Source organism: Oratosquilla oratoria, chromosome 27, assembly GCF_046742065.1.
Source record: "Oratosquilla oratoria isolate Oo_2021 chromosome 27, ASM4674206v1, whole genome shotgun sequence".
Lineage (NCBI taxonomy): Eukaryota > Metazoa > Arthropoda > Malacostraca > Stomatopoda > Squillidae > Oratosquilla > Oratosquilla oratoria.
This window is the reverse complement of record NC_134803.1, coordinates 43,093,802-43,237,980: the sequence shown is the minus strand read 5'-3', so window position 1 is coordinate 43,237,980 and position 144,179 is coordinate 43,093,802. Positions and strand designations below refer to the sequence as shown.

The 144,179-nt window shown below is 40.1% G+C and overlaps 4 protein-coding genes across 4 annotated transcripts in view; all 4 read right to left on the bottom strand.

Annotated features, from left to right (window-relative positions):
• Positions 1 to 12,975: 12,975 nt before the first annotated feature.
• Positions 12,976 to 34,664, bottom strand: LOC143040000 (uncharacterized). Its single transcript, XM_076210519.1, has 10 exons — positions 34,552 to 34,664; positions 29,393 to 29,461; positions 29,131 to 29,264; positions 28,632 to 28,832; positions 28,346 to 28,533; positions 27,505 to 28,066; positions 25,348 to 27,394; positions 24,595 to 25,241; positions 24,092 to 24,367; positions 12,976 to 23,975 (listed from the first exon to the last, which is right to left on the bottom strand). The coding sequence occupies exons 1-10, from the start codon at positions 34,604 to 34,606 to the stop codon at positions 13,362 to 13,364; spliced, it is 14,793 nt and encodes a 4,930-aa protein (XP_076066634.1). The 5' UTR covers positions 34,607 to 34,664; the 3' UTR covers positions 12,976 to 13,361.
• Positions 34,665 to 54,167: 19,503 nt separating this feature from the next.
• LOC143039999 (uncharacterized) lies at positions 54,168 to 72,326 on the bottom strand. The gene is made up of 10 exons (XM_076210518.1): positions 72,216 to 72,326; positions 70,059 to 70,127; positions 69,798 to 69,931; positions 69,477 to 69,680; positions 69,075 to 69,262; positions 68,359 to 68,923; positions 66,212 to 68,249; positions 65,453 to 66,099; positions 65,022 to 65,297; positions 54,168 to 64,914 (listed from the first exon to the last, which is right to left on the bottom strand). The coding sequence occupies exons 1-10, from the start codon at positions 72,271 to 72,273 to the stop codon at positions 54,310 to 54,312; spliced, it is 14,784 nt and encodes a 4,927-aa protein (XP_076066633.1). The 5' UTR covers positions 72,274 to 72,326; the 3' UTR covers positions 54,168 to 54,309.
• Positions 72,327 to 83,259: 10,933 nt separating this feature from the next.
• Positions 83,260 to 102,552, bottom strand: LOC143039998 (uncharacterized). The gene is made up of 10 exons (XM_076210517.1): positions 102,404 to 102,552; positions 99,184 to 99,252; positions 98,923 to 99,056; positions 98,602 to 98,805; positions 98,200 to 98,387; positions 97,484 to 98,048; positions 95,337 to 97,374; positions 94,573 to 95,219; positions 94,142 to 94,417; positions 83,260 to 94,034 (listed from the first exon to the last, which is right to left on the bottom strand). The coding sequence occupies exons 1-10, from the start codon at positions 102,459 to 102,461 to the stop codon at positions 83,430 to 83,432; spliced, it is 14,784 nt and encodes a 4,927-aa protein (XP_076066632.1). The 5' UTR covers positions 102,462 to 102,552; the 3' UTR covers positions 83,260 to 83,429.
• Positions 102,553 to 124,092: 21,540 nt separating this feature from the next.
• The window catches only part of LOC143039997 (uncharacterized), a 32,082-nt gene continuing 11,995 nt past the window's right edge, over positions 124,093 to 144,179 (bottom strand). Inside the window, exons 2-10 of the mRNA XM_076210516.1 lie at positions 141,379 to 141,447; positions 141,042 to 141,175; positions 140,750 to 140,950; positions 140,480 to 140,664; positions 139,780 to 140,344; positions 137,623 to 139,678; positions 136,862 to 137,508; positions 135,066 to 135,341; positions 124,093 to 134,955 (exon numbers count right to left, since the gene is read on the bottom strand). Of these exons, the coding sequence (XP_076066631.1) occupies positions 124,375 to 134,955; positions 135,066 to 135,341; positions 136,862 to 137,508; positions 137,623 to 139,678; positions 139,780 to 140,344; positions 140,480 to 140,664; positions 140,750 to 140,950; positions 141,042 to 141,175; positions 141,379 to 141,447 (14,714 nt within the window). The 3' untranslated portion in view covers positions 124,093 to 124,374. The remainder of the gene's footprint in view (positions 134,956 to 135,065; positions 135,342 to 136,861; positions 137,509 to 137,622; positions 139,679 to 139,779; positions 140,345 to 140,479; positions 140,665 to 140,749; positions 140,951 to 141,041; positions 141,176 to 141,378; positions 141,448 to 144,179) is intronic.

Genomic DNA, 144,179 nt, shown 5'->3' with positions numbered 1-144,179 from the left:
TCCTGGTCGGGGCCCTTAGGAACTCCCAATGCCTATAGCACTCTTTGGATTATGGATGTTGGAGTCAATAGATAATACCATTTTGCGGACAAAAACCCTTGTTTTTTTTTCCACAATTTTTTCCCCACAATTTTTGTTTTTTTCTGAAAATATTCCCAGGGTCTCCTTTAGTATACATGCCAAGCATAGAGTCACTATCTTATAAACTGAGGTATTAGTTTGTGAACAAATTCTTATAGAAACTGCGCTTTTTGTATATACATATACACATACAAGAGAAGAAATATAAAAAGATGAAAAGATAAGTAAAAAGAAAAATGTAAGTGGTGTTAATACTAATGATTTACAAAACAGTGATAGGACTATGATAACGATAAATATCAGAACGATAATTGCAATGATAGTGATGAAGATATTGGGCATGATAATGAAAATGATAATAACAATTGTTGATAACAATGACAGAGGATGAAGGTATAATATAAGGAGTGAGGCTATATTCAATGCATTTCACGTATGTGAATTTCCTGTTTTTTATGCAGTTGCGCTATATGATCATATCTCATATCTCCTCTCTCCTTTCCTTCAGTGATGGTAATGGCAGTATCTCTATTTTCTCCATATATGGGAAATACTGTGGACTGACAAACCATGTATTCATTTATTATTTATTTATTTATTTATTTATTTACTACACCCTTCCCTTTGTGATATCTAACCTTTTGCTTAGGGCTCAAACCTAGGTCCAAGAGCCTTAGTTATTAGCGTTTTCATTATTTCTTTTCTATTTGTATTAGAAAAATATCTTTCAAAAATTCTCATGTGACGCATACTCGTTTCTGTTGCCTTCAGATTACTTTTTTTTTCGGGAGTGATTGGTACCGAAATTTTCATTACATATATCAGACAATGACTGGCTGTATTTTTGTTATGTTTTTTGGAATGAATAAATATTCATTTTAACTTTTTTCACTCAATATTGACGGATTTAAACCTGAAAAAGTTAGTGTATAGCTAACCGGCAACCCTAGCTGAACGTGGTCGGGGAAAAGGGTGAGGTTGTCGGCGCTGGGGAGCTCAGTTGGGGGTCTCAGAATGTTTTAAGTCCAGGAACTCTGTCCTCTGAGATCGGCCTGGTTCGAGACAGCGAAGGGTGAAAGTTCTTCCTACTGGATATTCGGAAGAGGAGGGTCATTGTCGAACCTGGAGGGGGGCTTGGAAGGGAAGGGGGCAAAGGGTCAAGCATTGGTGGAGCTGGGTTGGGCAATAGTACACATGAGGAAAAAGATATTTGTAAAAAAAAAAAGAAGAAGAAAAAAGTAGAGGAGCAAAAAGGCGCCAAGCGCGACGTGGAGTTGGCTAGCTATTGATAAGTTGCAGTATTTTCCTCTGCTTATCGGGACACTTCTTAATCTTAACTAGATAAAGATAGCGTCTTCTTGAACATTGTCTTATCAAGGAACGCGCTGATTCAATTACTGAATGCAACGTAAAATTGGTTCTAGACTTCCGCGTGTTTGCCTCTATTTATACACCTAAGCCGAATCAATGTTCAACTCTAAAGCAATCATGATCAATTATAAGCAAGTGTAATCAAAGAAGAGAATTTTCAAGATTATTGTTAACCAGGCCAAGTGCTGAAACTAAATAAAAAGAAATAGATAATTATGCGTATCGTAGTTGGACAATATATGGTGAATATAGGAACATGAGAGACCCTCTACCTTTATGTCTAAAACGCAAAGGTTATAGTCATTGTATGACTCCAGCTATGATCTTTGGGTGATGGAGACAAAACTAAAGAGTACATAGAGAGCAAAGGGGAGATCAGTACTGGTAATAACACTGAGACAGGAAGAGGGCAAATTGTGTAAGAGAACAGATGATGATAATTCGATTTAACTTCTCGAATTTTCTCTGTCAGGATTGTCGGACTGTGCCCACTATTGAGGTCTTTGTAGCGTGGAACTTGAAATATGCCCATAGTCCAACTCGAAGGCGGCAGTGTTCGAACTGACATCACTTCGACCTCCAACGCAAGTAGCAATGCTCTAACCCATTCACCCAGAGAGAATAGACTTGAGTGAAAAACATTGTGGAGGTGATAAAGGAGTGTAAATGGAATCGACCTGGCCAGATAGCCAGAAAGGAAGACGGGAGATATAGCATGTGTGCTACTGACTGATCGCCACGAGATGGGAAACGTGAAAGAGGGGAAACCAAGCAGAATGTTAAGACAATACAAATAAGATTGCATTAATGACGTGGCAGAAGTTAGTTTGGTTGTGTGATTCACGCAAGAGATTTGGAGAGTCTTCTGTTAAGTAGTGGACTCCAGATGGCTGGTTTATTGACATACATTTGACATACATAAGTAATAGTGATCACATACACTGGTATACGAACAAAGACCCCGAAGTTTCCTATCATTTTGTCTCATCGTTCCCTCCTATCATCTACACAGAACATTTCTTCTTTTTCCAGTTCCCAAAGTGGCTTACTACTACTAAACCTACATTCTGTCTCCTCAGTTCTTTCTCTTATTTATTTCCTTTTCCTCCGCCATTTTCTTCTCCCCTGTATAGATTTTTTACCTCTTTCATATTTATCCTTTTCTTCATCATGCATTCCTTGAATTTTACTGACATACATATACCAAAGGCTTTTTTCCCCTTATACAGGGGGTAGCCAAAAAGAAAAAGGCATGGAAACCACTCCCGCCCATTCTATCCCCTACATATTCCACTCCTCCCTCCCTCACAACTTGGCACCTCCTGGATGACGGGTCATCCCTGCATCCTGTCCACTGCCCTGGATCAGAAGTAGTGTCGCAAGACACACCACATCCACAGCAAGGCCGCTTCATTAATTCGGCGACCCCCTCCCCTCTCCGTCCCCTCATGCAGAAAAGGAGAAGACGGGGAGAAATCCCTTCGGGCTGCGTCAAATTTTATCTCGTACATACATCCTCACCCCCCATCCCCCACCCACTCCCCCTCATGCATCACAGCATCATCCATACACAACCCTTCTCCATTCACCCCTATCTTCTGTCTTCTCCCGTCCTTCCTCAACAGACATTCCTCCTTTTGTAATGCCCCTTTTACCTCATCCATCCATCTCATCCTAGGACGCACCCTCATATTCACTCCTTCCACCTCTGCCTTCCACATCTCTTTTACTAATCTTTCTTCACTCATTCTTTCCATGTGTCCAAACCATCCTAATACTCTTTCATCAACCCTATCTCCCAGCTCCTTTTCCACCCCTGTTCTCCTCACCTCCTCATTTCTCACTCTAGCCTAGTAACCCCTATCATACTTCTCAGACATTTCATCTCAAACACATTCAAACTCCTCTCTTCCTCTCTTAGGTTCCATGTTTCTGCCCCGTACAGTGCAATCGGCACAACCATTCCTTCATCTAACCTCCTTTTAGCATCCATTCCCAGATGTCTATTTTTCATTACACCTTTTAAGTGTAATAATGAATTTTACTGACACATAGGTTTAACTTTCTCCCACCACGTACCTCCCGCCTTTGAGTCATACATTCTCTTTGTCATTCTCTTTATTTTCATTCTTTTAGTATTTAATACACCAATTCATTTCTTAGATAATTCATCTCAGCCGTGTGTATTCTATTACAATTTCTTTCAGCAGGCTTCTAATACTCACTCCAATACAGCAGAATTGGCTCCATTACGTTCACCACCACACGTGAATCCCCGGCGCTGACCCATGTCAATTTCCCTTTTGTCTCATTTGCACGAATACCCTTGCGTTTTCACTATATTTCGACCACATTCCATTGTGGATGAATCCTTTCTAACAAAGTATTTTTTCATTTCAGATGTACCACCCGCACCCTACATCAGCTTATCTTCTTTTCAGCTTGTATTGGCGTCACAGATCATCATTATCATACATTTCTTCCAAAGTTTTACATTTCTAATTCTGTTTTCAGTGAAAAATACAAACATATATATATAGACATATGTACAGTCACTCAAAAACGTATCGGTAAGAAATCGTACAGAAATGGACGTAAGTAAACGCCAAATTCTGACAAATTGTTCAAAAGACTTCGAAACTGTTGGTACGCCTGTGCATCAATGCGCCAGTGTTTCTCATAGCTTTGTAGTTTATAAATGTGCGTCTTCGTTATAGCAGCATTCAGTGAAGTCATCTAAAATATTAAAGTGATAAGTTTATATGTGACACAAATGTTATATTACTTGGAAGAAACAACCTGTTAACAGCTAAGGAGCTGTTGAGTGTTTTATTATTGCTCGATTGGCTGCCCCTCTAGGAGTGCGAGGGTTGAGAAAAGGAGTGACGGGCAGGGCCATGTAGACAGGAGAGCCTGTAGCGTTGTAGGCCGAAAGCATATAGTGTGGTAATATCTATTGCGTATGCTCTGGGTGTGTGTGTGTGTGTGTGTGATTTCAGTAACAAAAATATTAACAATTCTTGTCGGTGCAAATATAATTACTTTCAATCTTGTCACATCTTCACGCATTAAATGTTTATTCTACACCACGTATTCTAACTGGGGGGAAAAGGTAGGGCGCAACTCTGTCACGACTACCAACTTTACAGGAACATCGATTCTGTTATTACACTTTTCCCCAATCGATACTTTTTTGAGTGACTGTACGTACACACGTACTTCTGCATATACCTGTGTTACGAGTTAGAAAACTATCGGAACACAGGATATGCAAAACATTCAACTAACCAATTTGTTTTCAATGTCCTTCGTTCCTCGGTGTCATAATGTTTCATGCATAATATGCACCTGTATATCCACGGAAAATGTGTACGTAATTATATACATATACTTGTAAAAATGCATGTATATATGCATGCAAATGAATGTACAGAACATTTATATACATCTACATACTTCACGAAAGAGAGCCGAAAACCGCTCTAAACGTCACCAACGTATGGCTGGAGCCCAACCAACTCCTCGTGAAGAACACCTTTGCCATAAATGTGATAAAATGTGTGGCTCCCGCATTGGACTCAACAGCCACCTACGATGGCATGAACGACAGAGTCATTAAAATTTCATCATCCTCACAAACTCTTCATCTACACAAACGGATGCAGAACAGCGTCGTCATCGGCAACGATGGACCGCCATAACTAACATACACATATATTTACACACGCAATGCAAATGCACAAACACTTGCATTGTATACGTATACTTTATATAGCATTATTTACTGCAAGTATATCGTGTTCAGGATGACAGAGTAGAGTTGTTTCTTTTTTAATGTTTAACTCACTGATCAGGGTTCTTCCTTTGTTAGGCAAACAACATATTGTGATTACTTTCAGGGAAAACTCTTTGAATCTACTTAAGTAATGTTTAAGTATATATTATTAATGATTACGATAAAGTATAAGTACGAAATAGGTACAAAGGTTAATTAGGAAAAAAAATTCACGCTTATCACTGAGACAAGAATTGGCACTCTGTGTGGTGGTGGTAGTGGCCCTTGTGTGTTCATAGCGGGTTGCAAAGCTGTACTTTTATTTTAAGTCATTTTGTGTTGCTCCTGCCGTCAATGACTAGAATTTTTATTAGTATTTCCCTTATAGGTTGAATTCCCTGTGTCTCTTGTGTGTGTACTGTACCTTCCGGATGCTAAACTGGAGATGAAGTCGAGTGTTGTGGCAATGCTGTTGTTAGTCAGTATTAGAAGTGTGGATATCACAATCTGGGAAAGTAACGCTAGATCTGCTCACTTCGCTTTTTTTTTTTATCTTGTTTTATTTTTAACGAGAGGTGTTGTAGCAAATAGCTAGTTGTAATTTGTCTTTCAGGTTGACCTGAGTGACGCTTCTGGTTACTCTTCATCGCGCGTTCATCTCCTTAAGTATAAATGCATTTCCGGTGTGCGCGCCCACGCTTTGTGTATATGTAGGTCAATGTATTGTGTGTGTGTATACGTATGTACATATATGCATGTGATTCACCATGTTCTTGGAGAACATGCAGGACTTGATCGGCAGTTACTATTCTACGAATGAGAGCTTCAGAGTACACATAGTTTGATCTATAATACTGAGACCTTATTGAACAAACACATCACACCCACCCTTTGCTCGGGGGGACAGTAACCTTTTGCAGTTACGTAATAAAATGTTCCATCTTTGAGTGAGTCACGAAATTGGTACCCCTAATATTGGCAGCTAGTCAACGCTACCCACTACACCTTAAGAACATAAGAATGAATGAAACTGCAAGAGACCATAAGGCCTACACTAGGCAGTTCCATGTCCATTACCACCTGTCATCACCATAAAATTGTCTAACCGTTTCTTAAAATATCCGATAGTTTCAGCGCTCACTACATGGTTACTAAGTTTATTCCATTCCTTGACCACTCTAGTAGTAAACTAGTTCTTGCCTATTTCCTTCTTAAGTCTAAATTTGTCCATTTTGAATCCATTACTGCTAATCCTGGCCTATCTTAATATGATGACCTTGTTTGTGTCACCCGTGTTAAGCCTTTGATTCACTTGAATACCTCTATTAGATCGCCCCGCACTATGCGTCTTTCCAGAGAGTGTAAGTTAAGGTCATTCTCCTCTGTACTGATTCTAGTGAATTGATGTCGATTCTACAGGACGTAGACCAAAACTGCACCGCATAGTCAAGGATGGGTCTAACTAACGCTAGATGGAGTTTGATAATTACCTCTGCACATCTGTTCGTAACCATCCTACCAATGAAACCTAATACTCTGTTAGCTTTATTCCTGGCGCTAATGCACTGTTTCCAGGATTTAAGGTCAGGACTCACTAAAACTCCCAAGTCTTTCTTGCACTCAGCTTTCTCTAAAAACGTGTTATCTAAGCTATATCTGCTGTCGGGGTTGTGTAGCCCTACGCTTAACACGCTGCACTTTGAGGTATTGAAGTCCATTTGCCATTTCACTGACCATGCGAACAATTTGTTAAGATCATCCTGTAGAATCTCGGCGTCGTCTCCAGACCTAATTAGGCGTCCTGTTTTAGTGTCGTCCGCAAATTTACTAACATCACTATTAATCCCATTTTCCAATTCGTTTATGAACTTAATGAACAATATGGGACACAAAACTGAGCCTTGGAGAACACCACTAGAAACACCCCCTTTTGTATTTTACACCATTTATGGTGACCCGCTGTTTACTGTCCCTGATCCAAGCTCTAATCCATTCGATCACTTTTCCTCCTATGTCATGGGCTTTGATTTTATTTAGTAGTCTCTGGTGGGGCACCTTGTCGAACGCTTTGCTAAAGTCAAGGGAAATAACATAGTAACTATTATTATCTGACGCCTTATATACTGTGCATGGATACATGTGACTGCTTGTGCGCTGGCTCTACTGTGGATGCGTTTGTGCTTGTATCAGCATTATAATGGGGAAAGGTAACAGAGTATATGTTTTGTATGATATATAGACAATTTCATTTCTTTAAGCACATAAGTTTAATGTGATGTAAAAAATACTTTTGTGAGAGTAACAGACAAGGTTAGGGCGTCGTTACTTGCGGTGTAAGTCGGGGGGATGATGGTTCTAACCGTGCCACCGGCGAAGTCGTACCAAAGTCATGGTTCATTTAATTCCACGCTCTGTAAGGGGCACCGTCCAGCCTCCTGTTAGGAGGGAATTTATGACGTAAAATCAAATAAGTTATCATGCGTATATACATACGTGTGTGTTTGTGTATATATATATATATTATATGTATATATGTGTGTGTGTGTATATATATATATGTGTGTATATATATATATATATATATATATATATATATATATCTTTATTGTTATTATTCATTGTTATTATTTTTACTTATTATTGTTATTATTATTATTATTGTTTTTTCGAAACAAATTAATTATTCTCCCGGGTTGGCCCGCTTGGTCATTGACCCCACTCCCCCTCCCTCCCCCACCCCCTAAAAAAATCTAGATTAGCGTCACGAAGGTAAACTGGTCATGTCTGCTTCATGCTATCTCTCAAATAATTTAGAACGTTTTCAATACCTAATAGACACAGACAAACAAGCCACAAAGACTTGCCTGTGTCTGTCCCCACTCGCTATGGACATAGTCTGAAAATTAGGTTACACACACATACCTAGGGTAACGTTTGTGATTTAATCGTATTTACAAACGTATGTATGTATATGTATACACACACACACACACACACACACACACACACACACACACACATATATATATATATATATATATATGTATATATATAATATATGTGTGTATGTGTGTGTGTGTGTTTGTGTGTATGTGTGTTTATATGTATATATATACTCTATGTGTATGTATGGATACTGTATATATGTGTATGTATATATAATTATATATATATATATATAATATCTTTATATATGTGTGTGTGTATGTGTATGTATGTATGCACAGTGATAAACATTAGATATTTTGTTCTGAGTAAGGGCATATGATTTTGTGTAGCCTAGGAGGCGGATTCAGGTCCGAGAAGGTGGAGGGGGGGGGTCTGCGTTTAGGAACCCCCCCCCCCTCGGATCTTGACCCCGCTCAGTTGAATTTTTGTGTCCTTAATAAATCCCCCTGGAGCACGTTCCTTTATCAAAAGTATTAGTCCATCACTTATATAAGGGACAACTATCTATGACTTGTTTTCCATAAAATTCTGTTTATTCGTTTATTTCATTGTTTATTATTTATTGATTGTTTAATGTTTTTATTTATTTTACACATTGTTAATGGCGTCGGGTTGTTTTTCCGACCTTTGATAAGGGATACCGGGAGGATTATCTTATATCTAAAGATACTTCACATTGTCAAGGCCACTAGGCTCTCTCTCTCTCTCTCTCTCTCTCTCTCTCTCTCTCTCTCTCTCTCTCTCTCTCTCTCTCATTGTAGCAAATACTCTAGCGTTCACTGGCAACTACAAAATTGGTAGTAGAACTCAAGGATCAAGGAGAAGCTTATGACGTGTTATGAAGATAATTACAATTGAACAGATTGATTTGAACTTTACATCTCATAGAGTAGACGGATTAATATAACTGCAGGTATTTTTGGTCACTTATGCTGAATGGGACAACTTTGAAATCATGAAATGACACAAGTGGATATATGACTTGAGAGAGACTAAAGGGGACGGCACACTAGGCCAGCGTGCTGCTTGCTTTTGCTGCTGCGTATGAGTAGAAACGACTTCGGTTACTAAATTCTAGATTTCTGTAAGAACCTCTTAGCTATGTATCTTAACTTTCGTATTTGTTTAATTTCTTAAATGTTCGCCATTCAGCATCTTACTATATGATGCAAGAGCAATTTGACATTTGAAAATATGAAAAACAGAAGATCATAACCGAAGTCGCTGCTACTCAAACGAAGTATCAAAAACAAGTAGCATGCTTGCGAGAAATGGCTATTATACCGCCACCGGAAGACATATTCCAGTGAGGCATATTCAGTCCATCAAGTCTGTATAACCACACCCTTCTCCAGAAACCCAGAAATTCCTCCGCAGAGGAAATTTCCTACCCCGTCAGAGAACCCTTATCCCCACACAAAGACCGAGAAAGACGGAAATCCACGTGAGGGAATCCTTTCGAAATATCGAACTCCCGAAGTAGATTACCTGCAGTGGCAGAAGCCACGGAGACCACAATGATGAGAATTGAGGCGATGGAGCGCATGGTCGGCTCACATTGTACTATACAGGTCTAGCCTATTTTTACACTGGGATATCTTACGTCAGCTGGCTCTTATATAGGGGGTGGGTGATGGGGTGCTTATCAGCTCCATAAGCAGATAAATGGAGAGATGGAGTGGTGGTTTGTCTGTGTGTTGGGGTGGGGGGAGTAGATGGGCCTTGAGATGGGGTGAAGGCACCCATTGCATAGTTCAATTATCTATTAATTTCCTCTCCAAGTTTGTGATGTTCTCAAAGGAAATAAATTGGAACAATAAAGAAATTATATTAGAACTGTATAAGCCTACATGTAATATATATATATATATATATATATATATATATATATATATATATATATATATATCACTGTGCAGCCCACAACAAGTTTCAACAAGATTCTTATTGAAACTTGTTATAGGTAAGCAGCTTCTCACTGAGTCAGTTGCTGCTTTGGAATCAACCAGGAAGGATGTCTTCTGGACCTGGCACAGTGGTTCCTTCAGGCAGAAAAAATTATCCTGTCTGGAATTATTTTGAAAAACTACCAACAACTTCTGGCAAAGGGTACCGAGCTAAATGCAAAGATTGCAGCCAGGAACTACAGGGCATTGTGTCAAGATAAAATCTCACAGAGATAAATGCCAAGGTCAGCCACAGCATACAGAAGAAATTGATGACCCAGGTAAATAATTTTACTTATATTGTGTGCATTTCTCCCTTTTCATGCGCAACTATATAAATTTGGTGAACAATGGAGAGCATGTGCAATAAAAATGTGAAGGCCTAAAGAGATGATACTTCAACTTCATTACTTCTAAATTTGGGTAATGACTATATCACTATAATATACTGTATCCACTCAACTTTGGGGCCTAGATGATTTTATTCATTTCATTCAGCATTGTGTAATATATTTCATAGGTTCCATTGGAATTCACCCCACATGGGATTCAGCCCAAAGGGATTTAGCCTAGCCTAACCCAACTAACCCATTATTTTTAGTGAATTTAAAAGTGGACTGAATCTTGTGTGGACTGAATTCCAAGCCCACCTATTTCATATCCTGTTAATTATTTCCAAATAATTTAGTGGCTTGTGTGAATATGATCATTACCTAAAAAAATAACTACTGTACTCAAAAATAGCCTAAATCACACTGTATTCATTCATTTATTTATTCATTTATGAATTATGCAATATGCTACAATTTTCTGTTTCCATTTCAGGATCTGTATCACCAGCTTCAATCAATCCCTTCATCATCGGCTCCACTTAAATATCTGCAAACCTAACTCCATCATTAAAAAGGTCACTATCAGACTCCTCCACAGGCGCCACTTCTGCTAAATCATTTTCATCTAAAAGAAAGTCATCAATATCTCTGTACAGATTTATCATAAAAACTTCAGCCTCTCAAAAGGAAAATCTCGACAAAGAAGTTGCAAGAATTATATTTGCTACAAATTCACCATTTCGTCTTGTTCAGCATCCTCAGTTTCTCAAGATGGTTCAAAACCTGAGGCCAGGTTTATTCCTCCATCCAGAAAATATGTTGCTGATAAGTACTTGGATCTTGTGTATGAAAAGGAATATAAAAAATGTGCAGATGACCTGAATAATGAAACTGTCTTTCAATTGATGGGTGGTCTAACATCCATAATGAGCCCATAATATGTGTCACTCTAACAACATCAGCTGGTCAGATTTATTTTGTTGACACAATAGACACATCATGGAAACCTCACACTGCTGAATATCTTCTACAACTTGTACAAAATTCGATCAAGAAGGCTGAACAAAATTTTGGTTGTCACATTGGAAGTGTTGTGACAGACAATGCAGCAAATATCACCAAGATGAGAAAACTCTTGGAGGAATCGAGTGAACCTGAGCATACCGTCCTCACATACGGCTTATACCGTTTTTTGTATACTTGTGGCAAATCTATATAGCACTGCTCCTTATATTGATATGTTAAAAATGTCTTTTAGCAATCAGATCACATATCAGATAGCAATCCCACAATATATAAAATCTATAAAAAAAACTATTTAAATCAAATAAATCTGATTTAAATTAAAAATATATATATTTTTTAAAGATAAAAAAAAAAAAAAATCGCCAACCCTGGTGTCTGCTAACCTCATACAATAATACCTGTTAAGTCCGGCTAAAATTGTCATTTCAAAGCATAACAGTGCCTTAGAAATAGTTTCTTATTTCACTATAAAAGTTTATATTAACTTATACTGCATTGAATAAGTCAATAGTTGATATATTTGTCCTATATACAATTTTAGGTTTCTAGTTTTGATATATCTGTCCAATATAAAATGTTAGGTTAGAAAGAAAGCAATGGCCTCTGCTAGCGGACCCAGGGATCTGGGTGCGCACGTCCTGGTCCTGTGTATAGTAGTCCTTGATATATATATATATATATATATATATATATATATATATATATATAGAGAGAGAGAGAGAGAGGGAGAGAGAGGAGACAATGCAACTATTAAGGACATATCACTTTACAACCTGATTTTTCTGCCAACGAAGTTCATCTTAACAGTTTTCTTTGAGCCAGCCTATCTAGAAGTTGTTTTGTGAATGTGCTTATGCCCGAGTCTCCAGGGGCTTGTTTTTTTTATATTAGTTATGATTGATTTCGTGTTGTTGGTATGAGTGAGAGAAATTAAGGCAATGTCCGGATTTACTGTCTAGATCAGCAAGGTGATGCTACTTTTTGATTGAGTCGTTTATGGTGAGTACTGCGTCCATATGTGTAGCATCAAAGATGGTGTTTTCATATAGTAGCATCTTGAACACTTTAATCCAGTGTTTCCTTAGAATTCGTTCTTCGTCTGTATCGTCATATATTTTATGTGATTTTAATCAGGAATGGAATAGGGGTTCGATTGGTTTCTCATCTGATGTAATTTAAAAATTGTTCCAGTTCATCTGATGCTACATATATATATATATATATATATATATATATATATATATATATATATATATATGCTTTTATTTTTTGTAGTCTTATGTCCTCTTAGGGAATTTAATCAGACTTCTTAAGTGAGAAGACCAAGTTCCTTCTCTAATTGCTGCTTGCTGACTCTAGGTTCTTGTACTTCCAGCACAGTAATTTTAGACGATCAGACTTTTATGTAAAGGCAAGTGTTTGGTAATTAGTGTTTGGAAGAATAATTATATCTGGTATGATTTATTTATTTATTCATTTATTTTTAGCGGGTAAAGTAAGTTTTGACTCACAGGTAAAGGTCATATTTTCATAATGTAAATTATACAGGGAAAATATGGAAAATATTGATATGCATGATTATGTTTATTAGCAATTCATACAAAATATACATGAAGCTTATGTGACATGACTGAGAATATTTATGAGATATTTTGACATGATGCAGTGGTACAACATTGATGATTTCTTACAACGGAAATCTCACCACAGTGGGATAGAATGGATAAGTGAAGGAGATGACCAACATGTCTGTGACGAGGTCAGAAGAAATAAGGACTGGTAGAGAAAGGATCAGGAATGTCTCTTAAGGGTTTGACGAAATGGATTTTTAACTTTTAGTTTAATTTAGACAAAGGATCTAGCAAGAACCAGCAATACAGTTTAGGTTGAAGGGGTGACGAGATTCAGGAAGGAAGAATCTGTCCTGATATGAAAACTGCTCTGTTTCTCTTTTACGAAGGTTCTGTAACCGAACTCGTAGGGAACCTTTGTCCTGACGACTGCGTCAGCGCCGTATTTATAGACACCGTTGACGGTGACGAAGGCACTTGCTTTCTTGCTTTCATCGTTACCCTCATAATGAGAATCAACTATGTAGGATCTGTCGGGGAGCTGGAGGGACATTCGAGGTTGGAACTTGTCTAAGGGGATATCTAAGGCAGCGCCAATTTTCTCAAACCTTTCGATAGGAGTCTCTACAGAAACGTTGGTATGGAATTCGTTTTCAGTGTTACCGAAAGTGGCGTCTACGATGAACATGAAAGGGGTAATTGAGTCAGAATAGATATGTATTCTGCTAGATGAGGCCTTTGAATAGCTTGCTCCAAATTTCATCTTCTTGTATCCCTTGAAAGGGGTCAGAATTTTTAGAGAAGTGTATATGTCGTTTGACTTGTGCTTGAGTTTGAAGAGGCCAGAGAGCGTGTCCTTTGCGTCAGTAAATGCCAATTTGAGCTTAACGTCTTCCGTACTTTGACCATCGATGGTTGCTTCAACTTGAACAGCACCATTTGGAAGGAAAGGCGATTCAGCAGTGATTGAAATTTTCTTGTTATCTTTATCAAATAGCAGGGAAATTTGGTTAATATAATCTGCAAGGGTGATTTCCAGGGATGTCTCAAGTTTTTCTGTAAAACTGAGCTTTGCACCAACGAAGGCTTTCTGGATATCCATGAAAGGTGTGGCGAGATCAAAGTTTACGATTCCTCCAGCTTCTTCCATTTTAGCCACCCCAGTAAGTTCATGAACTTTATTCCCAATAGCTAATTCGAAGTGACCCTCAACGATACTCTGCCCACCAGACACACTTCCCTTGAACATGTAGTTCTCACTAAGGAGGGGTGAAGAAAGATGAATGTCAAATACATAGTCAGTGGAATTATTGTGTGTCACAATCCACGATACCTTGGCTTCATGAGCCCCATCAGGAGTGAGAAGAGTAATGCTAGCTGCACCTTCCTGTAGAAGTAAAATCAAAGACACCTTCGACAAAACAGGTGTATCAATTTCCATTCTGAGGTTAATCTCAGACTCCAGATCGAGGCTAAAGAGTATGGCATGTGTTTCATTTGCTATAAGCACTGAGTTGACATATAACTTAGTGTATGGACTGGTGGGAATAAGAATGTCGAAATCAATCTTACGTGTACCGTCAACAAAGCTAGAGGTGAAAATGAAGTTACATTTAATGTGACGATTCTCAACTTTAAATGCACCATTGATCTCGAGGGATTTGCCCTCCACAGTAGCTGTGATTTTTCCATTCATCTTATCCAGAGCTTGGAAAGTAGTATCTATCATAAAATTGGCACTATTCTTACCTAAATAGGAAGTGTGGATATTCAGTATCACCTTGAGACTTGTATCGGTGATCTCGTACTCAATTTCAGCTTTATGGTTGTTAAGAGAAAACTGGATCTTTAGAGCTTTACTGGGGTTACCTGTTGCGATGAAATCCAACACATAGAACTTGTCAAATTGGGTTGAATCAATGAAAATTCTTGCGGAAGCCTTAGTGTTAGTGATATCATACTTAATTTTTAATATATGTGAATCGGATTGAGCTATAATCTTTAGATCTAGTTGCATAGACTGAATTGGATCGGCCTTGAAAAAGGCAGTGATGGCGAGTTCGGGGAAGGGAGCGAAGGGAGTGACGATTTCGATGCCACCGATGTAGCCAGTGGAAAGAGAGGAACCCTTTACATTGGCTATGAAGCTGAATATCTGTCCAAACACATTGATGTTGCCATGACCATATATATGGCCATTGGTATCCAGGTCAATTTCAGCCACAATCTTTGGGAAAGTATAAGAATAGAATGGGAGAATGATTTCAGCTCTACCAAGAATTCTATTATCCTTGTTTGTCCAAGTGTAGCGCCCTCCCAAGTGATTCAAATTCTCAAAAGGAGTCTCAATGGTGAGTTTTCCCTCGAGGTATTCACTACCCTTAGATTGGAAAAGAGTATCAATCAGAACTTTCTTTCCGAAGACTTCTCCCTCTAGGAGAAGTCCACGTTTTGAATTGTCGTCCGGTAACCCTCCTTTCAATTTGAGTTCGTATTCATTATATCCGAGTTCAGTAAAGAATGCTGTAGTTGAGAAAGAACGTTTTGCTCTAAGTTTGTGGTCGCCCGTGAAGTAGCTAGAAAAGCGTGCTTCCACTCCTTCTGAATCATAGAGGAAATGGACCTGAATATCCTGATCATCGCCTATATCAATTTCTACGTCTATGTACAGCTGATTATAGTTCTTGAATCCATACTCAACTTCGTATTCCATGTTGTGATATCCTTGCTTAGGAAGATCAATTTTCCCGGAGAACCCTTCTTTATAGCCTCTCTCGTTAGGTTTCATCGAAACGGTGACTTCAATATCTGGTCCGTAGCCAGCCGTTAAAGTATACTCTTGGTCATGATAGCCAAGTCCAAATGTCAGGCTCAAACTGTTTTTGTTTAGTGTCCCCTTGAAATAGAAACCATTGTTGTCTTTGAGCTCCAGTTGTGTGCTTAACTTGAAATGGTGGTCGTTGAATTGAAGTTCAAATACACCGTTACGCTCCTGTCCCTGGAGATCGTAGTTAAGACAAGTCATGAAGATCCGGAACTCATCAAACGAGGAACTGGCTTGAAGACGCGCATAAATCTTTTCACGGTTGTGAAAACCTTCAAGATTAAAGTTTATGCTATTGTTTTTGAACAAAACTGAAATACTTGCCAACGTTTCTGGCTCGTTTGTGATACCATGTATGAATTTTTCCATGTTGTAAGATGCAGTTAACGTAATGGGGCTGAAGTCGGGAAGCGTTAAGATGAATTCAATCGAAGTATTATCTGATGACTTCACGTCAACATCAGCAGTAAAGTTGAAAGGAACTTCATTAAGACTCCAATTAACTATAGCTTTTCCATCTCTCCATTGGGCTTCAATTGAAAATTGATGGAAAACCTCAAATGGTGCAGCAATCTTAAGATCTAGTGAACCCTCATTTTCATTCACAGTGTTGTAGTACATTCTTATATCTAAAACATGATCACCTCTTGTATATGTAAAGTAACCTGTCTTTGAATTTTCAGAACTATTGTATTCAGCATCAATGGTGATTTTTTCATACCCCTTGAATGTTGTTTCTATCAGGGTTGCAGACTTAGAATCTGTTGATATGTGTGTCATAGTTATTCTACTGGTAGAATATTCCATAAAAAGATCCACCTGTAGTTTATCTAAGAAATGAGCATCAAATACAAATCTGGAACTTGGGATATTTTCAACATGAGAATTGAAAGCCAGTTCAGCGTATGTGCTGTCAGCCTCATCTTTGAAAATCCATATCAGGCTTATATAAGTCACTTCATTATGACGATACAAAAATTGTGCACAAGAATCTCTAATGTTAGTTGTATCGTACTTTGCTTCAATGCTGACATTCCCGAAAAAGTACGATTTGATAGTAATGTTGCTGTCAAGAATATTTAGGTCTTTGCTCAGGTTCCAGTGGCCATGGTAAGAAGATTTGTATGACCCAATCATAAGAAGTACATCAATAGACTTTATTCCCACTTCTCTAAAGTCATGCTTCAGGACTATCTCAGCAAGACCAACGCCAGCAAACTGTAGTAGAGCACTATTATTGGAGAACTCTGGGCTGAGATCGGTGAAATTGATCTCAAGGAAGTCGTTGATATTGTCATGCTTTAAGTGGATCTTAATGACACATTTGTTGTTGAAATCGATATTTCCATCAAAGTGTATGGTATTGTACTCGAGAATATTGGAGGTGCCTTCCCAAGCAATTTCCATAGTTTTCTCTTCTATATTGAGCTTAAATTTGATAAGTTTGAACTGACCTTTATGTTCCCCATAGATAAAACTACCACTCCCTGTCAGTGAATTATCCTGGTTTTGACTCCATTGTATTTTCAGGTTGAGATCTGGTGTCAAGTGATTGATTTTTAGATGAGCATTCATGTCGACATTCATCACATCAACGTAATTTCCAGTTACTTGAATCAGTAAATAATAATCATGAAGACCCATTCTAAGGCGGTGATCGTGTTTGGTCCCACTTTTTGAGAACTTCCATTCCACCGAAAAAATATCTGCTGGGGCTAGGTTAGTAGTAAGGCTCAGATTAGTCTCTGCAAGGGTTAGTTTTCCGTGACCCTTGAAGATTTTATCGTTTACACTAATGTTAAAGTCGATGGAATCAGATGAAGAGAAATCCCAACTACTTGAAATGTTTTCAAAAAGTTGCATATTTTTATCAGGTGTGGTGTAGTGCAAATCAAACTTTCCAGTCTGAAGCTTCTGTAAGTCTGCCTCATAGTAAATCTCAATTTTGTAAAGTTCATATATATGTGGTGAAAGTTCTACAATAAGTGACCTAGGTGTGGAAGTACGATCAAGGTCCACTTCAGCTGTCATGTCGTATTGATCATGGAAAAGGTTGTCCGTTACTGAGATATGAAAATGCCCTTTCATTGGAAGTTGTTTCATTTCACCCGTGGCTTTGATCGTAATCTCCTTGCCGTCTCTTTCTAATGTGAGAGAAATTATATCGAACTCTTCCCGATGGAGATGAAAAGCGGAATGGTGGGTATCACTTTTGCGGACTTCGACTTGAATGTCATCTATATGTGTGTGTGTATCGTGTCCAATATTGAGGTTGAAAAGAACAAGTTCTCCTTGCTTGAACTGAGCTGTGGCCTTGATATCTTCTTCAGGAGTGGTTTCATAGTGAGCGATTAGGTCCCACAGCCTGTCACGGTGAGTAACAATATGAATATGACCAGCGTTGGGGGTGAAGAGGACTTCAAGTTGATTATTGTACTGGGGATAGGGCATGGTAATATTGAACTCTAGCCTATCAGAGACTTCTGCTTTGAGATGGAAGTCAGAAGAGGAGGATGAAGCTTCCAATTTTGCAGTCTGCTCGGGAATATTGTAGCTAAGATCAATGGTCACTTTCTTGAAGTTCTGGAATGGACTCTGAATGTCGATCTTCATGTTTCCAGCTTGGGCACTTGCTGTGCCTGTCCCATCGAAAGAGATGTTATCATCGTTGACTTGTGCTCCCAAATGCGCTTCAAGCTTCTCGGTGTTGATGTGTCCATCAATGGTAAGGCTTTGTAGTCCTTCAAGTTCACTTTTTAGAGAAATTTCGAATGACTTCCTTGTTCCTCGAGGGACAACATCAAATATTAAGAAGTTATCGTTCCTTTTCCATTCGAAAAATAACCTTCCATTATCACCGACACTAAGAGTCCATGTCAATTTGCGAGCCATCTCGAAGGGAGTCTTTACAATTAATTTAAACGAATGGAAGCTAGCCAAAACGCTGGCTTTTATTTCTTCGTCCTTTACCATTTTAACTCTGACTGAGCGCTTGGCGCGGTCGAGAGTACCTGAGAATTTAAAGTTCTTGAGTTTCTGTAGAGGGGTATTCAAATTAAACTCCATATCATCCCCAACAATATTTCCAGAGATTACGATAAGTTTGTCACCATTCTTTTCGAAGAGGACGTCCACATTCTTGTTCTTAACTGTAAGATCGATTTTGGTAAACATCTTGATGACTCTCCAACCTTTGATAGGCGTTTCAATCATGAGAGTGACTTTACCTTTTTTACCATTAAGGTAGCCTCCAAGGGAAAATCCGTACAAATATTCATTGAGGGCAAGACTACCTAAAAGAAGTTGGTCTTTGTTGTTTACATCGTACTTTGCAGAGAAGAAAAGAGTTTCAAAACCAGTAAAGGGGAGAGACATAGATGCACTTATCTCTGATGTTGGTCCAGATAGACGGAGATCAGCTGTAACATGATAGCTGAATTCGTTGTGGAAAATTTTCACAGAAATATCCTTCTTCTCATTGTTCCAGTTGTAATTGGCATCAAGAGAAACAAACCTAAGGTTATCGAAAGGAGTGGTCATTGCAAAAGTTATCTGCTCCTGTTTGAGAGCAAACTCGCATGTGGATATATATTGCCCAAACTGAATGATGGCCTCTCCAGTTTTCTTAGATGTATCTAGATTGGCCTCGATTAGGGTAGTGTCGTAACCCTCAAATGGAGTCTTAAACTTCATCTGAAAACTTGTCTTGCTAAAATGACCATATGTGACAAATGTCCAAGTCTGGATATTTTTCTTAAAGTTGAAGCTTGCTTCAAGTTTGTTTTGTTTTTTGTCAATATCAAGGTTGTAGCTGGCCTCAAATGTCTGAAAGCCTTCTATGGGAGTTTCGATTCTAAAATATCCACTGTTCATATTGTAACTAGCTTCAAATGATAATCCCTTAATTGAGCCGTCCTTCTCGACCGAGATACCGCACTTCTTAACGTCAGACATGATGTCATATTGGATGTTAAGGGAAACCTCTTTCCACTCGTTGAATGGAGTAGCAATAAAAGCATATATGTAGGACTTTAGAGGACTGTAGCTGGCACGAGAGTTTATCTCGAAAGTTTCTCCATTACGTTGTAAAGTAGTAAAGACCTCCAGGTCCCTTTCTTGAAGATTGTAATGTCCTTTCATGGATAAATCAGCAATAAACTTAAAAGGAGTTTGCAGGGTGAATGATACTGAATAAGGAGTAAGGTGGTATTCGGCGACAAATTGGTAATTTTCGTTCTCTTTAGAGACTTCCATTTCTATATGATTATTGCTGACACTGCCTGAGACTGACATTTTCCCGTATCCAGAAATAGGTGATGTGGCGGAGAGAGTAAGAACCTTCTCATTGATGTCTACTAAACCATTGAAGAAATACTTTTCACTGTTCTTTTCCAGGTATGCCAAAGCATTGTGCTGCATGTTGACTTTAGCGTAGTGTCCACTTAATCGGATGGTCTCAAATTCTTTCATTGGAGTAATCACACTGATTAAGAAACTGCTTTCTTGTATTCTTGCCTCAACGCTTATTTTGTTGTCTACGTTCTCTCTGACGATAGAGAAATTAGCAGTCTTAACCTCACTATTGAAGTCAACGAGGGCGGTCAAATCAATTAAACTGAATCCCATGATGGGAGTCTTCATAGTCATCATAATCTCACCTGTCCGGTCCGATCTCTTACCGGCTAAGTTCATGGAATAAACTTTTTTGTTGCGCACAAAGGAAAGATTGACTTCTTTCATTTCCTTGATCAAATCTGCTTCCATTGCTAAATAAGTGTTAGACATTTCAACAGTCTTGGTGTCGATTTCAAGCTTCAACTTCGGAGTTAATTTGTTCATAAGGAGAGAGCCTTGCACCTGGTACTTATCAGAGGATTTGCTCAGATCAGCTTTGAAAATCATATGTGAATCAGTCAAATTGTAATGCATACGTAATTCAGCGTTCTCCCATCCTGAGAAAGGAGTTTCAACTAAACCAAAGATGGTGTGATCGTCAGCATGAAGGGTTACAGAGTAAGTGTCCTTAACACCTTCCTTCTCCATAACAATACTGAAGGAGTAAGGATCAGCAGAGAAATCTAATTGGCCTTCTAAGATGAGAGAGGTCCATCCCGCTAGCGGAGTAACAATGGTTGCCACGGCTTTGCCTTTGAATTTGCTCTCGTGTGTGACGATTAGAGCCCAGTGATAGGTTTTATCGTCACAAAAGGTCTTGATATTAACTGTCTTCACTTCACTTTTCATATTCCATTTAGCATTGCCACCTAGTCGACAAGCAGGCTCAAAGGGAATATTAATCTCCATTGACATTTCAGGAGCCATCAGGTCTTCTAAATTCACAAAGGCTTCAAATGAAAGTTGTTTGGAGCCTAAGTTGGATTTGAAATTGACAGATTTATTTATGCCTTGAAAATGATACGTGGCCTCGATAGTAAAGTTTTCATAGACAGTGAAGGGGGTGGTAACATCAATAATTATTAGACCTTCTTCGCTCTTAATTTGAACTTGTCCGTTTAATTCAAACTTATGTTCATTCCTGAAGACAGAGGCAAAGATGGTAGAGCCAGAAAAAAGAAGAGAGCCGCCAAAAGTTTCCCATCCAGAAAAAGGCGTTGATCCCTTTATGGTTATTTGTTCGTTCTCCGCCGTTGCATAAAATTTCATTTCTTGAGAATTGCACTTCAAGCTGATATTGACGTAGTTCTTTTCCTCGAAGGCATATTCAAGTGAGGCTTGGAGATCCTTCAGAGTAGTCACTGGAGACTTTAAGTTGACGTGTACTTGTGCTTTGGACATAGAAGGATCATACTGCCAGTTAGCAGAGAAATCACCTGTCCTTCCATCTAGATCGACACTGATGCCGACTTCTCCAAATGATAATTTACCCTGAAGAGTGTAGTGATGGTCGTTCACTGCCAAGGTGGTTGAAACGGTATAGGGCATATTACTTAACACATATTTGGTAGATAGAGAAAGTCTGCTAAGTTTTTCATAAGGAAGCTCAACTAATGTGATCACTTCACCTTCTCTTTCTGATCCGGTAATAGTGCTCTGTATTCTGTATTTGTCTTGGTATGCGAAAGAGAGATCAAGATGTTTGACACTGGGCGTAATATCGTAAGCTCCTTTGATTTCGATAGGGTGCGTCAGGTATGTAGTGTCCAGTTTGGCAAGACCATGAATCCCAGATTCACCTTGAGCACCTTTAAGAGTCAGGGAAGCCTTATTTTTCCCCAACATAACAGAAGCCATAAGAATTTTCTTTTGAGCCAAGGCTAAGCTCCCTTCCATGGTAAGTGGATGGAAGAATGGAGTGTCAAAGTGGATCATAATATATTTCGCTTTTTCATCCTTCCTCAAGACGACTGATGCAGTTATCTTTCTTGTTGGTGTATATTCAATAGTGAAAGTGGCCTTGACCTCATTCTGGCTTTGTTGGTAATCTAAAAATAACTTCAAATCGTTCGTATAAGGTGTTTTTAAAGAAAGAGAAGCATCAATCTTGTTTTGGTTTTCGTCTCTTTTCATATTGAAAGAAATCTTTGAACTTATGACATTGTCATTTAAAGTGTACTCAAGGTTGTGCACAAAATGGAGTCCAACAAGTGTTTGTTTGTTTTTCAATATATATATATTATTAATACTTAAAGTGTTCTCCCAGTTGAATGCATCCGTAAAGAGGAGCCCATGATTAAGTACAAGTGAGGATTGACCCTTTGTAATGAAGATATTAGTCTCGTACATTTTCCCTTCATTTACATGGTCAAAAGATACTTTTAGCTCATGGAGTTGTTTCACGGTAGATGTCACTCCAACGTTAAGTTTGACCACCTTGGCAGAAGTATCTAGAACCCCATTTGCAGCAATGAGAATCTGATTATCATTGACATCAAAGTCAATATTGGAGTTAAGAGTATTGTTGATAAATTTGTGGTCGACAAGAGTTTTGACTTTGATAACTGGACTGCTGATGCTTGTTGACAGCTCAAACTCACTAGTAGAGGATACCTTGCCGGTGGAGTGAACCTTCACAATCCCAGATGTAGACCAGATACGAGATATCTCGAAATTTGTGGTAAAGGAAACCATATCGTGGTTATGGACGAGGGTAAGAATGAGTGGATGAGTGAAAGGAGTTGTAAAACGAAGATCACCAGTAACAGAAGTCGTATCTTCAGTTACTTTCTTCTCCCCACTGATATTTAGAGTTATACATTCTTCATCTTTGTTGATCATAGTGTGAAGAGTGAGGCTTGAATCATCCAAATTGTAGTTGAGATTACCAGAAATTTTGGGTATGATTTGCACAGGCATATCCATCTTACAGGAAAGCGTAATGGCTTGTTTATCAGAAATGTCGATATACCCCTTAATAGTAACGGCTGCGAGGGTCTCCGAATCATAAGAAGCTTCAAATGCGATAGCCAGATCTTTATCTTTTAGAGTATTCTTGAAAGAGACCATTAAGTCTTTGGTGAATGGAGACTTGAAAGTAAGTTCCATGAGAGGCCCCGCGGCACTGTAAATAGAGTTGAAGTTACCCTGGAGTTCTTGGTCTTTCCATTTACTAATAAGATTGGATTTAATGATGTTATCATCCATTCGATAATGGAATGATATTTTGGCTTGTTCATAATTGACAATGGTACTTGTAAAAGATATTTCGGACACAAAGATGTGGCTGAGGGAAGAGCCCTCGTAGGTACCAGCCATGGAAAAGTTAAGCTCTTGATCTTCGTCCCACGTAGCGGTGACACTGCTTCGGAGCTGAGTGCCATGTGTATGGAAAATGATAGAAGCATGTTGCTTCTTGTATCCAGTAAATGGAGTCTCAATCATAACTGAAAGAGACTTTTTCTCATCTAAAGAATAACTTACGATGGATGTAATCCTCTGGTCAGGTGTCCACTGAGCTTCTAGTTGGAGTTGACCTTGATTGAGCTGTCCTCCAAGAAGGAATTCGTTGTCTAAATACTTTAGAGATCCATGAACAGCATTAGGAAGAATCATTCCAGTCATGTTAAAGACTTTAGACGGGTCGTTGTCCTTGTCCCAGAAAGCAATAACATAAATAGTCTTCTCCTTACCTGTGGGCACTATCTGTAATTGAAATGAAAATACATTTCATGAATGAATGATTGATTGTTGCATGTGAATGCAATAGGAATATCTGAAATCACTTGGTAAGTAAATCTAATTAAGAATTTTCTGCTCACCTTTGCATCAAGAGTCATGTGCTTGAGGACGTTGATATCCAGAAAGAGGGAGGTATGACTAGCGTCGGCTTTAACTGTGATGTGTCTATCATTCATGTTGAAGAGAAGATTAAGAATGGCATTGTCCTTGCTGGCTACAGCGGATGTATCTATTATTGCCATCTGACCCATACCGTTGAAATAACCACCAATTTCAAGGTCAAATTTTGTAGGAGTAGATTTGTTCTTTAGGTTGATTTCAAAGTTGACTTCGTTGGCCATCAGCTTGCCACTCATCTGAAATATATTGAAAATGATTACAAGCCATGTTAACTTTATCTGGTCTGATTGATCCAGGGCAATACCTAACTGCCATGGAGATTACATTTGAGAATATATACATGTCTCTATTATAGTATAAACAAATGTGTGCAAATATACACATTCACACACACACATTACTAATCCCAGGGTACACATTCTCCAGTAATTGCTTGATATAACAATGGAACTACGGTACTCACTTTGGCATTATATTGACCTTCTGAAATCCTGTTGAATGATAAAGCAGACGAAATTGTACCCTCGGGAATAGTGATAGAATTGAGGACATTATATTCTAAGGTCGAGAAAGCAAACCGTGCCTTTTGCTGAATTTCAAGTTGTTTGGACAGACGAAGCGTGAACGCATTGTCAAGTACTTGTTTGTTATGGAGGTATTGTTGGAAGAAAAGGATATCTACGCTATGAGCGGGACATTGAACAGCCAGACGAGTAGTCAGGTTCACGTGGTCATCTTGAACTCGGTCGTATGACCAAATGTACTCAGCGTTCCAGACTACGGGGCCATTTGTCAAATTAGCTTTGGATTCCACATTTCCGGGGGACAAGACTGAGTGTACATTAGATTCAATGAAAGCGCCAGGGAATTGGGAGGGTCTGAAGGAGAAGTTGAAAGAGTAAGTATTGGTGGTGTTTTCTTCTTCCTTTTGAAGAAGGAGAGAGTGCGTGACGATGTGTTTTGTTCCCTCCATAAATGAATACTCCATGTCGAATTGGGAATTCAAGGCGTTGTCCTCTATTCGGGTGAACCCCTTGAAGGATGCATCCAAAAATGGCGACTCTAAAGAAGTTTCCCCTACCATTTTTTTAGGTTCTCCATCAATAGCGGCTGAAAGAAGAAAATTATCTGAAAATATGTTACTTGGGTGAAAATTTTCTTTGGATAAAATGATTGGTTAATTGTGTGATACAAAATGAAGCTACAGTGGACTTACCGTGAAAAATTATGGGTTTCGGGGTAAGCTCGGTGATTAATACATCTGTTACATATATTTTGTTCTTTCTACTTGAGAGGAAAGTACCTTGCAATTTAAAGAGCTGATCCTCATGTGAACTAATTGTTAATGTAGATAGATGTCTGACTTGTATATTGTCACGTTGGGTTGATAAAGTGAAGACAAAAGTGTAGGTTTCCTTTTGTCCTGTGATAATTTCAAGGTCAATTATTTTTTCCTCGGCGTTCAGCTGGTAGCCTCCATGTGCTTTTATTTCTTTCAGAGGAGTGTAAATGTTAAGATCGAGAGCGTTTTCTTGCCGGGAGAGAATAAGCGAGATCTTTCGATCTGTGAGGGATGCCGGTGTGTCGAAGAGTAGGGAGATGGTATTCTCCGAGCGCCTGAATCGGAAGATGTAGGAGGAGTGGCTGTCGGTTTTTTCCAGGTAGACATTAACTCCCATGGGTGCAAGGAGAGGAAAAGAGAAAGAATCGGTCTTGATGGGTGGATAGTTTACAGCCCCACAAATTCTCATTCCAAGGAGAGTAGAGGCTCCTGAACATCCTTTAATCTTATTTTCATGCCGATATTGGGCTTGAGTTTCTTGATCTCCATCGTAGTAGAAAAATTGGTTGCCTATATTCAAAATTTCAACCTTTTCCTTTGGCATATTGAAAGCCATATCAACCAGTTTTCCTTCCTTTATTAGCATTTTACCGTCGAGAAATGTGGAAGACTGAAGGGTAGAGACCATCTTAACACCTGATCTAGACACAAAGGCGTCAACATGAATACTACTGGCCAGCTGAATAGCAGCTGATGGCTGGATATGACCCTGGATATTGATGTCCGTGAGACTCCTTGGCTGGAATGTTCCAGTCATATTAAGTCCAAGCGTTGTTGTTCCATTGAGCTTTAGAGTTATCGGGAGTCCGGATATTGAAGGCAGTGAAAAATGAGTGTCGATGATACCAAAGGATTTTACGTATTCAATCTTATCCTTACGAGAAAGGTCCAGGAGCAGGTCCATAGGACTGGAGTAATCAGACTTCCTAAATAGATCTGAAAGGCCATGCAGATGTTTGTAATATATTTCGTTTCCAAAAAATCTTAGGTAAAGTGACCCATGCGATCTATCTTTTTCATCTAACACTGATTCAAGGTTAGTTTGCTCCTCGTCCTTGTCTTCGCGGAAGTTTTTGAGAACTGCAGAAACAGTTTCCTCTGGGTAATAGCCATTGGGGCCGAAAAAACGCTCAACGTAATCTTCCAGGCCTTCAAATCGACCTCCGATCTCAAAAAAGTTGATCGATTCACCAAAGAGATCCATAGTTAAATTGAGCATAGCGGAGCTGGGTAAGTAGGATTTGCCAGAAAAAATTACATTGCTTTCAAAAGTAGCTCCAGCATTTATCTCGTTCATAAAAAAGGATGACTCAAAGTTGCGCGAGAGCTTCAGAACGGAAGCATTGAATTTATTCTTCAGTAGATCTTGGCCAATCAGATCATGCATCCAGAGTTTACCTGGAGCAGCTGACTCGTACAGATTAGTTAAGTGACTCCAGACAAAAGAACTAACTTGGTTGACGGCCTCCGAGTTGAGGCGATCCTTTATGATTCTGATGACTTCCTTGTTGGGGCAAGTCATAATTGCCAAGTAGGAAGCAATACGCACTTCTGGATCTTGATTAATGTCATTGAACACGGGTAACAGGGTCGATCGACTGTAGTGGCATGGGGTATGTCGCCAGGCCTCAAGGGTAGCAATACGGACTTCCATGTCATTATTTTCAGTAAAACACTTCTTGAGGATAGAGTCTGCATTTACCCATCGACCGGCGTTGCCAAGAGCTTTAAGGGCCACAACAATCCTCTCTTTTTCCTCATCCGTGGAGGAACTACAAGCAGAACCAAGCTGAGCTTCAAAAGTAAGGAGAAGTCTTTCAACGCCGGCTTCCTTTTCACAAGCAGGATTTTTTGCACAGTAGTTGTTGATGAGCGCCGAAACTCCCAGCATACCTTGTTTGTTGAGAAGTGTGCCCATTGTCTGTAAAAGAAAAAACAATATTTGTCTTTATGAATTAGGGCAGTGATGTATTGCATTGCAAGTACCTATTAATGCAGGGAACGAGACATAATGTAAGAATCCAAACTCACTGCCAATGCATCGAAGATATCAGAGCTCGGGTTTTTGACGAATGCAAGAGACGTGAACCAAATATTAATGTCGTCCTCACTGATGAGTTCATCCCTCACCATGTCACGCAAGATTTCAGCGGATGCAGGCGTGATGAGAAGAGGCATTGCATCAACAAGGAACTTGTGTTTGTTGGTATCCTTGTTTCTCTCAAGAAGCGATGCGAGCTGCGTGTAGGTAAGACCTTTAAGAGTGGCTACCAGTTCATAGAAGATGGATGGCGTATTGATATTCTGGTCTTGTCTGGAGGACTCCAGCTGCTCTAGGATGGTAGTAGCCGTCTCTAGCTTAGCATTAGTTTTTTTAGGTTCAGAAGAGTCAAATGTGAGGAGGGAACATTCTGAAAAATCGTCCCCTCTAGCCGGTGAAGACTTGCTTATGGAGGTGAAGACCAGATGAGTCTCAATTTTGGTGACTGTACCGCTATCATGGTTAGAGAAAGGGCGGTACTGGTGGCTTTCTTCACATTCTGATTCCTTCAGCACGCCGTTCTCAAATTTCTGGTGGCAATTTTGTTCACTCCTAATTGGGTGAGATAGTATCGTTAGCAGTATATAGCCTTAAGATAGAGAATTATTAATATTTTACTTATATATTTGGTTTTCATTCTTCCTGCCCTGTGTAAACTTAAGTGTTATCAGGTCGTACATACAGTTTTTATTTCCACAATGTTGTCTTATTCTATGGTTGAAATTGATCATGCATGATATATTCTCTAGAATTGTCACCTTATTTACTTTACCCTGAGATCCATAGCGCCCTGGGTAGCTAAAGGATAAAGGAGAATTTGAGATTGATTACCTCAATATTGGCAAGGACTGAATTGGAGAGGTGCTGGTGTAGCTAGACGTGGCGAAGTAGGCAGTACGATCAGGACGAAGAGTACAAGAGTCGAAATCTTTTGTTTTATAGTAGTCTGTAGTTGTGCCATTGACTCGAGCCAGGTATTTTGTGGTGCATTTACCAGTTATATCTGTTTCTTCTAAAATCTGAAATATGAAGTCTCGGGTGTGAGATCTCTTACAATAGTGTGAAATGTCATTCAAGATGAGTAGATTCTTATTTATTTATTTTCTAGATTGCTCACCTCCTCATCAGTTTTAGTCATAGAGGTTTGGAAAGCAGAGAGAACTCCTTTTTTGAAGTTCATGACCCAAGCTGGTTCTTCCTTTACTCCGCACACACTACTCACGACACCATTCTGGAAGGAAAACTTGAGAGGCACCTTGCTCAGAGCCTCTGCAAATTTCGAAGAACGGGACGATCCTACCAGCTCAATGTCGCTCAGCTGTGAAAAAATATATATAGAGAGAGAAGTTGTATATGAACTTGATTCATATTATTTGTTAATTCTAACATATTTCCTTCATTTAGGCGTACATTATAAGTGAAACTAGGGATTTTCAACTTGTTTGTGTATCTCATACTTGGCGCTGTTCTTTCATTTCGGGAAGATCACTTCAACAGTGAAATCAATCGTTGTGAATCCACGACCTCTAATTTTTTGCTTGTGACCATACATGTGAGACTCTTTTACTCCTTAGGCATGGACCACAGGTTGAGAACAACTGAGATACTCTACTTACCCTAAGGATGTATTCACATGGAGCAGAGATATCGAAATGGGCCTTAGAGTTTATCAGAACTCGAGATTCCCCATCAAAAGCTCCAAGTAAGGTCGTGGTTGTGTCCACAGTGTAGTTGTAGATATAGCTCCTTCCTGATAGGATTTTGTAGAGTGATATAGAGACAGTCGTGACATTTCAGAAAAGGAGCGAATATATTGGAACGTTTTTCATCAATATTTTGTTGAAGCAAGATCACACTGCAATATTTGAAAACCCTCACCTGACACATAGTCAAATTTGTCAGCAATTTCACTGGAGAATGAGCAAATGCCACGCTTCTCGGCTGGCACTGTAGAGATAAAAAAATATATATACTCAGTTGAGGAAAAAATCAGCTTGTTTGTGCAAATGCAATAGGGTCTTAAACAGTACTTACGAAGTTGTATGCAGAGATTAACAATAATTTTCTTTCATAGTGCCCAATAGGTGAGAATAATTTGCATTACAATGTTTCAATTAACTTAGAGGTATTCCATAAAATATTATAAAAAAAAAAATACATTATTAACAGAGTATTTTTAACATTTTGATAGAAAATATAGCATGCAACCGACAAATGAAAGAATGTGATAGTGCCGGTGGACACAAAATTTTATTTCGTAACAAGCACCTGGCTTACGCCAGCCCTGGCTACGCCAGGGGTGTTTGGCCTTCGGCAAGACCCGCTGCGCGGATCGCTCGCTTCGCTTTCGTGTTACACGGGCAGTTCTAATCTTTAATTGTTGGTCTCTGTCATAATAAAAGTATAGGTCCAAACACGAATTATAATTTCTCCCTTCCGGCGCCCCTGGAAACGGGCAGAGGCATTGTGTCCAACGTGCAACCTTGACCACGATTGGGGTACATACATACATATACCAAGGCTTTTTCCCCCTTCCAAGGGAGGTAGCCAAAAAGGGAAAGGCATAAAAACACTCCCACCCATTTCATCCCTAGATACACTCCACATCCCTCCCACCCTTCCTCTCATCTGAGCACCTCCTGGATGACGGGTCATCCCTGCACCCTGCCCACCGCCCTGGGTCAGAAGCAGTGTCGCAAGACACAGTACATCCACAGCAAGGCCGCTTCATTTAATCGGCGACCCCCCCGTCCCCCTTTGCATATAAGGTGAGGACGGGGAGAAATCCCTTCGGGCTGCGTCAAAATTTACTCACACATACTACCCCACCCCCCATCATCCATATACAACCATTCTCCACTCACCTCTGTCTTCCGTCCTCTCCCTTCCTTCCTCAACAGACATTCCCCTCTTCCCCACAGCCCCCTTCACCCCATCCATCCACCTCATCCTAGGACGTCCCCTCATGTTCACTCCCTCCACATCTGCCTTCCATACCTCTTTTACTAGTCTTTCTTCACTCATTCTTTCCATGTGTCCAAACCATCCTAATATTCTTTCATCAACCCTATCTCCCAAATCCTTTTTCACCCCTGTTCTCCTCCTCACCTCCTCATTTCTCACACTATCCAGCCTAGTAACCCCCATCATACTTCTCAGACACCTCATCTCAAACACATTCAAACTCCTTCTCTCTTCTTCTCTTATGTTCCACGTTTCTGCCCCATACAGTGCTGTTGGCACAATCACTCCTTCATACAGTCTCCTCTTCGCATCCATTCCCAAATGTCTATTCCTCATTACACTCTTTAAACCACCAAGACATTTACTCGCTTCTCTCAATCTACATTCTACCTCCACCTTCACTCCACCTTTTCCTGCTACACTTGCACCCAAGTATCTAAAACTATCCACTTCCTCCAGTCGCTCTCCCTTAATGTTCACTTCCAGTCTACTGCCACTTTCACCCCTTGGTACAATCTCATCACCTTACTTTTACCCACATTTATCTTTAGCTTTCTTCTATCACATACTCTCCCAAACTCTGCCACCAGCTTCCTCAATCCCTCCTCTGACCCTGCCACAAGCGCAGTGTCGTCCGCAAACAACAGCTGGCTCACCTCCCACTTTTCTCCATTTTCTTTAACCATCTCCAATCCCTGACTCACTACCCTAGCATTCACCTCTCGCACCACCCCATCCATGTATAAGTTGAACAGCCAGGGCGACATAACGCATCCTTGACGAAGTCCCACCTTTACTTCAAACCACTCACTCTCTCCATTTCTAATCCTAACACATGCTCTACTACTCTCATAAAAACTCTTAACAGCTCTTAACAGCTCCCAAAAGCTTTCTTTTAAATGTCTTGAACCTACGCTCTAAATAGTACAACTGGTATTGCCTGTGTCCTCTTCCACCATTACCACATTTTTTTTTTAGCCTGCGTAATAGTGCTTCTTGAAATTTTCTACAACCTTGGAAGAAATACGAACACCAAGAACTTCGAGATCTTCGAGACCTTCCAGAAATTCGAGACCTTCCAGAACTTCGAGACCTTCCAGACATTCGAGAACTTCGGCACTTTCGAGAACTTCGGCACTTTCTAGAACTTCGGCACTTTCGAGAGCTTCGGCACCTTCGAGAACTTCGGCACCTTCCAGAATTTCGGCACCTTCGAGAACTTGAACACCCTCGAGAACTTCGGCACCTTCGACAACTTCGACGCCTTCGAGAACTTCGGCACCTTCGAGAACTTCGGCGCTTTCGAGAACTTCGGCGCCTTTGAGAACTTTGGCACCTTCGAGAATTTCTTCACCTTCGAGAACTTCGGCACCTTCGACAATTTCGGCACTTTCGAGAACTTCGAGAACCTCGACACCTTCGAGAACTTCGGCACCTTCGAGAACTTTGACACCATGGCTTAACGATGATCGTTCTTTACTCAACGATGATCGTCCACGGCTCAACGATTATCGTCCATTGCAAAACGATGATCGTTCAGGGCTCAACGATGATCGTCCATGACTCAACGATGAGCGTCCATGGCCTAACAATGATCGTCCACGGCTCAAGGTTGAGTCGTCGAAATCGATGAAATGACTTTATTGATTCCTTGATGGAGAAATCCTTGCAAGTTTGATATAACGTTGGAAATTTAGCGGCATGTTCTCGTTTTAGAAACACAACTTGCTTTTTGTTTTTCGACAGGTGCTGTTTTGTTATTTTTTCGTTTCTGTAACCCATTTCCAAAAATGGCGGTTTCTTCGTTTCATTACTGCTGAAGTTTCAGGCATCTTTCACAGGTTGAATGTACACGTGCCCTTGATATCACGTCGGGCCCTGCCAAAAAAATCGAATAGACCTTTACTCTCGGACAGGGGTCAGCGTGTCCGCATTCTGCCGGGTTCTGACGGATTGGGAAAACCGATCGGGTCACAGATTTTTAGTAATAGATACTTTAAGATTTATTAACCGGTTTAAGAAACCACACTAAAACACAAAATCACACTACCCAATTGTACACCATAGTCAGGGAAGACAAAATCCCTGATGCACATAATCTCCAACAAAATAAAATTAATTACTAACAGACGCCACAACAGAAATAATCACAATACAATTAAAGAAATGTATACAATATCACAAACATGTATATACCACCATCATATCCTCCAGGGCTACTCGCACTAATTCCAACAACTCAGTGCGCTAACAAACCATATACTGGAAGATGACATGGATCCACAATACCTAATATGTGTATACACACAAACAGCAGATTAAAGAAGAAATGAAATACGAGAACAGCTCCCCTACCTAATCATACTAGAGACTCCAGCAACCGTACCAGTACACAGCTTCCCCAGTACAACCAACTGACAACATCCTCAGATATGTCATTGTGCTCACCCTCCCTCCAACCACATATAACACAGTAAATTAGACATGATATCTACTCAGACCATTTACCAATAAAGATCACCATATATCGGGAAGGAAAAAAATCCTACACAAAATAATTACAAATTGCAAGAAAGCAAATTTGCAAGAAAATTATATATATATATATATATATATATATATATATATATATTTATATATATATATATATATATATATGTACATTCAACTACATTATTATTATTATTTTTTTTATTTTATTTTTTTTTTTTTTTTTTTTTACTTTAATTTCATGTCATCACTATCAATACTGACAAGGAGCTCGACGGAGACATATGCGGAAACTGATACGTAGTGAAACCAAGAACTCGAACCCAGCTCAGACGTAACAAGTGAATAGTGACAAACCACTGCGCTCTCTTGATAGCGCAGTGGTTTAAGTCATATATATATATTTATATATATATATGTGTGTGTGTGTGAGAGTCTACTAGTACCCATTTTTCATCCGTAGACAAAACTATAAGAGATCACAATGACTTTAATGAAATCCAACAAGAAACACAAATCTGGAGAGAGAGGGGTTATGAGAAGGTTAATCAGTGCAGTCCCCGACGGAGCAGTACTCCCACCATCACTGTTTAACCTCTTCACAAGTGATCTCCCTACATCAAATCTAAGGCATGACATAAGAACACTCACTATACAAATGACCATAAATACTAACCCAATACAGAAATCATAGATCGGCTCCTATAATGTCGCAAACTTATTTTTGACAAACTAGAACAGCGACTATGAAAAATAGAATGGAAACATGAGGCAAGGAGACGCATGTGTGTATAAGGTCACACAGTGCCCACAGGTCGGGCCATGTGAGTAATAACTGTTGATCACAACTCCAGCACTTGATCCGAGGTAATGGTGATTCTCTCTCACACACATAATCCCATTTCAGCATTTCAGAGATGAAGAGTCGCCATGGCACATGAAGTAATCGAACAATGAACTTATACAATAGGAGACCAAAGCACTGCTAACTAAAATGAGAGAAAAAAAAAAGGGCCAAAGTTTAATGGTTTCCTTTTTGAAATGTTGGAAAGGTTAGCGCTGTGGTCTATCTATCATTGTCAAGTCAAAGAATTTGTTCGCGGTGAATCGTTTGAAAAGAACATTTGCTTTTGATTTAGAAACTTCCACTTTTTCTAATCCACGAAAACGAAATTCGAAACGTTAATGCAGACACTTCATCGATTTGGAAAATTTCTGTTTTCTTGAAGATTTAAAAAATCTAAACAACACTCGAGAGTCACTAAGGGTTTTCCAGAGGTTACCTGTGAGTCACCAAGTGTCTTCAAGAAGTTTCCTGCTAGAGTCACTAAGAGTCTTCCAGAGGTTACCCGTGAGTCATTAAAAGTCTTCCAGAGATTACCTGTGAGTCACTAATAGTCTTCCAGAACCTGTGAGTCACTAAATAGCTTCCAGAGGTTGCCTTTTGGAATCACTAAGAGTCCTCCGGAGGTTGTTACATTTACATTTACATTTACTGAAGGTCTTACGAAGGTTACCTGTCAGTCACTAAGAGCGTTTCATAGATCACCGGTTAAAATCATTAAGGGTATTCCGGAAGTTACCTGCAATAGCGGAGACTACAAGAGCCCCGACGAAGAGCACCGAAAACCAGCGCATGGCTGCTCACACACACACACACAATCCCTGACGGGTCTCAATCAGGTTCTCACTATGACCGTTTTCTGTACCACTTGTCCATATATAGGTATATATATACCTACGTACTTATCAAGGCTCCCTTGGCAACCAGATAAGACGCCTGAAGATAGACTGGGTTGGAAGTGGTCTGTCGCCGTGGGGTGGGGTCGGGATCTTTCGTTTCATCTTCAGTTCCTGTATCGTGGAAGGATCAAGAACTGCTCCTCCACGGAGAAAGGATTGCGGTCCAGCTGGTCTGGAGGAAGACATTAGGGCAACGCCTTCTCCCTCCGTACACCTCCAACCCTTCCCTCCCGTTTACACCTTAAACCCTTCCTCTCACCCCTCTCCCACATTTCCTCTCTTCCCTTCCCCCCTACACCTCCACCCCCCTCTCCTCTCATTTAACTCTCCTCCCCCTCCTACAAAGGCCCTCTTTATTTCCATCTGGAGATTCAACCCCCAAAGGCTGGCAATCGATCTTTTTACCATACTCGAGATCTCACCTCTCTGAGAGATCTTTTGGGATAATCTTAAGTACGTTGCCAGCCTACTCGAGACATTGAGAAAAAAAAAAACAGTAGCAAGAGTTACTGCATATTGCTTCAAACTATTTTGGGGAATTTTAGTGGAAGGTTTAAGCCAGCTCGCACGTCGACGTAACCAGTTGCATGAAACCGATCGCAACGGATGCGTACACTGGGAGCAGTATTCCCTGTACGTTTGCCCACAAGCAATAAGTATGTGCATTTCTGAAATAACAAGTAAAGGAAAAAAAACAACATATGTTCCTGTCCATACAGAACAGGGAATACTGTGCTTTCACAAAGTGTGGACATCTGTTGCAATCGGGTTTATGCATCTGATTGCGTCGGTGTGTGAGTTGCCAATATATATATATATATATATATATATATATATATATATATATATATATTATGTGTGTGTGTGTGTGCACGCGCGCGTACGTGTGTGTTCGCGCATGTGCATACGTGTGAGCGTGTGTAAGACACTGATAACGAAGACGCCAAAGGTTGAATTCTGGCCCTCTATCGCACAGAGAACGTCATCCACAGATAAAACAAGGAATGGATCCGAAAAGGTGGTTGAGGAGTACATGTGGGTCTTCATATCAAGAGGAATACTGGTAGTCGAGTTGTTAAAATATAGCGCTCAATCAGGATGATTGGTGACTACTATGACTTGCTGTCTGGCCTCGGCGACCAATAGGCGTCTCCTGCCGTCATCCCCTCACCTAATATTTTTGGGTCAAACGAAACTAAAGCAATTCTGCCCTGAATCGACGTGTGTTGATTTTTGGAAATTCCTCCAAGGAAAATAAATCCCATGTAAACGAGTTAATCGACAAAATAACCTTCATTTATTTTTCTCGGTCTACAAACGAACCTCTATTGTGGAGTTTACGTAACAGCACATGGCAAACCCGCACGTTTTTGCCCCCAACGCCTCCTCCAACAACCCCCAATCCCCCTTCCACCTACCCCCTTTCCCCCCTTCTGACCCTGATGATCTCTTGTCAATTGTCTACATCCACGTGTGAGGATCACATGTCTCAAGATTTAAGAATCAGTCACTCAAGATAGTCATTTGCACTGTCGTCTCGACACAGGCTTACGAGTACATGGTCTACAGAGGCTAACACGTTCCAAATATCATAAGTAACACCACAATTAGAAGAAAATATTGTGGTGTTAAGTTGTGATTTATAAATGTGTTATTACATTTTTCATCAATGTTCTAAACATGTTTCGTTTATGCAGAATACAAATTTGAAGATGGTGCCACGTATGTTTAGATAAATAATGTGTATAATCACAATTTCGTTTTTCTCTGTTTTTGTAATTAGTTTTTTTGACGTTATGTGGTGTAAGCCTTTACCAATTTATTAGTTGTTTTAATATTACTTTGAACTATTTTCTTTTAAAATTGTAGAGTATATATTTATAGTGTCAAATTACCTATGCGTCATAAGTTGAGAAACTGAATGGCGAACTAGAAGGTATACAACTATTAGAGATAATGTTGAAATGTTCTTAGGGTAGTCTAGAATACTGTAAGCGAAATGCTATTCTATTCAAATTCATAACATTTGACAAGAATCGGCTCAGTGTCAAGTGGGTGTTAGTCTGTCTCTCAGTTTTAGCAAGTCACGTGGCACTAGCTAGAGCAAGAGTCACAAAGGATGTCACTGGGTTGAAATGCTTAAAAAGCAAAGCGAAGCGAGGTAAACTGAAAGAAAACAAAGTCAAAGGAAGACAAAGTCAAAAGAAAACGGAATCAAGGGAAGAAAAGATAAGATAAGGAAAACAAAAGACAAAGGAGAACGGAAGATAAAAGGGGAAGGAAATATAAAGGAGAACAAAAGAAAAAAAACAGAGAGGGGGAGAAAATTAAACAAAAGACGAATTTTGTCGGTTTCCGACAACATTTGACGATTCACATTTGGGGTCTAAAGAAATACCCCGTAAAGACCATTTCGATATTTAATGAAAACCCTGAGACCAGAGGTCTCTCGAGGTCAGGAAGAAGAATAGATGGAAGACTTCGAAAGCTCGAGTGCCCCCGGAAAGATAAATTTCTAGAATTAATGAATATCCTGATATAGAGCTTTCGAGGTCAGGAAAGAACATATGGAAGACGACTTCAAGTGTCTCCAAGATTGCAGACACGTCACGTGTGACTGATGGGGAAGAGATCTCGTCAATCACGTGCGCTTGTTCTGACTGAACACGTTTTCCAGATCACGTGAACTGCAAAGTGTTTGGGATAAGAGGCTCAAAACGAGAATAAACATACCAGACACCCCATAACAAGGAGTCCATGGATGATAATTTCTAAGTTTACTAGTCATGTATCACGAATCTTGATGTACATCCTGACTTGGATGAATTCTCCCATATCTCAAAACTTCTTTTCCACCCCATTGTGTCAACCAAGAGCCTTCTTTCCTACAGTGTATTTAGTCTATAGTTGTTCGTGTAAACTAATGCTTGTAGAATCAGTGAGTTATTTCGTTATGATTCTTAGAAAACGTTTTCTTAGTTAAGCTATTGTACTGTGTCTGGTGGATTTTTTCGATCCAGCTACGGGCAACACAATCTCAAGTTCAGCTATATCAGCTGGTGGTGATTTTCAAAAGTATAACCAATGTAGTAAGTGAAACAAATGGTAGAAAGCGTTCATCAGGGCTGGTGAAAAAATCTAAAAGTAAGGCTGGCTCCAAATTGTAACGATCTTGCTATTCCTTTGTGTCCAGCGACGTGGAGAGGGTGGGGGGTCCTATAGCCTGGGTGACTGAGTCCTCCATATAATCTTTTTCTGGTTGTGCCTTTAGGGGTGCAACATACATGGTAGACGTCGACCGACGGAGGCCATCATCAACTTTTTCACAATGATGACGTTAATTACATAAATCAGTCCACCGTTAGCCAGATTAAAACCTTACACTGTGACACCCCCGCCCCACTCCCTTGGGAGTTATGCTTTCCCATGGGGAGTTTATTCCCCCTGGTATCCATTCCTCCCTGTGAGTCTATTATATATCTTCCCTTTCTGAGGTTCTATTCCCCCATTGGTCTGTGTTCCTTCTAGGCGTCCATGGAATTTACAAATTTATTTAACAACTCGTAAACTAAAAGAAACTACTATGCGCAAAACGAATCTATTCACTGTGAATATGACAACCAGGAGGCAGAAGAGAATGGCATATGTACATAATTGATGAACAAAAAAGTACAGTACTGCTGCAGTAGGACATCAAGATCTATTTAAGGATACTTAAACCCAATTGCTTTTCCTTCAGAAGCTTCGTCAGAGCACTCCTAGGCCCCGTTCAGCGCATGAAGATGGCGTGAACGCAATGTCACGTGGTCGAAGTAAAGTCCTTTATCGATGCGCCGGACAGTGACGTCAGTTTTTCGTGTTGTATATCTGTCGTCTTAGTTGGCAGCTCGTGATCATCGGTGGCGTTATGAATCGTGGCCTACATGATCTGAAGATATATTTTACATAGTCACACGTTTACACACACACGACTCGATGGCGCAAGTGGTAGCGATCGCGGCCGCCATTACAGCGGTCCTAATTCGAATCCCGCTGGGCTGAAATAATTGTATCGCTGCGCTGCGAGTAGTTACTCCAACTCTCGTAGGCTGGGAGTTGTGTGTGTGTGTGTGTGTGCGTGTGAGGTCACACCATTACCCATAGATTGGTCATATATGACCATGGTGAATTGCACACTCATACAAACAACTTGCTGTTGCAGTGGTTAGCGCATCGGGTTTCCATGCTTGAGGTCCCGAGTTCGAGCCGCGCTTCCTACTTGAAAAGGTTTCACCGATACTACAAGCCGATACTGTCACCCTCGTACAAAGGGATAGTGTGCGTGTGTAAACTCGCATATATCTACATATGTATAAATCTTCGATTGAAAAGGTTTCAATGCAGGCATAACGATAAACAGTGAGAAGATAAAGGTGGAAGCAGTGGTGTGATTAGATTTTAACCAAAGGGTCTCTGTCATAATAATAATAATAATAACAACAACAACAACAACAATAATAATGATAATAATAATAATAATAAGTTTATTTGGCAATGAATCAAATACATGAAATATAGATAATGAAAAGAACACACTGTTTGAAATTACAACTTTAATTGCCGAGGATAACACACAAAAGCATGTAAGCTTACCATTGTGGTCCTCAAGTAGCATGCAAATATTACTTAGGCTGTATAAAAAAAAAATTTGGTAACAGGTTCGCGGAATTCGTGAAAATCCAAAAACAGGTTCGTACGAACAGGTAAGAACTCGAATCCCACCACTGGGTGGAAGGAAAGCAGTTTTTCATGACTAAAGAATGGGTTTCTGAGATTTTTTTTTTTTTTTTTTTTTTTTTTTGTAAAACATGATTTACGTTATTATAGTTTATTGTTTTTATACATTTATTAATTTGATTGATCTATTATAATTTTTTTATATTGACATTACATAGGTATGTTCGAAGTTTGTCTTTTGTAACTCGTTATCCTGGCCCTATCATAGTACAAGTCAAAGTAATTAAAAAAAAAAAAAAAAAAAAAAAAAAAAAAAAAAAATCAGTCGCCCCTATAAAATGATAAAAGAAAACAAAGAGAACGACAGTGATTAAGGGATGACCAAGGTTTTATGCATTCTTCATATTTGTCGTATGTTTGAAGAGATAATTATTCATTGGCAATAAAATCGTTAGGCTAGGCAAAAAATTAAATAGACAAGACGTCATTTATGAAAATACTAATTAAAGTTAAATTTAACTATTAAAAGGGTAAGGTTAAATGTATTGTTACCCTTGAGGATATGTGTGCTTCCAGCTTTGGGTTGCGGACACACATGAGCTCACGTTTAGAGTACAGATAACATCATCGACCTCGAAGGACTACCAATAATAATTGTCGGCCCTTAATGCAGGCCAGTATCTATAGATTTAAGGAATGCAAATGATTTACGAAATGTACTTAAATTCCTATGAACAAAAGGCAGGAATCCACTCATTTGATTATCTTGTTTTAAACCTCAATTCTTAGTTTGACTAAGGTTGTACCCGATCTCTGTATCGCTGAAAATATAAACGACACACTGTTCATGGCTTTATTACTACAAAACCTCGAAGGAATACCAATGATAATTGTCAGGCCTTAATGCAAGCCAGTAACTATAGATGTAAGGAATGCGAATCATTTACGGAATGTACTTAGATTCCTATAAACAAAAGATAGGAATCCACTCATATGATTCTCATGTTTTGTACCTCAGATTTTAGTTTGACTAAGTTTGCACACGGTATACTTTTATCGCTGAAAATACAAGAAATGGTACAGTGTACTTGGCGTTATTACTACAAAACCTCGAGGGAAAACCAATGATAATTGTCGGCCCGTAATGTAGGCGATTTCTATAGATGTAAGGAATTCGAATAATTTACAGAATGTACTTAGATTCCCATAACCGGAAGGCAGGAATCCACTCAATTTATTATCTTGTTTTATACCTCAATTTTTAGTTTGACCCGATCTCTGTATCGTTGTAAATAAAAGAAATGATACACTTTACTCTGCGTTATTACTATAAAAACTTGAAGGACTACCAAAGATGATTATTGTTGGTCTTTAATGCAGGCCAGTTTCTATAGATAAATGGAATGCGAATCATTCATAGAATGTATTTAGATTTCTATAAACCAAGTTTGTACCCGATATCTGTATCGCTGTAAATACAAGAAATGATACACTGTACTTGGCGTTATTACTACAAAACCTTGAAGGACTACCGATGATGATAACGGCCTTTAATGCAGGCTAGTTTCTATAGACGTAAGGAATGCGATTCATTTACGGAATGTACTTAGATTCCTATAAACAAAAGGGAGGAATCCACTCATTTGATTCTCATGTTTTGTACCTCAGTTTTTAGTTTGACTAAGTTTGTAAACTATATAATTTTATGGCTGAAAATTCAAGAAATGGTACAGTGCACATGGAGTTATTACTACAAAACCTCGAAGGACTACCAATAATAATTGTCGGCTTTTAATGCAGGCCATTTCTATAGATGTAAGGAATGCGAATCATTTACAGAATGAACTTAAATTCCCATAAACAAAAGGCAGGAAGACACTTATTTTATTCTCCTGTTTTGTACCTTAATTTTTAGTTTAATTGAATTTGTATCCGCTTGATTCTTTGTTCTGTACCTCAGTTCTTTGTAATAAGTTTGTACCCGACATCTGTATCGCTGAAAATACAATAAATGATACACTACTTGGCGTTATTAATACAAAACCTTGAAGGACCACCAATGATAATTGTCGGCCTTTAATGCAGGCCTTCTACAGATGTAAGGAATGCGAATCATTTACGGAATGATCTTAGATTCCTATACACAAAAGACAGGAATCTACTCATTGATTCTCTTGCTTTGTACCTCAATTCTTAGTTTGACTAAGATTGTACCCGATCTGTATGGGTGAAAATACAAGAAATGATATGCTGTACTTGGTGTTAAATCTACAAAACCTTGAAGGACTACCAATGATGATAATTATTGGCCTTACTGCAGTCCAGTTTGTATAGATGTAAGGAATGCAAATCATTTACTTAATGTCCTTAGATTTCTATAAACAAAAGACAGGAATCCACTCATTTGATTCTCATGTTTTGTACCTCAGTTTTTAGTTTGACTTAGTTTGTACACTATATCCTTTTATGGCTGAAAATACAAGAAATAGTACAGTGTACATGGAGTTATTACTACAAAACCTCGAAGGACTACCAATGATAATAATTGTCGGCCCTTAATGTAGGCCATTTGTATAGATGTAAGGAATGCGAATCAATTACAGAATGTACTTAGATTCCCATAAACAAAAGACAGTAATCCACTGATTTGATTATCTTTTTTGTATCTTGATTTTTAGTTTAAATTTATATCTGTTCTCATTGTATCGCAGAAAATACAAGAAATGATACACTGTACATGGCGTTATTACTACAAAACCTTGAAGGACTAACAATAATAATTGTCGGCCCGTAATGTAGGCCATTAGTATAGTAAGGAACGCGAATCATTTACAGAAATGTACCTAAGTTCCCATAAACAGAAGCAGGAATCGATTGATTTTATTTTCTTGTTTTGTACCTCAATTTTTAGTTTGACTAAGTTGGTACCCACTCTCTGTATCCCTGTAAATACAAGAAATGATACACTGTACTTGGCGTTATTACTACAAAACCTTGAAGGAATACCAATGATGATAATTGTCGGCCTTTCGTGCAGGGCAGTTTCTACAGACGTAAGGAATGCGAATCATTTACGGAATGAACTTAGATTCCTATAAAGAAAAGACAGGAATCCACTCATTTGATTCTCATGTTTTGTACCTCAGTTTTTAGCTTGACTAAGTTTGTAAACGATATCTTTTTATGGCTAGAGATACAAGAAATGGTACAGTGTAAATGGCGTTACTACTACAAAACCTCGAAGGACTACCAATAGTAATAATTGTCGGCTCTTAATGTAGGCCATTTCTATAGATGTAAGGAATGAGAATCATTTACAGAATGTACCTAGATTCCCATAATCAAAAGGTAGGAAGACACTCATTTGATTCTCTTGTTTTGTATTTTAATTTTTAGTTTAAATTTGTATCCGCTCTCATTGTATCGCAGAAAATAGAAGAAATGATACAGTGTTCATGGCGGTATTACTACAAAACCTTGCAGGACTACCAATGATAATTGTCAGCCCTTAATGCAGGCCAGTGTCTATAGATGTAAGGAATACGAACCATTTACGAAATGTGCTTAGATTCCTATACACAAAAGGCAGGAATTCTCTCATTTGATTCTCTTGATCTGTACCTCAGTTCTTAGTTCGACTAAGTTTGTACCCGACTTCTGTATCGGTGAAAATACAAGAAAAGAAACACTGTCCTTGGCGTTATTACTACAAAAACTTAAAGGACTACCAATGATAATTGTCGGCCTTTAATGCAGGCCAATTTCTACAACTGTAATGAATGCGAATCATGGAATGTACTTTAGATTCTTATAAACAAAAGACAGGAATCCATTATTGATTCTCTTGTTTTGTACCTCAATTCTTAGTTTGACTAAGATTGTACCCGATCTGTATAGGTGAAAATACAAGAAATGATTTGCTGTACTTGGTGTTAATAGTACAAAACCTTGAAGGACTACCAATGATGATAATTGTTGGCCTTACTGCAGTCCGGTTTGTATAGATGTAAGGAATGCAAATCATTTACTTAATGTTCTTAGATTTCTATAAACAAAAGACAGGAATCCACTCATTTGATTCTCATGTTTTGTACCTCAGTATTTAGTTTGACTAAGTTTGTACACTATATCTTTTTATGGCTGAAAATACAAGAAATGGTGTAGTGTACATGGAGCTACTACTACCAAACCTCGAAGGACTACCAATGATAATAATTGTCGGCCCTTAATGTAGGCCATTTGTATAGATGTAAGGAATGCGAATCAATTACAGAATGTACTTAGATTCCCATAAACAAAAGACAGGAATCCACTGATTTGATTCTCTTTTTATATACATTGATTTTTAGTTTAACTAAATTTATATCTGCTCTCATTGTATCGCTAACACAAGAAATGATACACTGTACATGGCGTTATTACTACGAAACCTTGAAGGACTACCAATAATTATTGTCGGCCCGTAATGTAGGCCATTTGTATAGATGTAAGGAATGCGAATCATTTACAAAATGTACTTAGGTTCCCATAAACAGAAGGCAGGAATCGACTAATTTTATTTTCTTGTTTTGTACTCTCAGTTTTTAGTTTGACTAAGTTTGTACCCGATCTCTGTATTGCTGTAAATACAAGAAATGATACACTGTATTTGGCGTTATTACTACAAAACCTTGAAAGACTACCAATGATGATAATTGTCGGCCTTTCGTGCAGGACAGTTTCTATAGATGTAAGGAATGAGAATCATTTACGGAATGTACTTAAATCCCTATAAACAAAAGGCAGGAATCCATACATTTGATTCTCGTGTGTTGTACCTCAGTTTTTAGCTTGACTAAGTCTGTAAACTATATTTTTTTTATGGCTGAAAATTCAAGAAATGTTATAGTGTACATGGAGTTATTACTACAAAACCTCGAAGGACTACCAATAATAATTGTCGGCCCTTAATGGAGGCCATTTCTATAGATGTAAGGAATGCGAATCATTTACAGAATGTACTTAGATTCCCATAAATAAAAGGTGGGAAGACACTCGTTTGATTCTCCTGTTTTGTACCTTAATTTTTAGTTTAACTAAATTTGTATCCGCTTGATTCTCTTGTTCTGTACCTCAGTTCTTAGTTTGACTAAGTTTGTACCCGACATCTGTATCGCTGAAAATACAAGAAATAATACACTACTTGGCGTTATTACTACAAAACCTTGAAGGACCACCAATGATAATAATTGTCGGCCTTTAATGCAGGCCAATTTCTACAGATGTAAGGAATGCGAATCATTTACGAAATGTACTTAGATTCCTATAAACAAAAGACAGGAATCCACTCATTGATTCTCTTGTTTTGTACCTCAATTCTTAGTTTGACTAAGATTGTACCTGATATGTATCGGTGAAAATACAATAAATGATACGTTGTACTTGGTGTTAATACTACAAAACCTTGAAGGACTACCAATGATGATAATTGTTGGCCTCTAATGCAGGTCAGTTTGTATAGATGTAAGGAATATAAATCATTTATTTAATGTACTTAGATTCCTATAAACAAAAGACAGGAATACTCTCATTTGATTTTCATGGTTTGTATCTCAGTTTTTAGTTTGACTAAGTTTGTAAACTATATATTTTTATGGCTGAAATGTCAAGAAATGGCACTGTGAACATGGCGTTATTACTACAAAACCTCGAAGGACTACCAATGATGATAATTGTCAGCCCTTAATGTAGGCGATTTGTATAGATGTAAGGAATGCGAATCATTTACAGAATGTACTTAGATTCCCAAAAACAAAAGGTAGGAAGACACTCATTTGATTCTTTTGTTTTGTATTTCAATTTTTAGTTTAAATTTGTATCCGCTCTCATTGTATCGCAGAAAATAGAAGAAACGATACACTGTTCATGGCGTTATTAATACAAAACCTTGCAGGACTACCAATGATAATTGTCAGCCCTTAATGCAGGCCAGTGTCTATAGATGTAAGGAATACGAATCATTTACGAAATGTGCCTAGATTCCTATACACAAAAGGCAGGAATCCTCTCATTTGATTCTCTTGATCTGTACCTCAGTTCTTAGCTCGACTAAGTTTGTACCCGACTTCTGTATCGCTGAAAATACAAGAAATGACACACTGTACTTGGCGTTACTACTACAAGTACAGACAGCTTTATGGATGGGGATGACAGATGGGGATGGATACGGAACTGCCTAGTGTAGGCCTTATGGTCTCTTGCAGTCTCCTTAATTATGTTCTTAAACCTTGAAGGACTACCAATGATAATTGTCGGCCTTTAATGCAGGCCAATTTCTACAGCTGTACCTCAATTTTTAGTTTGACTTAGTTTGTACTCTATATCTTTTTTTGGCTGAAAATACAAGAAATGGTGTAGTGTACATGGAGTTACTACTACAAAACCTCGAAGGACTACCAATGATAATAATTGTCGGCCCTTAATGTAGGCCATTTGTATAGATGTAAGCAATGCGAATCAATTACAGAATGTACTTAGATTCCCATAAACAAAAGACAGGAATCCACTGATTTGGTTCTCTTTTTTATACCCGACGATTTGGTTCTCTTTTTATCGCTGAAAATACAAGAAATGATACACTACTTGGCGTTATTACTACAAAACCTTGAAGGACCACCAATGATAATAATTGTCGGCCTTTAATGCAGGCCAATTTCTACAGATGTAAGGAATGCGAATCATTTACGGAATGTACTTAGATTCCTATAAACAAAAGACAGGAATCCACTCATTGATTCTCTTGCTTTGTACCTCAGTTCTTAGTTTGACTAAGATTGTACCCGATCTGTATGGGTGAAAATACAATAAATGATACGTTGTACTTGGTGTTAATACTACAAAACATTGAAGGAGTACCAATAATTGTCTGTCCTTAATATAGGCCATTTCTATAGATGTAAGGAATGCTAATCTTTGACAGAGTTTTGATTCCCATAAACAAAAGGCAGGAATCCATTAATTTTATTTGCTTGTTTTGTACTTCAATTTTTATTTTGACTAAGTCTGTACCCGATCTCTGTATCGCTGAAAATACAAGAAATGATGCATTGTTCTTAACGTTATTACTACAAAACCTTGAAGAACTACCAATGATCGTCGGCTTTTAATGTAGGCCAATTTCTACAGATGTAAGGAATGCGAATCATTTACGGAATGTACTTAGAATCCTATAAACCAAAGACAGGAATCCACTCATTTGATTCTCTTGTTTTGTACCTCAATTCTTAGTTTGACTAAGGTTGTACCCGATCTGTATCGCTGAAAATACAAGAAATGATACATAATTATTGGCGTTATTCCTACAAATACTTGAAGGACTACCAATAATAATAGTCGGCCTTTTAATTCAGGCCAGTTTCTACATATGTAAGGAATGCGAATCATTTATAGAATGTAATTGGATTCCCATAAACAAAAGACGATTCCATACATTTGATTCTCTTGTTTTGTATCTTAATTTTTAGTTTGACTAAATTTGTATCCACTCTCACTCTATTGCTGAAAATACAAGAAATGATACACTACACTTGGTCTTATTACTACAAAACCCCTTAGCATTATGGTACGTTGGCAGTTTCGAGATGAAATGTGACATACAGGGGCTTGGCGTCTACTAGAACATCCTCATACACTCCCCTTTTTCCAGGTGAGTCCAACCAAATAAAGGTTTCTTTTAACAATGAAAATTGCATGTCATCAGATGCAATAGGTGAAATATATAAATATATATATATATATATATATATATATATATATAATCTTTACGTAAGACTAATCATCCTCTTTCAAACTACATTCTCTACACAGCAGTTGTGGGTTTGCTTGGCACAGAAATATATTTTGGATGCGATATTGATTATGATTGTTTTAATACCTGCTATGATATCCACAGTTTGTTTTGTTTCTTTTTCTATTTTATTTGTTTTCTGTTGTTCAGCTACATATTCTAAAATTGCATAATCTTAGTGTATTGAAAACATAATTTTAACCACAAGTACGAGTCAAATTTTCGTGCTCAGCATCAGTAGCTCTATGTACGATGCATCACACTACTTGCATTATAAAATATAAAGTCACTTGTATTACTCGTTCTCTTTTACTCTGAGTTATAAACACAGAAAACGTGATCAGACCAGTTGACAGCAATCGGGTGTAACTCATGTACAACTACAAGAAATATAAATAATCACAACGACATCCTCGTGTACCCATTCGCGCCTCATGACGCCTACATAGGCGTTATCCTACTGAAGTCGTTAAAGTAATTTTAAGTGGTAGGCATGCATGTTTAAGGCTAGCTATATTTAAATGTACCCTTTGCTCATTCTGATAGACTTGTTAGTTCCCATAGTTGTAGATATAATGAGAAAGATAACCGCATATACCAACAGAATATTTGTGTTCACTTGGTCTCAACCTCTTGTTGTAGCGAATTGTTATACTATTGTATTCTGTACTTTCTCACCTGTGCCAGAGTTGATAATTCAGATATGGGTAAAACTGTGTGAAGTAGGTTAAAAAAAATTATGGTGGTCTTATCTTATTCGTTTGTGAGATTCAATGATAATGTGTGGTATACTAAATATAAAAACACCTATGGTTATTGAGAAATCTTTTATACAATAATGTCTGAACAGGGAGTCGTCATGCCGACGTCATAGACAAGAAGTTATTCGAATACATAGGCCGGTGGTGCAACGAGGTGAAGGAAAGAAAAGTCCGTCCTTAGCATCAGCCCCGTACTTGAAATTATTGAAGATGAAGAAAGCACTTGCCTCCTTACTTTTCTTATTGCCGCTGTAATGAGCGTTAAATTCGTAACTCCCGTCTGGTATCTGCATACGCAAGCTATGTTGGAACTTGCATAAGGAAATTGTAAAAGAAAAGCCTGTCTTCTCGAACCTCTAGATGGGAGTCTGGATGGAGACACTGGCATGGAATTCATTGTCATTAGCCTTAAAGGTGGCGTCCACGTCGAGCTTGAAAGGACTTTGCGAGTCCGAGAAAACGTGAATCCTTGTGCTGGAGTCCTTAAGAGAAGTTGCTCCAAAGGTCATCAATCTGTATCCCTGGAAAGGAGTTAGGATTTTCAAAGTAGCTGATATATCATCATAAGACTTGCTCTCAAGCTTGTAGACACCCGACAAAGCGTTCTTAACGTTCTTGAGCGTCAAATTGAGTTTGAGATCTATGATACTTTTGCCATCAATTGTTGTTTCAACCTTGATAAGTTCGTTTGGTAGGAATGGAGGTTCGGCCTCGATCATTCATTTTTTGTCTTAGAGGATGTCCATCTTGTTGACTTTATCTGCAGAAGTAACTTGAAAGGATGCAACGATTTTGTCGGAAAGGTCAAGGTTAGCCATAATGAGAGCCCTTTCAGTATCCATGAGTGGAGTGACGAGTTCAAAGTTCAGGAGTTCTCCTGTATTCTTCATGTTGACCTCTGCCTCGAGCTTATATGTAACGGCTCCAATAGTTAGTTCCATGTGGGACTTGAAGAGTCTGGGGGAAGAGACCATCTTGCTCTTGAACTTATAGTTTTCCTGGAGGAAGGGAGAGGACACGTCAAGGGTGAAAATGTAGTCAGCAGGCATCCTCTGGGTCATGCGCCAAGAGCCTTTGGCTTTATGAATGCCCTTGGGAGTTGTAAGAGTGATACCAGCCGTAGCTCCCTTAAGGAGAAGGGTCAGAGCCACTTTAGAGAAGACAGGTGCCATTTGAGCATTAAACATGATTCCCGAGTCAAGATTGACATTGAATAAGAAGGAATATGCTTCCTTTGCTTGGAAGATCAAGTCGAAGGCCAGCTTTGTGTACGGTGCTGTGGGGACGAGGACGTTAATTTCAAAATTTCTTGTACCTTCAAATAATTCCGAAAGGAGAAGGTTACCCTTGATGTGTTGCTCCTCCAGTTTGAAGGCACCCTCAATTTTATGGGTCTTATTTTCAGCAAATGCCATGGTTATGCCCTGCATGTTTTCTAGAGAATTGAAAGCGGATTTTATCTTAAAACTGGCATGCTTGTTGGCCAAGAAGAAACCATATGCAGCAAGAGAGGCCCCAAGTTTCTTATCCGTAATCTCATATTGGTCAATAATCTTGTTATCGTTGAGAGATACTTGAAGCTTCGTCTTTCCACCAGCCAATAGGAATAGCCTTTAACGTCGCTTGAGATGCCAATTAACACCAAATAATTTAATGTGCACTTTTGCTGTCATGGTGTTTTCAGCTGCATATAGTTCTGGAACCTACTCCTTCGCTTTTACATTTTCAAGGTAGTAGTGGGGAAACTGACATCGATCATGATCTGTGAAGATAAAAAAAAAAGCTAAATGAGTCGCAAGACATCTATGAAGAATTTGTGTATGCTAATTGGCCAGAAGTACTTATGCTGTCTCACATATCTTATTTCCAGAACTTACTAGAACACAGTTACAGAAATATCAAAACTATAATATATATATATATATATATACATATATGTATATATACATATATATGTATGTGTATATATGTGTTTTATATATGTGTATATACATATAATATATGAGTGTGTGTGTGTGTGTATGTTCAGAATTGTTTAAAAGTAAACTGCGTTATTCATGTTATTTGTTCTGTTGCTAAGGTTGCTGTCAGTACATCATAAATAATCTGGTGATTACTGCCAACTATGGAATTGCCAACTGCTGCCGATTACTGGCAACTAGATGCTTATCAACTTTGACGATTACTGGCAATTACCGAATTATCAAATGGGTCTCATGGTTCAAGGAGTAGCTTCTGACATAGCAGGAAGAATACCCATAAATAGTTTGATTTTCACCTCACACCTCATTAAATAGATGAATTTGTAAGTCTATGTGAACACTTGGTTTGTTCATAGACATTTGGAGTGGTAGCGGTCGCAGACTTAATAAGTGGCGTCAAAAACCGAAAACTAGAGATAGTTTGTGGATATCTAGTATGTCAAAGGGCAGCAATGCGTAAATAAGGGGTGCGTGAGAAGACAAATCTAGAACTCCTACAAAGGAGGACACAACTAATCTCCTCCGTGGGGTACTCAAAGTAAATTACTTGCTAGAGCAGAAGCCGCAAAGACCGCGAAGAGGAGGGCTCAAGCATAGAAGCGCATGGTCGGCTCACACTGTCTTGGACAGGTCTAGTCGGTTTTCCATTATGCAGATTCAGCGTACACAGGTCCTTATATAGGGGATTAAAGGAGTGGGGGGAGGTGCTTATTAGTGCTGTAGCAGCTAAGGAAGGCGTGCGCGGGTGGGGGATGGACTTTGCGTTGGACTAAGGGCTCATATTAGAGTTCGATGGGCTCGTCCTCCATTCTCTCTCTCTCCCTCTCTTTTATTTGATTGCCTGTCTCACATTCTGCGTGTTTGTGTTAGTGTGAGTGTCTTTCTCTGTATCTCTCCCTCTGTGTGAGTGTCTTTCTCCCCCTCACTCACTCCCACCCATGTCTCCCACCCTCCCCCCTTCTCTCTCATTTTTCTTAAGAAAAAATAGAAAACCTTTTTAACTTTTACCCCTCCGTTCTGCTAACTTGCTGAAATATAATTTTTCACCTCTTGTTGACGAAATACTTATGTAATTCTGCCCTTACTCCCGTCTTGCCCTCTATTGTAGAATTATATATGCATGAATATGTATATATATATATATATATATATATATAATATATATATACATACATACATATATTCCTAGCTCCCTCTGAGATAGGCAAAACATGATGTAAAACCGATTAATGACCATCCCATTGATCAGGGGGAAAGGGCACTTTGGTATATATGTATATAGGTGTATATAAATATATGTATATATCGGATGTAGAGACATTCTGACAGGCTGGCGTAATTGGAAAGAGGAAACATAGGGATCTTAATCTGATTTTATTTCTGACTAATTTAGCTAGTTTCGCAAATAAGCCTGGTGACGACATCATACAGTAAGTCTTCAATACCCGAGGAGTCTCCAAAGATATTACTTTATTTTGACCCATGATGGTAACCATTTCCAGGAATAGATCATTTTTGTTTTCACTCATGTCTGACCCCAGCATACATAACTCCTCCTTGTCTCTTACGGTGAATGACAACCCCCAAGACAGTTGTGTTGTGGCGAGTAAAATAAAGCGTGCTTTATATTGTATTTTATGAACCGCATGGTGTATTACATTGAAGTACAATGGCAAAACGTGAAGACAGGAGGCCTTTCGGTCTATAACGAGTCCAGATATATATATATATATATATATATATATATATATAATATATATATATATATATATATTATATATATATGTATATATATGTATATAATAGTGATAATGCCTTGGATGTCTAAAATGGAAACGTGCGCGTGGGTGACAAGAATAGCTGGAGAAGATAAATGTTTAGCCTAAGGCAACAGCCTATCCCATAAAGAATGCGTGGATTGTGAATGTATAGCGTGAGGATGGTCCTTTATTATGTATGGCAATTTGGCCTTCTGGTCACGTCGGTTTTAGATGAAAGCCTACGATCCCTATTGAATAACTACCCCACCTTCACTCTTCTTTTCAAAAACTTAAGTTACTTTGCTGAGTCACTGTGTAGGCCAGTGGATCTCAACCAAGTGGTCATGGCTTGAATGTAGGGGACTATCATGAAATAAAAGAAGGGTAAACTCCTAACCTGTATTTTGTTTTCATTTATTTGGATAAAATATGCGTTGGGAGGAAAAATCATGGAGCCCATGACGATGTTCAAAATTCCTTTTGGGGGAAATGGTGTGATGAAGAAAGAGAATTCCAGGACTCAAGACAAACCATTTAATCTCCCTTCTTTTTTCGCACTTATCTTCCTCGCTGGAAGTATCTCTACATTCAACCTGTTCTAAAGAGTGACTACCTGCAGCCTTCCATCTACCGTCCTATAATTATATTTTTTATTTTCTTGAAGCTAAATCTATTCTAAGCTTATTTTGTGCGCATATGAGGCCATATACTTTTTGAGTCACCACATGGAAGCCTATTCTAAACTTAGATTTTTTTTTTACCCATATATGAGGTCAAACATTGAATCTTCAGAGGGCTTTCTCTATTCGATATTTTTGTTCTCCAGTTGGATTTCTCATAGTACTTAGGTGAGATCTCCGTTGTTATGCTAGGCATACTAAAACATTTCGATAAAAGTAGATACGTTTTTATGTAATCAAAATGCCCTCTTAAGATACCTATCCCTATGACTACTCTGATCTCTGGGTTGCTATCTGATTAAATGATTGCTGCCGTAGTAGACGGTTATTACTCTTATGTCAGTCTACTCAGGGTTTTTTTCATATTAGTTTTTTCCAATTCAAAAACACCTCACTCGATTTCAGGTCTTGTTTTATACGTTATTACGTTGTACATTTTCCATGCCATACTTTAAACTAAGTCCACAAGTTATATTTCTGTGTTTCGGAAGGATCTTCAAAAAACACTTGAATTCAGATATAAAATTCATCTGTGGAAAACAGCAACAACTAAATGGGTCCTATGCTTACAAGGCACAATTTCCCCATTTATAAATCTTCCACAAATCTAGCCCATCTTCAGTAGCACATATTTTTTCCCTCCGATACTGAGCAATTGTGGTATACTTTTAACCCAAAAATGAATTAGGAAACATTATTGCTAAAGTAATTTTGAGAAAAACTAGAGGTATTGTGCGTGATTCGAGTTTATTTTTCTGAGCTACCAATCCTGCGGGAAAAAAAAAAAATGAAATGAGGGTTTTAGGCAAAGAGCTACCCGACAGTTCTCGTTTCCTGTCTACGGTAATATAATATGTATCTTTTTTCTTGTGCCACCATTTCTGATGACCACTGGTCTTGTAAACTTAGTCACTTTGTAACTTTTTTGCTGGGAAATTCACAAAAATATAAGCTTAAAAAAACTTACAATCTTTTCCTGTACTACCACTTCGTACAAGTGTAAGGGAGAATGTATAATCCTCACCTTCCATTTTCATGCTCAGGCGCTCCCATCTGGAGCTCCTGAGTATCAAGACTGACAGCCTCCTTGATTACTTGAGTCTGAATGGGCATATTATCATTATTTTTTTTTATTGACTTATTTATTTATTTATTTCAGCCTTGCGAGATTGTCCAAAAAGGATAGAAATGTCTGTAAACCATAGACCATGAGCATTTATTACTTCAACCCTTATGATACACATATCAGTGAATTTCAAGAGGAAATAGGTGTGCTTTTTATATATATACTTGCCACTATTTTTGGCTTGGATTTCTTGTCTCCTCATCTATAGTTATATTTTCTGGCCTTCTTTAGCTTTAGTAAGCTTACAACCCATAAATTACTGAGACCTTGGCAATAACCTCAAGTTTTGCACATAGATGTTATGAATTCTCTATTTATATTCATAATTATCATTTGCTTTATCATAATTATCATAATTATCATTTGCTTTATTATAACTGTTGAACTATTATTGCATCAAGTAATACATAGATATCCATATTCTTGGTATTCTTTGAAACAATTTGACATTGATGCTCATTAGGTGTGTATCTTTTATTCGTTTCTAAATATATAGCATTATTTTTCAGAATTTCTGTTTCATCTTTGAGAAGATGTCAGGTGGTTCAAGCGTCAGACCTTGGTAAAAAAAAAAATGTTTCTCATTATGGTACTATTTATTAGGAGGTTGTTCAAATACAGAATGATATGTGGCGTATTGGAAATGAACGAAAAGCACTATTGGGATAGAAAAATAGTTAATGCCAAAATGTAGGAACGGGGGTGGGGTTGTGATGGCGACATTCGGGACAATAACTCACGCAATCACTTAAGCAGATGGTGCAACTAGGTGAAGGAAAGAAGAATCCGTCCTCAGATGGAAACCATACTTCTGGATACCTTCAAAGGCTCTGAAGCCCAGCTCGTAAGGAGCGTAGGTCCTGAGCTTAGCATCAGCACCGTACTTGTAGACACCGTCGAAGATGAGGAAGGCACTTAGTGTCTTGCTTTCCTTATTGCCGTCATAATGAGCATCAAATTGGTAGTTCCTGTCGGGAAGCTGCATAAAGAGACGAGGGTGGAACTTGTTCAAGGGGATCGTGAAAGAAAAGCCTATCTTCTCGAACTTCTGGATGGGAGTCTGGACGGAGACGTTGGCATTGAATTCGTTATCCTTAGTGCCGAAGGTGGCGTCCACGTCGAACTTGAAGGGACTTTGCGAGTCGGAGAAAACGTGCACCCTTGTGCTGGAATCCTTAAGATAAATTGCTCCAAAGGTCATCTTTCTGTATCCCTGGAAGGGAGTCAGGATTTTCAAAGTAGCTGAGATATCGTCATTTGACTTGCTCTTAAGCTTGAAGACACCTGACAAAGTGTTCTTAACGTCCATGAGCGTCATTTTGAATTTGAGGTCTTGGATATTTTCGCCATCAATTGTTGTTTCAACCTTGATAAATTCGTTTGGTAGGAATGGAGACTCGACCTCGATCATTCCTTTTTTGTTTGTCTTATCAAAGAGGATGTCCATCTTGTTGACTTTATCTGCAAAAGTGACTTGAAGGGCTGCAACGATTTTGTCGGCAAGGTCGAGGTTAGCCATAATGATAGCCCTTTCAATATCCATGAGTGGAGTGACGAGTTCCAAGTTGAGGAATCCTCCTGTTTCCTTCATATTAACCTCTACCTCGAGCTTATGTGTAACGGCTCCAATAGTCAGTTCCATGTGGGACTTGAAGAGTCTGGGGGAAGAGGCCATCTTGCTCTTGAACTTATAGTTTTCCTGGAGGAAGGGAGAGGACACGTCAAGGGTGAAAATGTAGTCAGCAGGCATCCTGCGTGTCATGCGCCACGATGCTTTAGCTTCATGAGTGCCCTTGGGAGTTGTAAGAGTGATACCAGCCGTAGCTCCCTTAAGGAGAAGGGTCAGAGCCACCTTAGGGAAGACAGGTGTGTCCACTTGGGCGTTAAAGAGGATTCCCGACTCGAGATTGACACTGAATAAGAAGGAATATGCTTCCTTTGCTTGGAAGGTCATGTCGAAGGCCAGCTTTGTGTAGGGTGCTGTGGGGATGAGGACGTTAAAATCAATTTTTCTTGTACCTTCAAATAAGTCCGAAGAAAGAAGTAGGTTACCCTTGATGTGTTGCTCCTCCAGTTTGAAGGCACCCTCAATTTTATGGGTCTTACCTTCAACAAATGCCATGATCATGCCCTGCATGTTTTCCAGGGAATTGAAAGTGGACTCCATCTTAAAAGTGGCATGCTTGTTGGCCAAGAAGAAAGCATGTACATCAAGAGAGGCCCCAAGTTTCTTATCCGTAATCTCATACTGACCAATAATCTTGTTATCGTTGAGAGATACTTGGAGCTTGCATGCATCTCTAGAAGAACATACAAATATAATGTCGAGCATGTAGATTTGGGATATCCTGGAAGAATCAACCAATACGCTGGCAGAAGATTGGGTGCTAGCTATGTCGTACTTGATCTTGAATATATGCGAGTGATAGGGGGTCACAATCTTGAAGTCAGCCTTCATAGATTTGTAGTCTTGAGCCTTGATGGAAGAGTTAATATCAATCTCGGAAAAGGAGAAGAAGGGAGTAGTGATTTGCATGCTTCCCTCATAGCCAGTGGAGAGAGAGGAACCCTGTAGGTCAGTCTTGATACTAAAGGCATATCCAGCAGCATCAATGGTGATATGGCCGTAGATTTGGTTATTTGTATCGAGATCGATTTGGGCCACTATCTTGGGAATATTGTAAGATGGAAGAATGATTTCGGCTTGGCCGAGAACCTTGTTATTCTTGTTGGTCCAGGTAAAACGGCCTCCGAAGTGTCGGAAGTTTGTAAGGGGAGTTTCAACGACGAACTTTCCCTCGGCGTATTTGGTACCCTGTGACTGGAAAAGGGCGTCAATCAAGACCTTTTCTCCGAAGATTTCTCCCTCCAGGACAAATCCTCTCTTAGCAGCGTCTTCGGGGAATCCCCCTCTCAGCTTGAGTTCATACTCATTATAGCCAAGTTCGGTAAAGAAGGCCGTTGTGGTCAGAGAGCGCTTTGCGCGTAGTCGATGCTGTCCAGTGAGAAGGCTGGATAGGCGAGCCTCTACTCCCTCTGAGTCATAGAGAAAATGTGCTTCAATATCTTGATCATTACCAATGTCAACTTCTATTTCGACGTAGAGCTGGTTGTCATTCTTGAATCCGTACTCGACTTCATATTCCATATCATGGTAGCCTTGCTTAGGCAGATCAATCTTTCCCATGAATCCTTCTTTATAACCTTGGCTTTTGGGTTTAATGGAGAAAGTGATTTCCATATCGGGTCCATAACCAAGAGTGAGAGTGAGTTCTTGTTGGTGGAAACCAAGTCCAAATGTCACACTTGAGTCATAGGCCTCCACTGTTCCTTTGAAGTAGTATCCTCCGTCTTCTTTGATTTCCATTTGAGTGTCGAGCTTGAAATAGTGCTCGTTGAATTGAAGCTGGAGGGATCCATGACGTACTTGACCTTGTAGGTCATAGTCTACTGATGTCTTCAAGATTTGGAACTGATCGAAGGAGGAGCTGGCATCAAGATGGGCGAAGATCTTTTGGTTATTGCGGTATCCTTTCAACTGGAAGTTGATGTTGTGGTTCTCAAACTGCAAGTAAAGTCTTGCCAGTTTCTCTGGCTTTTCACCCGTTCCTAGGATAAAGTTTTTGACGTTGTAGGAAGCCCCTACTGTGATGGGATTTTTGTCGGGGAAGATGAAAGTGAGCTCGAATGATGATTTCTTGAGGCTCTTGATGTCTACAGTACCATTGAGTTGATATTCGACTTCATTAATAACATATGTGAGAGTAGCTTTATTGTCAAGCACCTGAGCGTCGATGAGGAACTTGTGCAAGAACTGGAAGGGAGTTGACAGATTCATCTTAAAGGTGAATTCGCTTTTGCTCTTGATTTTCAAGTCCATGTTCATGTGGATTTCATGGTCACCTCGTTTATAGGTAAGAGTGACTACTTTGTCCTTAGGTTTCATTTTGTACTCGAGATCAGCAGTGATTTTTTCGAAAGATTCAAAAGTGGTTTCAATGAGAGCAGTGGCCTTGGATTCATTGACTTTGAAGCTGAGGTCAATTTTACTGTCCGCGTAATGCATGTGCAAGTCCAAGGTGAAGGCATCGGAGAAGTGAGTCTCGAGAACAATACTGGCACTGGGTATGACCTGGAAATGTGAAGTGAAAGAGAGCTCAGCAGAGATTGCATCTTCCGTTTGCTTGTAGACGTATTTAAGGCTAAGACTCTTGTCTTCATTTCTCTCATAGAGAATTTGGGCATGAGCATTGTTGATATCGTGGAGGTCATACATGGCTTGGATAGTGATGCTTCCGATGAAGTATGACTTGATTTCAATCTTTCCGTTAAGAGTTCTGTAATTTTCACTAGGGGTCCACTGAGCATGAATGGAGGACTGTTGACCAGCAAATTCGGCTACAGCGTCGATAGATTTAAAGGCTTTATTTCTGAAGTCGTGGGAAAGTGAGAACTCGATGTTTCCTAGGCTGGCCAGATGGATATGAGCACTGTTGTGTGAGAATTCTGGATTAAGGTCAGTAAAATTGATTCCAAAGGAAAGTTTGGTTTCGTCATGAGAGAACTCACTCATGATGACGAATTTTTCTTTGAAGTCGTAACTGCCAGTGAAAGCCACATCGTGGAAGTCGGGAATGTTTGATGTAGCTTTCCAGCTGAATTTGAAAGTCTTCTCCTGTGCATTTCGTTCGAAATAGACAAGTTCGTGCTGGCCTTGATACTCTCCTACGGTGAAGGAGCCCTTACCCATGAGGGAGTTGTCGGCGTTCTTGTTCCAGAGAAGGTCAAGGTTGATATCAGGAATGAGAGGACTGACACCGAAAGTTACATGCATATCCACATTGGTCATACTGATGATCTCCCCCTTGAATTTAGCCACGACGTAGTTGTTCTCTTGGCCAAATTTGATCATGTGATCATGATGGCTTCCTGATTTGGCAAATCTCCATTGAACAAAGAATGTGACCACTGGTTCTCGTTCAGTAGACAAAATCAGATCCGTTTCGTAGAGACCAAGTTTTCCATGGCCCTTGAATACAAGGCCACCCATTTTGACATTTATGTCAGCAGCATCGAGATTGGACAAATCCCAAGTGGCTGATATATTGCTGAAACGGCTGAGCATTTTAAGGGGCGTGACTATACTGACGTGGAGGTTTCCAGTGCCTGGGTTGTTGAGGTCTATCTCGTAGGCGAGATGTATCTTGTAGAGTTTACCTTGGGTTGGGACAATTTCTATAAGGAGTTCTTTGGGGTGGGATGTACGATCTAAATTGAATGTGGCAGTCATGGTGTGTTCCTCATGGAAAAGGTTGTCTTGAATGTTGATATGAAGATTGGCCTTTTCAGGAAATTGTTCGACATCGCCCTTGGCCATGATGTTCAACTCTTTGCCATCCTTATTGAAAGCAACAGTTATGAGGCGATACATCTCACGATGCACAAGTAGGCTGGAATGTTGGCCTTGGGAACCATACAAGTGGACCTCCATATCATCCTTATTGGTAGTAGTGTCATGTTGGAATTTGAATTTGAAGAGTTCTTGTTCTCCCTTCTTGACGTGAGCAGTAGCTTCGACGATATTGTCGAAAGTCAATTGATATCGTGCATCCAAGTTGCTCATCACGTCATGTGGAGTAGAAACGGTGACATGTCCTGAGAATGGGCTGAGGACAACATCCACCTCATTATTGTGCTGATGATGAGGTATAACAGCCTTGAATTTCAGTTTGTCTGAAATGTGAGCCTTAAGTAAAAAGTCCGAGGAGGAGGTGGACTCGAGTGTATACTCTCCTTGTTTTGTATTGTAGGCGATTTCAAGGGTGACGTGTTCATAATTCTGGAAAGGACTATTGAGGTCGACTTTGACGTTGCCCATCTTAGGGTTTAAGTCGGCAGTAGCGGTGAAAGAGGCTTTATCCTCATTGATTTGAGCTCCCAAGTAAGCATCTAATTTGTTGATGTAAAAGTGCCCACTCAAGTTAAGCATTTGCAATGCATCGAACTCACTCTTAGCAGAAACTTGGAATGATTTCTTATTGCCCTGTGGGAGGACATCGATGGTCAGGTAGTTGTCATTCCTTCTCCATTCGAGGAAGACTTTGCCTTTCTTGCTTACGCTGAGTTCCCAAGAGACTTGGCGTGCCATTTCGAATGGGGTTTCTAGTGTCATTTTTACGGAATTAAAGCTGGCCACAATACTGCCTTGCATTTGTTCGTCCTTCATCATTTTGACTTTGAGTGATCTCTTCTTGCGGTTGAGAGAAGCAGAGAGTTTCAAGTTCTTGAGACCCTGTAGGGGAGAACGCAGTTTGAAATCCATGTCGTCTCCAATAAACTTGCCTGTGATGACAATGAGCTTGTCTCCGTTCTTTTGAAGAAGAAGTTGCAGGTTCTTGTCATCAGCAGTAAGGTCAATCTTGGCCATAAATTCAAGGAGATTCCAGCCTGTGATAGGTGTTTCAATCTTGGTGGTGATGTGGGCCATCTTATCGCCAAGGAGAGCTCCCAAAGAAAAACCGTACATCTTCTCGTTGAGGACGACACGTGTGAAAATAAGTTGATCCTTGTTGTTGATGTCATAGCTGGCATTGAAGGAGACTTTCTCAAATTCGGGGAAGGGAAGTGAAGCAGAAAGAGTGATTTGGGAATTAGGTAGAGAGAAGAAGAGGGCAGTGCTAATTTGATAAGTATTGTCGTTGTGGAGAATTGTTACTGCACCTTCTTTGTTGTCTGTGTTCCAGTTGTATTTGGCGTGAAGAGAAAGAAGTCTAAGGGCGTCAAAGGGAGTAGTCAGCTTGAAAATAGATTGGTCTTGTTTGAGGGAAAGCTCACTTGTAAAGACGTAAGACCCAAATTTAAGGGTGGCTTGTCCAGTCTTTTCAGAGATGTTGAAATGGGTCTCAAGAAGAACAGTGTTGTATCCTTCAAATGGAGTTTGGAATTCGATCTTAAGGCTATCTATAGTAAAGTGACCTTGAGCACCAAAGTTCCAGGACTGTGAATTCTTTTGAAGGCTGAATGAAGCCTGCATGTTTTTGTTATCGTGGTCAATGTCAAGGATGTAGTTGGCTGCTAGAACCTCATATCCTTGTATAGGAGTTTCAATCCTGAAAGCCCCATTTTTCATGTTGTAGTTAGCTTCGACTGATAGTTTTCTGATAGTTGTGTCTTTTTCCACTGAGACTGCCAACTTCTTGACTTGGGACTCAATGTTGTAGTGAATATTGAGAGCAAGTTTGTTCCACTGTTTGAATGGGGTGGTTAGGAGAATGTCGAAGTGCGATTTCTTAGGAGTAAAGGCTGCATGAGAATTGATTTCAAACTTTTCTCCGTTGTGCTGGAAGAGTGCAGTGGCTTCGAGGTTGCTATTATTGAAAGTGTAATGACCGTTGAAGGACACGTCAGCGATGACGGCAATGGGAGTCTTAAGATTGACCGAAGCAGATGTAGGAGTGAAGTTGAAACCCAGCATAAATTGATATTGTGTGGTGTCCTTTAAAACGTCCAGTTCAAGATGATTATGTCCAAGACGTCCTGAGGCTGCCATGCTCTCGTAACCAGAAATGGGTGATGTGGTGGAGAGGGACAGGACTTTGTCAGTAAGGTCAAGTTGAGCGTTAAAGGCATATTTGCTATCGTTCTTGTGGAAATAAGCCAGAGCACTGTGCTTCATGTTAAGCTTCGTGTAGTCTCCATTTACGTGTATATTTTCATAGCCATGGATGGGAGTCTTGATATCGACAGCAAAGTTATTTTCTTTGATTTTGACGTCGACAGAAAAATAGTTTTGTTCCACCTTGAGTAAAGAGATGTGGGCAACTTTAAGGTCAGCAGTGAAATCGAAGAGAGCTGTCAAGTGTAGGGATGAAAATTCTGAGAAAGGAGTCGTTGTAGTGATTTTGATGTTAGCTGTTTTATAGGACTTCTTTCCAGAGATGTTCAAAGTATAGCTATTGGAGTCATGTTTGAAAGAAAGATCAAATTCCTTTGTTTCCTTGGTCATGTCTGCTTCGGCTCCAAAGTGGATGCTAGAGGCGTGAGCCATTGGAGTAGTAATGTCGATGATAAACTTGGGATTGAGGGTCTCCATGAGAAGAGAAGCTTGTAGGTGGTACTTGTCTGAGTCCTTGGTTAATTGGGTCTCAATTGTGGTGAGGGAGTCGACGGTTTTGTAGTTAGCTTGGAAGTCGATAATCTCCCATCCTGGCATAGGAGTTTGGATATGTCCAATGACAAAGTTCTCTTGCACATCGAAAGTGGCCGAATAAGTATTCTTTACACCCTCTTTGTCCATGACAAGCACAAGTGAATACGGGCTAGTAGAGAGGTCCAACTGGGCCTCCAAGTTGAGAGTAGTCCATCCAGGTAGAGGAGTGATGAGAGCTGCGACGGCATGACCCTTGAGTGCACTCTCTGCGTTGACGTCTAGGGTCCAATGGTAAATATCGTCATTACGGAAAACCTTGATGTCGGCTGTCTTGATGGCGTTCTTCATGTTCCATTTGGCCTGGCCACCCAGACGATTAAAGGTATCGAATGGTGTGATGACTTCAAGCGTCATATCAGGAAGCATGATATCTTCAAGATTGGCTTTAGCTTTAATAGAGAACTGCTTGGATCCCAAGGTGGAGCTGAAGCTCATGTCAATGTTTGTGCCCTGCAGATGGTAGTTGGCTTGGATATCAATAGTTTCGTAGGAAACGAAAGGTGTAGTGACAGTTAGGGCTACTTGCCCTTTGCCACTCTTGAAGTGTGCATTTCCTGTAATTTCAATTTTACGTTCATTCTTGAAAACTAAAGCATGAATAGCCGAGTCGGAGAGAAGAAGGGATGCTCCAAGGGTCTCCCATCCTTGGAAAGGAGTCGAAGCTTCGAGAATGACTCGTTCACCCTTCAGTTCTCCTCGAAGTTTCAATTCTTGAGTGGCACGTTTCATGTTGATATTGATGGATTTTTCCTTCTCGAGATCATAAGCAAGGGTGAGCTGTAGATCATCCATGGTTGTAACAGGGGACTTGAAGTCGACATTGGCCTTAGCATTAGCTAGAGAAGAGTCATACTGCCAGTTGGCAAGAAAATGTCCCTTCTCGCCATCGAGGTCGACTGTGAAGTGGATGGCATCAGTTGCAATCTTGCCCTTGAGGGTATAGGCATGTTCATCCAAGGCGATGGTGGCTGAAGCCATGTAAGGCATGTCGTTCAAGTTGTATTGCGTGGTGAAGGAAAGGTTGTTGATTGTATCGAAGGGTATTTGGACGGAGAAGTGGCAATCTCCTTGCTTTACTGAACCAGAGAATGCAGTCTCCATTTTGTATGTGTCTTTGCTAGTGAAGACAAGGGAGAGGGTCTTTACATCGGAAAGAACATCATAAGCTCCTTCGATGAGAAGAGGATATTGTAGATAAGTTGTATCCACCTTGATTAGACCTTGCACCTTTGTGTCAATGACAGTCCCTTCGAGAGTCAAAGCGATTTGTTTTTCCCCCCACTCGAGGGAAGTCATTAGCGACTTTCTCTCTTGTAGAGCCAAGTTAGTTTGGAAACGAACTGGGACAAAGAAAGGTGTGTCCAGGTTGATTTCAAAGAATGCAGAATCTTCTTCTGTCTTCAGGATGAAAGAGGTCATGATTTTCTTGCCTGGTTCATATTCGACAGTGAGAGTGGGTTTGAATTCGTGTTGGGTTTGTTGGTGGTGGAGAAGAATCTTGATATCGTTGGTAAAAGGCGTATTTATATTAACAGAAGCGTCGATAAGACTTTGGGAGTCATCTGTTTTCATGTCGAAGTCGATTTGTGAAGTGATAGCCTTTTCTTCCCAAGTGTACTCGACATCGTGATGGAAGTGGTAACCAATGAGTGATTGCTTGTTCTTGAGTGTGTAGGAATTATCAATGCTGAAAGTGTTGTCCCAGTTGAAGATGTCAGTGAAGAGGATAATATGATGAATGCCAAGTGAGGCGGAGTCTTTGATTAACATGGCATTACTTTCAAATCTGTGGCCGTCATTCACATGGTCGAAAGAGAATTTGAGATCCTGCAGCTCTTCCATAGTGGATTCAAGAATCACGTTGAGTTTAGCTTTGTTGGAAGGAATGTCGAGGATTCCATCAAGGTTGATAAGAAATCGGTCTGCGTTGACGGCAAAGTCGACTTTGGAGTCAAGATTGGTGTCGATGAGCTTGTGGTCGATGAGAGCCTTAGCCTTAACGAGAGGACTACTGATGCTTGAGGTAAGTTGGAAGTGGTTAACAGAGGTCATCTCACCATTGGCATGTAGTTTGACAGTGCCAAAGGTAGACCAGAAACGAGACATCTCAAAGTCGGAGGTAAAGTGGTTCATGTCGTGATTATGGGTGAGAGCAACGGTGATTGGGTGTGTGAAAGGAGTAATGACACGAAGGTCTCCGTTGATAGAGGTTTCCTCTTGAGTGATAGCCTGGTGCCCATTGATAGAAATCATGATCTTCTTTTCATTAGCCATCATGTCAGCAAGAAGGGCGAGCTTGGACTCGTGAAGAGTGTAAGTGACAGTAGCAGATACGGTAGGTATTATCTGAGTAGACGTGTCGATCTTAAAAATCAGACTGACATCATGTTTGTCTGAGATGTGGACATGTCCCTTGGTAGTTAGGGTACCAATGACTTGAGAGTCATAAGTAGCTTCCAGAACGGTGGACAGATCGGTGTTTTGTAAGGAATGGCGGAGGGAGACAACAAAGTCTTTTGTGAAAGGCGACTTGAAAGTAAGGTCCATGTGTGTTTCTGTAGAGGCTATAGCGAGTTCCAAGTTGCCCTCAAGGGACTGATCGTTCCAGTTACCCACAAGGTTGGATTTGATGAGAGCGTCGTTCATTTGATGATGGAAAGTTATTTTGGCGTCCTCATAAGTTTCGATACTGCTCTTGAAGGAAAGCTGTGATACAAGTGTGTGAGTAAAGAGTTCGCCTTCATAGTTACCTTCGAAAGAAAGAGTAAGATGTTGACCGTTGCTCCAGGAGGCGGTAATACTGCTGGTGACTTGTGTATCATGAACGAAGAAACTGGCAGTAGCTTTTTGATTCTCGTATCCGGCAAATGGAGTCTCAATAGATACTGAGAGTGATTTTTCTTCTGCCAGACTATATTTGACAATAGAAGAAATCTTGTGATCAGGTGCCCACTGAGCCTGCAGTTGGATTTGATCTTCATGCATGTTGGCTTGCAAAGAAACTTCATTGTCGGGATACTTAAAGGAGCCAAGGATTGCCTTGGGGCTAATCATTCCAGTCATGTGCAGACTCTTGGATTGATCATTGTCTTTGTCCCAGAAGGCAATAACTTGAACGCTCTTCTCATCACCTGTTGGCACGATCTGAAAAGAGAAGCAGTTGACATTGTAAATGGGTTAGAAAGGCCTCGCAGGGGGTGGTTTTCTTAGGTAGAATAGACAAAATGAAACTTTAAGCCTATGCCACTTACTTTAGCGTCGAGGTACCAATGCTTTCTGAAATTGACATCGAGGAGAAGGGAAGTAAAGGTGGCCTCGGCATTAACTGTGAAGTCCCTGTCGTTTATATTGAATAGTAAATCAAATTTAGCATTATCTTTGTTGGCAAAAATAGCTGTGTCAACAATGATATTCCTATGCATTCCAGTGAAATGGCCATCTATTTCCACGTCAAATACTGAAGGAGTAGATTTGTTTTTGAAGTTGGCTTCCAAAGTGACCTCTTCTCCTACAAACATGCCAGTCATCTGAAATGGTGTATTTATTTTAAATGCAAAGCTTGAAGGAAAAAACTAGGGAAGACTTAAGGATATCTGGTTTTACATGGGTGAATATAAGTAATTGATCAAGTTGGTCTAATGTTATTGATAAAGACATGAAATAAAGGATCTGTGGTGCTCACTTTTGCTTTGTAATGCTCCGGGGAAATCTTCTTGAATGAAATTTCTGAAGAAATTTTCCCTGTAGGAGTGATAGCAGAAATAAGAATGTCGTGTTCTAATGTTGAGAATGTGAAGTGTGTCTTTTGTTCAAGAGCGAGTTGCTCAGTGAGGCGAATGTTCAAGTCGTTGGTGATCACTTGGTTGTCATGGAAATAGTGGTGTGAGAAAAGGAGATTGATATTGCGAGAGGGACACGTGATGGTCAAATGGTTCTTAAGGTCCGTGTGATTGTCTGGAACTCGGTCGTAATTCCATGTGTGTTCAGCAGTGAGGACATTAGGGCCGCGGGTAAGCTCGACTTTGGTTTCCATGGTTCCTGAGGCCATGGTGGTTTGCACTTTAGCCTCCAGGAGTGCAACTGGGAATTGTGAGGGTCTGAGGTGGAAGTCGAGTAAGTAAGTGTTGCTAGAGTCGTGGTGGTCTCGTTTGACAAGAAGTGAATGTGTGATGGTGTGTTTATCTTTGCCCATACAGGCGTATTCCAGGTCAAAGTTAGATGTGAAGGAGTCATCCTCCACATGGTAGAGTCCGTTGAAAGAAGCATCGAGAAGTGGAGAGACGAGGGAAGCCTGTAAGTCCATCTTGCGACCGGCGCCATCAAGAGCAACTGAACATAGGAAATGGGGAAAGTATGACTGAGTGTTATAACCAAACAGAATAGATTAATACCATTAATAAAGAGTATTGCGAAAAAAACAAGGGAATTAAATCAAACTTACCATGGAATGTGATAGGTTTAGGAGTAAAGTTGGTTATCAAAATGTCAGTTAAGTACTTGTTGTTCTTTCTACTGGCAAGTATTGTTCCTTTGAGATTGAAAATCTGACCGTTTGGAGATGTTACAACCAATGTAGGCTGGTGTTGGACTTGCATAGCGTCACGCTGTGTTGTAAGAGTAGAGACAAGCGTATACTTGTCCGTTTGATCAATAGTGAGGTCAAGTTGGAGACTTTTTTCTCCAGAAGCTAATTTATAGTTTCCATGTGCAGTGATTGCCTTGAAAGGTGTGTAAATACTTGCATCAAGAGCATTTTCCTGTCTAGAGAGAAGGAAAGAGATCTTGCGGTCGATCTTTGAGTTGGGAGTATCGATGAGGAGAGAGATGGCGTTCTTCTCCCGTTTGAACCGAAGTACATAGGAGGAGTGGCTATCAGTTTTTTCTGCAAAGACACGAGCTGACACTGGGCCAGAGAGTAGAGAATTACTGAGAGGGTAACTGACAGAACCGCAGAATTGAACACCAAGCAAAGAGATGGCTCCAGTGCACGCCTCCAGTTTGTTTTCTTGAGTTATGGCTGGCACTTCATGTTGTTGTTCATAATAGAAGAATTGGTTGTTGACGTTTAGGATTTCTACTTTGTCCTTAGGCATATTAAATGCCACATCGACGAGATTTCCACCTTGAATGACAACTTTGCCGTCGATGGCTGTAGAGGTATGGAGTGTGGAAACCATTTTGACACCAGATCGAGCCACAAAGGCATCGACATGGAGACTGCTGGCCATCTGGATGGCGGCGGACGGTTGGATATGTCCTTGGATATTAACGTTTTTAAGACTCCTTGGCTGGAATGTTCCTGACATCTTTAGTCCAACTGTTGCTGTTCCGTTAAGCTTAAGGGTAACGGGAAGACCAGAGATAGATGGCACAGAGAACTCTGTGTCGATGATACTGAGGGACTTCATATAATCAATATCACCCTTACGAGCAAGGTCCATAAGTAGATCCATGGGGTTGGAGTAGTCGGAGGACTTGAAAAGGTCTGCCAGGCCGTGGAAGTGCTTGTAATACATTTCGTTTCCGAAAAGTCGCATGTACAGTGAACCACTAGGCTCATCCGTCATGTGATCTAGTATAGCTTCGATTGTGGTTGCTTGTTCCTTCTGTTTTTCTTGGCGAAGATTCTTAAGGATGGCAGCAACAGTTTCTTCAGTATAGTAGCCATTTGGACCGAAGAAACGTTCAACATATGCCTCGAAGCCTTCAAATCTGCCTCCGACTTCAAAGAAATTAATGGATTGACCAAAGAGATCAACAGTTAGGTTAAGCATAGCAGAGCGGGGCAAGAAGGACTTGCCTGAGAAGATGACGTTGCTTTCTACAGTAGCTCCAGCATTGAGTTCGTTCGTGAAGAATGAGGATTCGAAATTACGCGAGAACTTGAGGGTGGATGTATTAAACTTATGTTTCAGGAGATCTTGACCGATGAGGTCGTGCATCCAGAGCTTGCCTGGGGCGGCCGACTCGTAGAGATTAGTCATGTGAGTCCAAACAAAGGAGCTAACCTGGTTCACGGCCTCGGAGTTGAGACGATCCTTGACGATATCGGTGGTCTCTTTGTTAGGGCAAGTCATGAGAGCTAGATAAGAAGCAATGCGCACCTCGGGATCTTGTTGGACATCAATGAAGATATTCATGAGATTTGATCGGTCGTAGTCACAGGGAACATGTCTCCAAGCCTCGAGAGCAGCAACGCGAATTTCCATGTCGTTGTCTTCTTCAGTGTAGCACTGCTTGAGGACAGATGCAGCGTTGATCCATCGCCCGGCGTTGCCCAGAGCCTTAAGGGCAACAACGACCCTTTCCTTTTCTTCTTCAGTGAAAGCTCGGCAAGCGGAACCCAGCTGACTCTCAATTAGTCGGAGAAGCTTTACAATTCCCACCTCCTTTTCGCAGGCAGAGTTCTTTTTGCAGTAGTTGTTGATAAGTGCTGATACTCCTAGCATGGCTTGCTTACTCGGGGTAGTTCCCATAGTCTGTAAATGAGAAAACAACTGTAAGATACGGATAGTATTTGTTATGTTATATAGAAAAAATCACTCCAGTGTTAAATAGCATGAAAACCATAGAAAACAGTAGACTCACAGCCAGAGCATCAAAAATAGCTGAATCTGGGTTTTTGACAAGGGCAAGAGATGTGTACCAGGCATCAGCGTCCTTCTTTGTGATATCACCCTTGTTTATCATGTCAGGTATGATTTGAGCAGATGCAGGTGTGACGAGGAGAGGAATGGCGTCGACGAGGAACTTGTGTTTGTTGATGTCTTTGGTGTTTGTGAGGAGCGTGTTTATCTGAGTGTAGGTGAGTCCCTTAAGAGAGGCCACCAGCTCGTAGAAGAGAGCAGGAAGTTGAGGTTCTACTTGGTCGTGGCTAGAAGCTTCCAGCTGTTCGAGAATGTTGACAACTTTATCCATCTGAACATTTGTCTCTTGTGGCTGCATAGAATGGAAGGTGAGAGGTGAGCGCTTAAGAGAAAAGTCTGTTCCAGCCTGAGAGGCCTTGCTTGTAGTGGTGAAGACCAAGCGGGTAACAGTTTCGGTGGTAGTACCACTATTGTGATTAGGGAAGGGTTGGTACGCATGGTTTTCCTTGCACTCAGCCACCTTCAAGAGACCATCCTCGAATGTCTGTTCACACTGTTGTTCACTTCTGAAAATGATAGGTTTGATTACCATAATTTTTTCATTTAGACATATAGGAAGACCATTGCAAAGACGTTTGTTTTGTAGTATTAAAACATTTCCTGATCCTGCATAGTTTGAAGAATTGATAAATAAAGGTAGTGATAGGACGTAATTACCTCATGATTGGCATGGACTGAATGGGTGAGGAAGTCATATATGTAGAAGTAGCAAAGTTGGCAAGGTGATCTGGACGGAGTGAGCAGGAACCAGACTCCTTTGACTTGTAGTAAAATGTTGCTGGTTTCTCTACACGAGCATTATATTTTGTCTTGCATTTACCCGTAATGTCTGTCTCCTCTACAATCTGTAAAGTTAAGTAACGGATGAATGTAGGGGCTTCATTTTTCAAACATGTATATGTGTTTATATGAATAATTTACATATGCGTATTCCTAAGTTACCATATGCAAGATAGTACATATTTATATGTATGTGTGTATTTATATATATTCTATATTGAGGTGGATGGTTTTTATAAATGCATATACATATGTAATGAAAATGTTCACGTCACTAACCTCCTCGCCTTCAGATTTAGTCATGGAATTCTGGAAAGCGGAGAGAACTCCTTTCTTGAAATTAAGAACCCAAGTAGAGTCTTGTTCGGCTCCACAGACACTATCCACGACACCATCCTGGAAGGAGAACCTGAGGGGCACCTTGGTCAGTGCCTCTGCCAACTCTGACGAACGGGGTGATCCCACCAGCTCGACGTCGCTCAGCTGACAATATATAGAGGGTTCTTTCAGAGTGATATTCGAAGAACATGGTGTAATTATATGAAATGTTTTTACATATGAAATCTTAAACTATAGTTATATAGTACCCATAGTACGTACCCGAAGGATGTATTCACACGGGGCGGAAACATCGATTTTGGCTTTGGCGTTGATCTTGACTTGAGAATCTCCCTCAAATGATTCAATAAGTTTTGTGGTCGTTTCTACAGTGTAGTCGTACTCATATCGTTTTCCTAAACAATATTGTTACAGATTCAGAAGAGCAAACAGAATTTTACTTAACACCACTAATTTATGCAATTTTGTCCATGAGAAATTATGTCTTAACTCTAAGCCTAATACACAAATCTGTGAACTTACCAACTTCATAAGCAAATTTACTGGCATCTTTGCAGTGGAACGCACAGGGAACACGCTGGCCTGTCGGCACTGAGAAAAAAAATAAAACAATGAAGATACTGATAATTGTAAGAATTACTAATGAAACCGTTCTCCTCTTAGTGGGTGTGTTGGGGTATAGTGAGATAATACTAAATCTACAGCATTAATAAGTCGGGACTAACATTAAACTCTCTAAGAACAGAAATGAACACCTCTCCCGGCCTTTAGATTCCTTTTCTCTAATTCTTTTTAATTAACAAGGATTCAATTATCATGACGTCGAATTGTCGTGCCTACCCTTCTTCACCCATGTGCACCATTTCTGTCAAGCTCATAGGTATATTTTCTATTCCTACTTTGTCCAAGCATATATATCCTATTTCACTAAATCACGTCATATGTGAATACCCCTTTGCCTTATCCAGTCTGTGCCATCGTCTGGGAGTTGAGTTATATGGTTTTAGTTCTTTAGTAGGTTCCCAATGATAAAGCAGGTTGTTTTATGTTGAAACTGTCCATTACGCCATGGTTAGTGGTAGCCCGTGATTGTCCGTAGAGTCTTCGTACTGAAAGCTTTCCAGACGTGACTTCAAATCCTTAAAGCCCAAGTCTCACATACACATAACAAAATAGGAACTACACGGGCCTTGAAGACATGAATATTTGTCCTCCTACAGAGCTACCCGCAGTGGCACATAGTCGAGTCGAGAGTACCCATAACTGTATAGCCCATTCCCTGTCGTCTATGGACTTCCTATATCAATCTCACTACCAAGAGAAATAAAGCTTAGAATTTCACATTCTGTCCATAGATACCCAACGTTCGTCGTCCAAAGAGACTTCCAGAATGTCTGTTTTTTAATTAGATTAAACTGCTTCTAAACTAATTGTTAGATTTAACTAATGTTTTTTTCAGCTTTTGATTCCCTGCTTCAGTCTCATATTTATAGCCTTTGCATCTCCTAGGTGAGGTCCTAATCTTAGTACGGGGATCGTGTACCGGCGCACGGGTTTCACCCAAAATGGGAGATTTTAGTCTCTGGAAAGCGGACATCGCTTCTGGGAGATCATTGGTGACATTTTAAAACGTCCTCAGTGACCGTCAGTCTGTAGTGATAACAATCACTTCTGTCGTTATAGATAACATCACACCGAAAGGGTGTCAAAGAGTTAGAAATTTAAGGAGGGTAGCAGAAAGGGAGGACACGTAGAATTTAGAAATGATCAGTATTCTATTGCAGTAAATGGTTGTACTAAAACATTCCTGTATGTCTTTGGCATAAGAATGTTTATGTTCATTCTGAAGATGAAGTTTTCAATACACTGTTAATATTTTCTACATGAGAATAGCGATGAAAAGTTATCAAATATGAACCTTGATCTTATATTATTCGATGAAGAAGCTTGGTTCAACCTTTCAAGTTGTGATATTCACCTTGTATATCTTTTGCGAGATGCATTGTACGAGAGAGCCATTGTACACTTTTGAACTTATTGCATATTTGAACTTTTGTGTACGGTGTGCGAATCAGTCTGATTTTTTCTTGTTTTTCATAACTAATATATACATATGTATATGAATACATACATACACACATACATATATATATATATATACACAGTATATATACGAGTATGTGTGCGTGTGCGTGTGTATTATGAACCGAAGAGCGCCAGAATGCATATGCAAGGACGCAAATAAAATATTACTATTGATGTCAGCAATTAAAAATGTGGTATATAATATTTCTCTCTTCGACAAAAAAAGTCAATCTTTACATATCAATCCTCTTGAAACTGTAATCCTTGTCCTAAGGGAATTTGAAAATAACTTCAGTGTCACAGAATATATATAAATATTCGTTCTTCTGTTATTTCCATGAAAACCGAAAGTACACTATAAAAGCACTTTGCGTTAAACATACGGTTTTCATAGCAGTAACTAGTATGCAATAGCATAAAGTGTCATAGTTGCCTTGGTGAGAGATGACGGTAAACGGAAGAACGCTCTAAAGAGGTTCTTTGACTTCGACACCACACCCTAAAAGAGTTCTTTGAGTTCGGGACCACACTCTAAAGGCGTTTTTTGACATCGGAACCACATTATAAAGGCGCTCTTAGACTTCAGAGACTTACCTGCTGCTGCAGAGGCCGCAAAGACCGCGATGAGGAGGGCTGTAGCGTAGAAGTGCATGGTCGGCTCACACTGTCTTGGACAGGTCTAGCCGATTTTCCACTGTGCAGACTCAGCGCACACAGGCCCTTATATAGGTGATTAAAGGAGAGGGGGGGGGTGCTTATCAGTGCTGTAGCGGCTAAAGAGGGCAAGGGAGGGAGGAGAGATGGACCTTGCGTCGGGCTAAAGGCTACCTATTGCGTAGTTAGAGTTCGATTCATGGTTCAGGGTTCATGGGTTTATTCTTCCCGCTTCTCTCTCTCTCTCCCTCTCTCTATTTCTCTCTCTCCCTTTTCTTTATCTCTCATACAACATTCTTAGAAAAAATTAGAGATTTTTTTAACTCCTAGCCCTCCGTTCTGCTAACTTGCTGAAACATCTCATTTTTCAACTCTTGTTGACAAAATACTTAAGCATTTTTGCACATATATATATGTATATATATATATATATATATATATATATTCTTTTAAAATGTCGTCTGTAAGGAGACACCGTTCTAGCTCCCTCTGAGATGGGGAGTTCATGACGCAAAACTGAATAATGGTCATCCTCCTTATCAGGGGAAAAGGGCCCTTTGTTGTATATGTATATACGTGTATATATGTATATATTGTATATGTATATATATATATATGTATGTTTGTATGTATATGTGTATATATGGGATGTAGAAACATTCTGATAGGCTGAAGTAAGTGGGAATATTAAAAGCAAGGGTCGTAATCTTAGTATATTTCTTACTAGTTTAGCTACTTTCGCAAATAAGCTTTCTCCAAGGAACGTTTGTGTGTATGAATATATGCACGTGTATAAAGATGAAGTGGTAACTTGATGTAACAGCATGTCACTGGCCACAGAGTCATTGAAATGGCCAAAATATTTCTATTACCCTGAGACGAACAGAACCACATAGTCTCGTGTGTTCTGGGCTGTGGTCAACATGAGAAGGGGAATGATTTGGTATAGTCTTACTTTATACTTTGTGTCGCCTTGTGATGAACACCATATAGTAAGTCTCTAATTCCCGAGGAGTCTTCAAAGGTATTCCTTCATTTATCTCACAAGGCCTGGCGCTCAGCAACAACGTTCCTGTGCAATGTAAATCGTCATTCAAGGGAGCACTCCAGAGGTAATCCCAATTGATCCGTCAGAAATAGACATTTTCCTTGATGACAAGACTTGTTAGCTCACCCTGTCATGGGCCCCTTGCTCATATTCTTATATATATATTTGGGATCTTGAACCCATACTTTTGTATAGAAAGAATATGATTGATCTCTGTGCTGTTTCAATCACTTTCTGTGTGTGCGTTTCATACACAAACAAACAAGCACACACACAAGTAAACAAATTTTAGTGTGTGCGTACGTGTATGTGTGTGTGTGTGTGCGCGCGCGTTTATGTGCGTGTATGTGTGTTTGTAGGTGCGCGCATATATGTTTTCATGTGTACTTACGTGTACCACTATCATCCAAGGCCCATCTTGGTGGCCTTGTATTATCAGGATAGGACGAACCTTACGACACAGTCTGAGTTTTTATCAGTTGGCTTTTGCCCCTTGATAGTAACCCATTTCTAGGAATAGTTCATTTTTGTTTTCACTCATCTCTGATTCCAGCATAACTTCTTGTCCATTATGGTGAATGGCAACACTCAAAGAGAGTTGTGTAGTGATGAGTAAAATAAAGCATGCTTTGCATTGTATTTTTATTGTATTTTATGACCCGCATAGTGTATTACATTGAACTACAATGGAAAAACGTGATGACATGAGGCCTTTCGGTCTATAATGAGTTCAGATTAGAATAATAACAATAATAGCTAAAATAAAATCATAGCTAGGATGTCTAAAATGGAAACGTGCGCGTTGGTTACAGGAAGAGCTGGAGGAGAGAAATGTTTAGACAAAGGCAACAACCTATTCCATGAAAGGGGTATCCTGGGGATGAACTGGCATTATTGGTGGGGAAAAGATGACGTGTATTCAGAGCACGGTGTTTGTGGGAAGGAGAGAAAGGGATGCTTGGGTTAAGAATGTAATGCGTGAGGATGGTCCTCTACCATGTGTAGCAATTTGATCTACTGGTCACTTCGGTTTTAGATAAAAGCCTACGATTTCTATTAAAAAACCTCTTCTGTCTAGGCCAGTGGTCATCAACCAAGTGGACATGGCTAGGATGTAGGGGTTCATCATGAAATAAAAGAAGGGTAAATATACATATACCAAAGGCTTTTTTTCCCTTATAAGGGAGGTAGCCAAAAAACGAGGGCATAAAAACCACTCCCACCCATTCCATACCTAATACACTCCACTCCACCCTCTTCCCTCCCTCTTATCTTGGCACCTCCTGGATAACGGGTCATCCCTGCATCTTGTCCACTGCCCTGGGTCAGAAGCAGTGTCGCAAGACACAGCACATCCACAGTAAGACCGCTTTATTAAATCAGCGACCCCCCTCTCCGTCCCCTCATACAGAAAAGGAGAAGACGGGGAGAAGTCTCCTCGGGCTGCGTCAAATTTTTCTCACACATACTACGTTAACCCCCATCTCCCACTCATTCCACCTCATCAACCACACCATCATCCATATACAACCATTCTCCATTCACCCCTGGCTTCTGTCCTCTCCCGTCCTTCCTCAACAGAAATTCTCTTCTTCCCCAAACCCCCTTTACCCCATCCATCCAACTCATCCTAGGTCGCCCCCTCATGTTCACTCCTTCTACATCTGCCTTCCACACCTCTTTTACTAGTCTTTCTTCACTCACTCTTTCCATGTGTCCAAACCATCCCAATACTCTTTCATCCACCCTATCTCCCAACTCCCTTTCCACCCTCGTTCTCCTTCTCACCTCATTTCTCACTCTATCGAGCCTAGTAACCCCTATCATACTTCTCAGACATCTCATCTCAAACACATTCAAACTCCTTCTCTCTTCCTCTCTTATGTTCCATGTTTCTGCCCCATACAGTGCTGTCGGCACAATCACCCCTTAATACAATCTCCTCTTAGCATCCATTCCCAAATGTCTATTTCTTATTACACTTCCTAATCCGCCAAAGCATTTACTCGCTTCTCTCAATCTACATTCTATCTCCACCTCCACTCTTCCCTTTCCTGCCACATTCGCACCCAAGTATCTAAAATTATTCACTTTCTCCAGTCTCTTTCCCCTTATATTCTCTTCCAGTCTGCTGCCACTTTCACCCCTTGTACATCTCATCACCTACCCACATTTATCTTCAGCTTTCTTCTTTCACACACTTTACCAAACTCTGTCACTAACTTCCTCAATCCCTCCTCTGATCCTGCTACAAGCTTAGTGTCATCCGCAAACAACAGGTGGCTTATCTCCCACTTTTCTCCATTTTCTTTAACCATTTCCAATCCCTGACCCACCACCCTTGTATTTACCTCTCGCACCACCCTATTCATGTATAAATTGAACAGCCAGGGCGACATAACACATCCCTGACAAAGTCCCACATTTACCTCGAACCACTCGCTTTCTCCATTTCTAATCCTGACACGTGCTCTACTACTCTCGTAAAAAATCTTGACAGTCCCTAAAAGCTTTCCTCCTATCCCATATATCTGCAATACCTCCCACAGTGACTTCCTGTCTACCCTGTCATAAGCCTTTTCCAGTTCCATGAAAGCCCAAAAAACATCCTTACCTTTTCCTATAGCTTTCTCACATATCTGTCTTACCATAAAAATTTGATCTATGTAACCTCTACCTGTCCTAAACCCACACTGTTCCTCACCAATTATTCCCTCTGTTCCTCTCCTAATCCTCTCAATCAAGATCCTCCCATAAGCCTTCCCAACTACACTGAACAAGCTAATCCCTCTGAAACTACTACACTCACACTTGTCCCCTTTTCCCTCGTAAAGTGCAACTATACAGGCACTCCTCCAGTACTCCGGCACTCTACCCTCTTTCCAACAACCATTGAATAACCTCACCAGCCCGTCCACCATCACTGTACCTCCTTTTTTTTTTAGACATTCTGCATGACATATATCACGATCAGATGCCTTACCTGCTCACATCATTTTAACAACTGCCTTCACTTCATCCTTCCTTATTTCTCCTCCATTTTCCTCACTCATCACGGTAATTTTCTTAGCACGTTCCACTGCAACTACCTTTCCCTCCCTATCCTCCTCCACATTTACCAACTCCCTAAAATACTCTGCCCAGCTTCCTCTTACTGCCTTCTCTTCCATCATCATCACTCTATCTGCACCTTTTACCTTTTCTTCTCTACTTGATTCGCCTCCTCTTCCTCTCTTAATTTCTTTCCAAAGCATCTTTTTATTATATATTTTTTTTTTGTCATACTCTTACCCCATTTCACATCTGCTCTCTTCTTTGCCCCCTTTATCTTATGCTTTACATCTCTGTTCTTTGTACCTCTCATATGACTCCCTCGTCCTATGCTGTAACCAATCTGTGAAAGCTCGCTTCTTCTCTTCTACAACCTTCTCTGCTTCCTCATCCCACCACTCACTACCCTTCCATCTATTTCCTCCCATCCTTCTTGTCCCACACACCATCTTTGCACACCTTGTGACTCCCTCTTTGAATCATCCCCATTTCTCCTCCACTACTAGTTCTACTCTATCTTTCACTCCCACTCCTCTCTCAGCTTCTTCTTGTACTCCTTTTCTTTCTCATATAAACAATTCACTCTAAGAACCTCACTACCTTTTGTCCTTTTCCTCTTTCTCCCTCTATTCTCCACTCTCAACTTACCTTCCACCAAAAAATTATCTGATATTCCCCCACTCTCACCCCTTAGAACAGGTACATCCTTTACATCCTATTATACATCCTATTATATTCGTATCTATTATACATCCTATTATATTCGTATCTGCCACTATATAGTCCATTCACGCTCTACCACCCTTTCATCCACTACCCTCTCCCATGTGTACTTATGCTTGACTTTCTTCCTAAACACTGTTTCCTATCAACTCTCCAGACACATCCCCACTATCAGCTCTCCACTATGATTCTTTATTGGAGTTCCACATTTCCCAACCACTCCGTGTATTGGTCCATTTCCTACCCTAGCATTAAGGTCTCCCAATACTATTACATTTACGTTTCTCCCTAATCCCTCTATGTACTCATTTAAATCTATCCCAGGCCCACATGCATTTACAAAAGCCCACATCTCCTCACCCAGTTTCACTTTCATCCACATTAACGTTGAAGAAGCCTCCTACCACTCCACTGCACGTTTATCTATCTCTTCACTTACTAGTATAACCACCCCTTCTCTCCCTCGCCCTCTCTTCACTCCTGAGAACCTCCCAACTACACTCCCAAACTCACACTTGCCCCTCTCAACTTAGTTTTCCTCAAAGCCAACACATCCATCATCCCTTTTACTCTCATCTGTACTACATCTACGCACATTAAAAGACCCAAACCTTAGGGTACTTGTTGGAAAACTCCTAGATCCTGTTAAGCCTTTACTTTTTTTTTAGGAATGTCCCCTGTGGGGCTACAGGGAGAATGATGCCTAGTCCAAACCCCCGTCCCGTTTTTCTCGACTCTTACGATTCAAGTGGGAATACTTGGTGGCAGCATTCTATCCCCCACCACAGGGTAGGCAAAAAAAAAAAAAAAAAAAAAAAGGAAATGAATATTCAGAGAAATGGTACAGGACAGCAACAAAGGGATTGGGGGACAGTATAACGGAGGGACAGTAGCAGTATAATAAAAGTGTCATAATTTCTTTGTGAACAGAGTCCTCCTCTATCAAGGACAAAATGATGTGTGGCTCTGGCCCGTAGGGGCTCCCCATATAGACCCTAAAGTATCAAATGCATGCTAATTTGCCACAATTACATGCAGCTAATTTGGAGAGAAGATGCATTGGGAGGACAAAATCATGAGGGCTATGATGATGTTCAAAGCACCTATAGGGGAGAATGGAGTGATGAAGTAAAAGAACCACAGGACTCATGGCAAACCCCCTTGATATCCGTACATTCAACCTGTCCTGAAGGGTCACTACCTGCAGCCTTCCATTAACCGTCTTATGACTTTATATTTTTTCATGAAGCTAAACCTATTCTAAGTTTATTTTTAAGCACATATGAGGTCAGATAACCTCTGAATCGCCAGATGGAAGCCTATTCTAAGCTTAGTTTTTTTTTTTTTTAACATATATGAGGCCAAACACTGAATCATTAGATGGCGTTCCATAATCAATATATTTGCTCTCCAGTTGGATTTCTCATAGTACCTAGGTGAGACCTTCGTTGTTATGCTAGGCATACCAAAATATTTCGATAAGGTAGATAAAATTTTATGTAATCAAAGTACCCTCTTAAGATGCCTATTCCTATGGCTACTCTCTTATCTTTAGGTTATTTTCTGATCAAATGATCGCTGCTGCAGTAGACGGTTACTACTCTTCTTATGTCATTCTACTCAGGTGTTCTTTTGAGGTTTAGTCTGTTTCATACTAGTTTCTTTTTTCAATTAAAAGACACCTCTTTCGATTTTAGTCTTTGTTTTATTCGCTATAACGTACATTTTCCACGCCATATTTTAGACGAAGTCTTCAAGTTATATTTCTGTGTTTCGGAAGGATTTTTAAAGAATACTTTAATTCAGATATCAAATTCATCTGTGAAAAACAACAAAAACAACAACAAGAAAATGGGCCCCATGCTTACAAGGCACGATTTTTCCACATATTTAAGTCTTCCACAAATCTAGCCCTTCCTCCGTGACACAGATTTTTTTTCCGTCCTGTACTAAGCAATTTTGATATACTTTTAACCAGAAAATGAATTAGGAAACATTATGGCTAAAGTATATTTAGAAAACTAGCACTACGTGATTCGTTTTTTTTTTTTCTAAGTTGATAATCCTACAAAAATATATATATATATATATATATATTAAATGAGCGTTTTAGGTAAAGAGCAACTCGCTAGTCCTCATTTCCTGTCCACGGTAATATTACATATATCTTTTTTCTTGTGCCACCATTTCTGATGGCCCTTAGTCTTGTAAACTTGGTCACTTTGTATCTTCTCTCCTGGGAAAGTCACAAGATATTATAAGCTTAAAAGATCTGCAGTCTTTTCTTGTAATACCACTTCCAACAAGAGTAAGAGAAAATGTTTACTCCTTCTCACCTTCCACTTCCATGCTGAGGCACTCCCATCTGGAGCGCCTGAGCATCAAGACGCTGATAAACTCCTTGAGTACTTGATTCTGAATGGGTATATTATTTTCTTTGTTTCAGCGAGATTGCTCAAAAAGGATAGAAGTATCAGTAAACCAGACCATAAACATTTATTGCTTCAACCTTTATGATACAAATCTCAGTAAATTTCAAGAGGAAATAGGTGTGTTTTTTCCATTCTACCTAATTTAATTTTTCTATATATATGTATATGTGTGTGTGCATTATCTTGAGGAGCTTCATCGAAGGATGATTAAGAATTTTATTTGTATAGCATTAGAGAAAATCTACCAAACTGGATTAAAAATCTGTTGAAGGATAATTAACATTTCCCTTAGGAATTATACAGGTTCCAACTGGAGATTAACTACAAGTGTGGTATGCATAAATTCTGTTACTAAATTGGCCACCAGCCAATACCCGATCCCATACAATCCCCACCCTCATAGCAGAGCGAAACGACTTTTTTTTTTTTTCTGAAGCCCAAGCATGTCTATGATCCAAATCCAACACGTAACAATGAACTGGGATGGACTATGCAGTTTTAATATATTTTCCTTGATTATTACTTTTGTTACGAAGAGTAGATTAAGGATTAGAAATTCTGACTTTCATCTTTTCTACACAAAAAGTTGAGGAGCCTATGCAAGGAGGCTCGTAGCTGTATAAAGCTCAATACTAATATTAATGAACATTGAATCAATTGCGTGTTTAATCTCTCACCCAGAGATGTTCTTGATGATCATGATGATTTGGTTTAACATCAAGAAACTCTTTCTATCATGAGGCTAAGACGGTGCCCCTTACAGAGGACTTAATAGCGTGGAATTTAATTAACCATGCCATTGGTTCATCTCGCTCGCGCCAATATTCAAACCGTCGTCACCTCGACCACCTTCGCAAGTCGCGACGCTCTAACCCTCTCGGTTCTTAGGAACCAAATAAACGGCACGTTCTTAATGGCAGATCTTCCAGGCAGAAAGCAAGATACTTCCGATGGACCTCCCCAAGATTAGGCTCCAGGTTGAGGTCTATTTGTCGTGCATAAAGCAGATCTACTTCAAGATCTATAACACAAATTCAGATTTCTTTGTGATAAAGTGTAATAATTGACTATATATATATATATATATATATATATAATTATATACATATATATATATGTATATATATATATATATATGTGTGTGTGTGTGTGTGTGTGTGTGTGTGTGTGTGTGTGAATGGAAATTTAAAATGATTGAATACAGTGAAAGGTTATCTGTGTACAGGTTATCTAGAATGTATGAATTGACATTGATTACTTAAACAGTATTGAAAATAAGTGAAGATTCAAAGAATCACGGTGGTGGGAAAGCAACTGATTATAATAACTAACCCCAGTAAAAGGAAAGTAATAAATGCTATTAGAAATAACTGAATACAGTTGGAAGCTATCTGTGTATTCAATTATCTAGAGTGAGGTGCAAGTAAAATCATAGTGTACTTACTAGTAGTGATCATATATAAAAAATGTTTATTACTTTGTAAAAGTCAAATAAATCTTCAGTAGTAATTGGGCAATGTTGTTCTTGTCTGTGTTTGTGTGTGTGTGTATGTATACATGCTCGTTCGTTAATGTATACCTTATTATGATTAACAATGTCATATCACAGAGTTATATGTCATTGTATCTCTTGTTTTGCTAATCTCTTAATTTAGAATGACATTAGAATTTTATTTATTTAGTTTTTAATGTCAAGTCACCTATAAATACTTTGTCGGAATTTCTTTTCTCCCGTTCATATAATCTCTTTGCATCCATTCCCAGATGCCTATTTTTCATGACACTTTTCACTTCCCTAAAGCATTGATTTGCTTCTCTCAATCTAGTTTTTATCTCCAAAACATAGTCCTCCATATCCTGCCATATGCGACCACAAATACTTGAATTTATGCACTTCCTCCAACCCCTCTCATTTAAAACTTACGTCCAGTTCGCTGTCATCTTCCCCCTTTTTACATCTCATCACCTTACTTTTACCCACATTTACCTTCAACTTTCTCCTATCGCATACCTTCCCAAATTCCGTTATTAACTGCTTTAATCCCTCCTCTGACCCTGCCACAAGCGCAATGTCGTCAGCAAATAAGAACTGGCTCGCTTCTCATTTCTCTCCAGTATCTCTAACCATCTACAATCCCCTGTCCATTAATCTCGCATATACCTCCTGTACACAAAGAACACCCACTTTCACATCAAACCACTCACTCTCTTCATTTCCAGTTCTAACACAGGTTATACTACTCTCGTATAAAAGAAGGGAAAAAATACCATCAACGAATGCAGGCATATATTTATTTTAGTTCATCATAGCTGTTCTTGTAGGTGCTTATGTATACAACGGTTTAGCAGCTCGTCGGTTCCAATTGTTTGGAAATCAGTGATTTTTAAAGACTTCCTTTGTACTCATCTTCTTTAGCAGTTGAAAACTATAGCATAGTTTTTAATCGATAGCAACTTAAGATGTCGTATTTGCCAACGACTTCTATTTGTTGGTGGCGCAATCGGAATAGTACTGATCGCGGGATCAAGCCCCGCATTTCTTTGATTCCCAGCAATGTTACCTTACCTAACTGCGCAAGTGCATAAGACAAAGGTGATGACTTGGGTCGTAGCCATTTTTACCCTCCTCTATGCCTTGAGTGAGCAAATACAGGATAATCACAATGCCTCTCCCCTCTCTTCTAGCTATGTTGTACCTATGGTCAGTAGTATTTTTGTATTTGATATTTCCCGTAAAGCTTTCTTGCTGGTGGCAAACCGACTGTAGCAGACGATTATTCCAAAATCATTGTAAGACACTAAACTAGTATTCTTGAAAGAGCTTCTTTCAAAATGAAATTCATTCGGATTTATCTCACAGCCCATGTGTTTGTGTGATAGGAGACAGAGTTAAGAGGAGAATAGATGGTGTTTCTTATGGAAAAAATCGGGTGGTAACCGTGAATATTATATATATATATATATATATATATATATATATATATATATATATATATATATATATATATATATTATTGGGAGCATTGAGACCTCGCGGGATCGTCAACCAAACATTGAGCCTTAATGGCATATAGTCCCCTCCTCTACTGGGTACTTAGAGACTAGTTTCAGAGATACCATAAAAAAAAAAAAGCATGTGTATTGATTGCGCAGTGTGGTGATGAACTGAAGACATGTATTCAAGAGGCGCATGAACTCTTCTCTTTGTGATCTACAGCACGAAAAGTTGCAGGGAAGGCAAATAGTAATGTAACATAACAGACAGAGATATTAAGGGGTCCGATACCCCATGTTAATCTCACTGTCCTTTCAGGAGTAACGACCACTGAATACGTGCCGCTATTTTTGGCTTTGATTTCTTATCTCCTCATCTATAGTTATATTTTCTGACCTTCTTTAGTTTTAGTAAGCTTACAGCACATAAATTACTGAGACCTTGGCAATAACCTTAAGTTTTGCACGTAGATGTTATGAATTCTCTATTTATATTCATAATTATCATTCGCTTTATTATAGATAAAGCTCATAACTGTTGAACTATTATTGCATAAAGTAATACATAGATATCCATGTTCTTGGTATTCTTTGAAACAATTTGACATTGATGCTCATTAGGTCTGTATCTTTTATTTATTTCTAAATGTATAAAAAAAAAAAATTGTCAGCATTTCTGTTTCATCTTTGAAAATATGTCAGGTGGTTCAAGTGTGAGACCTAGGTAAAAAAAATGTTTTTTCATTATGGTATTATTTATTAGGTGTTTGTTCAAATACAGAATGATATGTGGCGTATTGGAAATGAACGAAAAACACTATGGGGATAGAAAAATGGTTAATGCCAAAATGTAGGAAGGGGGGGGGGGTTGATGGCGACATTCGCGACAATAAGTCACGCAATCACTTAAGCAGATGGTGCAACTAGGTGAAGGAAAGAAGAATCCGTCCTCAGATGGAAACCATACTTCTGGATACCTTCAAAGGCTCTGAAGCCCAGCTCGTAAGGAGCGTAGGTCCTGAGCTTAGCATCAGCACCGTACTTGTAGACACCGTCGAAGATGAGGAAGGCACTTAGTGTCTTGCTTTCCTTATTGCCGTCATAATGAGCATCAAATTGGTAGTTCCTGTCGGGAAGCTGCATAAAGAGACGAGGGTGGAACTTGTTCAAGGGGATCGTGAAAGAAAAGCCTATCTTCTCGAACTTCTGGATGGGAGTCTGGACGGAGACGTTGGCATTGAATTCGTTATCCTTAGTGCCGAAGGTGGCGTCCACGTCGAACTTGAAGGGACTTTGCGAGTCGGAGAAAACATGCACCCTTGTGCTGGAATCCTTAAGATAAATTGCTCCAAAGGTCATCTTTCTGTATCCCTGGAAAGGAGTCAGGATTTTCAAAGTAGCTGAGATATCGTCATTTGACTTGCTCTTAAGCTTGAAGACACCTGACAAAGTGTTCTTAACGTCCATGAGCGTCATTTTGAATTTGAGGTCTTGGATATTTTCGCCATCAATAGTTGTTTCAACCTTGATAAATTCGTTTGGTAGGAATGGAGACTCGACCTCGATCATTCCTTTTTTGTTTGTCTTATCAAAGAGGATGTCCATCTTGTTGACTTTATCTGCAAAAGTGACTTGAAGGGCTGCAACGATTTTGTCGGCAAGGTCGAGGTTAGCCATAATGATAGCCCTTTCAATATCCATGAGTGGAGTGACGAGTTCCAAGTTGAGGAATCCTCCTGTTTCCTTCATATTAACCTCTACCTCGAGCTTATGTGTAACGGCTCCAATAGTCAGTTCCATGTGGGACTTGAAGAGTCTGGGGGAAGAGGCCATCTTGCTCTTGAACTTATAGTTTTCCTGGAGGAAGGGAGAGGACACGTCAAGGGTGAAAATGTAGTCAGCAGGCATCCTGCGTGTCATGCGCCACGATGCTTTAGCTTCATGAGTGCCCTTGGGAGTTGTAAGAGTGATACCAGCCGTAGCTCCCTTAAGGAGAAGGGTCAGAGCCACCTTAGGGAAGACAGGTGTGTCCACTTGGGCGTTAAAGAGGATTCCCGACTCGAGATTGACACTGAATAAGAAGGAATATGCTTCCTTTGCTTGGAAGGTCATGTCGAAGGCCAGCTTTGTGTAGGGTGCTGTGGGGATGAGGACGTTAAAATCAATTTTTCTTGTACCTTCAAATAAGTCCGAAGAAAGAAGTAGGTTACCCTTGATGTGTTGCTCCTCCAGTTTGAAGGCACCCTCAATTTTATGGGTCTTACCTTCAACAAATGCCATGATCATGCCCTGCATGTTTTCCAGGGAATTGAAAGTGGACTCCATCTTAAAAGTGGCATGCTTGTTGGCCAAGAAGAAAGCATGTACATCAAGAGAGGCCCCAAGTTTCTTATCCGTAATCTCATACTGACCAATAATCTTGTTATCGTTGAGAGATACTTGGAGCTTGCATGCATCTCTAGAAGAACATACAAATATAATGTCGAGCATGTAGATTTGGGATATCCTGGAAGAATCAACCAATACGCTGGCAGAAGATTGGGTGCTAGCTATGTCGTACTTGATCTTGAATATATGCGAGTGATAGGGGGTCACAATCTTGAAGTCAGCCTTCATAGATTTGTAGTCTTGAGCCTTGATGGAAGAGTTAATATCAATCTCGGAAAAGGAGAAGAAGGGAGTAGTGATTTGCATGCTTCCCTCATAGCCAGTGGAGAGAGAGGAACCCTGTAGGTCAGTCTTGATACTAAAGGCATATCCAGCAGCATCAATGGTGATATGGCCGTAGATTTGGTTATTTGTATCGAGATCGATTTGGGCCACTATCTTGGGAATATTGTAAGATGGAAGAATGATTTCGGCTTGGCCGAGAACCTTGTTATTCTTGTTGGTCCAGGTAAAACGGCCTCCGAAGTGTCGGAAGTTTGTAAGGGGAGTTTCAACGACGAACTTTCCCTCGGCGTATTTGGTACCCTGTGACTGGAAAAGGGCGTCAATCAAGACCTTTTCTCCGAAGATTTCTCCCTCCAGGACAAATCCTCTCTTAGCAGCGTCTTCGGGGAATCCCCCTCTCAGCTTGAGTTCATACTCATTATAGCCAAGTTCGGTAAAGAAGGCCGTTGTGGTCAGAGAGCGCTTTGCGCGTAGTCGATGCTGTCCAGTGAGAAGGCTGGATAGGCGAGCCTCTACTCCCTCTGAGTCATAGAGAAAATGTGCTTCAATATCTTGATCATTACCGATGTCAACTTCTATTTCGACGTAGAGCTGGTTGTCATTCTTGAATCCGTACTCGACTTCATATTCCATATCATGGTAGCCTTGCTTAGGCAGATCAATCTTTCCCATGAATCCTTCTTTATAACCTTGGCTTTTGGGTTTAATGGAGAAAGTGATTTCCATATCGGGTCCATAACCAAGAGTGAGAGTGAGTTCTTGTTGGTGGAAACCAAGTCCAAATGTCACACTTGAGTCATAGGCCTCCACTGTTCCTTTGAAGTAGTATCCTCCGTCTTCTTTGATTTCCATTTGAGTGTCGAGCTTGAAATAGTGCTCGTTGAATTGAAGCTGGAGGGATCCATGACGTACTTGACCTTGTAGGTCATAGTCTACTGATGTCTTCAAGATTTGGAACTGATCGAAGGAGGAGCTGGCATCAAGATGGGCGAAGATCTTTTGGTTATTGCGGTATCCTTTCAACTGGAAATTGATGTTGTGGTCCTCAAACTGCAAGTAAAGTCTTGCCAGTTTCTCTGGCTTTTCACCCGTTCCTAGGATAAAGTTTTTGACGTTGTAGGAAGCCCCTACTGTGATGGGATTTTTGTCGGGGAAGATGAAAGTGAGCTCGAATGATGATTTCTTGAGGCTCTTGATGTCTACAGTACCATTGAGTTGATATTCGACTTCATTAATAACATATGTGAGAGTAGCTTTATTGTCAAGCACCTGAGCGTCGATGAGGAACTTGTGCAAGAACTGGAAGGGAGTTGACAGATTCATCTTAAAGGTGAATTCGCTTTTGCTCTTGATTTTCAAGTCCATGTTCATGTGGATTTCATGGTCACCTCGTTTATAGGTAAGAGTGACTACTTTGTCCTTAGGTTTCATTTTGTACTCGAGATCAGCAGTGATTTTTTCGAAAGATTCAAAAGTGGTTTCAATGAGAGCAGTGGCCTTGGATTCATTGACTTTGAAGCTGAGGTCAATTTTACTGTCCGCGTAATGCATGTGCAAGTCCAAGGTGAAGGCATCGGAGAAGTGAGTCTCGAGAACAATACTGGCACTGGGTATGACCTGGAAATGTGAAGTGAAAGAGAGCTCAGCAGAGATTGCATCTTCCGTTTGCTTGTAGACGTATTTAAGGCTAAGACTCTTGTCTTCATTTCTCTCATAGAGAATTTGGGCATGAGCATTGTTGATATCGTGGAGGTCATACATGGCTTGGATAGTGATGCTTCCGATGAAGTATGACTTGATTTCAATCTTTCCGTTAAGAGTTCTGTAATCTTCACTAGGGGTCCACTGAGCATGAATGGAGGACTGTTGACCAGCAAATTCGGCTACAGCGTCGATAGATTTAAAGGCTTTATTTCTGAAGTCGTGGGAAAGTGATAACTCGATGTTTCCTAGGCTGGCCAGATGGATATGAGCACTGTTGTGTGAGAATTCTGGATTAAGGTCAGTAAAATTGATTCCAAAGGAAAGTTTGGTTTCGTCATGAGAGAACTCACTCATGATGACGAATTTTTCTTTGAAGTCGTAACTGCCAGTGAAAGCCACATCGTGGAAGTCGGGAATGTTTGATGTAGCTTTCCAGCTGAATTTGAAAGTCTTCTCCTGTGCATTTCGTTCGAAATAGACAAGTTCGTGCTGGACTTGATACTCTCCTACGGTGAAGGAGCCCTTACCCATGAGGGAGTTGTCGGCGTTCTTGTTCCAGAGAAGGTCAAGGTTGATATCAGGAATGAGAGGACTGACACCGAAAGTTACATGCATATCCACATTGGTCATACTGATGATCTCCCCCTTGAATTTAGCCACGACGTAGTTGTTCTCTTGGCCAAATTTGATCATGTGATCATGATGGCTTCCTGATTTGGCAAATCTCCATTGAACAAAGAATGTGACCACTGGTTCTCGTTCAGTAGACAAAATCAGATCCGTCTCGTAGAGACCAAGTTTTCCATGGCCCTTGAATACAAGGCCACCCATTTTGACTTTTATGTCAGCAGCATCGAGATTGGACAAATCCCAAGTGGCTGATATATTGCTGAAACGGCTGAGCATTTTAAGGGGCGTGACTATACTGACGTGGACGTTTCCAGTGCCTGGGTTGTTGAGGTCTATCTCGTAGGCGAGATGTATCTTGTAGAGTTTACCTTGGGTTGGGACAATTTCTATAAGGAGTTCTTTGGGGTGGGATGTACGATCTAAATTGAATGTGGCAGTCATGGTGTGTTCCTCATGGAAAAGGTTGTCTTGAACGTTGATATGAAGATTGGCCTTTTCAGGAAATTGTTCGACATCGCCCTTGGCCATGATGTTCAACTCTTTGCCATCCTTATTGAAAGCAACAGTTATGAGGCGATACATCTCACTATGCACAAGTAGGCTGGAATGTTGGCCTTGGGAACCATACAAGTGGACCTCCATATCATCCTTATTGGTAGTAGTGTCATGTTGGAATTTGAATTTGAAGAGTTCTTGTTCTCCCTTCTTGACGTGAGCAGTAGCTTCGACGATATTGTCGAAAGTCAATTGATATCGTGCATCCAAGTTGCTCATCACGTCATGTGGAGTAGAAACGGTGACATGTCCTGAGAATGGGCTGAGGACAACATCCACCTCATTATTGTGCTGATGATGAGGTATAACAGCCTTGAATTTCAGTTTGTCTGAAATGTGAGCCTTAAGTAAAAAGTCCGAGGAGGAGGTGGACTCGAGTGTATACTCTCCTTGTTTTGTATTGTAGGCGATTTCAAGGGTGACGTGTTCATAATTCTGGAAAGGACTATTGAGGTCGACTTTGACGTTGCCCATCTTAGGGTTTAAGTCGGCAGTAGCGGTGAAAGAGGCTTTATCCTCATTGATTTGAGCTCCCAAGTAAGCATCTAATTTGTTGATGTAAAAGTGCCCACTCAAGTTAAGCATTTGCAATGCATCGAACTCACTCTTAGCAGAAACTTGGAATGATTTCTTATTGCCCTGTGGGAGGACATCGATGGTCAGGTAGTTGTCATTCCTTCTCCATTCGAGGAAGACTTTGCCTTTCTTGCTTACGCTGAGTTCCCAAGAGACTTGGCGTGCCATTTCGAATGGGGTTTCTAGTGTCATTTTTACGGAATTAAAGCTGGCCACAATACTGCCTTGCATTTGTTCGTCCTTCATCATTTTGACTTTGAGTGATCGCTTCTTGCGGTTGAGAGAAGCAGAGAGTTTCAAGTTCTTGAGACCCTGTAGGGGAGAACGCAGTTTGAAATCCATGTCGTCTCCAATAAACTTGCCTGTGATGACAATGAGCTTGTCTCCGTTCTTTTGAAGAAGAAGTTGCAGGTTCTTGTCATCAGCAGTAAGGTCAATCTTGGCCATAAATTCAAGGAGATTCCAGCCTGTGATAGGTGTTTCAATCTTGGTGGTGATGTGGGCCATCTTATCGCCAAGGAGAGCTCCCAAAGAAAAACCGTACATCTTCTCGTTGAGGACGACACGTGTGAAAATAAGCTGATCCTTGTTGTTGATGTCATAGCTGGCATTGAAGGAGACTTTCTCAAATTCGGGGAAGGGAAGTGAAGCAGAAAGAGTGATTTGGGAATTAGGTAGAGAGAAGAAGAGGGCAGTGCTAATTTGATAAGTATTGTCGTTGTGGAGAATTGTTACTGCACCTTCTTTGTTGTCTGTGTTCCAGTTGTATTTGGCGTGAAGAGAAAGAAGTCTAAGGGCGTCAAAGGGAGTAGTCAGCTTGAAAATAGATTGGTCTTGTTTGAGGGAAAGCTCACTTGTAAAGACATAAGACCCAAATTTAAGGGTGGCTTGTCCAGTCTTTTCAGAGATGTTGAAATGGGTCTCAAGAAGAACAGTGTTGTATCCTTCAAATGGAGTTTGGAATTCGATCTTAAGGCTATCTATAGTAAAGTGACCTTGAGCACCAAAGTTCCAGGACTGTGAATTCTTTTGAAGGCTGAATGAAGCCTGCATATTTTTGTTATCGTGGTCAATGTCAAGGATGTAGTTGGCTGCTAGAACCTCATATCCTTGTATAGGAGTTTCAATCCTGAAAGCCCCATTTTTCATGTTGTAGTTAGCTTCGACTGATAGTTTTCTGATAGTTGTGTCTTTTTCCACTGAGACTGCCAACTTCTTGACTTGGGACTCAATGTTGTAGTGAATATTGAGAGCAAGTTTGTTCCACTGTTTGAATGGGGTGGTTAGGAGAATGTCGAAGTGCGATTTCTTAGGAGTAAAGGCTGCATGAGAATTGATTTCAAACTTTTCTCCGTTGTGCTGGAAGAGTGCAGTGGCTTCGAGGTTGCTATTATTGAAAGTGTAATGACCGTTGAAGGACACGTCAGCGATGACGGCAATGGGAGTCTTAAGATTGATCGAAGCAGATGTAGGAGTGAAGTTGAAACCCAGCATAAATTGATATTGTGTGGTGTCCTTTAAAACGTCCAGTTCAAGATGATTATGTCCAAGACGTCCTGAGGCTGCCATGCTCTCGTAACCAGAAATGGGTGATGTGGTGGAGAGGGACAGGACTTTGTCAGTAAGGTCAAGTTGAGCGTTAAAGGTATATTTGCTATCGTTCTTGTGGAAATAAGCCAGAGCACTGTGCTTCATGTTAAGCTTCGTGTAGTCTCCATTTACGTGTATATTTTCATAGCCATGGATGGGAGTCTTGATATTGACAGCAAAGTTATTTTCTTTGATTTTGACGTCGACAGAAAAATAGTTTTGTTCCACCTTGAGTAAAGAGATGTGGGCAACTTTAAGGTCAGCAGTGAAATCGAAGAGAGCTGTCAAGTGTAGGGATGAAAATTCTGAGAAAGGAGTCGTTGTAGTGATTTTGATGTTAGCTGTTTTATAGGACTTCTTTCCAGAGATGTTCAAAGTATAGCTATTGGAGTCATGTTTGAAAGAAAGACCAAATTCCTTTGTTTCCTTGGTCATGTCTGCTTCGGCTCCAAAGTGGATGCTAGAGGCGTGAGCCATTGGAGTAGTAATGTCGATGATAAACTTGGGATTGAGGGTCTCGATGAGAAGAGAAGCTTGTAGGTGGTACTTGTCCGAGTCCTTGGTTAATTGGGTCTCAATCGTGGTGAGGGAGTCAACGGTTTTGTAGTTAGCTTGGAAGTCGATAATCTCCCATCCTGGCATAGGAGTTTGGATATGTCCAATGACAAAGTTCTCTTGCACATCGAAAGTGGCCGAATAAGTATTCTTTACACCCTCTTTGTCCATGACAAACACAAGTGAATACGGGCTAGTAGAGAGGTCCAACTGGGCTTCCAAGTTGAGAGTAGTCCATCCAGGTAGAGGAGTGATGAGAGCTGCGACGGCATGACCCTTGAGTGCACTCTCTGCGTTGACGTCTAGGGTCCAATGGTAAATATCGTCATTACGGAAAACCTTGATGTCGGCTGTCTTGATGGCGTTCTTCATGTTCCATTTGGCCTGGCCACCCAGACGATTAAAGGTATCGAATGGTGTGATGACTTCAAGCGTCATATCAGGAAGCATGATATCTTCAAGATTGGCTTTAGCTTTAACAGAGAACTGCTTGGATCCCAAGGTGGAGCTGAAGCTCATGTCAATGTTTGTGCCCTGCAGATGGTAGTTGGCTTGGATATCAATAGTTTCGTAGGAAACGAAAGGTGTAGTGACAGTTAGGGCTACTTGCCCTTTGCCACTCTTGAAGTGTGCATTTCCTGTAATTTCAATTTTACGTTCATTCTTGAAAACTAAAGCATGAATAGCCGAGTCGGAGAGAAGAAGGGATGCTCCAAGGGTCTCCCATCCTTGGAAAGGAGTCGAAGCTTCGAAAATGACTCGTTCACCCTTCAGTTCTCCTCGAAGTTTCAATTCTTGAGTGGCACGTTTCATGTTGATATTGATGGATTTTTCCTTCTCGAGATCATAAGCAAGGGTGAGCTGTAGATCATCCATGGTTGTAACAGGGGACTTGAAGTCGACATTGGCCTTAGCATTAGCTAGAGAAGAGTCATACTGCCAGTTGGCAAGAAAATGTCCCTTCTCGCCATCGAGGTCGACTGTGAAGTGGATGGCATCAGTTGCAATCTTGCCCTTGAGGGTATAGGCATGTTCATCCAAGGCGATGGTGGCTGAAGCCATGTAAGGCATGTCGTTCAAGTTGTATTGGGTGGTGAAGGAAAGGTTGTTGATTGTATCGAAGGGTATTTGGACGGAGAAGTGGCAATCTCCTTGCTTTACTGAACCAGAGAATGCAGTCTCCATTTTGTATGTGTCTTTGTTAGTGAAGACAAGGGAGAGGGTCTTTACGTCGGAAAGAACATCATAAGCTCCTTCGATGAGAAGAGGATATTGTAGATAAGTTGTATCCACCTTGATTAGACCTTGCACCTTTGTGTCAATGACAGTCCCTTCGAGAGTCAAAGCGATTCGTTTTTCCCCCCACTCGAGGGAAGTCATTAGCGACTTTCTCTCTTGTAGAGCCAAGTTAGTTTGGAAACGAACTGGGACAAAGAAAGGTGTGTCCAGGTTGATTTCAAAGAATGCAGAATCTTCTTCTGTCTTCAGGATGAAAGAGGTCATGATTTTCTTGCCTGGTTCATATTCGACAGTGAGAGTGGGTTTGAATTCGTGTTGGGTTTGTTGGTGGTGGAGAAGAATCTTGATATCGTTGGTAAAAGGCGTATTTATATTAACAGAAGCGTCGATAAGACTTTGGGAGTCATCTGTTTTCATGTCGAAGTCGATTTGTGAAGTGATAGCCTTTTCTTCCCAAGTGTACTCGACATCGTGATGGAAGTGGTAACCAATGAGTGATTGCTTGTTCTTGAGTGTGTAGGAATTATCAATGCTGAAAGTGTTGTCCCAGTTGAAGATGTCAGTGAAGAGGATAATATGATGAATGCCAAGTGAGGCGGAGTCTTTGATTAACATGGCATTACTTTCAAATCTGTGGCCGTCATTCACATGGTCGAAAGAGAATTTGAGATCCTGCAGTTCTTCCATAGTGGATTCAAGAATCACGTTGAGTTTAGCTTTGTTGGAAGGAATGTCGAGGATTCCATCAAGGTTGATAAGAAATCTGTCTGCGTTGACGGCAAAGTCGACTTTGGAGTCAAGATTGGTGTCGATGAGCTTGTGGTCGATGAGAGCCTTAGCCTTAACGAGAGGACTACTGATGCTTGAGGTAAGTTGGAAGTGGTTAACAGAGGTCATCTCACCATTGGCATGTAGTTTGACAGTGCCAAAGGTAGACCAGAAACGAGACATCTCAAAGTCGGAGGTAAAGTGGTTCATGTCGTGATTATGGGTGAGAGCAACGGTGATTGGGTGTGTGAAAGGAGTAATGACACGAAGGTCTCCGTTGATAGAGGTTTCCTCTTGAGTGATAGCCTGGTGCCCATTGATAGAAATCATGATCTTCTTTTCATTAGCCATCATGTCAGCAAGAAGGGCGAGCTTTGACTCGTGAAGGGTGTAAGTGACAGTAGCAGATACGGTAGGTATTATCTGAGTAGACGTGTCGATCTTAAAAATCAGACTGACATCATGTTTGTCTGAGATGTGGACATGTCCCTTGGTAGTTAGGGTACCAATGACTTGAGAGTCATAAGTAGCTTCCAGAACGGTGGACAGATCGGTGTTTTGCAAGGAATGGCGGAGGGAGACAACAAAGTCTTTTGTGAAAGGCGACTTGAAAGTAAGGTCCATGTGTGTTTCTGTAGAGGCTATAGCGAGTTCCAAGTTGCCCTCAAGGGACTGATCGTTCCAGTTACCCACAAGGTTGGATTTGATGAGAGCGTCGTTCATTTGATGATGGAAAGATATTTTGGCGTCCTCATAAGTTTCGATACTGCTCTTGAAGGAAAGCTGTGATACAAGTGTGTGAGTAAAGAGTTCGCCTTCATAGTTACCTTCGAAAGAAAGAGTAAGATGTTGACCGTTGCTCCAGGAGGCGGTAATACTGCTGGTGACTTGTGTATCATGAACGAAGAAACTGGCAGTAGCTTTCTGATTCTCGTATCCGGCAAATGGAGTCTCAATAGATACTGAGAGTGATTTTTCTTCTGCCAGACTATATTTGACAATAGAAGAAATCTTGTGATCAGGTGCCCACTGAGCCTGCAGTTGGATTTGATCTTCATGCATGTTGGCTTGCAAAGAAACTTCATTGTCGGGATACTTAAAGGAGCCAAGGATTGCCTTGGGGCTAATCATTCCAGTCATGTGCAGACTCTTGGATTGATCATTGTCTTTGTCCCAGAAGGCAATAACTTGAACGCTCTTCTCATCACCTGTTGGCACGATCTGAAAAGAGAAGCAGTTGACATTGTAAATGGGTTAGAAAGGCCTCGCAGGGGGTGGTTTTCTTAGGTAGAATAGACAAAATGAAACTTTAAGCCTATGCCACTTACTTTAGCGTCGAGGTACCAATGCTTTCTGAAATTGACATCGAGGAGAAGGGAAGTAAAGGTGGCCTCGGCATTAACTGTGAAGTCCCTGTCGTTTATATTGAATAGTAAATCAAATTTAGCATTATCTTTGTTGGCAAAAATAGCTGTGTCAACAATGATATTCCTATGCATTCCAGTGAAATGGCCATCTATTTCCACGTCAAATACTGAAGGAGTAGATTTGTTTTTGAAGTTGGCTTCCAAAGTGACCTCTTCTCCTACAAACATGCCAGTCATCTGAAATGGTGTATTTATTTTAAATGCAAAGCTTGAAGGAAAAAACTAGAGAAGACTTAAGGATATCTGGTTTTACATGGGTGAATATAAGTAATTGATAATTTTGGTCTAATGTTATTGATAAAGACATGAAATAAAGGATCTGTGGTGCTCACTTTTGCTTTGTAATGCTCCGGGGAAATCTTCTTGAATGAAATTTCTGAAGAAATTTTCCCTGTAGGAGTGATAGCAGAAATAAGAATGTCGTGTTCTAATGTTGAGAATGTGAAGTGTGTCTTTTGTTCAAGAGCGAGTTGCTCAGTGAGGCGAATGTTCAAGTCGTTGGTGATCACTTGGTTGTCATGGAAATAGTGGTGTGAGAAAAGGAGATTGATATTGCGAGAGGGACACGTGATGGTCAAATGGTTCTTAAGGTCCGTGTGATTGTCTGGAACTCGGTCGTAATTCCATGTGTGTTCAGCAGTGAGGACATTAGGGCCGCGGGTAAGCTCGACTTTGGTTTCCATGGTTCCTGAGGCCATGGTGGTTTGCACTTTAGCCTCCAGGAGTGCAACTGGGAATTGTGAGGGTCTGAGGTGGAAGTCGAGTAAGTAAGTGTTGCTAGAGTCGTGGTGGTCTCGTTTGACAAGAAGTGAATGTGTGATGGTGTGTTTATCTTTGCCCATACAGGCGTATTCCAGGTCAAAGTTAGATGTGAAGGAGTCATCCTCCACATGGTAGAGTCCGTTGAAAGAAGCATCGAGAAGTGGAGAGACGAGGGAAGCCTGTAAGTCCATCTTGCGACCGGCGCCATCAAGAGCAACTGAACATAGGAAATGGGGAAAGTATGACTGAGTGTTATAACCAAACAGAATAGATTAATACCATTAATAAAGAGTATTGCGAAAAAACAACAACAAGGGAATTAGATCAAACTTACCATGGAATGTGATAGGTTTAGGAGTAAAGTTGGTTATCAAAATGTCAGTTAAGTACTTGTTGTTCTTTCTACTGGCAAGTATTGTTCCTTTGAGATTGAAAATCTGACCGTTTGGAGATGTTACAACCAATGTAGGCTGGTGTTGGACTTGCATAACGTCACGCTGTGTTGTAAGAGTAGAAACAAGCGTATACTTGTCCGTTTGATCAATGGTGAGGTCAAGTTGGAGACTTTTTTCTCCAGAAGCTAATTTATAGTTTCCATGTGCAGTGATTGCCTTGAAAGGTGTGTAAATACTTGCATCAAGAGCATTTTCCTGTCTAGAGAGAAGGAAAGAGATCTTGCGGTCGATCTTTGAGTTGGGAGTATCGATGAGGAGAGAGATGGCGTTCTTCTCCCGTTTGAACCGAAGTACATAGGAGGAGTGGCTATCAGTTTTTTCTGCAAAGACACGAGTTGACACTGGGCCAGAGAGTAGAGAATTGCTGAGAGGGTAACTGACAGAACCGCAGAATTGAACACCAAGCAAAGAGATGGCTCCAGTGCACGCCTCCAGTTTGTTTTCTTGAGTTATGGCTGGCACTTCATGTTGTTGTTCATAATAGAAGAATTGGTTGTTGACGTTTAGGATTTCTACTTTGTCCTTAGGCATATTAAATGCCACATCGACGAGATTTCCACCTTGAATGACAACTTTGCCGTCGATGGCTGTAGAGGTATGGAGTGTGGAAACCATTTTGACACCAGATCGAGCCACAAAGGCATCGACATGGAGACTGCTGGCCATCTGGATGGCGGCGGACGGTTGGATATGTCCTTGGATATTAACGTTTTTAAGACTCCTTGGCTGGAATGTTCCTGACATCTTTAGTCCAACTGTTGCTGTTCCGTTAAGCTTAAGGGTAACGGGAAGACCAGAGATAGATGGCACAGAGAACTCTGTGTCGATGATACTGAGGGACTTCATATAATCAATATCACCCTTACGAGCAAGGTCCATAAGTAGATCCATGGGGTTGGAGTAGTCGGAGGACTTGAAAAGGTCTGCCAGGCCGTGGAAGTGCTTGTAATACATTTCGTTTCCGAAAAGTCGCATGTACAGTGAACCACTAGGCTCATCCGTCATGTGATCTAGTATAGCTTCGATTGTGGTTGCTTGTTCCTTCTGTTTTTCTTGGCGAAGATTCTTAAGGATGGCAGCAACAGTTTCTTCAGGATAGTAGCCATTTGGACCGAAGAAACGTTCAACATATGCCTCGAAGCCTTCAAATCTGCCTCCGACTTCAAAGAAATTAATGGATTGACCAAAGAGATCAACAGTTAGGTTAAGCATAGCAGAGCGGGGCAAGAAGGACTTGCCTGAGAAGATGACGTTGCTTTCTACAGTAGCTCCAGCATTGAGTTCGTTCGTGAAGAATGAGGATTCGAAATTACGCGAGAACTTGAGGGTGGATGTATTAAACTTATGTTTCAGGAGATCTTGACCGATGAGGTCGTGCATCCAGAGCTTGCCTGGGGCGGCCGACTCGTAGAGATTAGTCATGTGAGTCCAAACAAAGGAGCTAACCTGGTTCACGGCCTCGGAGTTGAGACGATCCTTGACGATATCGGTGGTCTCTTTGTTAGGGCAAGTCATGAGAGCTAGATAAGAAGCAATGCGCACCTCGGGATCTTGTTGGACATCAATGAAGATATTCATGAGATTTGATCGGTCGTAGTCACAGGGAACATGTCTCCAAGCCTCGAGAGCAGCAACGCGAATTTCCATGTCGTTGTCTTCTTCAGTGTAGCACTGCTTGAGGACAGATGCAGCGTTGATCCATCGCCCGGCGTTGCCCAGAGCCTTAAGGGCAACAACGACCCTTTCCTTTTCTTCTTCAGTGAAAGCTCGGCAAGCGGAACCCAGCTGACTCTCAATTAGTCGGAGAAGCTTTACAATTCCCACCTCCTTTTCGCAGGCAGAGTTCTTTTTGCAGTAGTTGTTGATAAGTGCTGATACTCCTAGCATGGCTTGCTTACTCGGGGTAGTTCCCATAGTCTGTAAATGAGAAAACAACTGTAAGATACGGATAGTATTTGTTATGTTATATAGAAAAAATCACTCCAGTGTTAAATAGCATGAAAACCATAGAAAACAGTAGACTCACAGCCAGAGCATCAAAAATAGCTGAATCTGGGTTTTTGACAAGGGCAAGAGATGTGTACCAGGCATCAGCGTCCTTCTTTGTGATATCACCCTTGTTTATCATGTCAGGTATGATTTGAGCAGATGCAGGTGTGACGAGGAGAGGAATGGCGTCGACGAGGAACTTGTGTTTGTTGATGTCTTTGGTGTTTGTGAGGAGCGTGTTTATCTGAGTGTAGGTGAGTCCCTTAAGAGAGGCCACCAGCTCGTAGAAGAGAGCAGGAAGTTGAGGTTCTACTTGGTCGTGGCTAGAAGCTTCCAGCTGTTCGAGAATGTTGACAACTTTATCCATCTGAACATTTGTCTCTTGTGGCTGCATAGAATGGAAGGTGAGAGGTGAGCGCTTAAGAGAAAAGTCTGTTCCAGCCTGAGAGGCCTTGCTTGTAGTGGTGAAGACCAAGCGGGTAACAGTTTCGGTGGTAGTACCACTATTGTGATTAGGGAAGGGTTGGTACGCATGGTTTTCCTTGCACTCAGCCACCTTCAAGAGACCATCCTCGAATGTCTGTTCACACTGTTGTTCACTTCTGAAAATGATAGGTTTGATTACCATAATTTTTTCATTTAGACATATAGGAAGACCATTGCAAAGACGTTTGTTTTGTAGTATTAAAACATTTCCTGATCCTGCATAGTTTGAAGAATTGATAAATAAAGGTAGTGATAGGACGTAATTACCTCATGATTGGCATGGACTGAATGGGTGAGGAAGTCATATATGTAGAAGTAGCAAAGTTGGCAAGGTGATCTGGACGGAGTGAGCAGGAACCAGACTCCTTTGACTTGTAGTAAAATGTTGCTGGTTTCTCTACACGAGCATTATATTTTGTCTTGCATTTACCCGTAATGTCTGTCTCCTCTACAATCTGTAAAGTTAAGTAACGGATGAATGTAGGGGCTTCATTTTTCAAACATGTATATGTGTTTATATGAATAATTTACATATGCGTATTCCTAAGTTACCATATGCAAGATAGTACATATTTATATGTATGTGTGTATTTATATATATTCTATATTGAGGTGGATGGTTTTTATAAATGCATATACATATGTAATGAAAATGTTCACGTCACTAACCTCCTCGCCTTCAGATTTAGTCATGGAATTCTGGAAAGCGGAGAGAACTCCTTTCTTGAAATTAAGAACCCAAGTAGAGTCTTGTTCGGCTCCACAGACACTATCCACGACACCATCCTGGAAGGAGAACCTGAGGGGCACCTTGGTCAGTGCCTCTGCCAACTCTGACGAACGGGGTGATCCCACCAGCTCGACGTCGCTCAGCTGACAATATATAGAGGGTTCTTTCAGAGTGATATTCGAAGAACATGGTGTAATTATATGAAATGTTTTTACATATGAAATCTTAAACTATAGTTATATAGTACCCATAGTACGTACCCGAAGGATGTATTCACACGGGGCGGAAACATCGATTTTGGCTTTGGCGTTGATCTTGACTTGAGAATCTCCCTCAAATGATTCAATAAGTTTTGTGGTCGTTTCTACAGTGTAGTCGTACTCATATCGTTTTCCTAAACAATATTGTTACAGATTCAGAAGAGCAAACAGAATTTTACTTAACACCACTAATTTATGCAATTTTGTCCATGAGAAATTATGTCTTAACTCTAAGCCTAATACACAAATCTGTGAACTTACCAACTTCATAAGCAAATTTACTGGCATCTTTGCAGTGGAACGCACAGGGAACACGCTGGCCTGTCGGCACTGAGAAAACAAAAAATAAAGAAGATATTGATAATTATAAGGGTTACTAATGAAACCGTTCATCGGTTAGTGGGTGTGTTGAGGTATAGTGAGAATACCAAATCTACAGCATTAATAAGTCGGGACAAACGTTAAACTGTCTAAGAACAGAAATGAATATCTCTCCCTGCTTTTAGATTCCTTTTTGTATTACTGTTTAATTAACAACAGTTGAAACATGATGACGTCGAATTGTCGTGGCTACCCTTCTTCACCCATTTCTGTCAAGCTCACAGGCAGATTTTCCATCTCCACCTTGTCTTAGCATATATATCTTATTTAACCAAATCACGTCATATGTGAATGCCCCTTTGCCTTATCCAGTTTTGTGTCATCGTCCGGGAGTTGAGTTACATGGTTTTAGTTCTTTAGCAGGTTCCCAGTGATAAAGCAGGTTAGTTGTTTTACTTTGAAACTCCATTAGGCCATGGTTCGAAACATATTTCTAGTGGTACCCTGTGATTTTCCGTGGAGTATTCGTACTGAAGGCTTTTCAGACGCGACTTCAAATCCTTAAAGTCCAAGTCTCACATACACGTAACAAAACAGGGAGTACACAGGCCTTGAAGACAAAAATATTCATCCTCCTCCAGAGCTACCCGCAGTGGCACGTAGTCCAGTCGAAAGTAGCCATAACTCCCTGTCGTCTACGGACTTCATACATCGATCTCACTACCAAGACAGACAAAGCCGGGAACTCCACATTCTCTTCACGGATACCTACTGATCATCATCCATGGAAACTTCCAGAGTGTCTGGTTTTAATTAAATTAAACAGTTTTTAAACTAATTGTTAAAGTTTACTAACAGATCTTTTAACTCTTGATTCCCTACATATCTTAGGCGAGGTCTTAATCTAAGTACGGGGACCGTGTACCGGCCCACGGGATTGCACCCAAAATGGGAGGCTTTGGTCTCTGGAAAGCAGGCACAGCTTATGGGAGATCATTGGTGACGTTTTGAAACGTCATCAGTGACCGTCAACCTTTAGCGATAACAAGCACTTTTGTCGTTAGAGATAACATCACACCGAAGGGGTGTCATAGAGGTAGAAATTTAAGGAGGGTAGCAGAAACAGAGGACACGTAGAATTTTGAAGTGATCAGTATTCTATTTCAGTGAATGGTTGTACTAAAATATTCCTGTATGTCATTGGCACAAGATTCTTTTTGTTCACGCTTAAGATGAAGTTTTCAATTCACTTTTACTGGTTTCTACATGAGAATAATGATAATAAAAAAAGCTTGGTTCAGCCATCATATTGTGATATTCACCTTGTACATCTTTTGCGTGATGCATTGTATGAGAGTCCCCGTTGTTCGCTTTTGAACTTATTGCATCTTTGGAAATTTCTGTACGGTATGTGAATCAATATAAATTTTTCTTATTTTTCTTTTTTTTCTTTTTTGTGTGTGAAACGATGACCACTTAAATGCATTTGCAAAAACTCAAATGAAATATTACCAGTGACGTCAGCAATTGGAAATATAAGCTATGTATATTTCTTCGACAAAAATTGTTTATCTTTACATTTCTATCCTCTTGAAACACTTATCCTTGTCATAACGGAGTTTAAGAATAACTTCAGGGTCATTGAATATATATAAATATTCCTTCTGCTAGAACTCCTAAAGCGCTGGTATTTTCATGAAAACAGAAAGTACACTATAAAAGCACAACGTAAAATAAAAAGAAGAAAACGCTAATTCCCAATTGTACATTTCTATCCTCTTGAAACGCTTACAAAGGATTACAAAGGCGGAGCATGCCGACAGGAGACCTTTTGATCCATATCTAGGTCGGATGCAAAAAAAAAAAAAAAAAAAAAATACACATACACATATGTATACATACATATATACATATATATACATCATATCAATAATAAATTAAAACTATAATAATGTAAAAATAACAAATAAAATACATAAATAAATGCATAGGTATAGTTGAATAACAAACAGGTAAATAGTAAATGATTATAAATTGACATATAACTAATAATAAATGAAAATCAGACAGACAAATTATAACAAAACAAAAACAAATAATATAACATAAATTATAATCATTACAGCATCTTACTTAGGTATTTATCTAAATGATTCTTAAAGCTTTGAACTGAACTACATTGCACTACCTGTGCAGGAAGTTTATTCCATTCATTAACTACACGGTTGGCAAAGTTGTTTCTACCTAATTCCAAATTGAATCTATTTCAGGACAGTTTGAGACCATTGTTTCTTGTCTGATTCTCATTCAATGTGAAAATTTTGTCACTTTTGATGTTGTCAATTCCCTTTAAAATCTTAAAGACCTGTATCAAGTCACCTCTGAGTCTACGCTTTTTTAGGGAAAACAGATTCATGTGCTTAAGTCGATTTTCGTATGATTTATTTTTTATATTTGGAATCAGTTTTGTGGCTCGCCGTTGTACTTTTTCCAGTCTGTCAATGTCTTTAATGAGATTCGGTGACCATACGGAAACAGCATATTCCAAATGTGGACGAACTAACGATTTATATAGCTTGTTAATGAGTGATGGGCTTTTGAAATCAAAAGATCGCGCAATCAATCCCAGAATCTTATTTGCTTTCTCAGAAGCTGAAATACACTGCTTGGATGATTTGAGGTCGTTACTGATAATTACGCCGAGATCTTTTTCACTATCCACTCTTGTTAACGAATTTCCAAATAACTTGTAATCGTACTTACTGTTATTTTTACCTATGTCATAACGGAGTTTAAGAATAACTTCAGTGTCATTGAATATATATAAATATTCCTTCTGCTAGAACTCCTAAAGCGCTGGTATTTTCATAAAAACAGAAAGCACTACGTAAAATAAAAAGAAGAAAACGCTAATTCCCAATTGTACAACTGATGGGATTTACTTTGCCGTAAACTTGCGGTTTATATAGCTAGTATGCATTAACATTAGATATCCTAGTTATCTTGATGGAAAATGACGGCAAATGGAAGAGCGTCCGGAAATACTTTGACTTCGGTGCTACACACTAAAAGCGTTATTTGAGTTCGGGACCACACTCTAAAACCGTTCTTTAACATCCTAACCACATTCTAAAGGCGCTCTTTGACTTCGGAGACTTACCTGCTGCTGCAGAGGCCGCAAAGACCGCGATGAGGAGGGCTGTAGCGTAGAAGTGCATGGTCGGCTCACACTGTCTTGGACAGGTCTAGCCGATTTTCCACTGTGCAGACGTTGGGCACGCAGGTCCTTATATAGTCATCCGTTATCAGTCCCCACCCTGGTAACAGGGCAAGGTACATAAAGGGCAATGAAAGAAGCTCAAAGTACAGGAGTTCGAGCACTTTATCAGCGTTCAGTTCTCACATTCTTCGATCGGGTTCTTATCTTACAGATGTACCGATCAGACTGTTTTGTGGTGTTTCTCTCATACGATCCTTTATGAAACACGTCTGAAGTTATTTGGTTCCTTTAGGATTTATTATTGAATTAAGTAATTAGGGATACTGCGATGTACTCTCCGTGGCCCTGTGAGATTCTGTTGATAGCATCTCTTTATGTAATATCACTTGCGACACCTCAGAGTCCACCATCATGTAAGCTAGTCTCTATTTATTTGAGATATCGATGAATATTAATATACGACTATCTGGCACAAGAAACACGATTTTTTTTTCGTGTGTAAGAAATATCACCAAAGTATTTTGTAAGTAGCATAGAAGTTAAGAACGCATTAGAATTATTCTTAATTAAAAATGATGTCGCGTGCGCGCGCACACAGACACACACACACACACACACACACACACACACACACACACACATACACACACAAACACACGTGCTTATTAGTATCTAGAATCTAATATATAATAAGAGCCGTATTTGTCTACCTACTTGTACGTAATAAATTATGCCTGAAGCCTTCGAGCATATAAGCCTAGAAGCCTCGAAACATAAGAGATCAACGTGAATTGTGCAAGAGAAGTTATGAATTATATATATATATATATATATATATATATATATATATATATATGCATATACATATATATGTTGCAAGTGATTGAAGGGAATATTAATGTCTTTAGATGTCTAGCGTGCACACGCGCGCACGCACGTATTTGGTACAGGATGGGACGTCCGACCTCTCCAGAGAACTCCAAAGGGACCTCCTTTTGTGTGTGACCTCACAGTGGGCATTTGGTCCAAGTGCATCTGAGGTCACGCGGTCAAACTGGGCCGAGAGGCTGGACACCTGCTCGAACATTGCCAACTAAAAAATCAGCATACGACAAATATTTTTTATATGTGTTCCCTTTGTGGATAAATATTTCATGCATAAATACTGAGTGTCCATACGCAGTTCATGCATTGTATACTGTAGAAATAAGAATAGGCGTAGATAATAGAGAATAAATTGTATATATCTCCCTGTTGTGGTAACAGCCACCATGCGCATGCAATTATCATCATTGGCAACCGCCTGAGTTTTCCTTGGCGAATGATCCGGGAATGTAGTTCAATCTAGACGAAGAGGAATAGAAGACAAAACCATCACCTCGTTTGTCCCAACGCCTCCAAATTCAATGTAGATCACAAATAACAAATCTACATATATATATATATATATATATATATATATATATATATGTATATATGCAGAGTCCACTAGGAGAAGGAAAAACACACGGAATCCGAGCGCTTTCGTGATATATTCACATTATTAAGGAGTATCAAGAAAGCGCTCGGACTCTGTGTGTTTTTCCTTTTCCTGGTGGACTCTGCATATTTGTGATTCACGTATGACTTGTGAAATTTGTGCATATATATATATATATATATATATATATATACATACATACATACATACATACATATATACATACATAAGAAAGCATATTGCAAACTGCATGACAGCGTGCGTGGGACTTGGATCGCGTTTCGCCACTATCACTTGAAGAGGTTCCAAAGGCAGCGACGACTTGAGCCCAAGAACTGTTGTGTAAAAAATAAATAAAAGATCAATGAATCAGTCAGTCAATAGAAACGCAATCTAAGCTCCAAATTATATTATTCAATTAACTCAGAAAACGAAAAAGAGGGGAAAAAATTAGTGTTCGAATGAAATAAAGAAAATCTACATTATTATTATCATCATCATCATTATTATTATTATTATTATCATTATTATCATCATTATTTTTTTGTTTGTTTCTCTATCATATCCTATACCCGGATATCTCTTTCTTCTTCTCTCAGAAGAGAACAGGGGAACATGTTGAAAGGAGCAGATTGTCGCCTTAAACTATTTTTGTAGTATTTCAAGAAAACGCTCATCTTCATATATATTGCAGCATGCTTAGTATATAACGACTCATACGCCATACATTAGATCATCCAACTTTAGCGATCTGTCTGTGACAACAGGAAAGTTAGATGGGGACAAAATTACAATGTCTGTATACGGGGGGAAGATTCTACGGATTCTACGGATGCAATGTCCTGAAAATTACCGGAATAATATCTTCTAATGCGAGTCTCATTCATTCATGCATTCGTTCTTTGTTGTTCACCAAAACCTAGCTCGATGGTATACCATGAGTTCTGAAACATTCAGGTCCTTATTGATATAGTGTAATGGTTAATGGGAGACGACTTAAGTGACACTGCTTTCGTCCAGAGTCACGCAGCATTCTTTTATGGTTACAGGCCAGCACGCACTTTAAAAAATGGTAATAATTTTCAACCTTTATTGTTCCTCTTTTCTGCTCGTCCCTTCTCCTACGCGTGTTATTGTCCCGGACGATAGTGTTTCTAACCAAAAGTTGCCCAGAATAAAATAAAAACTAACACTGAATTTTTTTACCACAACTAGTAAACGCAGGAATGTCCCAACAGTCCTATTACATATATTTTTTCTTTGTTGTGAATGTCTTAAGTTTTGAGAATTTCCAGTAAAATAAAAAAAAAAATATATATATATATATATATATATATATATATATATATATACATACTAGTATAAATGGGCAATTGGTTTCCTTGTAGACATGTTCGATTGAAGACCAGAGCTAATTCAATATCTACTATCTTCTTAATGATTGAGTGATTGAGAAAATTACTAAGAAGATAGTGGATATTGAATTAGCTCTGGTCTTTAATCGAACATGTATACATACATATATACATACATATATGTGTGTGTGTGTGTGTGTGTGTGTGTGTGTGTGTATGTATATATTATATATATATATATATATGTATATATATGTGTGTGTGTATGTATGTATATATACATATATATATATATATATATATACTGTAAATACATTTTGAAAGACTTTTTCGTTCTGAATAACGGAGAATTTCTAATTTTAGAGATTTATTCCCAATAGATAGAAGTATTTGTATTCCACGGACACTACGGCATCGTTAGTTGTAGGACCTGCAACATTAAGGACGTTGAAACGTGACCCACAATGCACCCAAAATATGCAAGTATATTTGTTGCTGTATTCATGTATGTTTTAAAAAATCAGTTAAGTTTTTAGGAAACTACTGTATATAGGAGTACATTAGATGCTAAACAACGAAAGCTGCATTTCCATAGTTATGGTAAGAGAGAGAGAAAAGGGGCTATTGGTCAGCATGTCTGCCACTATAAAAATGGCAAATTTGTACATTCCTACGCTCTTGGGGTGACCAAGGCTCTCAAAGACTTGCTTCCCTTAGCATTCTTGACAGCAGCACAGAGCATAGTTGATAAGATGGATTTCTAGAGGGAAAGGTTTTCATTATCGACTTTATTATCTGCGTTACCTTGAGGTGTTCAAATCCTTACATCACGGGGGAGGATTTATCAGTAAACTTCAAACAACATACATGCCAGTTCGATTACAATGATTTTTTACAATATCCCTGTATAGGGTTTTGACAACATAGATATTATAAAGTCACTGTTTTTATGGACTTTAGTAGCATCCCTACGGACCAGAATAACGCATCATTCTTTTATGAATAGAGACTAATCCTACCTCAATATGTAGATAGATAAGTAAATGAATAAGTAAATAAATGGATAGATAAATAAATAAATGGATAAGTACGCACTAGTTACACCTAACTTTTACTATCCTTCCTTTCTTCCCTCCTTAAATCTCTCATTCACCACCTCTGTAACTCCACCTCTGTCCTAAAGATAGAAGCGCTGGTTATCTCTGGTGAAACACTGAAATACATCTTGAGAATAGCACGCAAGTGGTAGACTTTGCTCGTTTGATTGATTTCACCCTGGCATAAGATTTCTGCGTTTCCTTGAAATTTCGCGAATTTAAGAACTATTTCTCGCGGTTTGGCATGATTTCTTCGTTTTTTCTATTCAGTCTGATATTATTATTATTGTTACTATTGTTATTATTATTATTATGCTTATTATTGTTATTATTATTATTATTATTACTATTATTATTATTATTATTATTATTATTATTACCATTATCATTTTGTCACCAAACTGAAAAAGAACAGTAGCATGAAGAACACCGTAACTGTTACTCGTAATAATTTTTGCACCAGATTGCACTAGCTGAAGTTAAAAAAATCAAAAGCTCCCTACCATGGTAGGGAGACAAACCCACCACCACCCACCCACCCACACCCCCTTCGTTCGCTTCGCTCTCTTCCAACTTCCCCGTCCTCCCCCTTCTTTTAGACTCAACTCACATACCTGTTTACCTCTCATCACTTTCACAGCACCGATCCCGGGGTTTAGTGAATCTGTCAGGGTGTAGATATAACATTGCTATAAGTAGAACCATTTCACCAAATCGCGTGGTTAGTAAACGGAATGAACTTCCCCGTAAAAGTAATCATATGTAGTATCTTTTCATGTTTTGAAGCTCATTAGGGATGAAAAGATCTAAGCGACATACTTTAATGTCTGTCACTTCATTATATAATTTTTCTTGTTTAAGCAGGAGACTGGAGATGGTTAAAGAAAATGGAGAAAAGTGGGAGGTGAGCCAGTTGTTTGCTGACGACACTGCGCTTATGGCAGGGTCAGAGGAGGGTTAAGGAAGATAGTGACGGAGTTTGGGAAGGTATGCGATAGGAGAAAGTTCAAGGTAAATGTGGGTAAAATTAAGGTGATGATATGTACAAGGGGAGAGGGGGTCAGTGAGTTGGAAGTAAATCTAAAAGGAAAGAGGCTGGAGGAAGTGGATAGCTTTAGGTACTTGGGGTCACATGTGCTAGGAAATGGAGGATTGGAAGTAAATTGTAGATTGAGAGAATCAAGTTATTGCCTTGGGAGGGGGGGTTAAATTTTTTTTATGAGAAATAGGCATCTGATGATATTTTGACGTAGCCCGAAGGGATTTCTCCCCGTCTTCTATTTCTGTCTTTTGCTCGAGGGGAAAGAGAGGGGGTCGCCGATTATGTGAGGCGTCCCTGCTATAGATGTACTGTCTCTTGCTATATTGCTTCTGACCCAGGGCATTGGGCTGGATACAAGGATGACCCGTCATCCACGAGGAGCTAAGATGAGAGGGAGGAAAGGGTGGTGGATGGTATTAGAATGGGTGGGAGTAGGTACGTGCCTTTGACTTGTCTTATAAGGGGGAGGGAAAGCACTTGGTATATAGATAGATAGATAGCATGTTTTATTTGAGTGCTAGGGCATTTGGTTACTTTTGTGTTTTGTTTTTATTGTATTGTATTATATTGCGTTTTTATTTAGTTGTATTTTATTTTGTTTGTCTTATTTTGATTTGTTTTATCTTACTTTATTCTTTTTATTTTGTTTAATTTGATCCTATTTCATATTTCATTTGGTTATTTTTTGTACAAAATGGACAGCAAAGAGAATCATCTCCCGGTTGCCCATTTCCAAAACTCGTGAACCACCTCACCCTCATCAGGAGGTGCAACCGTTGTGGGCTGACATTCGGTCTCAGAGCTGGGTCCATGAACTCTCAACGTAAGAAGAATTACCGAAAGGTTAAAGGCTGAATAAGGCAAAAAAGTACGTTTGTTTACAATTTGCCAAACACATTTTTTGCGATTTCCTAAATAGAATTGCCTGGTGACAGTCATTATTAATAGCTAAGATTATATAACTCCAAAATAGGATAAAAAAGACGCCTCTAGAATAAGTAGTCGAAAGTATTTCTGATGCTCATTGTACTTCGCCGCAACTGTATTTATTATAATGACTCTGTGTGAAAGTTTTGCACATTGAGCTTCGAAAATTGTCTGAGACTTCGTGATACCGAAGAAGGTAGAACGCATGCGTACAATTAGTCTATGAAAAATTTGCTGTTACGTAATTGATACAGCACTCTAAATCAACCAGTCTGAAAATTTTGCTGTGGCGTTTTCGCTTTGTCACTCTTCAAGAACCTGTATATGAGTTTTGCCGTTTTACATCAAACCGTCTTTGACCAATTGATGTGACGTCATTATTTCATTACTCTTCAACCTGTCTTTAAGAATTTTTCCGTGAAGTTATTGTTTCATCACTCATCAATCTCTTTCATTTGCTATGACGTCACTACACCCCGGAAGTCAATCATGCTGGTGGTGTTGGGGTATGAGTCAACGAAGGACTTTGCTCATTCATATCAAGTTGTTAGTCACCTCTTGCGCAAAGTTCACGTGGAAGACTCTCTGTGTATAACTGTTTGACTTCGTATTGGGAAGGTTAATAAAGTTAATGAAAATCCGACGTACAATACTTGTCTATTATCCATTGGTACAAGGACCGTGAGGTCTTGGCGTGACGGACGCAAACGCCTGAATCCCTCGAGGAATTATGATGGCTACATTAAATAGATAGCAACGCCCAACTCTATTGGCCTTTTACACTATTATATAAGCATGTGCATTGTCAGTAGATATTTTGGCAGTAAGGCTCTTTCGACATTGGAATGTCCCGTCTAAACGTGAGAAAACAGCCACGAGTCTCATGATGTGAAAAAAGGCAAAATGCCAGGCCCCAAGGGAATTCTCCTCGTCTTCTCTAATTATTCATGAGTGGATGAGGAGGGAGGACATTTATGGAAATGAAGCGGTAAAGGTAAACCAACATCGGCTGTGGAGGTGTAGTGTCTCGCTGCATTGTTTCTGAACTGGGTAGGGGGAAAGAGACAGGAATGGCCCTTCATCCACAAATAGCTAAGATAAAAATGAAAACAAATGGGTGTTAACTCGGTGTGGGGTGGACAGAGGGCTGCCTGTCTCCCTTACAACCGAATCAAGAATCGTTTTCGTATAGATAGAATGATATTTGAAAGGTTTTTGATATCGCTATTATTATTATTATTATTATTATTTTTATTGTTATTATTATTATATTATTATTATTATTATTATTATTTTTTTTTTTTTTTTTTTTTCACCCCTGTGATGGCGGGAAAAAATATTGCCACCAAGTCTTCCCACTTGAATCGTAAGAGGCGACTAAAACGGGACGGGCATTAGGACAAGGCATCATTCTCCCTGTAGCCCCACAGGGGACATTCCTAAAAATAGTAAAGGCATAAGAGTGTCTAGGAGTTTTCTAACCAGTACCCTAAGGTTTGGGTCTTTTAATGTGCGTGGATGTGGTACGGATGAAAGTAAAAGGGAAGAGATAGACAGTATGTTTGTGAGAAGAAAGATGGATGTGTTGGCCTTGAATGAAACTAAGTTGAGAGGGAGGGGCGAGTGTGAGTTTGGGAATGTAGTTGGGTGATTCTCAGGCGTGAAGAGAGGACGGAGGAGAGAAGGGGTGGTTATACTAGTGAAGAGATAGGTAAATGTGTAGTGGAGTGGAAGAAGGTTTCTTCAAGGTTAATGTGGATGAAGGTGAAACTGGGAAACGAGATGAGGGTTTTTGTAAGTGCATATGGGCCTGGTAGTGAGAAGAGTGTAAAAGGGAGGCTTTTGGGATATATTTAAATGAGTGCATAGAGGGATTAGGGAGAAACATGGAGAGATCTTAATGCTAGGGTAGGAAATGAACCAATAGAGTCGTTGGGAAGTGTGGAGTGCCAAGAAAGAATCGTAGTGGAGAGTTGATGGTGGAAATATGTCTAGAGAGTTGATGATAGCAAATACAGTGTTTAGGAAGAAAGTCAAGCATAAGTAAACATGGGAGAGGCTGGTTTGTTGCTTAATTGGGGAATTATATGTTTCCCCCTCTTTGTAAAATTGTCATATGTTGTGTTGTTTATTGTTTTATTATTTATTGTAATTATGTGTACATTATGTATATTTGTAATTATATTAGATATCGCAAATGCGATGCGCGTCTTTTTCTTGGCGCCAACTGGAGCTTGGCGGGAGTCTCGAGCAAGCTCTCGTTGCATACACACGCATTCGTTGTCAGTGGTATAAGAGAATATAGTGTATTTATCCTTTAAGGCTTGTTTTTATTTAGCCACCCAACACATTATGGTGGCAGCGAAAAAACAATCTTTTCGATTATTTTTTCCATTGTGAACGTTCTGAAAAGACTTTTAATTGCAGCGCTGGACTATAGCCGATCATATTAGTGCATGGTTGCGTCCGTTCTTTTTCTCCTATTTTCATTCCCCAGGCTACAGGATTTGTTTATTTGAGAGAAGTAATAGTGCTTTCTCACTTTGGACCAGTGACTTTTTATGATAATAAAAAAAAAAAAAAAAAAGAAGAAGGCGGTGTTCAGGAACATTGTGGTTGCATAGAGCGCCAAGTGATTTTATTGGGAGACGTTTCCCCCGAGAATCTTCATGTTCGGCCTTCTTTTGGACTGATATCGCCGTCTGCTTTTGCCGGACGATCTTCTATGGTCGCTGTGTGGATTGCAGTTGGATTGGTGATCGGATGAGGACGGATTCGTGCTTGGAGTTCAAGAAATTCTTGGTCGGCGTCCCAGTGGTCCTCGTGTATTCGCCGGCTCATGCTCCGCGTCCGACGACATTAGCTACCTTCGTTACTTACCAGTATTGTATATTTCCTTGCCTTAGGCATACCTGTATTGTCCTTTTTGAGATTTTGTGGACATATTATTGTTTATACATATATTTCATATCTACCGGTCCTGCCTTGGGCGGCCATTTTTATGAAGTCACTACTTGTTTACTTTTTGAAATGTTACCCCGCAGTGACGTCTTGTGTACACTTACGTATCAGTGCATTATATATTTTTTACGTAAATTTGGCTAATTACGGTCTTACTATAATTTTTTTCTTCATTTTTTGCTATATGTATTGCATTGTTTCTGTGTTTCAGTGCTTCTGTTTGTGTGAATTGTATCATTATCTTACGTTCGTGTCCCATGTCCATGTGATTTCTCTATATTATTGTTATTATTATTATTATTATTATTTTTTTTTTTTACATTATTTCATGCTTTGTGCGTGTTGTATTTGCATTACTTCTTGCTTGGTATCGGTGTTTTCGTATGTTATTACGCAGTGGGTTACAGTTGTCAAATCCTATCATGTCTAAGTCAAAGTCTAAGTCACGAACCTCATCTGAGACAATGGCGTACACATTGACATTCTTGCATCAAGCCCCGTCGGTTATGAAATTCTCTGGTCAAGATCCCCATTATAGGGCGACTGATTTTATCCGCCAATGTGAAGACTCAATAGTGCATTCTAATGTGTCGACGGGTCCTGAAAAGATCTCCTTTGTGAGGTCCCAGCTTGTGCCAAATTCTCTAGCATCGGAGTTACTTTCGGCGTCGTGTTTAGATCCCAAATCTATGGATTATGATTATGACATCTTTAGGTCTAACTTCCTTTAAAAAAAAAAAAAAAAAAAAAAAAAAAAAAAAAAAAATTCAGACACCCCTGGTGGTGGTTCGTTCCATTGGTGTTTCAAACTGGCTGATACTCTCGTATCCCGACTGGGCACTCTTGATTATAGACGGGCGCAAGCTCAGGCCAGTATAATTGTTGTTGATGTTTTAGATTCACTTTCACATTCAGATTGGGTAGATAATCACTTTAGATAGATTTCGTCTTATTTTGGAGTTTTTGCTATATATTCTTTTTTTGGTGCCTTCTGAGAGAAGAGCTGCATCTTCTCTCAAGTATACGACTGATGAGACTCTATTTTGTTTGCGACAAAGCTTTCCTGTAAACTAGGGGAAGTACCTTCTAGTTCTTTGTGTATTAGCAATGCTCATCAACATGCCCATGTCCCTTGTTCTCCTCAGTCCTCTCAGTCTACAGTTCCTACTCATAGTTCCCCTCAATCTACAGTTACACCCCTCCCCTGTTATGTATCTTTTGTAACAGGTCTGGTCATTCAAGCGAATTTTGTTACCGCCGTAGGCGCCAGGTACACAAGTCAAGACTGTCCCTTGTTCGCAGGAGTGTACCTACTGTTTCTTCTAATATGTCGCATGACTAGAGTAGAACCTCAAGGTAGACTCAGTTATTGCCATATCCATGGTCATTGTAAACACTCGACTGATCAATGTTTCAAGGTTTTGAAACTTAAGGATGAGACTTCTCAACAGCCTCGTCAATCCCATTTTCACCAGCGCGTGTTTTACAACCCAAAGACTTGACCAGCAATGTTCGGTCTCAAATAATTCCCTTTGTGTCTGTTGAGTCTTCTCAATTACTTACCTTTCAATTTCTTACTAGGGATACGCCTCTTTCTGTCACTGTAGATACTGGTGCAGAATGTAGTCTCTTAAGTAGAAAGGCTTATTTTGCCCTACGGGAATTGTATAATCTCCCTTTATCTCCCTTTTGTAATAATTTGCATTCTGTGCAAGGTTCTCCCTTGCTTGTTCTTGGATCTGTTCGTCTTCCCTTACAGTTTCCCTCGCATGCTACAGTCTTCAATGTCACTTTTGTTGTTGTTTCTGGCATTGCCCTTAAGTGTGATTGTCTCTTGAGTATTGATGCTCTTACAGCTCATGGCATAGATATTTCTCCTAGTCGCCGTGTAGTGACTTTCTGCAATTTTGATATCTCTGCATCGGATAGGCCAGTTTCTGTTTGTGATTCTACTGTGCTTGATCAGTCCGCACATGTGCCTGTACCAACTTCTAAGCGCTCTAACCCTGTTTCTCATTGTGCTGCTGTTGTTATAGGAGAGCATCTTATTGAACCTTCAAGTTCTGTTCGAGTTCCGGTGCGCGTCTCAGGTGCCCCGATAGGGTCTGACGTTCTCTCTTTGCCTGACTCTATTCGTATTCGTCGGCTTGCCCTAGAAGGAACTCTCTCCACTATTCGCGAGGATCATGTTACCACGGCGATGGTAACCAATGTCACGGGTGCTCCTATTCCTCTCTCTCCTGGCAGTCACTTAGGCTCCTTTGAGGTGGTACACGTTGCTCCTTTCCAGGACTCGCCTATTATAGCAGCTTCTGTACTACAGTCTCCTCCAACACGTGACCCTGCTCACTTAGCTTCTGAGTTTGCCACATTTGTAGGCGAGATTGATTTTCCTGAAGAGACGCCTCGTCTCCTTGACCTGTTAGTTACCGTCAGGCTTTGGCTTTACCAGGTGATCCGTTAGGGGTTACGGACCGTGTGGTTCATAGAATTGATCTTCAGCCAGGTACTCGTCCTGTTTACGTCCCCTCTTACAGGCTACCTAACTCTCGTCGGCTTATAGCCCAGTCCTTGGTTGACGATTTATTGCGTGAAGGTGTTGTACAGGAGTCCCACTTAGAGTGGAACTCGCCTCTTCTCCTGGCGCCTAAGAAAGATGGATCTTTTCGTCCTGTTGTTGATTACAGGAAAGATAATGAGGTCACTCTTCCAGACCATTATCCTCTGCCTATCTTAAGCGAGCTTCTTCAGTCCATTGGCACTGGTAATACGGTGTTCACCACCCTAGATTTAAAAACAGGTTTTTGGCAGATACCCCTGGAGGAGAAGTCTCAAAAAATCACGGCCTTCTCGACTCCCAGTGGGCACTATGAATGGCTTCGTTGCCCCATGGGTTTGCGGAATGCTCCTTTGACTTGCCAGCGCTTAGTTAACTCCATTTTTCATGGCTTAGTTGGGAATGGACTTTTTGTTTACCTGGATGATTTGATTCTAGTTTCCAAAGATGTGGAAAGCCACTTTACTAAGTTGTCCATGGTCTTGCAACGTTTTGCTGAAGCTGGGTTGAAACTCAACTTACCCAAGTGTTCCTTTTTCAAGGCTAGTATCCAGTTCCTAGGTCATGTTGTAGGCAAACATGATATCCACACCACAGGTGATAAAATCAAGGCAGTGAAGGACTTTCCTATACCAAAGTCGGTTGAAAATGTACGTTCCTTCCTTGGACTTGCAGGATACTATCGTGCATTCATTAGAGACTTTGCTTCAATTGCTTCCCCTCTCACTCGCCTTCTCAAGAAGGACTCTTCCTTCCAGTGGCGTGATGTTCATGAGAATAGTTTTGATTCTTTGAAGCTTGCTCTTACTGCAGCGCCTGTGTTGGCCTTCCCTGATTACAGTCTCCCCTTTACCATTTGTACAGATGCTTCTGGTACAGGCATTGGAGCTGTACTCATGCAACAAGTAGATGGATGTAGACCTCATGTTATTGCATATGCTAGTCGCATTCTTAATAAGCCTGAGTCCCGTTACTCTGTTACTCATTTACAGGCCCTGGCAGTGGTGTGGGCTTTAAAGCACTTCCATGATATCATTTTTGGATATCCTATTATAGTCTACACGGACCACACTGCTGTCACTCAACTTTTTAAGGGCAAGAATCTGTCAGGCCGCCTAGCCAGATGGTTCCTCACGATCGAGGAATTCAATCCAACCTTAAGCATATCCCCGGGCGTGCGAACCACGTTGCTGATGCACTTTCACGTAATATCCCTGTTGCTGCTGTTACAGTGATTCATAACTTTTCCCTGCAAGATCTGGCCAAAGCTCAGCGTGAAGACCCTGTTTGGTCTGCAGTCATTTATGCTTTGGAGTCTGGTGATGATTCCACCTTACCAGCTTTACCAGTACCTCTGTCCCAATTTTCCCTGCAGGACAAGGTTCTCATTCGTAATGTGGAAGTGTTTGAGCAAGATGTGGCACAGCTAGTGATCCCTGAGTCTCTAGTTCCCGTTGTTTTGTCCCTTGCTCATGATGCCCCTCAGGCTGGTCACCCAGGTCGTGACAAAACTTTGGCTATGGCACGGAAGAAGTATTATTGGCCTAAAATGCGACTAGACATTACCTCTCATGTAGCCCGGTGTAGTTCTTGTGCCCAGAATAAAGGTTCTACGAGCACTGCTCCCATTTTAGAGTACCCTACTCCTTCTCGCCATTTTCAGACTGTGGTTATAGACCTTTTGCAACTGCCTCGTAGCACGCAAGGCTCTGTGTATGTCCTTGTGTGCGTGGATCACTTTAGTCGTTTTGTAGTCTTGGCTCCCTTGCGTAACAAGTCTGCACCAGTTGTAGCACATGCTTTAGTTTCCCACGTGTTGTGTCCATACACCAATCCTTCGGTGCTCCTTAGTGATAATGGGACGGAATTTAGGAACGAGGTTTTGGCAGGTATTTGCGAACGTTACGGCATCAAACAGACGTTCGTGACTGCTTATCATCCAGCGTCCAATGGTCTTGTTGAGAGGACGAACAGGAAAATTTTGGAGATCCTACGTCACCTTGGTAGTAATTTTCATGAGTCTTGGGAGGATTGGCTTCCCCATGTCAGTGCTTGTATCAATAACACCATTAATGTTTCTACGGGCAAAATGCCTCATTATGTTATCTTTGGAGTCAAGAAACGGCTCCCATATGATGTGCTTGACAATCCTGCTCGTCCCCTCTACAATTTAGATGACTATAGTAAAATCCAGAGTCATGTGATGCATGCCATTTATAATTCTGTAAGAGATAAACTGGATGTTTCAAAGGCCGACATGTTGAAACAACAACATGCTCGTGCAAAACCTGTGACCATCGGTGTTGGTGATCATGTTTTCAAAAGCATGCCTGATCGCCAGTCGAAATTGAATTGTAAATTTGAGGGCCCCCTTTTGGTGACTGAACGCCTCCACCCTAACAAGTTCAGGATTTTTTACCCTTCTACAGGCCTTGGCGAAATTTCACACTCTGATAGGCTCAAGAAGACTCAAGTGCCTATCCCTGCCTTTACCCGGCCTCCTCCAGGGCCCACTGTAAGAACTCTGCCTTGTTTATCTACCCCTCATAAATATGACCTTAGGTCAAGGGGTCCTGTAATTTCCTAAACTTTCATTGTGTATTGTTATGTATTCTTTGTGATATGTACCATTTTTTTGTGTGTGTCCCTTTCTTGGTTATAATGTGTAACTATTGTTTAGCTCTTAAGTGTACTATCTTGCATTGTATTTTGTCGTGTTTAGATATTAAGTATCATGTCCCGGACGTCCGGCAATTGCTGTATTTGTATTTTGGTTAACTGGCGCCAGTCTTATGTTCCTTTCTGTGTTTGTATGTATTGTCTTTATGTAATTAATTATGTATGTGTTTATTTAATGTATTGGGTGTACTATTGTATCCATTTTTCTCTCACTTTTGTCTACCACTGTTGCATATGTGGTGTTTGTGTGGTTTGTCCTTGTGTATTTTGGATTCTCCTTGCCTCGGTCGGTCTTTTTTTTCTTGTTTGCTCGGTGGGGTCACCGAGTGGTGATGGCCGAGCTATGTGTTGGCGTGGTGTGTTGTATAACATATCGTACATTGTACTGGTGTGTTGCTTAATTGGGGAATTGTATGTTTCCCCCTCTTTATAAAATTGTCATATGCTGTGTTGTTTATTGTTTTATTATGTATTGTAATTATGTGTACATTATGTATATTTGTAATTATATTAGATATCGCAAATGGGATGCGCGTCTTTTTCTTGGCGCCAACTGGAGCTTGGCGGGAGTCTCGAGCAAGCTCTCGTTGCATACACACGCATTCATTGTCAGTGGTATAAGAGAATATAGTGTATTTATCCTATGAGACTTATTTTTATTTAGCCACCCAACACAGGATGGTTCAAGGAGGGAGTCATAAGGTGTGCAAAGATGGTATGTGGAACAAGAAGGATGGGAGAAAATAGAAGGAAGGAGAGTGAGTGGTGGGATGAGGAAGCAGAGAAGGTTGTAGAAGAGAAGAAGCGAGCTTTCACAGATTAGCTACAAAATAGGGCGAGGGAATCATAGAGGTACTAAGAAAAGAGAAGAGAAGTAAAACATAAGATATAGGAAGCAAAGAGGAGAGCAGATGTGAAATGCGGTAAGAGTATGACAGAAAATTTTGAAAGTAATAAAAAGATGTTTTGGAAAGAAATTAAGAGAGGAGGAGGCGAATCAAGTAGAGAAGAAAGGGTAAAAGGTGCAGATGGAGTGATGATGATGGGTGAGAAGGTAGTAGGAGGAAGATGGGCAGAGTATTTTAGGGAATTGCTAACTGTGAAGGAGGATAGGGAGCGAAAGGTAGTTGCAGTTGGAAGTGGTAAGAAAATGACCGTGATGAGTGAGGAAAATGGAGGAGAAATAAGGAAGGATAAAGTGAAGGCAGTTGTTAAGATGATGAGAGCAGGTAAGGCACCTGGATTGAATAGATGTCATGCAGAATGTCTGAAAAAGGAAGTAAAGTGATGGTGGACTGGCTGGTGAGGTTACTGTTTGTTTAAGAGAGGGTAGAGTACCGGAGGACTAGAGGAGTACCTGTGTAGTTCCACTTTATAAGGGGAAAAGGAACAAGTGTGAGTGTAGTGGTTTCAGAGGGATTAGCTTGTTAAGTGTAGTTGGGAAGGCTTATTGGAGGATCTTGATTGAGAGGATTAGGAGAGGAACAGAGGGAGTAATTGGTGAGGAACAGTGTGGGTTTAGGACAGGTAGGGGTTGCGTAGATCAGATTTTTGTGGTAAGACACATATGCGAGAAAGCTATAGGAAAAGGTAAGGATGTTTTTTGGGCTTTTATAGATTTGGAAAAGGCTTAAGACAGGAAGGCACTGTAACAGGTATTACAGATATATGGGATAGAGGAGAAGCTTTTAGGAGCTGTCAAGAGTTTTTACGAGAGTAGTAGAGCATGTGTCAGGATTAGAAATGGAGAGAGTAAGTTGCTTGAGATTAAGGTGGGACTTCGTCAGAGATGTGTTATGTCACCCTGGCCTTTCATTTTATACATGGATGGGGTGGTGCAAGAGGTAAATGCAAGGATAGTGGATCAGGGATTGGAGATGGATAAAGATAATGGAGAAAAGTGGGAGATAAGTCAGCTGTTGTTTGCGGATGACACTGCGCTTGTAGCAGGATCAGAGGAGGGGTTGAGGAAGTTAGTGACAGAGTTTGGGAAAGTGTATGAAAGAAGGAAGTTGAAGATAAATGTGGGTTAAAAGTAAGGTGATGGTTATGTACAAGGGGAGAAAGTGGTAGGAGACTGGAAGTGAGTATTAAGGGAGAGAGACTCAATGAAGTGAATATCTTTAGATACTTGGGTGTGAACGTGGCAGGAAAGGGAAGAGTGGAGATGGAGGTAGAATGTAGATTGAGAGAAGCGAGTAAATGCCTTGGTGGATTAGAAAGTGTAATGAGAAATAGATATTTGGGAATGGAGCGCTGAGAGGAGATTGTATGAAGGAGTGATTGTGCCGACAGCATTGTATGGGGCAGAAACATGGAACCTATAAGAGGAAGAAAGGAGTTTGAATGTGTTTGAAATGAGATGTCTGAGAAATATGATAGGGGTTACTAGGCTGGATAGAATGAGAAATGAGGAGGTAAGGAGGAGAACAGGAGTGGAAAGGGAGCTGAGAGATAGGGTTGATGAAAGAGTATTGGGATGGTTTGGACACATGGAATGAATGCGTGAAGACTAGTAAAAGAGGTGTGGAAGAGAGATGTGGAAGAAGTGAACATGAGAGGTCGACCTAGGATGAGATGGATGGATGGGGTAAAAGGGGCTTTGGGTAAGAGAGGAATGTCTGTTGAGGAAGGACGAGAGAGGACAGAAGACAGGGGTGAATGGAGAATGGTTGTATATGGATGGTGCTGTGATGCATGAGGTGGAATGGGTGGGGAATGGGGGATGAGGGAGTATGTATGATGAATAATTTGACGCAGCCCAAAGGGATTTCTCCAAGTCTTCTCCTTTTCTATATGGAGGGACGGAGAGGGGGGGGGGTCACCGATTTAATGAAGCGCCCTTGCTGTGGATGTGCTATGTCTTGTGACACTGCTTCTGACCCAGGGCAGTGAGTGAGATGCAGGGATGACCCGTCATCCAGGAGGTGCCAAGATAAGAGGGAAGGAAGATATTGGAGAGGAGTGGAGTGTGATGGGGATGGAATGGGTGGGAGTGGATTTATGTCTTTGTTTTTTGGCTATCTCTCCATTATAAAGGGGAAAAGTCTTTGGTATATCTATGTATGTATTATTATTATTATCATTATACATTTATCGTTTACATAAACATTTTATACTACATTCTTTTTTTTATGTTTTGCTGAAATCTATCTGGATTTGCCCCTTGTTATTTTCATAGGTTTTGGTATCATTCCAGTGATTTTTTTTTAATCTATTTTTGTATTTATTTATTTACTTTGTTTCAGGTTTCGTATATATATATATATATATATATATATATATATATATATATATATATATATATTTCTAGCCCTGTAGTTGTAGGCGTCGTCGTCGTCATCATCATCATCATCATCATCATCATCATCATCATCATCAACCTACACCACCACCATTATCACCATCATCAACCATCACTACCCTCATCATCATTAACATCACCCTCATGCATCACCCTTATCCATCATCCTTAGTCAATACAAAGAACAGTACCTTTGGAGGACAAAGGACATTACTTTTGCCTGGAGTACTGATTCTTTATAATTTATTTGATTTTCAATGTTTTAAGTAATGCAAAATAAACATGGAATTATAAATGCTGAGAATTTATTTGCCAATACAGAAGGAGCGAAGACTATTCTATTAAGCATATATTAAAATGATAATAAAGACCCATTCCTATAAATATTATGGACTAAGTTATATTATTGTACTGAGTATATCTGTATGAACACGCATGTTGTTCGATAGTTATTTCCATGCTCATATGGTGACTAGACGAAGCCATTCGAGTATAAACCAAGTTGTTAAAACAATTTACAAATTCTATCCTGAGTTTAACATCAAATAACAAGATTTTTTTTTTCTACTCTAAGCACATGGAGTAACGAGTCTCAGGAAAGAGGAATCGGTCCTCAGATGGAAGGCCGTGGATTTGTCACCCAAATAACGCTTTTGGATGATCTCAAATGGAAGGGTTTTTCTTAACTTGAAGTCAAAACCGTGCTTGTACGATTCGCCTAGGGTGAGAATGGCTCCCGACCTCACGCTCTCATCCTTGTCAATATAGTGAAGATCGACAACAAACGTCTTATCAGGAAACTGCAAAGACAGGTGAGGCTGGAATCTGTTAAGAGGAATGAGGAAAGTAAAACCAATCTTGTCGAAGCCTTCGATGGGGGTCTCACCAGAAACGTCGGCACGGAATTCGTCGTCTTTGTTGCCGAAGGTGGTGTCCACATTGAACTTGAAGAGCCTTTGCGAGTCTTAGAAGACCTATATTGTACTGATGTTGTTTTTTAGGTAGTTTGCTCCGAATGTCATTTTTTTTATATCCTTTGGTGGTGAATGGAAGGGTAGTAGATAGAGCGTTTATGGACTATGTAGTGGTAAATAGGAGTATAATAGGAAGAGTTAAGGATGTACATGTTCTAAGGGGATAGAGGGGTGGTATCGGGTAATTTTCTGGTGGAAGGTAAGTTGAGAGTGGAGAATAGATGGAGTAAGGGGAAAAGGATAAAAAGTAGGGAGGTGGTTAGAGTGAACTGCTTAAATGAGAAAGAAAAGGAGAAGCAGTACAAGAAGAAGCTGATAGAAGAGTGGGAGGGAGTGAAGGATAGTGTAGAACTAGAAGTGGAGGAGGTATGGGGATGGTTCAAGGAGGGAGTCATAAGGTGTGCAAAGATGGTGTTTGGAACAAGAAGGATGGAAGGAAATAGAAGGAAGGGTAGTGAGTGGTGGGATGAGGAAGCAGAGAAGGTTGTAGAAGAGAAGAAGCGAGCTTTCACAGATTAGCTACAAAATAGGGCGAGGGAATCATTGAGGTACAAAGAAAAGAGAAGAGAAGTAAACCATAAGATAAAGGAGGCAAAGAGGAGAGCAGATGTGAAATGGGGTAAGAGTATGACAGAAAATTTTGAAAGTAATAAAAAGATGTTTTGGGAAGAAATTAAGAGAGGAGGAGGCGAATCAAGTAGAGAAGAAAGGGTAAAAGGTGCAGATGGAGTGATGATGATGGGTGAGAAGGTAGTAAGAGAAAGATGGGCAGAGTATTTTAGGAGTTGCTAACTGTGAAGGAGGATAGGGAGGGAAAGGTAGTTGCAGTTGGAAGTGGTAAGAAAATGACCGTGATGAGTGAGGAAAATGGAGGAGAAATAAGGAAGGATGAAGTGAAGGCAGTTGTTAAGATGATGAGAGCAGGTAAGGCACCTGGATTGAATAGATGTCATGCAGAATGTCTGAAAAAGGAGGTAAAGTGATGGTGGACTGGCTGGTGAGGTTACTTAGTGTTTGTTTAAGAGAGGGTAGAGTGCCGGAGAACTGGAGGAGTACCTGTGTAGTTCCACTTTATAAGGGGAAAAGGGACAAGTGTGAGTGTAGTGGTTTCAGAGGGATTAGCTTGTTAAGTGTAGTTGGGAAGGCTTATTGGAGGATCTTGATTGAGAGGATTAGGAGAGGAACAGAGGGAGTAATTGGTGAGGAACAGTGTGGGTTTAGGACAGGTAGGGGTTGCGTAGATCAGATTTTTGTGGTAAGACACATATGCGAGAAAGCTATAGGAAAAGGTAAGGATGTTTTTTGGGCTTTTATAGATTTGGAAAAGGCTTAAGACAGGGTAGACAGGAAGGCACTATGGGAGGTATTACAGATATATGGGATAGAGGAGAAGCTTTTAGGAGCTGTCAAGAGTTTTTACGAGAGTAGTAGAGCACGTGACAGGATTAGAAATGGAGAAAGTTGTTTCAGATAAAGGTGGGACTTCGTCAGAGATGTGTTATGTCACCCTGGCCTTTCATTTTATACATACATGGATGGGGTGGTGCGAGAGGTAAATGCAAGGATAGTGGGTCAGGGATTGGAGAAAAGTGGGAGATAAGTCAGCTGTTGTTTGCGGATGACACTGCGCTTGTAGCAGGATCAGAGGAGGGGTTGAGAAAGTTAGTGACAGAGTTTGGGAAGGTGTATGAAAGAAGGAAGTTGAAGATAAATGTGATTAAAAGTAAGATGATGGGATGTACAAGGGGAGAAAGTGGTAGGAGACTGGAAGTGAGTATTAAGGGAGAGACTGAATGAAATGAATATCTTTAGATACTTGGGTGCGAATGTGGTAGGAAAGGGAGGAGTGGAGGCGGAGGTAGAATGTAGATTGAGAGAAGCGAGTAAATGCCTTGGTGGATTAGAAAGTGTAATGAGAAATAGATATTTGGGAATGGATGCTAAGAGGAGATTGTATGAAGGAGTGATTGTGCCGACAGCATTGTATGGGGCAGAAACATGGAACCTAGAAGAGGTAGAGAGGAGTTTGAATGTGTTTGAAATGAGATGTCTGAGAAATATGATAGGGGTTACTAGGCTGGATAGAATGAGAAATGAGAATGTAAGGAGGAGAACAGGAGTGGAAAGGGAGCTGGGAGATAGGGTTGATGAAAGAGTATTGGGATGGTTTGGACACATGGAAAGAATGCGTGAAGAAAGACTAGTAAAAGAGGTGTGGAAGAGAGATGTGGAAGAAGTGAACATGAGGGGTCGACCTAGGATGAGATGAATGGATGGGGTAAAAGGGGCTTTGGGTAAGAGAGGAATGTCTGTTGAGGAAGGACGAGAGAGGACAGAAGACAGGGGTGAATGGAGAATGGTTGTATATGGATGGTGCTGTGATGCATGAGGTGGAATGGGTGGGGAATGGGGGATGAGGGAGTATGTATGATGAATAATTTGACGCAGCCCAAAGGGATTTCTCCAAGTCTTCTCCTTTTCTATATGGAGGGACGGAGAGGGGGGGGGTCACCGATTTAATGAAGCGCCCTTGCTGTGGATGTGCTATGTCTTGTGACACTGCTTCTGACCCAGGGCAGTGAGTGAGGTGCAGGGATGACCTGTCATCCGGGAGGTGCCAGGGTAAGAAGATAGGAAGAGTTTGGAGGGGAGTGGAGTGTGATGGGGATGGAATAGGTGGGAGTGGATTTATGTCTTTATTTTTTGGCTATCTCTCCATTATAAAGGGGAAAAGCCTTTGGTTTGCATGTATTATTATTATAGGTCTATGGTTTGCATAAACATTTTATGCTACATTCTTTTTTAATGTTGTGCCCCTGTCATTTGATAGGTTTTGGTATCATTCCAGTTATTTATTTTTCATTTATCTATGTATTTATTTATTTTGTTTAAGGTTTTGTATACACACACACACACACACACACACACACACACACATATATATATATATATATATATATATATATATATATATATATAACCCTGTCGTCGTCATCATCATTATTATCATCATCATCATCATCATCATCGTCATCATCATCAACCTCCACCACCACCATTATCACCATCATCAACCATCGCTACTCTCATAATCATGAACATCACCCTCATGCATCACCCTTATCCATCATCCTTAGTCAATACAAAGAACAGTACATTTGGAGTACAAAGGACAGTACTTTTGTCTGGAGAACTGATTCTTTATCATTTATTTGATTTTCAATGTTTTAAGTAATGCAAAATAAACATGGAATTGTAAATGCCGAGTATTTATTTGCCAATACAGAAGGAGCGAAGACTATTCTATTAAGCATATATTAAAATGATAATGAAGACCCATACCTATAAATATTATGGACTAAGTTATATTATTGTACTGAGTATATCTGTATGAACACGCATGTTGTTCGATAGTTATTTCCATGCTCATACGGTGACTAGACGAAGCCATTAGAGTATAAACCAAGTTGTTAAAACAATTTACAAATTCTATCCTGAGTTTAACATAAAATAACAAGATTTTTTTTTTTCTACTCTAAGCATATGGAGTAACGAGTCTCAGGAAAGAGGAATCGGTCCTCAGATGGAAGGCCGTGGATTTGTCACCCAAATAACGCTTTTGGGTGATCTCAAATGGAAGGGTTTTTCTTAACTTGAATTCATAACCGTGCTTGTACGATTCGCCTAGGGTGAGAATGGCTCCCGACCTCACGATCTCATCCTTGTCAATATAGTGAAGATCGACACCAAACGTCTTATCAGGCAATTGCAAAGACAGGTGAGGCTGGAATCTGTTTAGAGGAATGAGGAAAGTAAAACCGATCTTGTCGAAGCCTTCGATGGGGGTCTCAACAGAAACGTCGGCACGGAATTCGTCGTCTTTGTTGCCGAAGGTGGTGTCCACATTGAACTTGAAAGGACTTTGCGAGTCTGAGAAGACCTGTATTCTACTGACGTTAGTTTTTAGGTAGTTTGCTCCGAATGTCATCTTCTTATATCCTTTGAAAGGTGTCAGGATTTTAAGAGCGGTTGATATATCGTTTTCAGATTTTCTCTTGAACTTAAGGACGCCTGACAGTGTGTTCATGGAGTCCATGAGAGTGAGTTTTAACTTAAGGTCATTCTTGTTCTCACCATCAAGAGTAGCCTGTGCCTTGACAATGTCATTGGGAAGGTAAGGAGACTCAACACTCAGTTGAAGTTCCTTAATGTTCCTGTCAAATAATAGGTTTACCTTGTTGACTTTATGTGAAACAGTGACTTCCAGGTCTGCAATAACTTTGTCAGTGAAGTCCAGGTGGCTCTTCACGATTATATTGTTGATGTTCATGATCGATGTGAGAATCTTGCAGCTGAGAGAGATTTCTTTCTCCTTCACGGTAATATTTCCCTCAAGCTTATGATTGACGCCTGCCACAGTCACCTCAACCAGGATCTTGACAAAGTCTGGTGAGACGGACCCTTCACTATTAAACTCGAACCCGCTCGTTAGAAATGGAGATGACGCCTCAAAGTGAAGGACGTAATTGGCTGGCATCTTACTGGGTATACGCCATGAGACATTGGCTTTGTGGGTACCTTGGGAAGTAGCAATCACGAAACTTGCCTCATTCTTCTTCAAGACAAAGGCAAAAGTACGCTTGGGAGAATCTGGGACCTTAACTTCAATGTTGAATTTGACGCCAGACTCAAGATTGAGGTTGAATAGGAAGGTGTAAACTTCCTTGCTTGTGTACGTAAATTTGATGGCTATTCTATCGTAAGGTGCCGTAGGAACAACGACATCAGCCTCTACTTTATGGACGCCTTCAATGAGACTTGAAGAAAGAAGAACGTTGCCCTTGATATGTTGGTTCTCTACTTTAAGGGCACCCTCGATTTGATGGGTATGGCTCTCCACATCTACAGTGATCTTACCTTCCATGTTGGTTAGAGTCTTTAAGATGGCCTCCACTTTAAGGCTGGCGTGTTTCTTGGCCAAGAAGGTAGAATGAACATCAAGTGAAGCCACGACTTTCGAATCTGTTTTCTCATACTGACCAATAATCTTGTTGTTATTGAGAGAAATCTGAATTCTGAAGGGAGAGAATGCAGCACTGACACCAAGTTCATAGTACTGCGGAAGGCAGGATGAGTCAACGATTGCAGTACCTGTGGCCCCAGTTTTAGTGATTTCGTACTTGACCTTGAATTCATGCGCGCTGTAGGGGGACAATATCTTGAAGTTTGCCTCAACGAATTTAAATGTTTGGGCCCTAATGGAACCGGTAAGGTCAACCTCAGAGAAGGAGAAGAAAGGAGTTCTGACCTCGACACTGCCAGTATAGCCAGTAGTGATGGAGGAACCTTGTATGTCGGTCTTAATCCTGAATACATGTCCAGCCACATCAATGTTGACATGGCCGTAGATCCGCTTGTTGGTTTCTAGGTCAATTTCTGCAGTTATTCTTGGGATGTTGTACGATGGTAGTAGTATCTCTGCTCGGCCTAGAATCTTGTTTTTGTTAGCCCCCGTGAAGCGGAATCCGATATGTTCAAAACCCTTAAAAGTCGTCTCTAACTCGATTTTACCTTCAACGTATTCCATACCCTGCGACTGGAAGAGCGTATCGAGCTTAACTTTTCTGCCAAAGAGTTCTCCTTCTAGGACAAATCCTCGTTTTGTAGAGTCTTCAGGGAATCCTCCGCGCAAATTGAGCTGATAGTCATTGTAGCCGAGTTCTGTGAAGAAAGAAGTGGAAGAAAGGGAACGTTTGGCCCTTAGCCTATGTTCGCCGGTGAGGAGACTTTTAAGACGTGCTTCAATGCCATCGGAGTTGTAAACGAAGTGAGCCTCAACATCCTGATCGTTACCAACATCAACCTCAATATTAACGAAGAATTCATTTTCACTCTTGAAACCGTGTTCAACTTCGTACTCCATATCATGGTAACCTTGTTTTGGAAGACTGATCTTACCAGAATAGCCTTCCATATATCCTCCGCTTTTTGGTTTGATAGAGAAGGTAATCTCCACGTCAGGTCCATATCCAATGGTGAGGATTTGTTCTCCATTTTCACGACCTAGTCCAATGACTACTTTGTTTCCACTGCTTTCAATTTCGCTCTTGAGATAGTAGCCGTTGTTTTCTCTACTTTCATAAAGACTGTGAACTTTCAAATGATAATCATTGAGTCCTATTTCAAAGGTGCCTTCTTGCTTCTCAGGGTTTTGGAATCCTTCAAGGTGGACCAGAATGTTACGGACCATGGCGAAGGATGACATTCCCTCAAGATGAAGGTGGATATGTTCGTTGGTGCGGGCACCTTTGAGATGGAATTTTACATTGTGATCGCCAAAGCTCATTTCTATCTTAGCAAGATCAACCATCTTTTTACCCTTACCACTAATGAAATTTTTGACGTCATAGGCAGCAGCAATCCTAAGTGGGGCTTGTCCTGGCGGAGAAAATGATAAATCGAATGACGACTTCTCATTCTTAATATTGGCTGTGCCTGTGAAATTGTATTCCACACCATTCCTTCTGTAGAGGACCGTAGCAGTATCTTTACTCCAATTAGCTTTGATGAAGACTTCACTGATTACTTCGAATGGAGTGGTCAGTTTCATATCAAAAGTCTTTTCCCTTGTATCTAATTTCATTTCTAAGTGTGCTTTATTATCCCCACGGGAGTAATTCACATTCAGCGTCTTATTCTTGAGTGTAAAGCTATACTCCATATCTATAGTGATTTTTTCAAAGTTTTCGAAACTTGTTTCAACGACAACATTCGCCTTTGACTTGTTGGCCTTCAGATCCACTTGGGCTTTGTGCTCTGCAAACTCGATGCCACCTTTGAATTTGATCGCTTTTTTGAAAGTCCCGTCAATGTAAACTCTTGCATTGGGAATAGATTCAAAATGGGATGTGAATGTTATATCAGACTTGAGCTCTTCTCCATTGTAATGTCTGTTCCAGACGAGCGATAGATGCTTGTCTTCGTTGCGAGAGTAGTAGACTTCACCATGAGCGTTACTAAAGTCTCGCACATCGAAATCAGCCTTGATTGTAATATCACCTATAAAAACGGACTTGATTGCAATGTTGCTATTCAAAGTTCTGAAATCATCGCTGCGACTCCATTTGGCACGAGTGGAAGATTCCTGACCGGCAAACTTTAAAACGGCGTCAATAGACTTATCGTTATTGTTCCTAAAGTCGTGTTTAATTGTCATCTCGGCTTCTCCAAGCTCTGCTAAATGGAGGCTGGCACTGTTGTGAGAAAATTCAGGATTGAAATCTGTAAAATTAATATCATAGGAAACTTTTTCTTCGTCATGAGTTAATTCACCTTGCATCACAATCTTTTTATTGAAATCATGATTGCTCTTCAGTTTGAAATTTGTAAAGTGAGGAATATTTGAATTTCCAGAGAGTTCAAATTTCACTGTCTTTTTCAGTGCATCGTATTTGTAGTGCTCCAAGGTAATATTTACCTTGATATGTTTATACGTGACTTGTGCTCTACCTGTTACCACTCCATTTTCATCTTTGTTCCAGTCGGCCTTAATAATCAGATCAGACATATATTGGCTAATTCCCAAAGCTGCTTCGATGTCAAGATTGTCTTTATCGATAATAGTACCCTTTAATTTAAACATGATATAGTCTCCTTCTCGACCAAACTTGAAGAATGTGTCTCTTCGATTACCATGTTTGTAATGTTTCCATTGAACATATATTTTTTCACCTTGCATATTAGGCACGAATGTAAGGTCGGTTTCTCTCAGGCCAACCTTTCCTTTACCAGTGTATATGATAGGTCCGACTTGAATTGTGAAGCTGGCGTTATTAGTATCTTCAACGTTCCAGTTTCCTCCAATACTCTTCCAAAGTCTTGCAGATCTGTCTGGTGTTGTAATCCTGAGCGTAAAATCACCTGTTGTACTGTCTTCATTGTGGTTGTATTTCAGGAGGAAATTGTATAACACATCTTCCTCGGGAATGAAGTCCAAAGACAAAGTCTTTGGGTCAGAAGCTAAATCAAAGATAAGTTTTGACTTCATCGTGTGACTTTCGTGGAAAATGTTATCATGAATGGTTATATAAAATTCTCCTGTTGACGGGTTGTTGCTGTCATCTCTTTTTACATCAATCTTCATTTCCTTGTCATCACGCGAGAGTGTAATTGATATATGTGATTTTTCATGGTGGAGATGGAACATACTATGATGATGACCGCGATTGACATGAACTTTGAAGTGTCCCAGCTCTCCTTCAATATCCAATTTGAATTCCAGTTCAAAATGTTTCACGCCATTCTTCTCTACCATACAATTGGCTTCAAGGACCCTTCCAATCTTAATCTCGTAGTTCATGTTGAATGATCTCAGTGACTCGTAACGGCTCTTGATATTAATGTGACCATTTCTTGGGCTCAGCAAAATGTTCACGATGGTAGGTTCCTCAGTATGGGGGAAAAGTATATCAGTTGAGAATCTTGTCATTGCCCCTTTGATAATAAACCTAAAGGCAGAGGAGTCAGACACGAGACTGATTAGGAACGATTTCTGCATTCTGTTGTACTGTAAATCAACGTTAAGTGTCTTGTAGTTTTCGTATGGGCTATGTACCTCAACTTTCATTTCTGCACGATTTTGGGAGAATTGACCCGAACCTCGGAAAGTAGATAGTTCGTCGTTGATCTGAGCTCCGAGATAGGCATCAAATCTCTCGCGATCCAAGCGGCCATCCACGGTCAGGAACTGAACGCCATCAAACCCGCCTTTTACTTCTACGTTGAATTTAGACTTACCTCTTCCTGGTGTTATGTCAAGCTTGAAATAATTTTCGTCCCTGTGCCAATCGACTTTAATTTTCCCATCAATATAAGACCCTTCGAACGTTATTTCCTTTGAATTTGCAAATGGTGTTTTGATATCGAATTTTAAGGAATTGAAGTTTGATATAATGGCTTCTACACCACTATCATCCCTCATCATCTGGAATTCAAGGGATCGTTTACTACGGTTCAGGGAACCGATCATTTTCACGTTTTTGAATCCTTGCAGAGGCGAACGAAGATTAAAGTCAATTTTGCTACCAATGACTTTTCCCGATAGAGCGATGAGCTCTTCTCCATTCTTTTCGAGGAAAACTACCAGGTTTCTTTCATCAACGGCAAGGTCGATATTTGTATTGAAGTGGACAAGCTCCCAGCCGTGGACAGGGGTCTCAAGGTTGAAAGCAATCTTGGCGTTCTTCTCGTTGAGGGCACCACCGACAGAGACACCATAAGACTTCTTATCGAGACCAACTCTTATTAAAAGGAGTTCGTCCTCACTGTTGACATCGTATTTTGCAGTGAAGGAGGTCTTTTCGAATCCAGGGAAAGGAAGAGATGCAGACAAAGTAATCTCAGATTTGGGTACAGTTAAGAGAAGAGCTGTACTAATTTGGTAACTGACATCATTGTAGAGCACTGTCAATACGGCACCCTTCTTTTGTACGTTCCAATTATATTTCGTATCGAGAGAAAGTACGCCTAGGCTTCTAAATGGCGTTGTCAGCTTGAATGTTATGTGACCTGGTTTAAAAGTAACTCCAGTCGTGAATGTAAAGGGCCCAAATTTAAGAAGAGCTTCTCCAGTTTTGCCAACTGTGTCAATTTTAGCATTAAATTGAATTGTGTCATAACCTTCAAATGGAGTCTGGAATTCAATTTGAACATCATCAGTGGTAAACTGACCACGTGCGACAAAATTCCAAGTCTGGGTGTTCTTGTAAATCTTTAAGAATGCTTCAAGTTTCTTGTTATTCTGATCAAGATCTAAATTGTAGCTTGCTCCGAAGGCTTCAAATCCTTGAATGGGAGTTTCAATCTTAAAACTTCCGCTTTTCTTGCTGTAACTAAATTCTCCATTTAGCTTCTTAATTTGGTGGTCTTTATTGACTGAGATACCGAACCTTTTAACATCAGAAATTATATCATACTGAGCATTTATATCAAGATTCTCCCATTCATTGAATGGTGTCACAAGGACCATATTTGCTTTAAGAACCATAGGTAAATCACTTAAATCAGCATGAGCATCTAACTGAATATTTTCTCCGTTCAGTTCAGACATGAAAGAGAATTCCAGTTTGTTGTTGGTAAAATGATAGTTTCCTCCAAGAGACACGGTGGAAATTATTTGGAAAGGTGTCTTCACTTTTATGGAAACCGAACTGGGAGTAAAGTGGTAATCAGCAGTGATCTCATATCTTTTATCTTCCTTAAGGAAAACAACTTCGAGGTGTTTGGCATTGATAAATCCGGATACTTTCACAGATTTGTACCCATCGATTGGGGACTCGGTGGAAAGAGTGAACGATTTTTCACCCAGATTCAGTAGACCATTGATGGTGTATTTGCTCTCATTCTTCTCGAAGAATGCGAGGGCACTGTGTTTCATGTTAGCTTTCGTGTAGTCACCAATTACATTGATATTCTCATATCCTTCGAAGGGGGTCTTGATGGTGATAGTAAACCTATTATTAACAATCTCAGCCCCGATGAAGAACTTGTTTGCTTCGTTTTCTTTGATAAGAGAAAACTGAGCTATTTTAGTGTCGCCAGTTAAATCAACATGGCCAGCCAATACTAGAGAGGTGTATCCAATGATGGGAGTAATTACTTTTAATTTCATATCACAAGACTTGTACCCTTTTTTGCAAATGAAATTTAAAGAATAGTCGCTGGAATCATGCTTGAATGATATATGAATTGTTTTTTCTTCCACATTGGCAAAATTGGCATCTAGTTTCAAATTGAGTTTGGAAGCACTGATGATTGGAGTGGTAGTGCTGATCTCAATCTTAGGAGTCAGCTTATTCAATAACGTAAATACATTCAGGTGGTATTTGTTCGTGTTTCTTGAGAAAGTGGTGTCAAGTGTGAATTCGGAGTCAACAAGCTTATACTCTCCAGATAAGACCATCTTTTCCCAACTTGGAATGGGAGTTAACAGTTCTCCTGTAAAGGCTTGATTCTGGAAGTTGAATTTGAAAGAGTACGTATCTTTGACACCGTCCTTGTCCATCACGACCACGAAAGAGTATGGTCCAGTTAGGTCAACTTTACCTTCTATAGTTACAGAATTCCATCCGGGAAGTGGAGTAGTAATTGTTGCAACAATATGGCCCTTGAGAGCATTTTCGGGTGTAACAGACAGGGTCCAGTGATAGGTTTGCTCATTACGAGAAGTCTTGATGTCGACTGTTTTAACTTTGTCCTTCATATTCCATTTGGCCTGGCCACTCACATGATTGAAGACCTCGAGGGGTGTGACTATATCCAGCATCATCGTTGGAGCCATAAAATCTTCCAAGTTGGCCGAAGTTTTGAAAGAAAGTTGTTTTTCACCAAAGGCTGAGTTAAAGTCAATCTTTTTGTTTGTACCCTTAAGATCATATTTGGTTTCAATGGAAATGGCCTCATAGGCAGGATAAGGCGTAGTAATAGTAAGAGTTATCTGCCCTTTGCCACTCTTGATATGTGCGTTCCCTGTAACTTCAATTTTACGTTCATTTCTGAAGGCATAGGCATTTACAGCCGAATCAGAGATGAGGAGGGAGGCGCCTATGGTTTCCCAACCTGAGAAAGGCGTAGAACCCTTCACAACAACTCGTTTACCATCTAATTCTGTCCGAAGTTTTAACTCTTGCGAGGCACGTTTCATAATGATTTCCACATACTTTTCTTTCCTAATATCATAAGCAACGCTGAGGTGAAGGTCATCTATATTAGAGATGGGAGACTTGAAACTAGCATTAGCCATCGCAGTATTCAAGGAAGGGTCATATTTCCAGTTGACAGTCAAGTCCCCTTTCTTGCCATCTAAGTCTAAGGTGAAATTAATGGCATCAGATGCAACTTTACCCTGAACAGTATAGGTGTGGTCGTTCACAGTTATAATGGCGGAGGCGATAAAGGGCAAATTGGTGAAACTGTGTTGGGTGGAAAGAGAAACTTGATTAATTCCAAATGAAGGTACTTCCAAGGAGACAGACATTTTACCTTCCTTTTGTGACCCAGCCAATGTAGCTTCTATTCTTGAAGTGGTTGAGTATGTTGTAGCTAGAACAAAATGCTTGACAACGGAATCGATGTCATAGGATCCTTCCAACTGAACAGGGTATTCAAGATATGTTGTGCTAAGGTGGGCACTACATTGAACTTCATTACCAATCACACCTACTTTGAGAATCAAAGCAACCTCGTTGTCTCCCCACACAAGAGAAGTCGTTGTTGAGGCCTTTCCTTCTTGCGTATCTGTGCTCAGGTGGAAGTTTACTGGGACGAAGAAAGGTGTCTCTAGCACGATTTCCAAACTAGCTGAGTTTTCTATTACTCTGGCGGTGAGGGAGGCAAAGATTTTATTTTCTGGTCCATACTCGATAGTAAGAACAGAATTGGCGTACTGGAGGTTAATTTTGGAGTTCAGAGTGACCTTTATTTCATTGGTAAATGGTGTTTGAAGAGTAAATAATAAATCATAAAGGTCAAGAGGAGCCTCTCTCCTGAAGTGAACAGAGACTTGCGAATTAACAATTTTCTCTAACCAGGTGTACTCAAGTTCATGCTTGATGTGTGCATCAACATGTGATTGTTTGTTCTTGAAGATGTAATTGTTGTTGATGTTCAGTACGTTCTCCCAGTTGTATGCGTCATTGAAGAGAATTATATGATCGATGGCAAAGTTGGCGGAACCCTTTGTGAGTACTCCGTTGGTCTCATAATTAAACCCTTTTCTCACATGATTGAATGATAGCTTGAAATCATGGAGTTCATCTACTGTTGATTGCAGGGAAATGTTCAATTTTACATTCTTGGTAGTTAGGTCGAGGATGCCATCAGCAGTGATAGCAGTGCGATGGTTGTTGACACTAATCTCACATTTGGAGTCGAGAGAGCTGTCAATGAGTTTGTGGCTAATGACAAATTGAGACTTAATTAGCGGGCTAATTATGTTGACATGAAGTGCGATTTGATTGATGGAGGTCATCTTACCTTCGGCATGTACCTTGATGTTACCAAAGGTAGACCAGATACGGGACATTTCGAAAGCGGAGGTAAACTGTATGTTGTTGTGGGTATGAGTGATATTAGCAGTTAATGGTTTGGTAAAGGGAGTGATGAAACGAAGGTCTCCCTCAATAATAGTTGTGTCACCCATAACTGTCTTCACTCCATTGATACTGAGCATCATCTTACTTTTATCTACTATGGCTTCAGCAAGAAGAGTGATTTTGGAATCTTCCAGAATGTAGTTGACGGTAGATGCTATCTTGGGTATTACTTGGCGGTATGTATCTATATCCAAATCAAATATAATTTCATGTTTGTCGACGATATCGACATGCCCTTTCACACTCAGGTTAAGGATGTCTTCAAGACCGTATATGATTTTTGAGGTGATGGCCAGATTTGTTTCAGACAGATGATTTCTAAAGGACAAAAATAGGTCCTCGGTAAAGGGAGACTTGAAGGTAAGGGTAGACTTAATTTCTTGGTCTGTTAGAACTAAGTCAAATGTTCCCTCCGTGTGGTCATCATTCCAGTCGGCCAGTAGTTTTGATTTGACAGATCCATTGAGTTGATGGTGGAGGGATGCTTTAGCGTTTTCGTAGCCAGGAAAAGTACTAGCGAAGACTACCTCAGTCATAAGATTGTGGCTCTGGAGTGTCCCTTTATACTTCCCTGTGACGGAAAATTCAAACTGCTGATTTTCCTTCCAAGTGGCTTTGATATTACTGGTGAGTTCTGTTTCACGAGCAAAGAAGTTTACAGAAGCTTCCTGTTTTTCATATCCAGTAAATGGTGTTTCAACCATAATGGAGAATGATTTTTTCTCAGCCAGATTGTATCTTACTTCGGAAGTAATTATCTGGTTGGGTGCATATTGAGCTTGTAATTGTACCTTACCGTCTGTAATCTTGCCTCCAAGACTGAATTCATTATCAAGGTACTTGAGAGATCCATGGAAGGTAGTGGGGCTGATCTTTCCAGATATGTGCAGTCTCTTTGATTGGTCCTCGTCCTTATCCCAGAAAGCAGTGACTGCTACACTCCTCTCGTCTCCAGTTGGAACAATCTGGAAAAGAATATCGATTAAGTAGTACCTAGGGTTATTTGATATATTAGTATTTAATTGCATGGTTCACATTTTGTAACAAAAGAACCTGTTTATAAGCAGAAACTTACCTTTGCATCTAAGGAGATATGTCTAATGATATTGACGTCAAGTAAGAGGGAGGTACGACTGGCCTCGGCATTTACGGTATAGTCCTTGTCGTTCACGTTGAAGAGGAGATCAAAGTTGGCTTCATCCTTGTTGGCAACGAGGGCAGTATCAAGGATTGCTCTGTAGCCCAATCCTTCGTGTTGACCATCAATAGCCAAGTCAACGGAGGAAGGGGTAGACTTATCTTTGATATTTATTTCAGTTTCCAGTGGGTTATCTAAAACGTTTCCACTTATCTGCAATGTATAAAATTGTCCACAACAATTCAAGATAAAAGGGACACAAATGGGTATTGGGTGGGTATGAGATTTATAAAAGGTGGAGAGGGGTCTTTTGGTATCTGTATGTATGTATACAGAGTTGACCACTTTGAAGAGAAACAACCGAAGAAGCTTTCGTGTATTACATCATCATTGCAGAAATACATAATTAGAAGGTACAAACAAGCATAATATAATAGTAGGGAAAAAGGAACGTAGGCACGAGCAGGGGTTCGTATGTAGGAATAAAAGGAAAGTGGACATTACCGTGGGCAAGAAATGGTGGCCATGTTTCAATAGTAGGAGGAAAAGAAGGTGGGATACTCTCTGTGGGGACAAGGTAAGGATAAAATGTCCAATTAAAATTAAATCTAGAAATGGTCTTACAGTTGGTACATATCTGCTAATTGTAGATGTCAATGAAATGTTTAGGATATCTTACTTTAGCACCAATATCATAAACATTTCGTAATTCCTCATTGACGTCAACAATTTTGCAAAGAATTTTTTTTACAACCCTCAGTCAGTCAAATCTTTTGGCAATAACAACCTACTAGTGTTACCCTACCATACAAACTTAGGTACTGTCCCTAATTTACTTAAGAATATTGATGTAGCCTTTAGTAAAAATCATACTGTTAAACAACACCTCATAATAATTCTGCAAATTGCCAAAAAGGGTAGGTATGCAAAATTCCTTGCAAAATATGTAACCACATCTACATTGGTCATACGGCAAATGAGGTATGAGTTGGAATAAACAACAACAAAAATGTTTAAAAGGGAATGAATCAAGTGCCATTTTTAAACGCCTCAGCACCATTAATCATCCTATCGGACGGGATGATGCCATTGTAATTACTTTAAACAAAAACATAATTGTTGAATATTGAAAGTAGTTTCATTAAATCCACCCAAGATGCTAATGTCAATCTTAATCTAGGGTTGTATAAGCTAGGTAATTGTATCTCTAAAGATATATAAAATGTGTACCAACTGTAAGACCATTTGTAAATTTAATTTTCATTAGACATTTGGTCCTTACCTTGTACCTATAGAGAGTGTCCCACATTCCTTTCCTCCTATTGTTGTCATTTGATCACCAACGTTCCTTTTTTTCCCACCGTTAACATATGAACCCCTCCTCGTGCCCACGCTCCTTTTCCCTTACTATCATATCATGTTTGCTTGTACCTTTTAATTATGTACGAGTATTTTTGCACTGATGATGTAATACACAAAAGCATTCTTCTTCGGTTGTTTCTCTTCAAAGTAGTTAGCTTTACATTTCTAAACACACATTCCATTTTCTATTGCAGTATGTATGTATGTATCTATTTATGTATATACGTATGTATGTATAAAAACATGATCACAAATCAATTTTTAGATATTCTGCAATGGTATCAGCTAATCTAGATTCTGTTAGATTATGAAACAATTGGATTATTTGAGGAGTACTCTGTATGATAGTGATGAAGAGGTTCAGTACTTACCGTTGCTTTGTAGTGTCCCTGATCTATCTTCTCTAGGTTATGTTCAAAAGTAAATTCTAATTCAGGCATTTTGAAAGAGTAAAACAGCTTGTATTCAAAGTTGATGAGGTTCGCCTTTATCTTGTAGTCAAAGTCGAGAAATTCTTGCACTCTAAATCTGACTCCAGTGTCGAATTCTTCATTGTTATGGAGATAATTGTAGGACAAAAGGGTGTCGACGTTATAAGCAGGGCATTTGATAACAAAATCACTGGAGAATTCCCTTTTTTCACCTTCAATATTGTGGTGTAACCAAGAGTGTTCTGCAGTCCATACCACGTAATCTCGAGTAAGCTCAACCTTTGTTTCCAGTGACCCCGCGGCCATACTATTTTCTGCTTTGAGTTCGGTGTGTAATGTTGGGAATTGAGATGGTTTAAATTGGAAATCGAGGGAGTAAGATTTAGAACTGTTTTTACGTTCCCTCTTAAGAAGAATCGAAGACTTTATAGTGTGCTTAGCTTCTCTTGGGAAGGTATATTCTATGTCGACGTTTGAGTTGAAAGAACGATCTTCCACTTGGTAGAGGCCTTTGAAGGAAGCATCCAGAAGTGGTGATTCGAGTAAAGTTTGTAGGTCTATTTTGTGACTTCCTCCTTCAATGGCAGCTGTAAAAATACATAGCATCATTATTCTATGGCTATTTTATGAAATTAAAGTATTATTGATGTAAAAATTATGTTGCCATTGATACTTTTGTTAGAAAAGAAAAGAAAACTTACCTTGGAAAGTCAGTGGTTTTTCAAAGACTTTAGAGATTGAAATGTTGGTGAGGTACATATTCTTTACTCTGTTTCCAAGAAGAGAGCCTTCCAGATTAAAGATCTCCCCGACAGGAGATGTAATTACAAGTGTGGGCTCGTACTTGACTTCCGTACCATCAGCAAGTTTTTTAAGGGAGGAAAGAAGTGTATATTTCTTGTTTTGCCCCATCAAGACCTCTAACAGAACTTTCTTTTCCTTGGGAGACCAGCTGTAGTCGCCAAGTGCTCGGATATCCTTGAAAGGTGTGAGGATGGTGATATCGAATAAGTTCTTCTGAATCCAAGAAAGATCAAGGGAGATCTTTCGGTTGATCTTTGAGTTGGGAGTGTCAAGAAGGAGGGAGATTGCGTTTCTCTCCCACTTATATTGGAAGATATAGGAGGTGTGAGTATCAGTTTTTTCCAGGAAGACATGAGCTGCTACGGGTCCATGGAGTGGGAAGAAAGGGCTCTCGTAACTAGTTTGTGGATAGCTGACAGAGCCGCAAAGTTTAACACCTAGCAGAGAAGGGGCCCCAGTACATCCTTCAAACTTCGTTTCCTTCTGAGATAGAGCCGGAACTTCATGATCTCCTTCATAGTGGAAGAATTGGTTTTTAACATCAAGAATTTCTATTTTATCTCTAGGCATATTAAGTTCTACGTCAACAAGTTTGCCACCTTGGATGACAACTTTGCCATTGATGGATGTAGATGTATGCAATGTTGAGACCATCTTGACACCTGACCTAGCCACGAAAGCATCAATGTATTGACTGCCGGCCAGCTGAATAGAAGCTGATGGCTGGAAGTCTCCCTGGATATTGATATTTTTTAGACTTCTGGGCTGGAAAGTTCCGGACATCTTTAGTCCTACTGTTGCTGTTCCATTAAGCTTGAGCGTGATAGGGAGACCAGAAATAGATGAGAGAGAAAACTCTGTGTCAATGATGCTGAAAGACTTCAGATAATCAACATTGCCCTTGCGAACAAGGTCCGTGAGGAGATCCATAGGGTTTGAGTAATCAGAAGACTTAAAGAGATCTGCCAGACCATGGAAATGTTTATAGTACATTTCATTTCCGAAAAGTCTTAGGTAAAGGGAACCACTAGGTTCGTCTGTAGCTTCCTCAATTATAGTTGCAAGGTTTGATGTTTGTTCCTTGTTCTTCTCTTGGCGCAAATTTTTTAGGATAGCAGCAACCGTTTCCTCGGGATAGTAGCCATCTGGGCCAAAGAAACGCTCTAAGTAAGCTTCGAAGCCCTCAAAACGTCCTCCAATCTCAAAGAAATTGATAGATTCACCAAAGAGATCCATGGTTAGGTTAAGCATGGCAGAACGGGGCAAGAAGGACTTGCCGGAGAAGATGACGTTGCTTTCAACAGTAGCTCCGGTATTGATTTCATTCATGAAGAAAGAAGATTCGAAATTGCGCGAGAACTTAAGGGCAGAAGTGTTGAATTTATGTTTGAGAAAATCTTGACCGATAAGATCATGCATCCAGAGTTTGCCAGGGGCAGCCGACTCGTAGAGGTTAGTCATGTGAGTCCAAACAAAGGAGCTAACCTGGTTAATGGCCTCCGAGTTAAGGCGATCCTTGACAATGTCAATGACCTCCTTGTTAGGGCAAGTCATGAGAGCTAGATAAGAAGCGATGCGTATTTCGGAATCCTGCTGGACATCAATGAAGACACTCATGAGGTGAGATCGATCATAGTGACATGGAGCATGTCTCCAGGCCTCAAGAGCAGCAACACGGATTTCCATGTCATTGTCTTCGGTGTAGCATCGTTTGAGGACAGAAGCAGCATTAACCCATCGACCAGCATTACCAAGTGCTTTCAGAGCAACCACGATCCTCTCCTTTTCTGTTTCGGTGGAAGCATGGCAAGTGGCACCAATTTGATTTTCGATTTGACGGAGGATTTTATTGATACCCGCCTCTTTGTCACAGGCTGTGTTTGTCTTACAATAGTTGTTGATAAGTGCTGATATTCCCAACATGGCCTGTTTACTAGGAGTGGTTTCCATAGTCTGTAAAGAGAAGAGCAGGTTAAACATAGTTTAGTATACAATATGAAAAGTCTATCAGAGACATGAAAAAATATTATAGAAATGGAAAATGTTAAACTCACCGCCAAAGCATCAAAGAAAGCAGGAGTAGGGTTCTTCACTAAGGCAAGAGATGTGAACCAAACATCGGCGTCTTTCTCACTGATAAAACCATTCTTTATCAAATCACGGATTATTTTAACGGATGCGGGTGTAGTGAGAAGAGGTACAGCGTCGACAAGGAACTTGTGCTTGTTGGAGCCTTTAGCGTTTGTGAAAAGTGTGGTAAGCTGGGAGTAAGTGAGGCCTTTGAGAGTGGCTACTAATTCATAGAAGAGAGTAGGCACTTGAGGGTCAATATGGTCTTTGCTGAGTGAATCTAGCTGTTCCAGGATGTTGATAGCCTTGTCCACTTCGTTATGTGTTTTGTGGAACTTTGAAGCGTCGAAGAGGAGAGTGGAACGCTGAGGGATGTAATCGGTTCCAACGAGGGAGGCCTTCCCGATGGAAATGAAATCAAGGCGAGATACGATTTTGGTGACTACTCCATTCATGTGGTTGGAGAAGGGTCGGTATTGGTGAGTTTCCTCGCATACAGTTTCTTTCAGGATACCCTCTTCATGTTTCTGGTTGCATTTCTGTTCACTTCTGCACAATGGTATAACTTATTGTTAGTTTTGTTTTTAAATTTGAAGTTGTTGGGTTCTGCATAGGGCTGTGTAAGATGTATTTGCAATGTATGCATTACAGCTCATTATGGTAAAAGAAAGGTGAATACGTTACCTCATGATAGGCAGAGACTGAATTGGGGAGTTGGTCATGTAGATAGTAGCTAAATTGGAAGTGTGCCCAGAACGATGAGTGCAAGAATCGAAATCTTTCGTCTTGCTATAGAATGTGGCTGTGCCCTCTTGAGTAGCCACATATTCAGTCTTACATTTACCAATGATATCAGTTTCCTCCACAACCTGCAAAGTTAATTTTTTGCTTAGATAATAGTGAACAAAACGGCCACATTATGTTCACGTATCGTATATAGTTCATTTATCTTACCTTAAACTCAGGTTTGGTCATTGAGTTTTGGAAAGTAGAGAGAACGCCTCTCTTGAAGTTCAGAACCCATGATGGTTCTTCTTCTTCTCCGCATACATTCTCTACAACGCCGTTCTGGAAGGAGAACCCAAGGGGCACTCTTGTCAGAGCATCTGCAAACTCAGACGCACGGGGTGATCCATCCAAGTCAACGTCACTCAGCTGCAAGAAGAAGAAGAAGAAAATAAAAGAGTAAGTGGTGAAAACTCGGTATTTCTATTTACATGTTCTGAGTAAACATCCTTGAACGTACCCGGAGGATATATTCGCAAGGAGCAATGACGTCGATCTGTGCCTTAGACTTTATAAGGATTCGGGAATTTTCCTCAAGGGTTCCGAGGAGTGAAGTGGTCGTTTCAGTGGAGTATTCGTATACATAGCTAAGTCCTTCAAAAAAGTAAACATTATTTTAGTACAAATTTTGAGATATTTGTGAATGTGTAACAATTCATATGTTCACATAAAGATGATGGATATTGAAAGATATAACCATGACCGTATGGCAAGACCCAAAGATGTTTTCCAAATTCATTCTACTAGTGTATGTTATATAATACTGAAGCGGGGTAATGTATAGTCTAAGTACTTACCATTTTTGTAATCGAATCGGCTTGTGTCTTGGCAGTGGGATGCGCACGAGGACCGAGTGCCCGTGGGTACTGAAACAGAAGAATGACAAGTTGAGCACTGAAGGCGTCCTTGATGAATTAATTTCTACTATTCTAGAAATCAGATACCAAGAGATAAAGAGGTGATGAACTGTAATGGCTTTGAAAGAAAATTAAAAATTTATTGTGAATTTCAATCGATCTGGAATTCAACATTATGAGCTGGTAGTCTCTTGCAATGATTAATTTAAATAACTCAGATAACTTGACTATTATTCGAATCAAATTACTGCTACATAGTATAAAAGAGTAAAATAGCAGAATTTAAAGCAGATATATGTTAATGGGAATGACCATTAAACACAATATTTAGCAGTGGTGAGTATTAACACTCAGTGTTAATTGGAGAATGAATATTTTTAGTTGCTAAACAAATCTGGACTGCACCAATGGGCATCAACATTGTGTATATATATATATATATATATATATATATATATATATATATATATATATATATATATATATACATACATATACCAAAGGCTTTTCCCCCCTTACACGGGGGGTGGCCAAAAAGAAAAAGGCATAGAAACCACTCCCACCCATTCCATCCCCTACATACTCCAATCCCCTCCACCCTCCTTCCTCCCTCTCATCTTGGCACCTCCTGGATGGCGGGTCATCTCTGCATCCTGTGCACTGCCCTGGGTCAGAAGCAGTGTCGCAAGACACAGCACATCCACAGCAAAGCCGCTTCATTAATTCGGCGGCCCTCCCTCTCCGTCCCCTCATGCAGAAAAGGAGAAGACGGGGAGAAATCCCCTCGGGCTTCGTCAAATTGCTCATACATACTTCCTCACCCCCATCCCCCACCCACTCCCCCTCATGCATCACAGCATCATCTATACACAGCCTTTCTCCAATCACCCTATCTTCTGTCCTCTCCCGTCCTTCCTCCACAGACATTCCTCTCTTTTGTAATGCCCCTTTTACCACCTCTATCCATCTCATCCTAGGACGCCCCCTCATATTCACTCCTCCCACCTCTGCCTTCCATACCTCTTCTACTAATCTTTCGTCACAATTCTTTCCATGTGTCCAAACCGTCCTAATACTCTTTCATCAACCCTATCCCCCAACTCCCTTTCTACCCCTGTTCTACTCCTCACCTCCTCATTTCTCACTCTAGCTTAGTAACCCCTATCATACTTCTCAGACATTTCATCTCAAACACATTCAAACTCCTTCTCTCTTCCTCTCTTATGTTCCATGTTTCTGCCCCATACAGTGCTGTCGGTACAATCATTCCTTCATCTAACCTCTTCTTAGCATCCATTCCCAGATGTCTATTTCTCATTACACTTTTTAATCCACCAAGGCATTTACTCGCTTCTCTCAATCTACATTCTACCTCCACCCCAACTCCTCCCTTTCCTGCCACATTCGCACCCAAGTATATAAAACTGTCCACTTCCTCCAGTCTCTCTCCCTTAATGCTCACCTCCAGCCTGCTGTCACTCTTTCCCCTTGTAATCTCATCACCTTACTTTTGCCCACATTTGTCTTCAGCTTCCTTCTTTCACACACCTTCTCAAACTCTAACTAACTTCCTCAATCCCTCCTCTGATCCTACTACAAGTGCAGTGTCGTCAGCAAATAACAACTGGCTTATTTCCCACTTTTCTCCATTTTCTTTAACCATCTCCAACCCCCTACCCACTACCCTTGCATTCACCTCTCTCACCACCCCATCCATGTATAGATTGAACAGCCAGGACAACATAACACATCCCTGACGAAGTCCCACCTTTACCTCAAACCATTCACTCTCCATTTCTAATCCTAACACAAGCTCTACTACTCTCGTAAAAACTCCTAACTGCTCTTAACAGCTTTTTTCCTATCCCATATATCTGCAGTATCTCCCACAGTGCCTTCCTGTCTATCCTGTCGTAAGCCTTTTCCAAATCCATAAAAGCCAAAAAAAAAAAAACATCTTTACCTTTTCCTATAGGTTTCTCACATATCTGTCTTCCCACAAAAATCTTATCTACATAACCCCCTACCTGTCCTAAAACTACACTCTTCCTCACCAATTACTCCCTCTGTTCTTCTCCTAATCCTCTCAATCAAGTTTCTCCCATAAGCCTTCCCAACTACACTCAACACACACACACACACACACACACACACACACACACACACACACACACACACATATATATATATATATATGTATATTATATATATATATGTATGCATATATAAATATATATATATACAGATATATATATATATATGTATATACATATATATATATATATAAATATATATATATACACAGATATATGTGTATATATATACATATATATATTTATATATATATATATATATATGTGTGTGTGTGTGTGTGTGTGTGTGTGTGTGTGTGTATTGTGTGTGTGTGTGTGTGTACATATATGTATCGAACATATTGCATGAAAAAATGAGACAAAGATCAACTCCCACGCATTCACAGTGGCAGGTTTCACCGATAACTGGCATGTCTCTGGTGATGTACATGCTCAACTTCTATATATGCCTGTATCCTTTTATCTGCCACGATTGATCTAAGTTGTCTTATGAATATAATGAATAAGGCGGCAATAAGGATGCATTTCACTAGAAACTGGATAAGGATGTGAGATTAAACTACCATAACCTCTAAACTAGCCATGAACAGAAGATCCGATATATGAATTTATACAGGCTTGGGAAGTCAGGGAGTGGGAAACCCAGGA

Coding starts and splice junctions, on each gene's coding strand:
- LOC143040000 (XM_076210519.1), bottom strand. CDS start 34,606: ATGCGCTGGTTTTCGGTGCTCTTCGTCGGGGCTCTTGTAGTCTCCGCT. Junction 25,242..25,347: donor GAAACCCATAATTTTTCACG/GTAAGTCCACTG, acceptor TTCTTCTTTCAG/CCGCTATTGATGGAGAACCT. Junction 23,976..24,091: donor ACATGACTCTTGATGCAAAG/GTGAGCAGAAAA, acceptor TTTCAATTACAG/ATAGTGCCCACAGGTAAGGA.
- LOC143039999 (XM_076210518.1), bottom strand. CDS start 72,273: ATGCACTTCTACGCTACAGCCCTCCTCATCGCGGTCTTTGCGGCCTCT. Junction 69,681..69,797: donor CGTGTGAATACATCCTTCGG/GTACGTACTATG, acceptor ATATATTGTCAG/CTGAGCGACGTCGAGCTGGT. Junction 68,924..69,074: donor CAGTCCATGCCAATCATGAG/GTAATTACGTCC, acceptor TATCATTTTCAG/AAGTGAACAACAGTGTGAAC.
- LOC143039998 (XM_076210517.1), bottom strand. CDS start 102,461: ATGCACTTCTACGCTACAGCCCTCCTCATCGCGGTCTTTGCGGCCTCT. Junction 99,057..99,183: donor TAAATTTGCTTATGAAGTTG/GTAAGTTCACAG, acceptor AATATTGTTTAG/GAAAACGATATGAGTACGAC. Junction 98,049..98,199: donor CAGTCCATGCCAATCATGAG/GTAATTACGTCC, acceptor TATCATTTTCAG/AAGTGAACAACAGTGTGAAC.